Source organism: Rhipicephalus microplus, unplaced genomic scaffold, assembly GCF_043290135.1.
Source record: "Rhipicephalus microplus isolate Deutch F79 unplaced genomic scaffold, USDA_Rmic scaffold_28, whole genome shotgun sequence".
Lineage (NCBI taxonomy): Eukaryota > Metazoa > Arthropoda > Arachnida > Ixodida > Ixodidae > Rhipicephalus > Rhipicephalus microplus.
The window spans coordinates 1,717,154-1,849,228 of record NW_027464601.1 but is presented as its reverse complement, the minus strand read 5'-3'; the positions used below and the strand labels follow the sequence as shown (position 1 = coordinate 1,849,228).

Sequence of the window (132,075 nt, the reverse complement as noted above, 5' to 3'; positions counted from 1 at the left end):
GCGATCAGTTATGACGACAGCTGGAGCACCATGATTGATTGATTTGTTGGGTTTAACGTCCCAAAACCACCATATGATTATGAGAGACGCCGTAGTGGAGGGCTCCGGAAATTTTGACCACCTGGGGTTCTTTAACGTGCACCCAAATCTGACAGCTGGAGCACCATGACGTAAGACGATGCTGTTCACAAAAAATTAGGCGACATCTGCTGCGGTTGCTTGTGGAAACGCCTTGGTTTCACAGTAGCGTGGTAAGTAGTCGGTAGCGACCACAATCCACCGGTTTCCAGACGAAGACGTGGAAAATGACTCCAGCAAGTTCATGCCAATCTGATTAAAGGGCGCCTTTGGTTGGCCTATTGGTTGTAGTAGTCCCGCTGATCGTAAAGGTGGAATCTTATGCCGCTGACAGTCGCGACATGTGCGAACGTAGTGCTTCACAGTTTTTCGAGACGTGGCCAGTAGTAGGAGCGTTGAATCCGTTGCTGCGTGCGCGTATAGCCGAGGTGTCCGGACGATGGCTCATCATGGCACGCACGTAAAATGTCACCACGAAGCGTAGTTGGCGCAACAAGCAGATACATAGCTTGTGTAGGTTGAAAGTTCTTTTTGTAAAGCACTCTACCGCGGAAACAAAAGGAGGATAGCGAGCGTGCAAAGCTTCGAGGAGGGCGGGAATTGCGTCCTTCCAGGTAGTCAATGAGCGGAATGAGCCCCGAGTCGGGACGCTGTTGCTCAGCCAACAGGGTTGCTGATACGGCAGAAAAAAAAAAGTGTCGTCGTCTTCAAGTTTAGTGTTGGCATTTTCGACCGGTCCAATTGAGAGACAGTCGGCGTCGGTGTGTTTCCGCCCAGATTTATGGACGATGGTGACATCGAAATCTTGTAGCCGAAAGCTCCATTGTGCTAGACGACCTGAGGGATCTTTGAGATTTGCGAGCCAACAAAGGGAATGGTGGTCGCTAACTACCCTGAATGGGCGGCCATACAAGTATGGGTAGAACATTGTTATGGCCCAGACAACAGCGAGGCATTCCTTCTCGGTTGCAGAATAGTTTTCCTCCGCTGGGGATAACGTTCTGCTTGCATAAGCGATCACGCGCTTTACGCCATTATGCCACTGAACTAATACCACTCCTAGTCCAACGTTGCTGGCATCAGTGTGTAATTCCGTGTCAGTGCTTTCGTCAAAATGACCCAGAACAGGCGGAGCCTGGAGGAGGTTTCGGAGGGTGTCGAACGCATGGCACTGATCGGGACCCCAAACAAACGACACACCGTCATTTGTAAGCTTGTTGAGGGGTTCAGCAATCTTCGAAAAGTTTTTGACAAAGCGCCTGTGATACGCACAAAGCCCCAGAAATCGACTAGGTCACACTTATTTGTGGGCACGGGAAAGGCGGCAACAGCACGGGTTTTCTCCGAATCTGGGCGGATGCCGGCATGGCTCACAACGTGACCAAGGAACTTCCGTTCTTCATATCCAAAATGAAATTTCTCGGGTTTTAGAGAAAGCCCCGCTGTTCTGATTGCCTGAAGTACTGCATGAAGGCGTTGGACGTGTTGTTCAAACGTGTCTGCCAAGACCACGACGTCATCAAGGTAAACAATACATGATTGCCATTTGAGCCCTTTGAGAACCGTATCCATCATTCTTTGGAAAGTAGCTGGCGCTGAGCATAGACCAAAAGGCAACACTTTAAACTCGTACAGGCCGTCGGAAGTAATAAACGCTGTTTTTTCGCGGTCGCGCTCATCCACTGCGATTTGCCAGTAGCCGCTACGTAAATCCATGGAAGAAAAATATTTAGCGTTTCGTATACGGTCCAACGAGTCATCTATACGGGGTAGAGGATAAACGTTCTTTTTGGTTAGCTTGTTCAGTTACGGTAATCAACGCAAAAACGCAACGTACAGTCCTTCTTCTTCACTAGCACAACTGGCGAAGCCCAGGGACTGGTTGATGGCTGGATGACGTCGTCTTGAAGCATCTGCTGGACTTGGTCACGTGTAGCGTCTGGCTCATTTTGCGACACCCTATATAGGCGTGTTGTCGGATGGGTCTCTCGGTGGGTGCCGTGATGATACGGTGCGGAGCAAATGGTGTCTGTTTAACCTTTGACGTAGTGGCAAAGCAGTCTTGAAATGAGCCGAGTAAACGCAAAAGGTTTTCTCGTTGAGCCGAAGGTAGTCTCTCGTTTACGTCTAGAGTGCTTGCGAAGGCCTCGTCAGGGTAGCCATTCGATGAAAATAAAGCTAACGTGGGCGAACCATCAGCATCGGCAAGTTCTTCACAATATGAAATGGCAGTGTGTCTCGTTAGGTGGCGATATTCGTCGCTGAAGTTCGTGACCAGCAGGTGAATATGCCTATTAATAGGCTGAATGATTCCTCGGGCAACACAGATTTGTCGTGAAATAAGGAGACACAAATTGGCCTCTGCAATTACCGCGTCAGCACGTCCTGTCCCAATTCTACTTCGACAAAGAGGCTGCTTCGAGGTGGTAGAGTCAGAGAATCGTCGGTAACACGGAGCGCTCTTTTCCGTAATTGTGTACTGTCAGTTGCAGCGCAAAAAGTATTCTCGAACGACACAAGTAATTCATGGAGGTCGATGACGGCACCGTATTCACGAAGGAAATTCATTCCTAGAATGACTGGCCGAGAGCACACGCGCAATACGAGGAAAGAGCCCGCAAATATCGACGTACGTATACGAATGCGTGCCGTGCACATACCGGTAGGCGTCACCAGGTGGCCACCTGCCGTGCGCAACTAGGGTCCTTGCCCTGGTGTGGTAACCTTACTCAGTTCAGATGCCAGTGCGGTGCTCATTACGGAATAGTCGGCGCCGGTGTCAACGAGGGCGTTGACAGCATGATTGTCGACGAAGACGGCGATTTCGGCAGAAACGTTCTTTCTGTTGTCAGAGAACACTGCAAAACCGGAATGGTCCTCGTCTAGTCGTTGCGTCGAATGAGGGTCTTTTACAGTTCACCGGACCGCGACTTCACCCCCAGAAGTCGCCGTTCCTTGTTTCCCCTGCGGGGCCTTGGTGACCGGCTCCGGAAAGAAGCGGAAGACGATGAGGGCAAACTGGGTGACGTAGACCGGCGAGGCGACGGTGATCTCGACTGGTGGTGCTGAACAGTCGAAGGTGTTCGCTGGCCCGTGAGATAGGCTTCGATTTCGCGGGGGCGCTCACCATAGCGCGGGCATCGAGCATCAGGATGGAAGCCGCGGAGACCTAGTTGCCGGTATGGACAGTTCCTGTATACTGACCCGCTTCGCCGCTGTGATAGCAGAGTGGACGGTTATCCGAGGTGTGCCACGTTCTTGCCTTGCTACCACTTTGTCTTGAGGCGGACGGCAGATAGGTGGGTGTGCTCAGGAACCTTGAGCCGAGAGGCGGGCTCGAAGCAGTGGCGTGGAATAACTGCATAGCCTGGTACCTGGGCCGCATAGCAGGATCTGTAGCCGGTGGCGCAGGGGATCGCAATGCCGCTGCGTATGTCTGGACTGAGGCCTCGGGAATCGGCGGTGTGATTGGGGTCAGGAGTGTGACGGCCTGCCGGACTTCTTGTCTGATTACATCCGCGAGGGCTGACACAGGTTGATGGAATCCCACTGCCTGAAGCTGTCGCAGTTCGTCCCGAACAATACTTCGAATGAAGTCTGCGAGGGCCTGTCTCTCGCTTTCAGAGCTGATAGAGCATGTGGTGGCCGGGATCTGGCGTTCGTACTGTGACGATCGCTGCTGCAGCGTACGTTCTATAGTGGTCGCCTCACTGATAAACTAGGCAACTGTCGTTGGTGGATTGCGCACGAGCCCAGCGAAAAGCTGTTCTTTTACTCCGCGCATCAAATGCCGCACCTTCTTTTCCTCGGGCATGGCAGGGTCCACGCGCTTGAAGAGCCTAAGATTTCCTCGACAAACATGGATACTCGTTCGTTCGGCCACTGGTTTGGCTTGTTCAGCCCTCTCCTTCCTCTCGGTGTTCCGATAGGCGTCACAGAGCTGACGGCTAAACTCTTGCCAGGTTGCAAATGAGCCCTCGTGGTTCTATTACCACGTCTTCGCAGAATCCTCCAAGAAGGAGTAAACTCGGCGCAGCTTGCGAACATCGTCCCATTCGTTGATACTGGCAACCCGATCAAAGTGGTCGAGCCAGTCATAAACATCCTCGATGATGTCTCCATGGAACGGCTTTGGTGTCTGTGGCGCATGAAAAACATGGGCGAGAAGAGAACCATGGCCATCGCTGGTTTGGACCGCCTTGTTTGTCATCAGAGTTGCCATCTTTCTGGGTGTCGATGTCAAGGAACCAAATTCAGGGGGTAACCCACGCAGGCGGCGGCTGCTTCTTGCTCTGGGAGATGTAGCTGCCTCCCCGACGGCCGACACAGCCGAAGTACACGTGCCCAGCACCTCCACCAGTAATGTCGCGAGCAAAAACAAGACCTGCAGCCAGGAGTTCACCTGAACCTGAGCAACAAAAATGTTCTCTTCATCTTCGTAGCCCAAAACGGGTATGAGCCACAGCGGCTCGTTCATCAATGGTGGCAATAAGAAAGAGGCGAGCAAAGGTCGCGTTCCCCTTGATCTTCAGTACCTGCAGGCACAATTCTTAAAACACGTAATATATACTACAACCCTTTTGTACCGCAATAGTGTGCCTGCAAGCTCGATATGCGAAGCATCTCTCGGCAACAGATTGATCTGAAAGCGTGCAGCTGACAATTGGTGCATTAATAATTTGTTTCAACAGGAAGAGGCATTTATTCGTTGGTGTAAGCTAAAAGCGGTTTCCATGTCAGTTTTTTTTTCATCGTGGAACTGCAAACCGACGCGCGCAACGCACCTATTCCCTTGCGGTGTATGGCGGTTCCGTCCTGTTTTTCCTCTAGCAATATGGCCACCGCCGGCTTCACTTGCTCCTATTGGCGGCGGCCGGCACTGCCACTCCAGAAGTTCTATAGAACCTCCTTGAATGGGCCCTTCATAATGCGCTCGTGTTCATTTTGCTTGCTCCACATGTACCAAATTTGGTGTAACGTGATGTCAATGAATGACGAAGGTAAGCAACACATTCAAACACGATAATCATGACACGTAGGTCATGTACGGCATCACTTACCTAAACCTCGTATTATTGTTCTGACTTTAAAGTGACATATTAACCTTTCTCATTCGTGCTTCGCATATCATCGATTTCCACTGTACGTGGAATCTGCCAATTTTTACCTCTATATTTCACCGAAAGTCACTGTTAGGCTGGTGGCCATGTTATTTTCATGGCTCATTTAAGGAGCAGGAGTGCGTGATTGTAATTGTAAACTTCTCGGAACAAGAGGCACGTGAACTAAGCCATCACTCAAGAGCAGAGAAAGTGAACCAGACATTGTCCACATGAGCTCGGCAGCAGATGGTTTTCTGGTCAGCAGGCGCACTTCTGACAACAGTGACGGGTTTTCGAATGTGCTACCTTTGGCGGCCTCTCCTGAAATTTATCACGGCGTTCGAGCGAATGTGCCTCGGAGGTGCAATGTGGACGTGCAGCAACAATAATAAGTGGATATTAAAAGGGCCATCTACCGCTGGAAAACATCGGTGCCGAGTGCCTACTTTGTAGTGGTCCTCACCAGAACTACTGCGAGCTGAAAGGACGCCGGAAGGTTGCCGTCATATAATTGCATAAATGTAACGTTAAATACGATCGCTGCATTGCGTCAAAATAGAAATTTCTATTACATTTATTATTTCATAAGCATAACTTTTTACTCAAATTGACAGAGAATACAGCTTTCCGATTTTGACAGTTTAAAAACTGGCAAAATCGTCCAAGAAGAAACGCACCGGCGACGCTCCGTGCACCATTCTTTGAAGAAACTAAAAGAAAAGAATTGTAAGAGCGTTCATATATATGTTTCATTGAAAAAAAAAAGATCCGGAAAGATACAAAACATCATAGCAGCGTTCGCCAGCTGACTAGGAGCACAATGTTTGTTACTATTGAAACGGCATCTTTAAAGGCCACCTCCGGCGATATTTCGAGGTCAATAGGTTTCAATAACGTTCACTAGGTACGCTCCCTTGAACATTTCCGTCATTATAGCCAAATTATAGGCTTGAAAGCTGCACTCACTGTTAGAAAATAAATTTTAAGGATGCCTAGAGAAACTCATCTCACTCGCCAGATTTATTGCCAACACTGTGTGTGTGACGTCATGTTTCGCATGTCAACGAAAGATACGCAGCCGATGGCGTCGCTACATTCTTCGCAGCAGCATTCGCTGTGCTAGTCACAAGGTGACGGCGGCTGTGTTTGGCACGGTATGGCACGGGACAGCTTTGACCCTTCTTCTGTGGTGCTTGGACGGCGCTTCGCTGGTCTGGCTTTTACAGTTTTGATACTCCGCGCCAGCGGCACTAGTACACGGTCTCCGCTTTTTCCCAAATAGTACGTCATATGCAGACAGGGCACCAGGCTGAATTTTGGTTTCGATATTACATCTTATTGCGTATTAAAGAATAATTTCAAATTTCCTGAGCATACAAGCTACTGGCCTCGTGACAAGAGTGTCTCAAGAACATAAAAACACGAATAACTTGGTATGGTCGGAAAACCGCCTGAGTTGGCCTTTAATACGCTTGACGTACCAGGCAACATATCATGCGAGCTCCCTGTACAGTAGGGATTTTAGTTCATTTCATTGAACAGCCTTTCGACATCGGAAGGCGAGGAAAATATCGTTGTGTGAGCCCGATAAAATCAAGTTGAGGGAATGCATTCATTTCATTGCATTTTAATATCTCAACACTGAAGAACTTTCCGCTTCGTCAACCTATCGCTGCTGTTCTTTCGGCACTTATCTATTAAGCCATCAGTGTTCGCAACCAGCTAGAAAAAGATGTAAAACTATGAAGTCATAAAAAGTGTTAGAGGGCCCCTCTAACCTACGATATACGGGCAACAAGTATTACGGATATTCTCGGTGGAAAGCCAGTAGATAAGCATGCCACAGAAAGTAGTCGCAATGCCAAGTCAGTGGTCGAATGCTACGAATGGTGAGCGAACGGACATTCACTAAAGGTATATGGGCACTCGAGTCAGTGCTGCGGCGACCTTTGCGTTTTTTTTAACGGCTGACACGAAGATGGTTGAAAGCTTCATAGATAAATGCTCATGCCAGAGGTGATTGACACCGACTGCATTTACCCACCGAGTCGGATAGGAAGCTTGAAGTAACAATGCATCAAGAAACCGCCATGTGGAGGCTAGAAATATGAAGCTATGCTAGGAGAAGAGAGGACTGTTTAGAGTGATTTATTGACTGGACCTAAATGTTTCTGAATATATGAATGCGTTTACTGATCCCTGTCGTTTGTGTATATGGGTTTATTTTACATGCGAATCGTCTTCTGGTGAAATTCAAATCGGTGTGCGGCATGAACATCTTTACGAAGGATGCGTGCCCCTTTCCTCTCTCCGCTACACCCCCCTCAGTCTCCTCTCAACGCCGACGCAAGCAGCGTAGTCTCTTCGTGCTTCTCCCTCTCTCTCCATAGACACCCCTCCCACCTGCGTTTAGACCCCATTCCGCATGTACATCTCCCCCCTCCCCTCAGCCTTCTTACCTATGGTCCTCCTCTCTCACCTCGTAACGATGAGGCAGGCAGCGCCTGCTAGCGAGTTTCTTGCTGGAAACAACTGAGTGCTCGCGCTGCAGGACCGTTCAGTTGCCACCCCATATATATAGGAATTAGATCATGACCTTCAAGGTGCTCCTGGTGGAAGATTTTTCCTGTGAGTTGTTGGACAATAGAACAGATAGCTCTTTATAGTCATCCGACACCACATCTAGAAACTGTAAATAATGTCTCACAGATGTGTAAGTGGCCCGGCCACCGGGACTCAGCGCCCGCGGTGGTGCTTCTCCGGGCGTTTCATTCGGTGCACGCCCTTTTGAAAAAAGGGTAATTCGAGAAGTTTCGCCATGTGGTGCGAAGCGGCGTTCTTCTTCACTCCCCTGCAGACGACGCCAACGACGTCACGCCATAGACATACGTGGAGGAATGTACATTGGACGTTGTTCACGTGGTTACTAGAATCAATGTACGCTAATTTGTATTTTTAATTGGGCTTGACACAGTGTGTGTTGTTCTCTGTAGCGTGCTATGATCGAGACGGAGCCAAGCAGCGTGAGGCAAATTTGTCGGGCATAGCTTGTTCGCAAATTTCGCCTCCATGATACATGTTCTAAGCTCACTACATTATCTGCTGCGCTGTCAATGTTTGTTTTAGCGAAAGCTCTTCCCACTGCCGCCTGGATCTGTGCCCATAATTTAGCTGGCCTTGTTCTTTAAAAATGAATGCATTTGGTCGTTGTCGACCCGGCATTGCTATGTTATGCAGCCCAGCTTTGTCTTCACTGCATCACGTGGATTGCTGGAAAACTAAATCGCAGTACTGGTCATGCTACTCGTTTTCACCTGCACGATTATCGGCAAAATTTTCGTTGTGCGCACGACACTTAGCATTTCTAAGTTCCAGTGATGCAAATGCAACGTTCTCATCTAAGCGCAGGCCGCATGCAGGCGATTATGAATCGGAAAATGATGAATGACGCTCGTCGCCTGCACATTACAAAGCGCCAGGGATAGGTCACCCCATGACCAAAGTACTTTTCTTCGCTTTGGTGAAGCTTGTCGTGCCAAAAAGCGATGTAGTTAAACAGCTTCTTTCGCAGAAGTTATGGCGTTGGCGTCTTTGTGTGAAAGAAAATGCTTCGTTGGCAATGAGAGAAAATTCCAGGTAGATGAAATAAAGATGGCGTTTGCACTTCTGCCTTCTCTACGGTGAAGTGTAGGTCTCCACCGAGAAGTGAGGGTTTCGTACTATAGATTGTGGAGTTGATTGTGTGTGTCTGTTTGTTATTCCATGCCTGAGTGCTTGTGTATGTGTGTGTGCGCGCTTTTCCGTGGGTTCTAGTGTGTGTGCGCCGTGTGTGTTGTGTTCTTCCGTGCGTGAGTATGTGCAAATGTCTGTATGTGCGTGAGTGTACACGTGTGCGTGCATTCTTTTGTACGTGAGTGCGTGCGGGTAGGTGTTTCGGCACGCACGTGCATGTGTGTGTGTGTGTGTGTGCGTGCATGCGAATGTGTGTGTGCGCACGCGCTCTTCAGTCTGTATGCGGGGGCGAGTGGGCGCGCTTGCGCGTGTGTGTTCTTTAGTGCGTACGAATTTTTGTGTGTGTTCTTCCGTGTATGAGTGTGTTCAATGTGTGTGTATGTGAGCGCGCTCGTCTACATGGTGTGCGCGCGTGTGTGTTCGTTTGTGCGTGTTAGTTATGTGTGTTTTGGAGCGTGTTTTGTGCGTGTTTGTGTGTGTTCGTTTGTGTCAATGTGTTTTTCCGCGCCTGAAAAAAAAACCGCCTTCTACGTGTACTTCAAACGCTAAGCGGTGCCCGTGTCTGTATGCAAAATAACACTGGTTACGCTAAGTCATCCCTTTCTACAGAGCTACGTGACGCGCGCCAAACTGGACTACTTCGCGTAGGAGAACATTAGCAGGGAGTTCCGCTCCTTTAGCTTTCCCTTCATTGCCGAAAAGAGGCTTTTGGCGAGTAAAGCAGGTAAACTTGTGCATTGAACGCCTCGGCACCCCAAGGTAGCTCCACCAACCTCCGCGGTGCAGCTAAGCAATCCTTCGGATCGTTTCCGTCTTGTGGAACAGGTCAACAACAAAAAAATTACGATAAATCAATAGGGTGAGTTCCTTATCTCGTGTACTTTCTGCTCGGGTGCTGCACATGAGAGCACCAAACGTTTCTTGAAAACTGGCTCGCGGATGTGTTCACTGTGGTAACTATCATTACGACAGGAGCTGGGGCACGAAAAGAAATATAGCGCCAGCCACAATCTATTCTTCTATCTGTTTTATTTGAGGTGGTTAGGGGGCGAGAAAAGATAAGATGCGCAGCTAACCTGTGGTCTGCGGTTTGTTTAGAGCGACATCTTCAACCTCCGCAAACCATCCTGCATAAACAGCAAAGGAAAGGAGGGGTAGTAGGCGCGCACCGCCATGCGGCGAATGGAGTAGCCACGCCCCCTTTCGCAGTTACGCCTCCTCCGTTAGAATGAGACGGCCGGAGAAACTCATCCGCGCACGCCTGATTCATGTGGCCATGGCTCTCGTTACATTCATTGGCCGCAGAAATAATGACGCTTTGTGTGTTGCCTATTCACAGTTTAGGACCGTGGAGAGGAGAAACCAGGAGAACAGCTCTGACGCCCACTCACAAAAAAAAATATAATAATTTATGAGGTCGTCACTGACAGGCTGCACCATGGTTGGCTTGACTGCCCACCATCGAGCTCGGCTCTGCGGTCCCTAAGTAGGATTTATAGTGTGGTGCAAGATGGACTTCTATGGACTTGAATAAAGTGCCTTAATCAATATCATCGCTACGGCGTAGTGGGTGCCGGTGTAGCGTGTGTCCTAAAAAGTTCGCAGGTATAACGCGGCAACGGAAAGCACAAGACCGGGTTAATTGGCAGATTGTGGTAGAGGTCTTCGACCTGCAGTGGGCGTAGTCAGGCTGATAATGATGATGGATATCTTGCGAGTGTACCTGTAGTTGTTGTCCCGAATAAATCCACAAATGGCTCCAGAATGCCACTTTTCGGGCTTTCGCTGCTACTTTGCTGCGTTGTTCCGCACAGGTCTGGCGCTTTTTATTCCACTTTAATGAGTTAACGAGGATGTAGCTCCAAGGCAAACAATGCATCAATGATCATTCTTTTAAAGTAAGTATACTTGACGTTTTGGCGTGGGTCATTTAATGGCTGAGCACTATGGCGCACAGCTAGTCATGTGGTGGCATCGTAGCTTGGCATAATGCATGCAGGGAAAACCGAACATAGCATTGCCATCTGAACGTGCTCTCGCGCCAGAGCGACATAGTTCTCCTTTTTTTCGAGCGAGTGCCTTGAAAATTATATTAAGGTGTGAAGCACGTTCAATAAAGTCACGTATGCGCACTAAAAAACGAAGCAAGCGGGAAATGGAAAAAGCCAGAAAAGGGAAAAAAAAGAGCTGGAAAAATGAAAATAAATAGAAATAAGGAAACACTGCAATGCACCACAAACTGGACAGTGAATGACAAAAAAAAAACTCGAACAGATACAAAAAAGGCTAATCGGTTACCATTTACGCTCCGCACTTCGCACTTAGGCTTGGTACCACTGGTGTGAAGCTGCTATAAATTCTTTGCTACGGAATTGAAGCTGGCAGGGAAGAGTGCTATAAAAATACAGAATGGAGAGGGCAAAACGAGCATAGGCACTTAAGTATGAACAGCTCACTATTCAGTTCCAAAGCCAGCTGTTCAGTTGTCAACTATGGGAACGAAAAAAATTTCTCGGGTGTGCTGTCTGACCTCTGCCATTAAAAAACGTACACAGCAAACACAAAGCTCTATTTAGCGACAGGTTAATACGAATGTCATCCCGTGCACGCACCTGCACAAAAAACCTGACTTTTTTTTCATTTACGGAGAGTTTTGTCTTTTTAGGGTTAAGAAGTTTACTGCATATTCCAGCGGTGCAACTCCAATTATGTCTTTTGCATGTGTCTGTAAATCAAATATTCCACGTCATGACAATTATCATACATTAGGCACTCAACTACGTTTATGCCCGAAACAAGGGTAAAAAATATTACGTACACTATAAGATCATTCATCTAAACAAGATATTTTTTCGTCGTGCATGAGTGTAACACGACATTGACATTAATTGCTCACAACGTATTGAAAATCATGTGGCTCCTTTGCGCTTCTGTCTTTTTTTAGCTCTTTGCTTATGCTATCGAGTGTGAGCCACCTTCAAGGTGCGTACTTACACCGTTATAACGCTGGCGTTCCTATAATCATGCGCTAAATGCAATATCATGCAACTGCTTATGCCTCCTAAATATTGGAAGATGTTGCCCAAAACTAACTCTGTTTTAGCAGTGACGTTATTTATTCCGGGCAGTGGTCCGTGACGAGTGGAAAGAAAAAAGACCACCATCATGATGACGATGATTTTCAGAAGAATGACGCAACCAACCACGGGTTATCGGCCATCCAAGAGGGGATAGCTTGCTTGCCTGTACCTCTCTGTTCAAGCTGTTACCCACTAAGGGCGTACCTCTAAGTTCAGGATGTTACCCACTAAGGGTGATGTAAGTAAGAAATTAGGGTGTATGCAAGGTAAAATAAAAACTAAAGCCACCAACAGGAAAGGAACGTGCTCTGTTTATCCTATTCTTTCTTTTTCTGCTCAGAGACCAAATGTGCCAATTTGACTGCCGTGGCCTACAATAATGCTGATGAATGATAGAATAAGCACACGGAGAAAGAAACGGAGTGATAGAAACAAGGAGACGAAGAAATTTCTTGCTACTATGTCTTGAAGAGGTTGATTTAGAAATCGCGTACTAATCCTAAGTGAAATCATGATACAGGGGTGTCTGCATGGCGTCTTTGTGATCCATTTGAGTATTTGTATTTCTCTATCAAAACGCATTTGTAAACTACGCTTGTATCTCAGTAGGGAAACACGCATACGGTGCAGCGACTGCGCAAAGATATAACGAAGGCATGGGTATCTCATTACCTCGCTTGTCGAAAATCATCATAGGCGCTTGTAAGCGACAACCGTTCGAGCATAGCCAAGATGCTTCTTTTCACCCCTCAAGACCTGGATGAAAGAAATCAAGTGACACCGCTACTATGGAATTTCTAGCCACAAAAGCGGTATTTATTCCCGATTTATTATTTTTATTTACACTGCCAGGCTGCTTCGCAAGCCATAAGCAGGAGTGGGTTGTACTAAAGATAAAGAAGACAACAGCAACGAACTGTGAATACACCTTGCAGAAAAAGAAAACAACAGTTAAGAGATCTGTCTTGAACAGTATTTACAGCACAGAAAACACCGGAGGAGTTTAATATAAAAAACACAAAGTATTCTAGGTGAAAATGCCGGCAAGCAAATTCCTCAATAAAAAACAGAACAAAACCAAAAATCGTAGTTTAAAAAAAGAAAAAGAAGTAACGACAGAGAAATGGCAGAAATATAAAAAAAAACATGACAAGAACGTACAAAAGAGCAATTGCTTACTGTGCGTTGAGCTCAGTAAGTTCAGCTCGTCTGAAACGGGATTTAAAAGGACTTTTTTGATCGCCCTTTCATTTTGTGGCGGTCAACTCCGAGCTTATTCGGTAGAGCAGGCGTCCATTTCTGGAAATAGGAAGAGCCTCACTTGTGCAGGGGCGTTGCCTGCGACAAGTCTACGTTAGGCATGTTCGAAAAGTTGTTCCCGAGACGTTGAGTAATATTGATTGATTTCAATCAGTAGTTGCCACTCAATGAACTCTTCATATTGACGTATATTTAATGAAAGGAATAAAAAAGCGCCATCGACCTAAATATGAGCTTCCCTTAGTTTATGGTAGCAATTTGAACAAAATTGAGACAGTGACAACTTTTTTTCTTAAAATCACCTGGTCGGTGCGAAGCAGTGTAACGAGCAGTAAAAGGAAAAACAAAAGCATAGGCAGCTAGCGTAATGTTTTCATGTGGCATCCCGTACGTTTATCTGCGGCCTCCCTAAAAACAGAGTTTGATGATTAGGTACCAAGCCAGGCACATTCTTCTTAGCACAATTACTTATTATTTCTCTTCTTCTTTGACCCTGTCAGCGAGACTATCATGCACACGTTTGTAATGAGCCGCTCGAAATCTGAAAAATGCTTCCAGTCAAGTATGCTTAAGCAGCCAGCTCGGTAGTGATGGTATAAAATAGGCTTACACCCACAGTGTACTAGCAGGACAGACGCTTCGTCATTGAGTATTAGAAAAAGTAGAATGAAATAAGAATAATATCTCCTTGTCGTGAATCTGGTTAGTGATCGACATACTGTCTATTAGGAGAATACCCGGAGCACGCTTCCACGACCTTAAACCCCAATGCGGAACGGAACGAGCGTCCAGTAGCTGGAAGCAACACAGGTATTAAAATGTGCATTTTCTATGAAACGTGAGCCAACATCCCTGCACGCGTTTCTTCAGAATGGCTTGATTAGGGAGGTTGCGCGGCCAACCGACCTTGTAGGTCGAGACAAAACCAATCTTTCCTGCCTTTCCTGCCTTCTAGGTATATTAGGTATAGACACTACTCATCCACCAACTTGTTTCATGATGGACCCCACTCCACTTCTTTTGAGTCATTGACCGGAGAAACGCTGAGTAAGCGAGTGCAAGGACTCTTCGTCAACCATGTGCTATATGCTCATGCCTTGGGGGGAGGGGGGGGGTGATGATGGCGCATGTGCGATTGGTTTTTCAGTCACGCAGGTGGTGCCCGACAGGGCTAAGAACGACGCTTCACAGTGCAGGATGTTACTGAATCGTGGTCTTTAAAATGGCATATGGTTCATTGGCAAGAAGCGAGGCCTAAGCATTGCTCATGATTACAAATAAGCAGCGCACGACGTTTTACACAAAGAGAGACGATAGGGACACCGCTGCACTCTCAACTAGTTTATTTCGTAAACGACCTTGGTTATTATACAACAAGACGGTGTACCACGTGCTACAATGACAACGTATTTTCTAAAAAGCCAACTTCGCAATCGCTCAAAGTAATCGATGCTTGGCTTATACAGTAATCTTTTCTTTTTGCGATGTGGAAGGCCTCAATCACTTCCCTTGTCATCTTATCTCTGTGGCTGGAAAGAATTTTAGTCTCAGAGAACAGCGGGGAACAGCCACATTCTAAGCAATGCCTTCTTAAGTGCGAGTAAGCATTATTAGCTAATGCTCTCTTGTGCTCCGTTAACCTTGTATTTATGCACCGGCCTGTTTGACCTATGTACATTTTCCCACATGACATGAGCAAACAGTAAACCACCGCGGTTCTGCACTCAACAAACAAAACACTGTGCTTAACAGAGCACCGACACCTATCCTTTTTTGTCAATCGCTTCCTATCTAGCCTAGCGCATATCTTTCCTAGTTTGTTAGGTGCAGAAAAAACAACTTGTAAGCCATACCGGCTGCCTACATTCTTTAGATTATGTGATATACTGTGCGCATAGGGTATGGAGACACATTTCTTTTTCCTTTCTTCATAATTCCTCTCAATTTGAGGCTGCTCCGAAGATATATTCTTGCGCACACGATGAACCAACTTCTGTGCGGTTCTGCGCAGAACATGCTCTTCGTAACCCGCACTAGCCAATCTATCTACTTGTCTGATGAAGCTATCATTAACTTTGTGGGGACAAGATTTGGCCAAGGCAGCGCGGAGACAAGAGAATGCTATGCCATTCTTAACTGTCTTTGAATGCCCGGAAGAATAGCTAAGCAGGGGCTTCTCAGATCGTGGGCTATATAACCAGCAAACATGGTCTGGCTTACGTGATAACAACAAGTCCAAAAACTGAAGCTGACTTTCCCGTGGCACTTCCCACGTAAACTCGAGGCCCTCGCTGCAGTCCCTGAAAACATTTAAGATATCTACTATAGCCCTGTCAAGTACAGTGTGTTCTACAAAAATTAGGTAATCGTCAACGTATCTAAATATGGTCTTTGCAAGGCCCTTTATGTTGGCTTCAATTTTTTTGTTCACGTAACCCAAGAAAATGTTGCTAAGTATCGGGGCCACCTTCGAACCAATGCATATTCCCGATCTTTGTAGGTACAACTCATCATGCCATTTGATGAAAGTAGACCTTAAGTAAAAAGACAATAATTCGAGGAAAGCTCCAACTGAAATGCCGCATTTGTTAACAAATTCGATTTCATCATTATCATCTGTAATGCACTTTCTAACAACTGTCAATAAAGGACCATGTGGAATGTTGTAGTACAAATCCTGAACATCAACACTAAAAAAATTGCAAGTACCAGGGTTTGAGGTTGTCAAGAAGGCAACCAACGCCTCCGAGTTCGGTACACAGAAGGGATCTGATGATGACACAGAAGGGCATGATGAGTTGTACCTACAAAGATCGGGAATATGCATTGGTTCGAAGGTGGCCCCGATACTTAGCAACATTTTCTTGGGTTACGTGAACAAAAAAATTGAAGCCAACATAAAGGGCCTTGCAAAGACCATATTTAGATACGTTGACGATTACCTAATTTTTGTAGAACACACTGTACTTGACAGGGCTATAGTAGATATCTTAAATGTTTTCAGGGACTGCAGCGAGGGCCTCGAGTTTACGTGGGAAGTGCCACGGGAAAGTCAGCTTCAGTTTTTGGACTTGTTGTTATCACGTAAGCCAGACCATGTTTGCTGGTTATATAGCCCACGATCTGAGAAGCCCCTGCTTAGCTATTCTTCCGGGCATTCAAAGACAGTTAAGAATGGCATAGCATTCTCTTGTCTCCGCGCTGCCTTGGCCAAATCTTGTCCCCACAAAGTTAATGATAGCTTCATCAGACAAGTAGATAGATTGGCTAGTGCGGGTTACGAAGAGCATGTTCTGCGCAGAACCGCACAGAAGTTGGTTCATCGTGTGCGCAAGAATATATCTTCGGAGCAGCCTCAAATTGAGAGGAATTATGAAGAAAGGAAAAAGAAATGTGTCTCCATACCCTATGCGCACAGTATATCACATAATCTAAAGAATGTAGGCAGCCGGTATGGCTTACAAGTTGTTTTTTCTGCACCTAACAAACTAGGAAAGATATGCGCTAGGCTAGATAGGAAGCGATTGACAAAAAAGGATAGGTGTCGGTGCTCTGTTAAGCACAGTGTTTTGTTTGTTGAGTGCAGAACCGCGGTGGTTTACTGTTTGCTCATGTCATGTGGGAAAATGTACATCGGTCAAACAGGCCGGTGCATAAATACAAGGTTAACGGAGCACAAGAGAGCATTAGCTAATAATGCTTACTCGCACTTAAGAAGGCATTGCTTAGAATGTGGCTGTTCCCCGCTGTTCTCTGAGACTAAAATTCTTTCCAGCCACAGAGATAAGATGACAAGGGAAGTGATTGAGGCCTTCCACATCGCAAAAAGAAAAGATTACTGTATAAGCCAAGCATCGATTACTTTGAGCGATTGCGAAGTTGGCTTTTTAGAAAATACGTTGTCATTGTAGCACGTGGTACACCGTCTTGTTGTATAATAACCAAGGTCGTTTACGAAATAAACTAGTTGAGAGTGCAGCGGTGTCCCTATCGTCTCTCTTTGTGTAAAACGTCGTGCGCTGCTTATTTGTAATCATGAACAATCACCAACTCGCCCAACTTTCGGTGTTACTAAGCATTGCGAACGACGTTTATTTTCAGCCATTTTTGCCGATTCTTGGCTGCAAGTGCCCGTCAGTACGGACTTGCTCGTGGAAGGAGGCGCTTCTGCTTCCTCGGTTTGACCTGGCGCTGCGCTTGATTAAACGTACTGCCGGCCGCCAAGTCACTAGTACAGCTCCAGCAAATAAAGCTTTTGTATTGGCCTTGTGGTAACAAACCCTCGCTGTTGTTGGATCTCGCACAAACGAACACGGTCATCAGCTCATCTGTAGACTTCCAGAACCCTTGAAAAATTCCACATTTGTCGGGGTAATTTTTTTTTTCATGAACTATGACGATGTCTCCTGCTTTAACTTCTTTGGTGGGTCTAGAACGCGAAAAGTGCGCAGATCGAAGTTGAAGCAGATATTCTTTTGTCCACCGGTTCCAAAAGTTTTCAATTAGCCATTTTCTGTATGCATGCCGTCGTAAAGCTTCCGTGCGTGCTATGTTCATCGGCGTGTCATTGCTGCCCTGTGTTAGAAGCGTAAGTTTCCTTCCAATATTGGGGTCTGATGCGGTTAACGCACGAGGTTTCCCTCTGTCAGACTCGATGTAGGTGGGAGGCCTCGAGTTTACAACCGCCTCCACTTCCGATAGCACAATAGCTCCTGAAAGTTCAGTCAAGCTTGCCTAGAGCCTTTCTCAGTGAAAGCTTAATAGCCAGGACCAGACGCTCCCACCATCCGCGTCACCATGGAGCGCTGGGAAGAATAAACTACGATGTGATCCACTTGTGACAAAAGTATGCTGATACGTCCTCTTGGGAAACCATCTGACAAAGCTTCTCCCGGTATTTTGACGTCTTCTTGTACGTTCTTGCATTGTCTCAGTAAATTACGTGAGGGAGACCCCTTCGTATCACAAAGCGCCGTAAACACATCAGGAAGGCTTCTGAGGTCACGCTCGAAACCAGTTCCAGGTGGCCTGCTCCGGATATAGCACATACGAAAAGTGCTATGTAGCATTTGCTCTTTGCGGCACCGGCTGTAGTCAAAACAAAGAGCGGTCCTGTAAACTCAACTGCAAAGACTTCGAAAGGGTTCGTTGTTGTCAAACAATGGCGTGCTATAGGAGCTGTCAAAGCGTCACCTGAGCTTAGAGTGAAGCGTCTGCACGTATAGCATCCGTGTATCACTTTCTTCAGCAGTGTTCATGCCTGGCAGATCCAATATTGCTCTCCTAACCTTGACAAGTATCTCTCACGCCTCCATGTAAAGTTTTGCAGTGCGCTCGTACTGTTAATTATTTGCTCAAGCGATCATCGTGCGGGAGGAGTACTGGGTGTTTTACCTTTTAGGATGCTTCAAGGTGTAACAAGCACCCACCGACCCGAAGAATACTGTTGTCATCCAAGAACGGGTTGAGGTTTTTGATTATAGAGTCCTCCTTTACACTTGTGCTTTTCCGAATGGAGCTCATTTCTTCTGTGAAGGATTCTTGCTGCACATGCCTGATCCAATTATTTTCAGCTTCAGTAATCTCTTCGGCTATTATAAATCCAGTGTGCGCTGTGATTTACATTCGGCAGTGTTCAATTAATCCTAATACCCAGGCCGTAACCGTGAGTAGCCTTTCAATTTTGCTGTAACTGTTCATGTCCAAGACTGGTACCGACGTAGTCTTACTGGATATAGCATTGTGCACGGCAATCATTTCAGGAGAACTCCGGTCGTCAGTGCTGATAGCTTCTGTTGGTGGTTGAGGCCATTGGTCTTTTATGTCGCATAGCCAGTCTGGTCCATGTCGCCACATGTTACTGGATAATAATTTCTCTATAAAAACTCCACGTGTGAGCAGGTCGGCTAAATTCACATGACCGGGGATATACCTCCAAATAGAAGGATCTGTTTTCCCCGATCTTTCTCACTCTGTTCAACACAAACTGCCTCCATTTCGTCATGTCGCCTTTTATCCACGAAAGTGTGTTTGTGGAATCCGACCACAACGTACAGTGGATATCGAAGCCCGTGAGTGCACTTGACACATACTAAAGAAGCCTTGCCCCAATCAAGGCCCCTAGAAGCTCTAGTCGCGGTAGTGTCATTGTCTTGATAGGTGCTACGCGGGCTTTTGCGATCAGCAATTCGCGCTTCGATGAACAGCTCGGTACGACGTAAAGCGCTGCACCGTATGCCGAAGGGCTTGCATCGCAAAATACGTGCACCTGTGGCTCCCTGAGTGATGTGGGTAATTTGGCTACGCCACCAGGATAACGCAGCATGGAAACATTCTGCAAAAGCGGTAGTTGATGCACCCATTCGCGCCACTCATCCCGAAGATCCGGAGGTAGCTGGTCATCCCATGCTATTGCACGTGTCCATAACTTCTGGAAGAACATCCTTATAGCAATGATGAATGGCGGAACAAATCCCATGGGGTCATTATTCCGGAAACAGCATGAAGAACTAACCGCTTGGTATCACGTTTTTTTATCATAAACTCGAGAAGGTCCCTTAAATAAAATGTGAAATTATCCATGTGTGGGGTCAATGTAATTCCAAGTACGTTCACACTTGTTTCGTGGAGGATAGCCAGTTTCTTGCCAGCGGTCTGTTTTTCATGCTCTAATGCGATAATCAATCTATCCGAGTTAGTCGTTCATTTCCTCCGTGTCATTCCTGTTTGTTGAAGTGCTTCTTCATCTGACTCTGCTCAAGCCACTAGATCGTCCACGTAGAATGATTCATTGAGAATTCTTGCGGTTCTGGTTTTGCTTGAATGCACGCTCCTCAGATGGCAGAGTATAGTAGCCGTCAGTAGGTAGGGACTGCACGTCACTCCAAACGGCACTTTCGTTATTCTCCACTCTTGAATATCCTCCTCTGAGAAATGCAGTGCTTCCCTCTCTCGAAACCAAAGGAGCCTAAGGGCATCTCTGTCTTTCTCAGCAATTAAAATTTGAAGAAATGTCTTTTCAATGTCGGCAAGAAAAGCTATACGGTGCATTCTGAAACGTAATACTACTTTCACGAGATCCTGGTACAAGTTTTCACACTTTTCCAGCATTCATTGAACGGAAAGCACCCGTTTGCGTGATAGGAAGCGTCGAAAAATATCAAGACCTTTGTGGTGAGTGCGTGCTCTCGGATCACTTCTCTATGCGGCACATAATAAGCTTTTGACGAATCCAGGGGTGGCCCGTCGAGAACTTCTGCATGTCCCGCTCGTAGGTACTCCCGTATGGTTGTGTCATATGTCTCTATGTCTCCAAGAGTCCTTGCTTATTCGACAGTCGGGAGAGAAGCTTTCAAAGTCTTGTCATAGCCACTTGTTTGTTGTCCGAGAGATCCAGGTCTTCCTTCCAGGGCTGTGTCACCTCGTATCTTCCGTTCCTGAGGCAGATGGTCTGTTCAAATTGCTGAAGTGCTGAGCTAAGCTTGCTCTCACTGTCGACGGCATCTGTTTTTCCAGCGCTCCCGAGTTCCCAGAACGAACGAAGGAACTCATCGCCCTCTTGTACACTGCTTTTCAATACGCAGGCCATAATCCGTGAGTGTGTGACGTCCGATGCCATGCTGGTGTTTCGTTGAAACATCCACTCTAGCTTCGAGTTCATAGCAATGAGCGTGCATTGCCTGCGCAACGAGTGACGTCTCCTGTGATCACCGTCCACATTTGGTCGGAACCGATGTGAACACTGATGCCTTCTTCCCCGACAACGGATCCGTATAGTAGCTGATCAGCGATATCTTTTCCAGCTCTCTGCGTTGCCACGACAAATTATGAGCTTGTTTTACTTGCTTCAATACCTTAGCATATGTGCGGAATTTCTATCGCTTTCAAGGTAACTTCAGTGTGTGAAAACTGAATCTTCAATCAAAGGTGCACATGTCGCCATTGCGCTGCTCTACTTGACTTACTTGCGAAAGTGTTGAGCGCAATGATGGTAAATCCCACACAGGGCAACTTCAGCTGCTTTGATAGCCTCTCTTTGACTAATGTGCGCTGACTTCCTCCGTCTATGCCACCCCTGACATACCAACATGTAATATCTGTTACGGCCCAAGCCCGAAAGGTCTGAAGAAGTACGCTCGTCGATAAAATTCCAAGGGAATGTTGATTCTTTCCGAAAGATGCACATTCAGTCGTGTTGGTGCTTTGCTTACTTGCCGGTATTCTATTATTTGTCGTGCCGGTTTCTTGTGTATTCTGGCTTAATTTCTGCGGATCACACATGCTTGTAACATGACACCCTTCACAGGTAGAGCACGTAATCTTGCACCTGCAATCACACACCCAAGAGCTTTTGTCGTGCATCAAAAACACCTTATGCCTCCTGATCGAATGCACTTCTTTTCTGGTGGCGGGAGATCCAATGAGCACTCTTCCGTGGAATGTTGGCTCGATTTGCAAAGTACACAGTTTCAGGTACCTTCTTCGTGTCGTTCTAGAGAAATGAGGACGTGGGTTTTGAGCTACGAGACTGCCGTGATTTGTTCTGCGCATTCTTATTACGACTGTCTTTTCTGAGATGGTTTGCGAACTCACTCTTCTCTAAGCCCTACACTTCGAAAGACAAGAAACTTAATACACGTTCCAGCTCCGTGTTACTAGCTTCATTACTGCTGTAGCTCGCCGCCCGATTGGCGCATGACCGATGGTACTGTACAACGAGATCATGTGGTGAAGACCACAGCAATATGTCGCACATCATTGCCGAAAAAAATTGTCTTGCTCACCCCAAGAGTCTCCAGTGCCCTGATGCTGGCGATGACCTAGTCGTACAGTTTGCGAAGAATCGTCGGGTTACTTGAACGGACTGAAGGCAACGTACGAAGCCTGGAGAAGTACTCCAGCTCGAGTATCGTTCTGTCGCCGAAGCGTTTGTTGAGTATGCCGATGACGTCTTTGTAGCAAGCTTTTGTGGTTGGCAGGCCCACAATAGCTGAAGCTGTTTCGCCCTGTAGGAAGAACCTAAAGTAGTTGAACTTGTCTGTTGCTGCGAAGTTTCTGTTCTGGTGAATCATCTGGTCAAAGAGCTCCCAAAAGTCGTTCCACTGGCGCAAGTCACCAGCATATCGGGCGATGCTAATCTCCGGCAGTACTCGCTACGGATGAAGTCTGAAGCTCTGGTGCTGATGACGTGGCCGCAACAATATGGTCGCGCTTGCTAAGACGCTCCATGATGACGCTGTTAGCGTTGTCTTCGTATTCAAGGATAATGTCGTACTCTTCCTCAAACTCTTCATCTGGTATGTGGCTCTCTAACTCCCTTTTGATTTGGTTTAGCTCATCGTTGTTCTTCTTCAAACTTCCGTACTTGGCGTTAAGCTGATTGGTGGTGGCTGTCGCATCGCCGAGAAGAGCTCTTTTCTCGTTGATAATCTTCGTATTGAGAGATCGTCCCGACGTCTGCTTCGGTTTCAGCCTCTCCATAGCGCTCAGTTCACTCATGACCTTCGGTAGTTTTCCGTGGTCCCTCGTAGCAGTTCCCGGATCTTTGGTGCCAAACTGTTTAAAATGGCGTACGGTCCACTGACAAAAATGAGGCTTGAACATTACGAACGACATTTATTTTCAAGCGTTTTTGTCAATCCCTGGCCGCAAGTGCCCGTGAGCACGGACTAGCTGGTGGAAGGAGGCGCTTTTTCTTCCTCGGTTTGACCTGGTGCTGCGCTTGGTATAACGGTTCATTCACCACGCTCGTTGTTTGCGGAACTCTGAGCTTCTACAAAAAGACGAAGTGCGTCTTTGACAGAACGCCGAGTCTTTCAGTTTTAATAGTCTTTGTGGTAACATTGATGTCGCCAGTCAAGTGCGGGTTACTGCGGGCACGCGATAGACGTGGATTCAAAGACGAGTCCACCAAACCCCACGAAGTTCGCGGCAGCCATCTCTAAGAAGCGTAATGGTACCGAGAGTGCCACTGACAGTGACGATAATATGAACTATTATGTCATAAGTGAAACATCCGATGATGACACTCGACCTGAGCTGGTGAGGAGCCGCATGACTAAGACATGGTTTCTGAGCACACCATTCGATTCAAGTGTGTCCACCATAAGATCTTCACGCAGTACCGAGAGATTGACCATCCTGTTCATGTCAATTCTGGCCACTAACAATATGAGGCGTCTCAACAGGCAAGCCGTGTCTACATTGCTGGAGGCACTGGTGCCAAATGAAATCAAAGACGCCAGAATGAACACGCGCCAAGATGTTTTAGCCAATTACGTTCAGCACGTGGGTGCACTTCATATATTGCGCATGGTCATAGACCTCAATGGCATGGAAGTTAGCTCTCACATTCTGCTGGGCACAGGAGTCAGCACTGGAGTAACTTATGATGTTATTAAGACAATTGTCAGCGCAGACTTGCCAATCTTGATCAAGTCTGCTAAAAAACACCATTACAACAAGTGATTTTTGTGTCGGCACGTCACATTTCGCGAAGATTATATTCAAGAGTGAAACCCTCCCATGACACGTGAAGGTGGGACACTTTCGGGCACACTGCTAATCCCTTCATACCAAGGCCACTTCACTGCTGAAAATGTATTGTTTCGGATACCGTGAGCAGCGTGTGCAAAAACGCCACCGCTCGGACTGATACGTTTGGACCCCCAAGCACGAACACATGTCAGGTCAATATTCCTAAATATTTGAAGTGTGGTGGGCCTCACGACGCATCTGTGAAGGACATTCCGATTATTTGAAGGGAAATGAAACTGCTGAAGAAAATGATTCAAGATCACTCGTCTTACCGGGAAGCGGCTGCATTTATTAGACGACAGTGATACCTTCGCCGACAGTTTATAAGACCTCCAAAACATCGTTGCCTCGTGAACTGCACTCAAATTCTCTTCTGCTTCTGTCTTCCAGAACAAGTGCACTCGGATCGAAGAATAAAGAAGTTTCCAACAGTGACACATGTGACGCCTGTACGGAACTTGCTCGGCTACACGCAATTGGAGAGCACCATAAGACTTCTGCAGTAAAGCACTCCTCGTCAGATACCTCTAAAACAACAGATCAGAATAAACAAGGCGTCACCATGGTCTGCTCCCTTGTTAGTACCATTCGTGTGCTCGTGGAGAGGGTGCGAACACCAATAACACAAAGCGCATAGCAACTGCTGGTTACCATCAGTTTGGTTCTAGCAAGCCTTAAGAACTTCACTGCTTAACAAGATTAACAGGACAACCATGGCTTGTCAACAGCAACAGCAATCGTTTGAAGAGGATATAAGAAACGCCTTCATATTTGAATAGAATGTGAGAGACCCAAGGCCCTGCATATCGAATTTCTGGTAGTTCATGTATAAAACCCGCTTCCCGATAATGGTGGTCTGTCAGCCGAACTTATCGAATATAAGAATATCAAAATACGAGTCTTTCATTGTAACCACGAACAAAAGGAGCAGCAAGTTTACATTCCCAAGGACCTTATTATTTCGCTCATGCCACACCACCAGACGACGAGAATCAGTACATGTACATTACTCTGAAGATAAAGAGGTTCTCTTTTACACTTATTGGCGCGTATATATATATTATATATATATATATATATATATATATATATATATATATATATATATATCCTCTACAAGTCCACTTAATTGTAACAGACTAACAGACACTATGGCAGCTATTCCAGGCCTCTGCAATAGAACAGGTGATTTCAAAGCACGTCATCCGATATGGGGAAGCTGGAGGATAAACTCTTAGCGCCGCTGACTGCTAAAGTTTTTATCAGGTCACAACTTGCGCCTTCTGAGTGATGGTAGCACGACATACCTGCGAAGGACGACGTATAGCAGCTGCCTCAACCTGACAAAGGTGTTGAGTTGCCTAAGCTGAAAAGTGCGTTGATTTACTGATATCAAAACCCATGGTAGCAATCACATTCTGACGTTTGTCAGCATTGATGGCCAGGAGACTTCGTCTTCACTGGTCTCTCCGTATAATGACTGAACACTTTACGAAGAATAAGTGGAGTACACGTGCGGAAATGATTGCTCGTGTAGGTTAGGAGTAATTGCAGATGTGATTTCAAATTGTACGCGCAGCTTACGAAGTGTATAAAGGCTAACAGTGACTTCAAAAGGCTTCGGGCATTACGTAGGCATTTTGAAAGAAGGTGCAAATGTACCAAGTCGATACTTAATCTAAGAGTAGCAAGGCGTATGTAGAAAACAATACAGCACAGAATAGACAAGCTGTAGAATGAAACATGCAAAAGCTTTTGCGAGTCATGAGATTCACGCAAACCACTGCCTCGTGCATAGAGAACTGTACAGTGTTTTCGCTCATGCGCCCTGCAACGTCATCTCTTCAACACTTTTGAATTCAGTAAAAACTGCAATGGAATCGACGTTGCAGAGAATTTTCGTACGAACATCATCGGTGGGACAGTCCTATTCTCTGGTATGGCTTCAAGCAATATCCCCAGTCTATGCGACATAAGTAGAATGCTCCATATTTGCATTCCAGCTTAAAGCTGCGATGAAACTGTGTAGGCCTTCTTCACCAGGGCTAGATGGAATAAGGTACATATATATAAATATATATATATTGTGAAGAAGAAAACGCATCGTTGGCAAGCAACATCGCCACCGCTTGGGTACTGGGTGCTGGGTTTGGCTCGCTCGGTTTCGTGCTGATCATCGCCGGCATCTGCTTGACGATTGCTCTTGTCCGATCGTGTTTCGTCGTAGGACCACCGTCGCAACAGTCGCCAATAAACCCTTTTTGAATTGGTGGAGGGTGCTGACATTCCCCGTCGCCTGAACCTGGGTGCTGCCATTCGCCGTCGCCTAAACCTGGAGCTGTGCAACCGAAATCTACCTCCTATCATGGCTACCAACAACGCGCAACCTGGCTCTTCCACTCCATTCCCCAGCAACCCCGGCGTTCTTCGTTTGCGAGAGCCCAAAGTCTTTAGCGGAGCTGATGAGACCGACGTGGAAGACTCGTTTGCTAACTACGAACTGGTGAGCGCAAACAACAAGTGGGATGACGCGAACAAACTGACTAACGTCATCTTTTATCTCACTGACGTGGCCGAAATGTGGTATAACAACCACAAAAACGACATTACGACGTGGTCCATCTTCAAAACGTCGTTTGCTGACGTTTTCGGCCGACCCGCTGTCCGCAAGTCTAGAGCCGAACAACGCTAGCGGACTCGCGCACAGAAGCCATCTGAATTGTTCACCAGTTACATCGAAGACATTATTGGTCTTTGCAACCGCGTGAACAACGCCATGCCCGAGTCAGAGAAGATTCAACACATGCTCAAGGGAATAAATGATGGCGCATTTCAGATGCTCCTGGCGCGCAATCTTGCCACCTTTGCGGAACTTGTGACGTTATGTCAAAGCTTCGACGAGTTGAGGAAGCAGCGCGCCCTGACTTGACCATTTTCCTCACACGCCGACTCGCTCTCCAGTCTCACGTCCGTTACCGACCACTCACCAACCCTGCAAGAGATTAAAGACTTCGTGCGTGAAGAAGTAGCTCGGCAACTGTCGTTGATTCCCTTCACGCAGCAGCCGCCGTCCTCTCGTCTGCCCTCACCACTCCGCGACGTTATTTCCGAAGAGGTAGCTCAGACTGTTCCCGTCGCTGCCCACCAGCAGCCTGTGGCCATGCCTATTCCCCATGCGCCAGCTATGCAGCCCGTGGCCACGCCTCTTGCTTATGCCCAGGTGGTACGCAGCAGACCCCGCCAGCAGCATTTGCCACCCATGCCTGCAGTTGCTCCCCACTCTACCCCTCTTTCGACACCTTGGGCCGCACCGCGAGCCAGCAGTTCCTGGCGCACTGCTGACAATCGACCGATCTGCTACGCCTGTGGTACTCCAGGACACGTGGCACGATATTGTCGTCGTCACTTCCAATCGCAACACAACACTACTTGGCCGTTACCGTATGACCCGCAGCCCACGCACCTACCTGCTCCCTATCCTTCACCGCAGTATGGCTACACTAATTTTCCCGAGTCTCAGTCACCCCAGCCCCCAGCTCCGACTCACTCTCCCCGCTCGCCGTCTCCTCGCAGGCGATCTCTGTCCCCAATGCGTCCCCGACCCGCTTCCTCCAACCGGGAAAACTGAATGCCGCAGTTCCAGAGGCAAGAACTGCGCCGTCATCGAAATGCCCAAGTCCTCGCACTTCACTTGCTAACGTCATCGCCATATCTGTCGATGGTGTTTCTACCTTTGCCTTCATCGACGCAGGTGCTGCCGTTTCTGTTATAGCCGCCCAGCTCTGCCGCTCCCTACGCAAAGTGACCATGCCCCTCCCTGGACTATCGCTTCGTACGGCTAGCGCACAACCAGTTCGACCTCTCGGCACCTGTACAGCCCGCATTTTCATCCAAGGCTCTATGTACGTTGTCGAGTTCATCGTCGTTTCGGTGTGCTCGCATGATGTTATCCTCGGGTGGGACTTCCTGTCACATCATCATGCCGTCATCGACTGCGCACGCGCTGAAGTTCAATTTTCGCACCTGTCTGACGAATCTTTGCACGAAACTCTTGAGCGGTCCCCAAAACTCGTCGTACGTGAAGACACTGAAATTCCGCCAGCCTCTCTTGCCATTGTCCCTGTTTGCTGCGATGACCATAACGACGCTACAGTAATGTTTACACCTTCCAACATTTTCATGAGCCGCAGAGCCGTTTCCTTGCCTTTCGCTACACTCGACGTCACTGTGGGCCGAGCAATATTTTCTTCCTCAACCCCCTTTCTGCGCCGCTTACGCTACTTGCCGGCGAATGTCTCGGTCGAGTGGAGTACCTCGATTCCTCTTTATTCCTTAACATGCCAGACGAATCGTGCAGTAGCGCCTCGACCGAACTTCATGTCCTTTCCCCACTGGAATGCTCATCGAGTGACACCTTCTCGAGTTCCATGGCCGACACCTTAAGTGCCCATGAACGCGCCGAGCTTCTTAATCTTCTCTAGCACTTCGCGAATTCATTCGACGCTTCTCAGCCGCAATTGGGTCGGACTTCCGCAGTGCACAACTACATTGACACCGGTTCACACCAGCCATTGCGTCAAAGACCGTACCGTGTCTCTGCTGCAGAACATCACGTCATCAATGACCAGGTCAAAGAGATGCTACGCCGTCGCGTTATTCAACCATCGCACAGTCCTTGGGCATCTCCTGTCGTTCTAGTTTGAAAGAAGGATGAATCCATTCGATTTTGCGTCGACTACCGGCGATTAAACAAGGTGACGCGTAAAGACCTCTATCCACTACCGCGCATCGCGGACGCCCTTGACAGCCTCCAAGGAGCCGAATTCTTCTACTCCTTAGACTTACGATCTGGATACTGGCAGGTTCCTATGGCAGAACCTGATCGCCAGAAAACTGCGTTCATTACACCAGATGGCCTGTACGAATTTAACGTAATGCCGTTTGGGCTTTGTAATGCTCCTGTGACGTTTGAACGACTCATGGACAACACACTGCGTGGACTGAAGTGGTCTGTGTGTCTATGCTACCTCGACGACATTGTCGTTTTCTCTCCCGATTTTTCTACACATCTGCTTCGGCTCCAACTGGTTCTGACGTGTTTAACCAACGCTGGGCTCCAGCTGAACCTTCAAAAGTGCCGCTTCGCTGCGCGAGAGCTGTCCATCTTAGGGCACATCGTGTCCAAGTATGGTGTTCGACCCGACCCTGCAAAACTGCGAGCAGTCGCTGAGTTCCCGAAACCTACTACACTGAAAGAATTACGCAGTTTTGTCGGACTATGTTCGTACTCCCGGCGCTTCGTGCAAAATTTTGCGTCGATCATGTCACCACTGACCAACCTCCTACGCGGTGATGCAGACCTTTCATCCTGGTCTTCTGACTGTGACGTCGCGTTTGCCATGCTCCGTAGTCTGCTAACATCTCCTCCAATTTTTCGGCATTTCGACCCAACAGCTGCAAGTGAAGTTCACACAGACGCTAGTGGGGTTGGTCTAGGCGCCGTCCTCGCCCAACGCAAGCCGGGCTACTCCGAATACGTCGTCGCTTATGCGAGTCGCACACTTACTAAAGCTGAGGCCAATTACAGCGTGACTGAAAAAGAGTGCTTGGCGCTAGTGTGGGCGCTTCGCAAGTTCCGCCCTTATTTGTACGGTCGCCCATTTGACCTGGTAACGGACCACCATGCACTTCGTTGGCTCGCCACGTTGAAAGATCCTTCTGGCCGCCTAGCTCGGTGGGCACTGCAAATCCAGGAGTACGACATTAGTGTCGTCTATCGCAACGGACGCAAGCATTCTGACGCCGACGCCCTGTCGCGTTCGCCTTTACCTCCCGACTCGGCCTGCGGAACCACTGGTACCAACTCCGTCGCATCTCTCGACCTCGACTCCTTTACCAGTGAACAACACAAGGACCCGTGGATCGCTTCCCTTTTTAACTGTCTCTCTGGATCGTCAACCACTACGGTACCACGATCTCTCCGACGTCAAGCTGCTCATTTCGCCATTCGTGTTTGGCTGCTACACCGACGCAACTACGCCCCCGAAGGTCGTAAGTGGCTCTTGGTTGTCCCGCGCAGCTTGCGATCACAAATCTGCGCCTCCTTTCATGACGATCCCCAATGTGGTCATCCCAGAGTTTTCAAAACTCACGAACGCATTCGCCATCGCTTCTACTGGCGCGAAATGTATAATTTTGTTCGAAAATTCATTATTGGCAGCCCTGACTGTGAACGCCGCAAATCACCGCCTTTCTACTCGTCCGGTGCGCTTCAACCGCTTCCGTGCCTTGCCAAACCTTTCGATTGGATCGGAATCGATCTCTATGGCCCTCTACCGACAACATCAGATGAAAATCGGTGGATCATAGTCTCTGTGGACCGTTTAACACGCTACACTGAGACCGCCGCCCTTCCAAGTGCCACTGCGCGGGACGTAGCATCCTTCATCCTTCATCGCTTTATACTACGACATGGTGCACCTCGAGAACTACTAAGCGACCGAGGTCGAGCTTTCCTATCAGAAGTCGTCACGTCTCTGCTTTCTGAATGCCATGTTGTTCATCGCAAAACCACGGCATACCACCCGCAGACTAACGGGCTCACGGAAAGATTTAAACGCATCCTTGGCGATATGCTCGCCATGTATGTGACATCCGATCATACTAACTGGGATCGCATTCTTCCATTCATCACGTTCGCATATAACACCGCGACACAGTCTACCACTGGATTTTCACCATTCTTTCTTCTTTATGGACGCGAACCATCTCACACCATCGACACTCTCCTTCCATACCGTACTGACGCATCCGAATGCCCATCTGTGTCCGAAGCTGCCCGAAATGCGGAAGAGTGCCGTGAACTCGCACACACCTTTACGTCACAAGAACAACTGCGCCAGAAACAAAACAACGCCGACTCTTCACAAAATCCCAGCTATTCCCCGCGATCACTTGTATGGCTGGCTGTTGCTTACCGAACCCCCGGCATTTCCTCAAAACTCGTTCCAAAGTACGAGGGCCCATACCGCGTTTTGGAGCAAACCTCGCCGGTGAATTTTCTCATCGAGCCACTTTCCCCATCTGACGACATGCGCCGGGGTGGACGTGACATCGTCCACGTCGTCCGCCTTAAGCCATATCATAGCCCTCTGCCTCCAGACTCTTAGGTCGCCAGGATGGCTCTTTTTTGGCGGGGGCAAATTGTGAAGAAGAAAACGCATCGTTGGCAAGCAACATCGCCACTGCTTGGGTACTGCGTGCTGGGCTTGGCTCGCTCGGCTCGTGCTGATCATCGCCGGCATCTGCTTGACGATTGCTCTTGTCCGATCGTGTTTCGTCGTAGGACCACCGTCGCAACAGTCGCCAATAAACCCTTTTTCAATATATATATATATATATATATATATATATATATATATATATATATATATATATATACATTAGGGAAAGTTTTGACACAATATTAATGAGAATTAACAGACAGTAATGCCGAGGAATGTATAGGAGAAGTTATTAGACCAAATTGAATGTAAATAAGGAGAAAAAAGTGGAGGAAAAAATAACCAGCCATGAGCAGGAATCGAACTTACGACCTACGAATAATGCGTTCGATGCTCTAACCATTGAGCTATCAGAGCGGCCTTCCCGCCATCCACTTTTTTGAGTTTATATGTGAATTTAGAAGTAGAAGTGTCTGTCAGCGCCATCTATAAGCCAAGGGGCGAGTGTGAAACACCTTTTTATGCGCATGTGTGGCTTCACGTAGCACGTGAACTTATTACGAGTGGGCAGCTGGCCAATAGTCAATCATATACAACCTAATGACACCAAGTCTGCCAGTACGAGACTCTCGTCAATGAATAAGGGAAAAAAGTGTATACCTAAGGGCTCGTTTTTCCGTGTTTTGACACAATAATAATGAGATCTAACAGACAATAATGCCAAGGAATGTATAAGGGAAGTTATTAGAACCAATGGAATGTAAATAAAAAGAAAAAAAGTGGGTAAAACAATAACCAGCCGTGAGCAGGAATCGAACCTACGACCTTCAAATAACGTGTTCGATGCTCTAACCACTGATCTATCACAGTGGCCTTCCCTCCATCCACTTTTTGGGGTTTATATGTGAATTTAGAAGTAGGAGTGTCAGTCAGCGCCATATATGAACCAAGTTGAGTTGCGGGCATGGCACGAATACCAGCATGGTGTCCAACGTCTTCGTATTTGCTTGTTTGCAGGTTCCGCTTCTAGTCACGGCTGCAAATTCAAGTGCAACTACCGCATTCACCTAGACAGTGCACGAGCCACCGTTCTCAAGCTATTTGGATCTGTCGCCGCTGCCGCTTCTATCCACGTGCAGCAAAGACGCCTGTATTGGAAGCATCTACCAATCAACGCCACCACGTCATGGATTGCTGCTGACTTCAATAGCCTACCGGACGCCCACCTACTCAGTTGCGGGCACGGCGCGAATACAAGCAAGGTGTCCAACGTGTTTGTATTCGCTTGTTTGCAGGTGAGGCACAATACTTCATCATTTAAAAGCAATGATTTGTCACTAATAGTCGTGCCGTGCCCCTGAAAACTGGCCTTGATAGTGTGCGATTTTCTGTCTATATTTCTTAAGCTTGTCACAAGTGATGACGTCAAGTTGAATCCGGGCCCGAGCTCAAACTCAGATGACAAACTTGAGCAGATTTTGCAAACTTTGAAGGAGCAGTCAAAAACATTAGCCGACATTAAACGTGATCACAGAGCAGTCCAAAACGAAGTAAAAGAAAATGGTACTGTACTGCCATAAAAAATATTGAAGACCGCCTAGCTAAACTTGAGTTCTTTCTGTCTAAACTGGATGACGCACAACAAACAGCAACCCGACTGAACGAAGTAGTCGAAGTGTTATCTTGGAAGGTTGATGACATTGAAATTCACCCGCGCCGCAATAATCTTGTTATTTTTGACCTGCATGAGCAAAACAGGGAAACACGGGAAGTCCTGACGTAAGTGGTACAGAACAAAATTTTTTCTGTTCTCGGTTTATCGCCTAAAATCGTGGAGCGTATGCACCGCATGGGAAAACGACAGTCAAAAGCGCGTCCAGTTCGTCTCCGACTTTACGACTTCAAGGAAAAGCAGGAGAGAGAGAGAGAGATAAAGATGCAAGGAAAGGCAGGGAGGTTAACCAGACGCGTATCCGGTTTGCTACCTTTCACTGGGGAAGGGATAAAGGGGAGAAAAGAGGCTGCAGAGAGATGAGAAGGTACACACAATCACGAGCACGCTCGCGGAGCACACACAGTCTACAGGCGGTCGCTCAGGTTTGTATACTTTAGATAAAGTAGCAGTGCTTTAGTTGCTTTCTGTGCAACTGAGGCAGATGCCCAAGCTCCTAGTATCTTCTGCACACAAAATGATCCGGGGTCAAGTTGATTCAAAACCATCCGGAGCTGGCATCGCTGTGTGTCGTAGCAAGCGCAGCTGCACAGGTCGTGTTCGATGGTCTCTTTATCTCCGCAGAAGTCGCATGTAGAGGTGTCTGCCGTACCAATGCGAAAGGAGTACACCTTTGTAAATGCAACACCCAACCAAAGGCGGCATAACTGTGTCGCATCGGCGGGAAAGTTGTGATGGTAGCTTTAGCTTTAGCGAAGGATCCAGTTCGTAGAATTGACACCTTTGGAAGCTGGTAGACGACCAGAACGTACGTGTGAGATCTCGACCCAGCAGGTAAAGTTGTCTTGCTGCATCATTCCTTGATAGAGGAACCGGGACCACATGGGTTCCTTCATGGGCTGAGCGGGCTGCATCATCGGCTAATTGATTTCCGGTAATACCGATATGTCCAGGCAGCCATTGATATATAATATCATGCCCTCGTTCTAGAGCTTCATGATGGCAATGTCTTATTTTTTGTACCAATTGGTCATGACTCCTCCTACGCATGGCAGACTGCAAACTCTGAAGCGCTGCCTTCGAATCACAGAATATGACACATTTTCCTGGACGTTCTTGAACGAGATATTGTAAAGCAGCCCTTATAGCATAAGCTCTGATGCCGTAGATGTAGTCATATGCGACAACTTAAACTTGATTGTCATTGCTGCAGCCAGAATTACAGCGGCACCTGATGAGCTGCTGGACGAGACGGACCCATCAGTGTATATCTGCGTTCGGTCAAGGTACAACTCATGTAATAATAGCAGTGTTGCTTGCTTCAATGCTACTCTGGAGTGATTGCTTTTCTTTTTGATTCCCGGAATTTCTCGACGTACTTGCGGCTGGTTGAGGCACCACAAAGGACAAGCCATTCTCGCAGCTGGCGTATAACTTGATGGAATGCTGTTTAGATGCTTGGCTATGACGTCTGAAAACGTAGCACGTGGTCTTTCGGAGGGTAGAAGGGCCAAGTGGTGGTCGGGGACACGGCTAACATGTCGAATGTGCGCTCTGAGGCAATCCACAACTTTATATGTCCCGACCGGATGGTCTTTGGCAAGCATGATTGTGGCATAAGTAAAAGTGCATCGGGGCAGTCCTAGGCAGATACGCAGTGCCTGACCCTGCAAACTCTCTAATGAATGAGTATTGGATTTGCAAGTGTTAGTCAGTACCGGCAAGCTGTAGCGCAACAGACTCAGAAATAGGGCCCTGTACAGCTGTAGCATGGAGGCCACAGAGGTTCCCTATGCTTTCCCGCACATGAGTTTCATTATATGCACAATAGATAGCAGTCTCTTCTTTAAGTACGCACAATGTGGGCTCCACGAAAGACTTCTGTCGATTATTATGCCCAGGAAACAATGCGTCCGTGCATATTTGACACTCTGCCCTTTGATGTAAACAGGGTATGGCGTCATTGGTTTGTGTGTAAACGCCATCAACGCGCACTTCACAGTTGATATAGTTAGGCCTTGTTTCTGAAGGTAGGCTGTTGTGAGGGTTGCTGCCCGCTGTATTCGTGCACGCACCTGAGGGCGAGTAACTGCAGCACTCCAGAGGCAAATATCATCGGCGTATATGAATCGGCACACCGACTTTGGCAGAACCTTCACCAGACCAATGAGGGCCACATTGAACAATGTGGGGCTTAAAACACCTCCCTGAGGTACTCCGCAGTAGGTGTAATGTTCAGCAGTTGTACCCTCATATGTTTGCACAAAGAAACCCCTGCCAGTTATATAATCTTTTATCCATTGAAACATTCGTCCACCGATGCCCACTTCTGCGAGGAATGTGAGGATGGCATCGTGAGCTACATTATTATATGCACCCTTCACGTCAAGAAAGAGTGCCACTGATATGCGCTTGCGACTTTTTCTTGTTGCACAAATCTCGATAAGTCAAGGACACAGTCGATGGAGGAGCGGCCCCGACAAAAGCCTGCCATGCAAGAAGGGTATTTGGTGTATCGTTCCAAGTACCACTCGAGACGAAATAGAACCATTCTTTCATCACTTTTCCGAGGCAGCTTGCGAGGGCAATAGGGCGATACGCTTTCAAGTGCAATGGTGATTTTCTCGATTTCAAAAGTGGTATAATCTACTGTTTTTCCATTCTAGGGGAACACTGCCGCTGAGCCAGGAGTTGTAGAAGCATGTTAAAAGTTCTTTTCTGGCTTTTTGTCCAAGGTGTCCCAACGCAATATAAGTAGTACCATCAGAACCTGGCGATGACATGCGCTTAGAAGCGACTAACGCACCTTCCAGTTCTTCCATGGTGAATGGAATGTCCATTTCTGGTAATCGCGTCTCAGGAACGATCACGGCGTCGATGCTCTCGTTCGTAATATTCCCGGCAACTCTCGTGCACAATTCTTCAGCCACCTCGAGCTCTGTTTTTCCATGATGGAGTGCCAAAGCTTTAAAAGGGTGCCGTTGTTGCGGAGAGGAGCGAAGACCACGAACTGTTCTTCAGATATATTACAGCGGTTTATGAGGGTCTAGAGATTCGCAGAATGCTTTCCAGCGTTCGCTCTCCAGCTTGTAAATGCGTCGGTAAATCTTTTTCTGGAGCCGCCTTGCTTCCCTCAGATCGTAAATTGATCTTGTGCGTCTGTATTGTCGTTCAGAACGCCTTCGTATAGCTCGTAATCTTTCCAGTTCGATGTCAAACTGTGTTATTTTTGACGAAAATGGTAATTTACATTTGGACGCTTGCATAGCTTCTGCTATGGTATTTTCCAGGCTGCAGGCGAGGCCTTCTTGGCAAGCGTCCTCAACACGCGATGTAAACATTGACCAGTCAGTGCCAATTGCAACACCGAAAGAGAAATTTTTTATGATACCATCGATCGTCACGTAGGTGGGTATGTGATCACTCCCATGAGTCTCAATATCGCAAAACCATTTAACTTTGTGAGAGAAGCACCGTGACACCAATGTCAGGTCAAGGCAACTGTCATACGTGAGACCCCGCAGATATGTGGGGGTACCATCGTTCATGATAAAAAGGTCGTAATTGGAAGCGAATGTAACAATGCTCCGGCCCCTGGCATTCATCTTAGTGCTCCCCCAAAGCATGTGATGGGTGTTGAAGTCACCGGTAATGATCCAAGGCCCATTGGTGCTTATTAGGATGTCTTTTAATCTGTCACAGTGAAATCGCGATGACGGAGATATATATCCACCAATAAGCGTGAACGAAACTGCATTCTTCTTTACACGAAGACACACGTACTGATTGTCGTCAATTAAACTTATTGGGTGCGAAAGATAAGTCAAGTCTGTGCGAATGTAAACAATTACTTTGCTTGGTTCTTCGCAAGCGGCTGAACAAAAAGCTTCATAACCGGACAATCTATAAGGCGTTGATTCGTTTGGTTCACATATGACAAGTATAGGGAATTGATTGGCCCGAACAAATTGGCGAAAGTCCGAGATACGGGACTTCATGCCTCTGGCGTTCCACTGAAAAATCGACGCACTTTTAACTTCAGTGCGGAAGATGAGATTTTGTTGAGCCATTGTGCTTATACGACGTTAGCAAGAACTAGATTCAGTGCATCTAGTATTTGCAGTGCACTCTTAGCAGACGGAGATTATATGCTGCTCAGTAGCGTGCGAATCGTGGCAAATAATGATTGCACGATTGCAGTCACTTGCCTGTCTTGGCTGGAAAGATCTCGAACCGGGATCGCAGACTGGCCATCATGAAACTCCTTCAGTTCGCTTGATGCTGCTTCCCTTTGAAGTGCAGGCCACTCTGTCACAGTTAGGGTATGCTCACTGCCTTGGTCCTTTACAGCCTTTCCCACAGCATGTGGTCTGGGAGGCAAAGGAGGTGGTACTGATGAGGGATCTGGCAAACGTGTCGAGCAGGTAGCGGGCTTCCTTGAAGACCAACGTCGACGTGAACGACGCCTTCTGACTTTAGCTGTGGCTTCTCGATGTGATGAGTGATCGCGCACCATCTCCTTCAAGATGACAATTTTCTTCTGAATCCGCGGGCAGTCCTTCGATGTGGCTTCATGGGATCCACTGCAATTAGAGCATTTCTTGACAGTTGCGACGCACTTATCCGCTTCATGGGGCTCGGCGCAGTGGTGGCATACCACAAAATTCTCGCAGACGCTGCTCACATGTCCAAGTTTCATGCATTTACGGCACTGGAGAGGCTTTGGAATGAAAGGCCGCACAGCATGTCTGAAGTATCCCACCTTCACTTGAGAGGGGAGTGATGTGCTTTAAACGCAATCTTCACACAACGAGACTTGCCTAGCCGGGTGACATCAACAATTGGAGTATCAGTTGTTGACTTGACAAGAAATTGTAAGTCATTATTCGAAATAGCCACATCTATGTCGTAGATCAAGCCGGTTACTACATCACATCCCAAGGGAACATGAGAGGGCACCTGGTTGCCGTCCAAGTCAGTTACACTACGCAGAACACCTAACGCGCTTGCGTGCAAAACGTCCACAGCCAGCATATTCTTTCTGGCGTTCACTCTTATGTCCGTGATCTCATTTGGCACGAGCGTTTCCAGAGACCTCGACACAGACTGTCTGTTAAGGCGTTTCATGCTGACGGTAGGAAGTGCAGGCAGAAACAGGATGGTATAAGTGTTCGATTTTGGCGCTTCCCTTACAGTTTGAATAGTTGAGGATGAGGATGTCCTCATGTTCCTCCTCTCCGCTTTGCGGCTCAGCGCAGGCTGGAAACCGTCATCTGAAAAGTCCTCCCTGCTGAGATAGTAAGCATGAGTATCTTCACTGTCGCTGTCACTCGCTTGTCCCATCCGCTTTCTGGAGGCGGCCGCCGCTGACGCCGCTGGTGCCGGCAAGCGCCCGGGGTGGTCTACATCCATCCCCTCCAATGGAGCAGCGAAAACTGATCAACAGACTTAAATTACAGCTGAAATACGCCGAAGTTAGCAGAAGTAGCTCCAAGGAAAAGCAGGAAATTATGCGTATCTGTTACGAGCTAAAGGGTTTGCACGTCTCAATCAGTGATTACTTTCCAAAACGCGCGCTACACAGCAGAATGTTCCTTTGGGAAAGCACTAAACACGAGAAGCTGAGTGGAAAGCGGGTGCGCCTAGCTTACGATAAGCTCTACGTAGACGCCAAAATGTATTACTGGGACGATTCCACTGATTCGCGTAAAGAGTGCCGAAACACTCGCCATTAGGAGAAAGACACCAGCTTAGACGGTAGTGGAAATTTTTCCTGACAAGTTAACAGTTATGAATGTTAATGCAGGCAGTATCTGTAACATGTCATCACTCTTTGAGGCTGCGCTCTTTGAACATGAACCGGATGTTGTAATCATGACAGAAACCGGGTTAAGCGAATCAGTTGAAAATACAGAGGTCCTGCCTCCGAATTATACAGCCTGTCACAAAGACCGAGGATGCAGGGGAGGAGGTGTTGCCATTGTTCACAAAACTTCAATTCATTGCACTGAAATTTTCCCCCCACCGGAATTAGAATGCGTTGCGTGCACGGTACAAATGAATGGGCAGAATTTTGTAGTTATCGCAGTGTATTGCCCACCTGGCACCCCTGAAAAATATATGTTACTTCTTGATATTTTCTTAACTAATAAGTTTAGCCATTCTAATCATAAGATCATACTGGCCGGAGACTTCAATTTACCGCATATTCATTGGGTGAATTATCAGAAAGGTCAAAATAAACAAGCTGTGTCTCAAGTTCTTTTAAATCTGGCTTTCCCCCCTGACCTAATACAAATCGTAACTACACCTACGAGAATCCACGAATCAGGAGAATCACTGATCGACTTGGTCGTCTTGAGCAGATCTGCGGCGCAATCCAAATATCATTGTGAAGTATTAGAAAGAATATCTGATCACAAAATGGTGATCACGCATATTGAAAACACGTGCACTCGGGTAAAAAAGAATAAAACTACGATAGTTCTCAATTTTTCCAAAGCACATGATACTGGAGCAATAGATCATTTAGAGCAGGGATATGATGCTTTCACTCAATATATCTCTATGAATACAACATCAGTAAATGATGCATGGAACATGTTTAAATGTATTGTTTTGAAAAGAATAGAACTATTTGTTCCAAAACGCACCAAAAAAATTAACAGAAGAAACCCATGGATTACGGGAAAAATAATTCAGGAAAAACGACTCTTGAAAAAAAAAAAACGAGGGCTAAAAAACCATTGTCAACAAAAACACGTCTTTACGTCAGTTCCTTTTCTCAGCAACTCAAAATGGAAATTATTCAAGCGAAACACAGGTACATGAATGAAATCGTGGTAATAAAGGCTGCAGCGCAAGCACGGAGGTGCTAGAAGAAACAGACGAAAGGCGAGGCACGGAAAGCAAAGAGGACAACACGAGCGCTGACTACCAACTGAATTTTATTATTGGTAGCACACATAATATATACAACAGGCAACCTTTTAACAGCAAACGTGAACAACGTGACACATTCTGTGGAATGGTCTGATAAAAAGAAGGTACAATAATAAAATGGCTAACCTTTATCTAAAAGCGTGAACTCTGTCATGCAATGCCACCGAAGGTTGGCTCACGCATCCATCACCATGTTTTCTAATAAAATACGCTTCAGCTATTTCACGAGTTAACTTGTCCATGTGGCGTGCCAGCACACTCACGCCTGGAAATATAGGCTCGCACCCGCAGCTTTTGCAGTGAAAAACAAGGTTTGAACTAATTCTTTTGCATATATCATTCATATGTTCTCCTAACCTTTCATTAATGCACCGCCCAGTTTGGCCTATATAACAATGACCGCACGTTAAAGGAAGCATGTAAACAACACCAACTGCGCAATCTACAAATTTATTTATGTGTTTTACGGCGCATGTCCAACTTTTTTTGGTGATTCCACTCAGTCACTCATCCGTCATTCTGCAAATCCGACTTACTTTGCACGGGGCTGATAAAACTACATCCACACCATATCTCGAGCCTACGTTCTTCAAACCATGAGATATATTGTAGAAATATGGGATGACTGCAACTCTTTTTCGCTCTTTATTTCCTCCTGCCTTTTCTTGTTTTTGTTTGATTTTTTGCAACAAAGCTTCGCACACTGAAGAAATTACAGAATTTGGAAATCCCGCTGACAGAAGTCTGATAATTTGCATTGTTACACTATCAGTCATCTTGTGTAGGCATGACTTAGATAAGCCAGCACTTACAGCCGACGAAGCAATAGCTCTCTTAACCAGTTTTGTGTGGCAGGAGGCATTGTTTAACAAGGGTTTAACACTTCGCGGTTGGTATTCCCAGCATACGTGATTTGAAAACAATGTAATAATAATATCTAAGTACCTCAGTGATCCCTGTTGGGGAACTTCGCCAGTGAAGTCTAGCCCACCCCCATGTGTCTTAAAAGCACTCAATACAAGTTCAGCCGGGTTTTTCCTGTTAGTTACGAAAGGCAGCAGAAAAATTAAATAGTAGTCCACATATCTGACAGCGGTTTGCACCAAATCCACAAGTTTTTCCCTGAGGGTGGTGTTAATCTTGGCAAGAAAAATGTCACTCAGAACCGGGGCGACCCTTGACCCAATGCAAACTCCCTTACGTTGTCTATAAAGAGACCCTCCCCACGAAACAAAGGTGGTGGTCAAGTAGAAAAGCAAAAGTTCCAAGAAAGAATTAACACTGATGCCCCTATCATTAATGAACAAATCTTCATGATTATCCCTGGTTATACAATCTCTAACATAATTTAACAATGTGCTCTGAGGAATGGAGTAATACAAATCTACAACATCGATACTTAAAACAGGGCATCCAATTAGATTATGATCCTTGAGGTATCTGATTTCTTGCGAACTACGGACGTGGTAAGGGTAATTCAAAACTAAACTAGATAGATGTTTCTGCAAATAACCTCCCAAAAGCTTCTGCCAGGTTCCTCTTTCAGAAATATTTGTACGCAAAGGTTGTTCCGGTTTATGACTCTTAATAGTGAAAAAATAGACAATTCTTTGGAAGAAGCTTTCTTTACGCTACGGGCTAAACCTAGCAAATTCACAGCCTCGAGGCGAGCTATAGCATCTTTCTTAATTTTGGAACTTTTTGCTGTAACTTGTACAAAGTGTTTCACAACAGCCTGTGACGCTTTTTGCAAAAAGACATCATTGTGTAGAATAACGAAAACACCTTCCTTATCCGCTTGAAGAACACGCAAATTATTTGTGGACAAGAAACTAGAAAGTGGTTTTAGACACATGACCGATCTTGATCGACACCCACCTCTCACGAGGACGTCGATGCATTCCGAAGTGCACCGACACCGTTCATCTTAAGGCACACGGGCTGACACATTCCTAGCGAGAGCCACCTTTTCAGCTCCTCGGAGGGAAGCTTCCAGGCTGAACCTCAGTCCCAGACGAAGCGTCTGTTGGAACTTATCAGAGTGGGCTTGGTAGCACCGCAATGGACTGAGCTAAACTTCCTTGCCTCTTCTTGGAGCAGTTTCTTGGATTTTGGTGCCTACAGCTCTCGGAACTTCCCGGAGTGCACCTCGCTTGCCCTGCCGCGGTCGACACCCTGGGTCTGCCGTTCACGAGCCGTCTTTCGATGTGGAAGGCGGACGAAGCGGCCGCTGCTGACGCTGAAAAGCCCCGCGCACCCAGTTCTACGCAGCCACTTCACTCCCACTGGCCATATCTGGTGACATCTTGGCGATACCGCACCTATCTGGAAGCCAGGACATCCAGCACGGCACATGCGTTCAACCTAGACATAAAGCCCGCCCGGATCGTCGCGGCGCTCAGTGGGCTCGGCAGCACCGCAATGGACCGAGCTAAACTTCCTTGCCTCTTCTTGGTGCAGGTAACAAACCACTATAGTCTTTTTACTAAGCGAACTAGTTACCGTGCCCTAGTTGTGCTGCCGAGCCCACACTCGTTTGGTACTTTTGCTTATGACTGTAGAAACGCACTTATGCAGCTTCTCTTGTTAGCTGGCGATGTAGAGACAAACCCTGGACCTGACTCCTCCACTCTTTTGGCTCTGCCGACGTTTCGTCGCAAATGCTCAAGGTACTTAAAGAACTACAAACTGGTCAGGCAGTTATGTTAGAGCAATTAAAAGCGATTCAGACAACACTAGTGGAGCATGAAAGGACCTTCGGAGAGATGAAAGAACGGCTAGATAAGATCGAGTCAGACCATGCTTACCTAGAGACTGCGAGGCCGCTACTGACAGCCTTGCAGTCGGATGCTGATGGCAATGCTCAACATATAAAATTGATAACTGCTCGAATCAATGACGCAGAGAACAGATCAAGGCGCAATAACTTGGTTTTTTTACGGGCATCAGGACGCCCAGAACAAATCATGGGAAGAGTCGGAAAAAATAGTAATTGAGCACTGCAATCGCCTCTATCGTTCAACCCCGTGACATTGAAAGGGCCCATCGCATGGGTATGTTCCGCACCGGAAAGTGCAGACTAATAATAGTGAAATTCGCGCATTTTAAAGATAAGGACCATATACTATCGCTTAACAGTAAGCTCAAAGACACCGTCTTCAGCATTTCTCAGGATATCTCCCCTAGTGCACGCCTTGCCCGTAAGCGCCTAATTGAATTTGGGAAAACTCAAAACTCGAGCTTCAAGCTACGCCATGAAACACTGACCGTAAACAACAAAACCTATGTATTTGATCATGCTTCAAATACGGTTGTAGAAAAGAGCTCATAGCAGCCAAGAAATAAACTACGCGAGTCACGTCCTTTTTATCAGTCTTTATCATTTTTGTTAACCAACATACAGAGTGTCATTCCGAAGCGGGATAAGCTATGCGACCAGATAAATTCTTCATCTTCAAATATTGTGCTACTAACAGAAACGTGGCTCAACTCGTTAGTCGATGATTCGGAAATATTGCCTTGTCTCTCTGACTTTGACATATTTCGCAAGGACAGGGATAACAACTTGCGTGGTGGTGGTGTCCTTGTAGCCACGAAACGGGACCTACGCTGCGTGCGCATCAATATTACATCACCATTAGAAATTGTTTGGCTCTGCTGCCACGCATCCCACCCGCGCATTTTGATCGCAGTTTGTTATCGCGCTCCTAGTACTGACAGTTCTTTTTCACGTCTGCTTCATGAAAATTTGAACCAACTAAGAACGACCCACCCAAATAGTCCTATATTGTTTTTTGGCGACTTTAATTTCCCTAGTATAAATTGGTCTGATACTGCTTCTATGTCATCAAAAAATATTCCCCCCCTGGCGAGTTCATCAACACTTGCCTCACCTTCGCATTGTCCCAACTGGTCTTTCAGTCCATGCGTGTTACCGACCACTCGTCTAACATATTAGATCTTGTTTTAACTTCACACCCCGAGAACGTCTCCCCTATCACCTACCTGCGTGGCCTGAGTGATCATTTGGTTGTGCATGCCTCATTCTCATGCAGTTGACACACAAGTAAAAAAACCAGATAAACACTTACGTTGTACAATAAAGGGGATTACGACAGTATGAACCGGGATTTATCAACGTTCTTTAAAAAGTTTTCAGCCAGCTTTGCGCAGCGTTCACTTGAATCCAACTGGCTTCTTTTTAAATCAGGTGCAACGCATAATACGCCTTTATATTCCTACTAAAACGATATCAGAACGCCCGAGTTCTCCATGGTTTAATACATCCCTTAAACGCTCAAACAATAAAAAAAGCGATTATTCCGGGCAGCTAAAAATTCTAACACGAATCAAGCCTGGCAAAAATATTACACCGCTGAAAACGATTACAAATCCTCAGCCGCCCACGCTAAACAAAGTTTCTTCCCTGTCACATTACCCTCTATGCTACGCACTGATCCAAAGCGCTTCTGGAAAACGATTAATCCCAGTGCATCTAACTCTGTTTCCCTGTGCGATAGCTCTGAACTCCCTATTCCGGACCGTGAAGTACCAGATATATTAAACAGCGCATTTAGCGCTGTTCTTACACGTGAACCCTTGAATGACCATCTTACTGTCCCTTCTTGTGATAACCCCCCATGCCGAGTATTATGTTTGAACCACAAGACATAGTGAAAGTAATTGACTTGCTGAAAAATTCATCATCTGTTGGTATTGATGGTATCAATACTCATGTGCTAAAAAACACCAAACGCATGAGCAGCTTGTTTCTCTCACTCATTTTTCAACAGTCTCTGAACACAGGATCGGTTCCCTATGACTGGCGCATCGGCAAGGTCATACCAGTAATTAAAAAGGGAAATCGTTTGAGCCCCAATAATTAGCGACCGATTTCAATTACCAGTGTCTGCTCTAAAATCATGGAACATGTATTGTATTCGCACATTGCCAAATTCTTGCATTCCATTTATTTCTTCAATCCTAATCAGCATGGTTTCCGTAAAGATCATTCCTGTGACACTCAGCTTTCCATGTTTCTTCATGACGTACATTCATGCCTAAACCGCAACATTCCAACTGACGCAATCTTTATTGATTTTGAAAAAGCATTTGATAAAGTCCCACACAATCGCCTGCTGCTAAAATTGTCTCGCCTTAATCTGGACCCATTTGTGTTGAATTGGCTAAGCGCATTTCTGAATGACCGCCAGCAATTTGTCAACGCCAATTCGCATACATCATCACTCACGCACGTGCTCTCCGGTGTTCCCCAAGGAACCGTTCTGGGGCCACTTCTTTTTCTCATATATATAAATGATCTCCCCGCAAATCTTACATCGAACGTCCGTCTTTTCGCAGACGACTGCGTCATTTATCGCTCTATAAGTAGCACCTGTGACATATCCGCACTACAAGAAGACTAATTTCGCGTACAGGTTTGGTGCAATAACTGGCTGATGTCGGTAAACGTCCAAAAGACTGTGCACGTTTCTTTCCACCGCCGCCACAGTTTTGTGCAGCCAAAGTATACTATTAACAATATTGCTATTGATTCTGCCGACTCGGTTAAATACTTAGGTGTCCATATTTCCCACGACTTAAACTGGTCTAGTCACATTAACCACATAACGAACTCAGCTAACCGTGCTCTTGGCTACCTGCGCCGTAATCTTGGCTTAACCCCTCCCTCAATAAAATTACTTGCATACGAAACTTTCGTGCGGCCCAAATTAGAATATGCAAACGCTATCTTTGATCCTTACCATACTTATTTGATCAACACCCTGGAATCTGTACAAAATCGCGCGGCTCGATTTGTTTTGTCTGATTACTCTCATTATTCAAGTGTTTCAGCGTTAAAAGCAGACCTTAACCTTCCTTCACTTCAATCTCGCCGCAAAATAGCTCGACTGTGTCTTTACCACAAATTCTTTCACTCACAAAAACTCAGAAATCAGTACATCCGACTAGCCCACCGTATTTCCCGTACTAGCCACGCCAACGCAGTCTATCTGGAACGTGCCCATACTAATACATTCCAACAATCATTTTTCATACGCACATTCCGAGACTGGAAGGACCTACCTGCTGAAGTTGCTACCATCATGGACCAATCTCGTTTCAAGCACGCCATTGTAGTGCCCCCATAAATATTGTACCCATTCTGTTGCTGTCGCTACGATATTGTAATCCTCCTTTCGAGTATTGTGCCGCATCCCTTATATAGAAGTGCCGCCATAACTTCTGTACATAGTCTGTTGCCGTTACCACGTTGTTACCCTTCTTTCAAGTGCCGTGTCATGCCCACCGCTTATGTAATGTCCCTATGGGACCTTTGAGGAATAAATATTTAAATAAATGAATGAATGAATAGGCGTGTCACCCAGGTTGATTAACGTCCCCGCTGGTCCGGAACGCCTGCTTCGTCTTGGCAGGAGAGGCCACACACGATTCCACAAAGACTCAGTTGCCAACTCAGACTGGTAGTACCACTGTCGGTACGCTCTCTCCCGGTGACGACCAGTGAGGAACCGGCCGCATGAAACTCGGAGACAATCTCTGTAGAAGCGCACTTGTCTCCAGCACTCTGACCGGATGACATTGCACATCCTTTTTGCGTGTCCTCTGGACGGAGCTAAAATCCCGCACAAATTGCGAACTTCTTCCGGACATGTTCCTTGCCGAATACTCCACGACGCTGCACGTGCTCGACATAAACATACTGCAATCCACGAAACCAAAGTGGCTGGGTCTTGAGAATACGGGTTCAAAAAAGTAGGACTGCCCTGTGTGCTAAAAATGCATTGAAGAGGAATGGCTATTTGGGATAGGTGGTTTGAATTCATGGTAATAAGGGCTGCAGCGCGAGCACGTAGTGCGTATTTTATTAGAAAAAAAATAAGTTATTTACTAAAGTGCGTATTTTATTAGAAAACATGGTGACGTATGCGTGAGCCAACCGTCGGTGGCCTTGCATGACAAAGAGTTCACGCTTTTAGATAAGGGTTAGCCATTTTATCATTGTACCTTCTTTTTATCAGACCATTCCCCAGAATATGTCACGTTACTCACGTTTGCTGTTAAAAGGTTGCCTGTTGTATATATTATCATGTGGGCTGCGAATATTAAAATTCAGTTGGTAGTCAGTGCTCGTGTTGTCCTCTTTGCTTTCCGTGCCTCGCCTTTCGTCTGTTTCTTCTAGCGCCTTCGTGCCCGCGCTGCAGCCCTTATTACCATGAATTCAAACCAACTAGCCCAAATAGCCATTCTTCTTTTACATGAATAAAACTCTTATTATTTCATTAAAACATCAACGGGAAAATTTTGGAGGTATCTTTCAGGACCAAAACTTGGCATCCAATTTTTGAAGAACGATAATATAACCATAACGAATAATTATAGGATGGCTTGCCAATTTAATGAATATTTAGAATCAGTTTTTATTAGGGACGATGGCTCAACTCCTCAAGTGCGAATTTCTAATGAGCAATGTCTACCTGAGCTAACTATAACACAAAAAGGCATTCTGGGTCTCTTACTTAAAGTAGATGTGAAAAAGTGCCCAGGACCTTATGAAATTCGCAACGCCTTCTTAAGGCGTTATGCCGAGTAGTGTTCATTTTTTCTGTTCGACATTTTAACAAAATCACTTCAATCCGGTGACGTTCCGATAGATTCGAGGTGTGCCAAGGTAATACCGATCCATAAACAGGATTCCAAATATGACGTCGCGAATTTTCGATCAATTTCCTTGACAAGTACTTGTTGTAAAATACTAGCACATTTTGACTACTCACCTAATGAAGTTTGTAGAAGAGAATGGTATTTCAGGTAATAATCAGCATGGGTTTCGCAAAGGGTATTCCACAATTTCAATTCTTACTGAGGTTGCTTATGAAATTGGTCAGTGTTTAGATGGAAAAGGTCAAGTAGACATCATAATTATTGATTTTCGAAAAGCATTCGGTAAAATATCTCACAGAGAGTTGCTTAAAAGGTTGTCTTGTTAGACTGGTGACAGTCAGCTATTAAAATGAATAGAAGCATATTTGTCAAATAGACAACAATTTGTTGAAATAGATAATGTCTCCAGCACCAATAAACCAGTCAGATCAGGCGTGCCGCAAGGGTCCGCAATAGGCCCTTTGCTATTCTCTGTCCATATCAGTGACATCGGTGCCGATTTGTCTCCGCAAATAACTAAAAAAACTATATGCAGATGACACCATTGTGTATTCGAAGATAACCTCCACTGACAATCAGCTGGAGCTTGATAACTATTTACAAAAAATTAGTCTTTGGTGCGACGAATGGCAAATGGAACTGAATGCATCAAAAACTCTCTTCACGCTCATGACACGTAAAAAAGACCCGTTATCCTTTTTTTACCGCATTAAAGGCACAGTGCTGACTGAAGCAAAGAATGTTAAGTATCTAGGTGTTCATCTTACACATGACTTGAACTGGTCCATGCATGTTGACAGTGTTTGCAATAAAGCCATGCGTAAACTTTGGTCGTCACGACTAAAACTTCACGATGCCACCCCGGAAGCTAAAACAATGGCGTATAAAATGACTATTCTTCCAGTACTTACCTACGCAAGTCATATATAGGAACCATACACCAAAGCAAATGCATTAAAATGTGAGCGTATACAAAACAAAGCCTTACGGTTCATCTTCAACTCCTATTCTAGAACTCGGTCTATTAGTGAGCTTAGAGACAGAGCCGGTGTAATAAAGGTGAAACGAAAAATGCAACATAATCGACTGATATTCTTTTTTCACAAACTCAATGGAGACTACAAGGTTCACCCAAGGGAACACATCGCACTACAGCCATTTACCACATTTAGAACAAAACACTCGAAACATATCACACCCCTTAGCTACAGAACAGATTTATTCAAGTATTTGTTTTTGGTTTGGAGCATCGATGACTGGATTCATATACCTCAATACATAGTCGAACATTGCGATTTACAAAGGTACGAAAAGGCTTTGTCAGAATATTTATAACCAAATTGCTTGTTCCTTGTTGGTTGAATGTGTTCAATGTACTTTATCAATATGTTCAATATGTACAATATCACTTCAAATCTTATTTCTCTTTTTGGTGACATGTACGAGATGTATTCGAACATGTTTCTTTTATCTGTGACCTATGTGGGACGTATTCTGGGATAATGTTTGCGTTTTTGATTTGTTATTTCCATATAGTGTGCATCTTGAGCGTACAGTGTGAAACTACTTTCCACATATGTTCTTTGTACATGCCAGATATGTAACCCCAACTCCTGTCTTGGCCCTTGTGCTGACAGTAAGAATAAATAAAAATAAATAAGCGGCGAGTGTGAAACACCCTTTTATGCGCATGTCGGGCGTCTTGTAGCACGTGAACTTATTACGAGCGGGCAGCTGACCAATAGTCCGTCGTATACAACCTAATCACACCAATTCTGCCAGTACGAGACCCTCGTTAATGAATAAGGGTGAGAAGTGTATACATAAGGGATCGTTTTCTCGTGTTTTGACACAATAATAATGAAATCTAACAGACTGTAATGCCAAGGAATGTATAGAGGAAGTTATTAGAACCAATGGAACTTATATAAGAAGGAAGAAAAGTGGGTGAAAATATCACAAGCCATGAGCAGGAATCGAACCTACGACCTTCGAATAACGCGAACGTTCGATGCTCTAACGACTGAGCTATCACAGCGGCCTTCCCCCATCCACTTTTTTGGGTTTATATATGAATTTAGAAGTACGAGTGTCGATCAGCGCCATCTATAGGCCAAGCGGCGAGTGTGAAACACCCTTTTATGCGCATGTGTGGCGTCACGTAGCACGTGAACTTATTACGAGCGGGCAGCTGACGGCTGGTTCTTTTTTCCCCCACTTTTTCTTCTTCTTCTTTACACTCCATTGGTTCTAACAACTTCCCCTATACATTCTTTGGCATTACTGTCTGTTAGATCTCATTAAAATTGTGTCAAAACACGGAAAAACGAGCCCATAGCTATACACTTCTTCCCCTTATTCATTAACGAGGGTCTCGTACTGGCAGACTTGGTGTCATTAGGTTGTATACGAGGGACTATTGGTCAGCTGCCTGCTCGTAATAAGTTCACGTTCTACGTGACGCCACACATGCGCATAAAAGGGTGCTTCACACTCGCTGCTTGGCTTATAGATGGCGCTGACTGACACTCCTACTTCTAAAATCACATAAAAACCCAGAAAAGTGGATGGAGAGGAGGATGCTGTGATAGCTCAGTGGTTAGAGCATCGAACGCGTTATTCGAAGGTCGGAGTTTTGATTCTTGCTCACGGGTGGTTATTTTTTCACCCATTTTTCTTTCTTATTTACATTCAATTGGTTCTAATAACTTCCCCTATACATTCCTTGGTATTACTGTGAGATAGATCTCACATATATATATATATATATATATATATATATATATATATATATATATATATATATATATATATATAATGACTATAGATGTGCTTTTACATAACTGTTGCGGATGTTTCGACGGCAGCCCCTTCTTTTTCAAGGCCTAATAGTATATACACATTTGCCGTATCTTCTTAACGCTCGTTGAAACAGGAGGAAAAGATGAACGAAAAATAAATTAGAAAAAAATTAGAAAACGAAAAAAAAAACTAGAGGAAGAAGAAAGAAAAACATGGCTTTGTCAGAGCGCGGCTGGGGAAAGCTATGACGTATACACTCATCGAAGCCGAGCTTTCGTTGATAAATGACGGCACCAAGGCTCACACCACTGGCGTCCGTTTGTATTTCTGTCGGTGCGCTTGGGTCGAAATGCCACAGGATCGGATGAAAGGTGAGAAGACGACGCAGCGTTGGGAGCACTGCCTCGAGATATGATGTTGGCGAAGTTGTGTATGAAGCGTGAAAATATGAGCATAACCCGACAAAGCCACGACGTTCTTTCAGGGTTTTAGGTGTTGGAAAGTCGGTGACAGCTTCTATTTTTCTCGAACAAGGGATAATTACGTTTTCGTCACGACATGATCCAAGATGACCTGCTGCGGAGCAGCAAAGCGACATTTCTTAATGTTGAGCTGGATGCCGGCGTGTGCGATGCACGTCAGGGTGCGTTCGAGTCAAAGTAGGTGAGAATGAAAGTTCGGTAGAAAGATGATATCGTCCAGGTAACCAAGGCAGATTTCCCCGCTTTATGCCCAACAGGATCGCATTCATCATTGTTTCAAATGTGGCACGCGCATTGCATAGGCCTAAGGGCATGACGGTAAACTCATATAGACCATCTGGAAGGACGAAGGCAGTCTAGGAGCGGTCTGCTTCCGCCACAGTGACCTGACTGTAGCCGGATTGTAAAGCGGGGGAGGAGAAAAAATCTGCGCATTGGATGCAGTCTAGCACGTGTTCCATACAAGGAAGCAGGTAAACATCCTCACGGGTTAGGTTGTTCAGTGAAAAAGTAGTCCACACGAAAGCGAACTATGCCATCTTTCCATTTTATCAACACTACGGGAGAGGCCCAGGGACTGTACGAAGGTTGTATAACTTGTCGTTTGACTCCGTGCTCGGTTGCAGACACACGATATGGCCGTTGACGCCATGATGCGTGATCTCCGGTGTCGCTGTGGTGGACAATAGTAGAAGTGCGGCCTAAGCTAGTTTGTGGAAGGTCGAATTACGTACGGAAGTGTTCTACCACTGAGCTACCATGGCGGCTACCACGGCGGCGCTGACTGATAATCCCAGGTTGAAATTCACATACATATCCAATAAAGTGGCTGGGGGGATATACGCCATAGTAGCTGAATGGTAGAGCATCGAGCACATTATTAAAAGGTCGCAGGTTCAGTTCCTGCCCACGGCAAGTTATCTTTTCACTCACTTTTCTTTCTTCGCATTTGCAATACAATTCAGTCTAATAACTTCACTGATATATTCCTCGACATTATTTTCTGTTATATATCATTATTATTGCGTCAAAACACGGCAAGACGAGCCCTCAAGTATACAGTTCTTTCTCTTATTCATTACGAGGGTCTCGTACTGGCAGACTTAGTGTCTTTAGGTTGTATACGAGGAGCTATTGGTCAGCTGCAAGCTCGTAATTATTTCACGTGCAGCCTGATGCCACACAGGCTCATAACGAGTGGGCCACAGTTGCCGCCATTGCTACTGGTGGCGCTGACTGACACTCCCAGGTTTAAATTCACATATATACCCAATAAAATGACTGGCCGTTGTGGCAGCTCAGTGATAGAGTGTCGAACGCGTTATTCGAAAGCCGCAGGTTTGGTTCCTGCCCAGAGCAAGTTATGTTTTCACCCACTTTTCTTTCTTCGCATTCACATTACAATTTTGTGTAATAACATTCCCTATACTTTCCTTGGTTATATTGTCTGTTAGATCTTATTTTTATTGTGTCAAACGTAGTAAAACAACCCCCTAATTGTACACTTATTTCTTTATTCTATTTGTTAGAGTCTTGTACTGGCAGACTTCACGCCTATAGGTAGTATACGAGAGATTCTCGATCAGCTGCCTGTCCGTAATAAGTTGACGTGCTACGTAACGTCAAACAGGTGCATAAAGAGCGCGCCGCACTCGCCGCCATTGCTACTGGTGGCGCTGACTGACACTCCCGTATTTACAAATCACATATACACCCAATAAAGTGGCTGGGGGGATAGCCACCATGGTAGCTCAGTTGGTAAAGCATCGAACCAGTTATTCGAGTGTCGTTATTTTGGTTCCTGCCCACTGCAAGTTATCTTTTCATCCACTACTATTTCTTGACATTTACATTAAAATTAGGTCTTATACCTTCCCCTATACTTTCCTTGTCAATATTGGTTGTTATATTTTATTATATTGTGAAGCACGAGAAAACTGACCCTTGAGTATACAATCCCCCCCTATATATATATATATATATATATATATATATATATATATATATATATATATATATATATATATATATATATATATATATTTCACTTGCATAAGGAATAAAAAACGCTGCTGCTTTTGTCACAAATAAGTGCTCTACAAATCCATCAAGCGACCAATAACATAAAGTCTTGCTTTTTTTAACACATATGCTCAAAGGAACTCGCTGTCTCTGTAAAAGTGACTGATACTAGATCTTCAAAGAGACGACGAAGCAAGAATGTATTTTGTTTCAAGTATATGTAACTATTTCACAGCACAGAAAGCGGCACTGTCCCAGAGAGAAACTGTACGGTAGTTAAGAAATCAGAAAAGAAATTGTTGTATTGTAACCGCGCTCAAATTTGCGCAGCGATTACACCGCCGTGGCGTCATAGATGCCGATGACGTCTGCTAGAGCATGAAAAACCCTTGTTGGTGAGGGCTCATTGTGTTGTGATGTCAGGTAGGGATTGCCGTGACATGGCCGGATAAAGTTCAATGGAATTCATTACAGTTTAACTTGCTGCTGACCCGCACGTCGTGGGTTTGAATCCCGGCTGCGGCGGCTGCATTTCCGATGGAGGCGGAAATGTTGTAGGCCCGTGTGCTTAGATTTGGGTGCACGTTAAAGAACCCCAGGTGGTCAAAATTTCCGGAGCCCTCTACTACGGCGTCTCTAATAATCATATGATGGTTTTGGGACGTTAAACCACACACATCAATCAATCAATTACCGTTTAACTTGCAGCTATTACCTTTGGATGACGGATAACTACTTTGAGTAAACGCTGCTTAAGGTATTGAAAGTACAGACGATATGTCAGACAAATAACTTACACCTGAATCAATTATACCGTAAAGCTAATTTTCATCGGAATCAAAAGTGTTAGCAATATTCATTCAACTGAATCTTCCAGAATACACAGACATTTCAAAACGTAACATTATGGTTCATGTGAGGGAGTCTATCGCAACACTAAAGATTGAAATCTTCAGCAACGGAACTAGTACATCGTAGAATACCTGACCGCGCAAGGGGTGCAAAGGATCAAATACGGAGAGAAAAAAAGCACACAACACTAATGACTGTATCTAACTTGTTGCTCTGTAAATTATCCTACTATGAACATCTACTAAATTGCCGAACTTGCGATTATGCACGAATACTTGTCTTAATGCTGATTGTGGCAACAGTGACAAAAGAGTGTCGATTGAATCATTTATGTGTAGTGACACGGTTCAGCACCTCGTTTTAGAAAACCTTTCAAAAACAACAGATCTTCGGCTATTCGTACTTGTTTGTTATTACTGTGGCTGGTTTTCGTCTATAACCGCGAGGTGGTGATCTTGCTACTATGTCTAGCACAACCTAAATGTTTACATCAGCAAGCGCTGTGATGTCCCGAACACTCCGCACGATATGGTATTGAATTCATACAAAACCCCAGTGCCGCTTCATCAACGGAAGGGGAGTGGAATACCAACCTTGTGGTCTTAGACCTGAAGATGAGTGATGCATGGTTTAAATAATACAAGTGAGGGTGACGGAAAGCGGCTATCTGGAATATGGAGGCCGCTCAACTTGAACCGCATTGCGCTTTCTATGAGTAAATGTGTTTTCTTTCTCTATGGCTAGCAAAGTGCCATAACGTGGGATTGTTTTGATGTATTTCTATGGCCGAGCACGAACAACTGAGTCATGCAATTCAATTTCGACAAAAATTGTATGGTTTCAAAAGACATTTTTGCATAGGAAGTAATACCTCTACGTGAATTCGCTCGTGAACGTATACGTACAGCGTGTTCCCCTTATCAGTCAGGCAAGGCCGCTTTCCTCGCTACCTCTGGTTAGTGTACGCGATCGAAGTAGAGCCATTTTTATTTACTTTACCGTGTCTAGATTTTTCCCAGCAATACCCTTACTGGAGTGAGCAGCACAGCTGCTATGCTTCTCTTTCCCGGCATGTAGAGGCTTTCTGCTTATTAGAGATTGAGGGAAGTTCTGCAGTTCCGGTTGCAAAAAAAAAAAAAGAGAGAGAGATATAGCCCACACCTGCAGTGGGCATGTAGGAAAGGGGAAAATCGGATGAAGAGTGCAATGAACATAGTGTGCGCATGTTGGCTTTTTTCCAGAGAGTGAAAAGGAAGTAAAGTCATGAGGGTTCAGATGCGATGAGTGCATTTTGTGTGAAGCCTCGCCATAGTAACGCTGCGCAGTAGCGAACTGGAAACACCGCGTGCGTGGTACCGGGTCGCGCTTGCCATGGAAGCTGCCTTCGCAACGGTGTACACGCCAAATATGCAACACCGCTGGAGCTGACAAAAGGTAGCCTTCCTTTCTTACATACACTGGCTTAAACGTATAACAGTTAGAGGTAACACAGTGACCCGTGTACCCAAGAGATTATTCCCGCCCATGGTGTTCCGCATATCTGGTTCCGTATTATTCTCCGCAACAGATTTTGATTGCTAAGTGCTAAAGTATCGTCGTTGGTTTTTTTAGGAAACACTGCTCAAGAAACCGACACCGAACGTGTGCATCGGTCCCTTGGAAACCTCTAATGAGTCTTTCGCAGCGATCAACGGGTGACGCCGTTGGTGCAACCAAATCTCATGGTGACTTAGTAAGTGCTTGATGCTGCATGTACTAAAGTCTGCATATACAAAAAAACATTTTATAGTTTGACTGCAGGTAATGCGACATAAATATTTTAATGGATTACCTGTCCAAAATTTATACCTTTCACCAGCTGAAACCATCACAAATTCTATGAAAAGACAACCTTTTGGTTCAACACATTTCAGGCAGTTTGTTGCTCAATTATGCTCTGGTGGTGTTTTGCCAATTCGGTAAATGGAGACCTTTTGTTTCAATTCTTTTATAGATTTTAAAAGCGCTAAAATTTTTTAAGTCGAAATGGTCAAACATGTCATTCGCTGCAAGTTCAAGATAAGACTATATGTATCCAAATCTGGAGAAGTTATCGAAAAAAAACGCTGCTATTTCTATCCTGCATGGAAGAAAAAGATGAGGAAACAACTCAAGCCGAAATAGCCAACTGAGCGTGCGAAATATCTCTTCATGCAATAGGATCAATTTTCATGAGCCCCATCATCTATAAGCTTTTTAGGAAATATAAAAATATTGCCCAATTGTACTAACAAATCTCTCCTATATATCGTACGTTATGATTTTTTTATGAAATTTCCCCTGAGCTCCGCTTTTATAATTGAGCTTTAACATCTCGAAGTGACTCACACTGTGAGAGACGGGATAACTGAGGACCATGGGGAACTTTCGCAACCTCATTTTTATAACCTGCACTGACATCGCACAGTACGTGGGCCTAAGATAATTCCGCTCCGCCAAAATGCGAGTTGGCGCTCGAATCATCTGCTTTGAAAACAGCTGCTTGCTTGCTTGGCCATTCTTATTTGGCACTTACCCGCTCCGGGAGATCGACCATGAAACCTTTTGCTAGTATAGGAATAAAGTTTAGAATTGAGAAGAAGGTGCGCTGCTTGAAAGAAAACTTGTTCAGTTTTCATTTCCCTTTTTAAAAGAGAATATCCCTCAGAACAGCATAAATATTCGGGCTTTTAAAAAAAAAACAGACGCCATCTTGAGAGAGGCGAAGTGAACTCTCATTATTGCTTCTTGTAGGTGTTTTTTTTTTATAGCAGAGCTGTACGTGTTCAGGGGTAAACAGAAATTTGTTCGCCATATAGCCGAGCCTGTACCTACCACTAAAACTGAACAACCACCACTACTCCAAACTGGACCATATCATGCAAAAAGTCGTGGACAAAAAGAAGTGTGTGACACAAAAAAGTCACATCTTTGCCCCAAAAGCGAAGCAATGACTGTAATAGCAACAAATGGGAAGATCGCGCACAGATTGAAACGCATATCAAAACGTGCCCCTCGTTTTTTATGCACAAATGATGCACGTAACGTACTCTCAGGTAAAGGTTCACGCGAATAAGCGTCTGAGTTGTTACTTCGCTGCGTCTGAAAAGCACGCGATCTTCGCAAACTGAGACTACAATGATTGCAGTGGTCTTTGTGCGCCCGCTAACTACAACAGAATTGTTCCAGGTAGAGCCCAAGGCGAGCCAAGAAGTCAATTCTCCCCTCCTCCCCGCCATGTGATAAGGACGCGCGAGGGAGCGTTGCTCCCTTCCTCTACGCGGGGCAGTACGCGCAGGAGATTTGCGCGCTCGCCACTGCGCGATGTGGCGACACGCGCTTATTGTACCATCTTGCTGGTAATTCTAAAAACACAATTCACTCAGAGATACCCGTCAGTAGCGGTCAGTGGTCGATATATATACCTTGCCGTTTGAATGTTGAAGGACGCATTTCTCCGTGGTGCAGTGGTTGACGCCTCGCACTCACAATTCGGAGGACACAAGTTTGATTCCATGCGCCAGAGTCTTTTTCTGTTTTTTTGTATTTTCATATATATATATAGATACGTATACATGCAAGGTGAGTGACGCAGATGCCGGTGGCAAAAGCCAGCCGAGACTGTTCATATCATTGCCATTGCAATGAAATTCCGCAAGTCCCACTGCTTGGCATTAGTCCACAACAAATGATGAATCCTACACACAAGTGGCAAACGCAGAAAAAGAATTATGGTCAAATGTATCCGATACTTGAGAAAGACCTAATTGATGCATCTTGTTTATCCCACTGAAATTAGAGGGACTTACAAGTTTCAGTTTCACTGGTTAACTATCTGTAAGACGCACTTGGACGGGGATATTTTGTTTAAAATATCGCACGAACTCAAACATTCGGATTATTTTTCATAGTACACTTCGCAGAAGGCAGCTCTTGCTGCATGGTTGCATCAAAACGTTTGTGTGTTAATCAAATTGGGAGGACAACTAGCAAGAGGATTTGTCACTTTCAAGTTGGAGAATGCAGGTAGCTATTGAGAAGCACGTAGCCTGTTGTGCTCTATGTCTTTCATTTTCCTATCCCTCTAAGTGGGTTGCGCTAAGCTGTTGAGGAACCAACCAACAAACCTTTTATTATCTGTTCTGTCATCGGTAGCCGGAACAAAACACTTGAAGAATAAGGAACACCTTTTATTTGATCATGTCTTTTTTTTTTTCAGTCCGCCCCGCCACGGTTGGCGAGAAAACGCGTCGCTCGTCTGTGGTTACTGTGTCTGCTTGTGTTGCGGGTGGTACATGGTATTCCAGTGCCGCCAGTTGGCAAGAAAAGGTACTACGGTCCGGCGCTCGGAATTCTCAGTATTTATTTCTGGCTAATGTCGCCTCTCTTCTCAACAGCCAAGCTCTACAAGCTCGGTGTAATGTGTCGTTACCCAAAAGTATCATAATCCTCAACCGGCCCGCATTTTTTTCGTAGTCTCCTGATTTGCTTCCAAAATTCATGCGCCGAGTTTTGCGCCTCATACCAACCGGAGGAGATATTCGTGAGTGAGGAAGAGAGTGAAAAAAATAAAGAAACAAAAAGATACATAGAAATAAATATATCAAGAAGTAGAATATTGTACCGCAACAAACTTTTTCATGAGATGGTGGGATCAGAGACCGTGTAACCATCGTTAGATAGCGAGCGTCTTAACCATTCGGCTACTCAATTTTCCCCTTTTCTTATTGCCGGTCTCAGACAATGTAAACACACATATGTTACAAAATATACAAATATGTTTTTACTTAGACACACACAACAAAAAAATGCCATCAGTACCACCTCGACTAGTGTTGTCTACCTGAAATATCTTCAAGGCTGCCAGAGGTTGCAACCTCGTCAGCCATTCTGGCATGCACTCCTGTACTTTCGCCATCTCAATGAAAGCTGACATGCTTTGCCTGAAATAAATTCTTGCTCGTTTAGCATCCGGGTCATTGTGGTATTCAGCCGTTTTTGCGTGTCATATACAGTGGAGGCCGCTCAACATCCCCAGATCGAATGAGATTCCCTCATCAATCTTCACAGCCAGATACCTGATCCCATGTGCATCAAGTGGGAACTCCTTCTTTCATGTTCTTTGTAAGACATCCCAAAAGTAAATCCCTTCCCAATAGTGTAAACAACATGATCTGTTGTTTTAGGTTTCTCGCATATCAGGCAGTGTGATTCCCATGGTGTGTAGCAGCCCCGTTTCTCTGTGAATGCCTTCACTGATAGTGTTCCCGTGTGTAGCTTAAAAAAAATTTAAAAAATGTTTTCATCCTTGTAGGTACCTGCATGTTTTTTACTTTGTTCAGTACATTTTTTCCTGGTCTCCTACTGTGTATGGCCCTGTACAATGACACTGGACATACACCGTCACATAATTCTCTATGCACTTCTTTTCTTCTAACACTAAACAGATAATCAAAGGAAAAACGAACAAGAAACGTACGCTATCTACTACTTCTTTGAGATAGCTGGAAAATGTCCTCGTCATGCTATTATCAGTGGTGACAACGAGATCTGGTATGGTGTTGCTTAACCTCAGTTGTCATAACGTACACAGAAAATATTCACAGACGTCACGGAAGAACAAGAATCTACTTACCACCTGTCTTACAAACAGGTGTGCTAAACCAAGACCCTCGTCTTTCACGCGCCTGAACAAATGGGTCCGACTGCACCTCTCCCATTCCGATCCCCATGTAAAGACCTCGTACACTCTGTGCAGCCTTTGTGCATTGATCACCAAAGAATGCAGCACCAGCATAACATACCACAACTTCGTGATAAAAAACATGTTGCACACGGTGGATTTAGCAAAAACAGACAGGTTCGTAGCTTTTTACTTTCTGCCCTTTCTTCAATTTCTCGTCTTTGCTGCGACCAATACTCTTCGCTGCCTTTATAACTTTCAAGAGGAACACCAGGATACCTGGTAGGTGTTTCCGTTCAGCACACATTCGCGAAATAGCCGGTTTTGACGGCCATCTTCTACGCCACAACCCGAGGGATATCCTCCAGTTTACTCGGCTCCCTGTGACGTTACAAAAATGCTTGACAACACTTATCGTTTTTGATACACCTTCTTTGATAGTATAAAGCACCGAGATGTCATCCGCATATGCCAGCAGCTGGACTTCTGCTGCCGCCAAGCTGAAACTACGTATTTGATCGTTTTCATTGAGTGCCAGACCATTCGGCTACTGAGACACGCTGACAAAACACAGCATCGCCTTGTACAGTGTCCCACAGCAAAGGTGGTGACAAGCGAACTGAGAGCGAGGTGAAGAGAAATGAGGAGAGCAGCGAGTAAAACACACTTTATAATAACGAAAAAGAGAGAGATAATAATGCCGGAAAAAGAACAAAGTTACAAAGAGAAATACTACTACCAATACTACAATCAACAATAATAATAATAATAATATAACAAGAAGAAGAATAAGAAGAAGACGAAGAAGAAGAAGAGTGATTATAATGATATACCATATTTTTGGGTTTTACTTCCCAGAACCACGATTACGAGAGATGGTGTAGTTGTGGGCTACGGAAATATCGACCATGTGGTGTTTTTTAACATGCGAATATCGCACAGCACATAGGCCGCCACCATTTTAGCCTTCACTGAAATCCGAATGCCGAGGCCGGGATCGAACCCATGACCTTCGCAAAAGAGCAAGGACGAGAACGTGATAGAGAGAGAAACAGGACACAATAGAGATAAGTAGAAAAAAAAGGGGGCACACAAAAGAGAGAAAGAAGAGAAAAAATGGCAGTGGCTCAGCTCAGCTATGTCAGGATATACGTAGCGTTAGCAAAGGTTCAGCTGATTATTCTTAGCTTTCCAGAGTGTCTAGGATTAGCTTGATTATCATACATACTGCTGCTGCAATGACACGCATATATTTATTTTGCCGGGCAACTAATTCGGGATCCCGTGAGTAAAGCTTCTCCGCTCCACTGCACCGTTGAGCAGCATTTGCTTCTCCTTCTCTATAGCTATACCACAGTGGCAAACGCCAGTCAGAGGCGCTTTCAAGCGGCTCCAGCGCAGTGTCAAATGCTGACTGCACAGAGAAGGCGCGCGCGTCGGCGTTCATATGTCTACCAAGGCTATGACGGCACTCCTCTGGTAAGCGCACACCGGCGGCGGCGAGTCGCGGGCGGCCGTGGCCGAGTGCGAGAGAGGTGCCGGCTCCGTTGCGTGACACTACTGATCGTCAGCGCAGCGGATAGAATTGCGCGCACACCGGCGGCGAGCCGCGCGCGGCGGCGGAGGAGTATCATTGCGCATGCGCAGACCAGTGCCACGCTAAATTGGCTCAACGAGGCCATTGTAGCTACCGCTACAAAAAAAGAACATACTGAGAAGACTCAAGTGAACCGAAGGTCACGCATTTATAGAGATGATTACAAAGACAGAGAAGTAGGTTGTTCAGTGCGGGGTGACGAGCCCGCACTCTGTGGTGCCAAGTCTTGGTGACTTGGTGACTGCTATCTTCGCTAACCGTTACCTTTCCCCCAAAGACGCTGAGGCATGCTCCATTATGAGGCGCAGAAGTCTGCGTCCATCTTGCCCTAAATACACTGCACTGTGAAGAGGGAGGACAGCTGGTGACATGCGTCGTCGCTAGAGGCAGCTGAGAGGTGTGAAAAGAAAGAAGAAGAAATGAAAGAAGCAACAACTAAGTTGCATTTTCGCAGTGTCTCGTAAGCATACCAAGTTCGAGAATTATTATGTTTATCGCTAATAATGCCACGGTGTATCATGGCCTCCGATTATATGCGTCATGCCTAACTGACGCACAAGAGAGGAATCGAGAGAGTGAGTCAAGCCTGTCTTTTCCATATAAATTCGTTCAAACGCCAAAACTTTCCACTGTGCGACGATGACATTCCGCTAAATTACTCACTGAAACATGAAAACGGGGTTCCAGCTGTAAATTTCTCAAAAAGCGCTACCAACTTGCATGCCATGAATAAAACATGCCACCGGCGCAGCAGCGTGCACTTCGACGATGGGTTCGTTTGAACGGCTGGGACTTGCGGTGGAGTTCCACACGCTGTAGTGAAGTTACTGTCTTTTATTTTTTTATTTTTCCTTCTCTTTCCTCTTCCTCATTTTTCTTTTCTCCTTTCCTAATCCCCCAGGGTAGAGTAGCCAACTGGATGTCTTTCTAATTACCCTCCCTGCCTTCTCCCTTGCGTTGCCTCCCTCTTCTCTTCAAACGATAAAAAATGAACGTTGCAATATGGGTAACGTGAAATTGACTTAGAATGCATGCTATTGACAAGGCAAAGGTGACACTGTATGAATCATTCATAGTGGTTGATGTGTACTTGGTGAACCGCACGCAGGTTTTATTTTTTAAGGGTTGTGGAATTCCTTAAAAACATCTGATTGATAATTGAGCCAGCAATTGAAACCTATCGAACTTCTTTCGAAGTACATGCCTGACTTGGCACCTAACACTATTATCGAAGTATGCAAACTTTTTCTGCTATATCTGTTCGTTCGCAATAGCTCGCGCTGTATTCTTGATGAGGGTAATACTTTGTACGCGTGGTGCTCTCATCAAGAAGTTCGCGTCGAAGCTATAGAGAGCGCGATTGTTGCTTTACTCATAGCATTGGCTGCCATCGCTAGGTCAGCAATAATGACGTTGGGTGCACCGCATTGGTTCTTCATTACGGCTCTCCGGCGTACTTGCTCAGCGACAACCACGCTCTGTGTAAGTTTGTCACTAAAAAAATTAACGCAGCTACGTTCTGGCGGTGCTAAGTCCTAAAGAAGTGAAAAGCTGGGCAGCCGTTTTTTTTAAGTTTCTCTTCGTTTTTTCTTTCGTTTGTTCTTACTTTTTCGTTTTGTTCTCCTTTTCTTTTTCTTGCCTTTGGCGCACTTCCTTACTCTGTATTCCTTCCTCTCATTTGATCGCTTCTTTATCTCTGCTGCCCTTTGTATTTTCCTCCCCCCCCCCATCTTCATTTCTCGCTTGCTTCCTATTTTTTTCTATAGTCGATGGCAAGCTAAAAATAAAAAATAAAGTGTACCACTGTTAATTTGTTCGTTATGGACATCCAAATGTGGCCGCTCATGAGTCATTACTATGACGTAACAGTCATGATGAAACAATGACAAATTCAGAATGGCGCCGTTCGCGACGAGAGGCGATGTGCCTTAGCACCGAGACCGTCAGGCGTCCATTTGGATTTCTGTGGTTTCTTTGCCAAGAGGAAGCTATTTCATCCGCTCGCCTTGAGCATCACCCTCGTCAGCCGTCATTCGATGCTGGCGTTTATAATTTTGCAACGTTTCGGATTCGCTCGCAGGATTTCAAGCTGGACGGTTGTGCCCTCGCGATCTCCGACTTCAGCGTAGCTCCCGCCGATTGGTTCGCCCTCCGCGGTCTCCTGATGCCGTGTAGCTCTCGCATTGTGGCACCCCGCCCTTGGACTGCTTCGACCGGATCCCCACTTTCCTATCTCCTTCTTTTTCCTCTCGTTGGCTGTCTTCTTCTGCTTCTACTTTCCTTCTATTCTTTTTATCCCTCCTTCCCCCCACCCCTATAAGGCACTGCGCCGTGTCGCCTGAAGGCAGACAGAAATTAGGTGCCTTTTTCCTCTTCATTGTAACCACTACCACCACCACGTTTCAAGTACACCGAAGGGCTAGCACTTCATAGCGTTCCGTTGGTTCGCCAGGGCGAAGCAGAAACATGTCGTCTATTCTCTGCGTCTCTAGGATGCCACTCTGGACGATAGTCGTCGTGGCCATTCTTTCGCAGTAAGGTGGAGGGGAAGTCTGAATGTGCACGCCTGTGTTAAGTGGAATGTGTGCGTCTCTGATTTACCATCCACTAAAGCCATGGCCACATTTGCTTGAGTAAGTGTGTTACTTGGATGTCACAACGTGGGAATCTTGGTGATCTTTCGCGATATGCGCTTTGGTGCGCTCCACAATGGTGATGTATGTGCGGGCTAGGTGTGAGAAAAAAGCAATTGAGAGGACCTCCTAGCCTGGCACAGTACGAGAGGAAACACACATGGAGTGGTGGGGAGATTATGCAATGATGCATGCAGTATAAAGCGAATTGTGGTCATCGTGTGTGTGTGTGTGTGTGTGTGTGTGTGTGTGTGTGTGTGTGTGTGTGTGTGTGTGTGTGTGTGTGTGTGTGTGTGTGTGTGTGTGTGTGTGTGTGTGTGTGTGTGTGTGTGTGTGTGTGTGTGTGTGTGTGTGTGTGTGTGTGTGTGTGTGTGTGTGTGTGTGTGTGTGTGTGTGTGTGTGTGTGTGTGTGTGTGTGTGTGTGTGTGTGTGTGTGTGTGTGTGTGTGTGTGTGTGTGTGTGTGTGTGTGTGTGTGTGTGTGTGTGTGTGTGTGTGTGTGTGTGTGTGTGTGTGTGTGTGTGTGTGTGTGTGTGTGTGTGTGTGTGTGTGTGTGTGTGTGTGTGTGTGTGTGTGTGTGTGTGTGTGTGTGTGTGTGATAGTTTTTGACGTGTGCCGATTGGCACAGTTGTGCTACTTAACCAAAAGCTATTGCCCCCCGCTCCTAATTATGTGCCAGATCCCTTAATATAATTTTGTACCTGGTTTTGCCTGCGTTATGCCAAGCCAACACGCCATGCAATCACAGGGTTCATCAGCGCAGGCCGCTGTTATTCGCCCCATATAAATTATATTAGCGTTGTCTAGCTCACTAGACTTTATCGTTGCAAATTTACATCCAAGTAGTGCACAAGCTCTGGTAAGAGACATGCCGACGGGGACGTCCGATCTCTCTGTCCTTTACCAGAAGACACTGCATCTCTCTCACCACAGTACTGTGCCCTCACAACGCTAACTGTAACTCCGTGGTATCACACCAGTTCTCCTATTCACCTTCGGTCGAAATCCACCACTTATATTCTGCCGTCAACCCTCTCACTTCACCCAGCGGACAACCGGCACTACAACTGTCATTTTACACCTCAAAGCCACAAGTGGCTTTACATAGTTCTTCAGAATACACACTGGAACATTTTCACTGATTTTTATGACGACCCACCAAGCGCTCACGCAGCTTTGGTGAAACGTTTTGCGAGGTTACGACCTTGATTTCTCCTGCTATATATGAATGTCCACAGCCTCTAAGCCTTTTGCAACGCATGCCGGCAATACAGCGACCAAAGCATCGACTGCTTCGTAGTTGTTCTTTTTATTGAACGGATGAAAACCTTCGTGGGCACTCCACAGGGTACTCACGTATCAACTCAGCTACACCGAGTGCTGGAACACATCACAGGAGGCCAAGTATTTGACACAATACCGGCTAGTTTCTTCTAACTTTACGATAAATTAGCTCCCACATCATCGAAGTTCGCAGGACAAGAACTTGCTTATGACATTTTGTACTGGCTTCCTCGCTTAGCTGTGGATTCCAGCCTATGTACCAGCTTCTCAGCTAAAATTTTCTCTTCGTAGCAATCAACCTACGGCATGATTCAACAAACTTCTCCAGTAAATGCTCGGTCGAGCACCTTACACTAGCCAAAATCTACCAAGTTCCGGTAGTGAGACCACTCGCTTAAGCCGCGTAAAGCCATACTACGTCTCATTGTTGAGTTTTCAGAATCAGTCTACAGGGGAGCCGTTCTTGCGATGCCTAATTTGTGCCAATGTCGAATGCGCCAAAGCGCGTTCTGTTACGCAAAAAACAGTGAGTCATGACGTCATGGCGAGCTTCACCCTGTCGGCGAACAAAACCCGTCACCACAATTCCAGCGTAAAAAGAAACTAAGTTGACGAAATGTACAGAAACAGGATTTTTAACCAAACTTAACAAATCTGCAGGTGCGTATGAACGTGTGAAGATGTTTGAAGAGTGATGCAGGGAATGCGTACAGGGCATTCAGGGGCGTCCGGTGGGCGGTCACGTCGAACTTATTTGAAGGGCTAACTTGGTGCAGTGCATGCATGGCTTCAGAGATGTGCGCATAAAGACGGATCTCAGGGGACAGCATTCGTTTTGGTGAAACACATTCCGTCTTCCTCATCTGTGTCGAGAGTTGCGATAGCGGCATGGCGTCAAAATGACGTTGTAGAAGAAACACCGCAAACAGGTGGCATGCTGCTCGCTAGCTCCAGCCATCCTGCAGAGGCCGAATAGGATTTGTCTACGAATTCGATAACGCCACTATAGCTCCTCAGCATAACCACTCCTTGAGATCAAAATTAGAAACTTTATATAGTGGCCAGCGAATTTCAGAATAGGGCCTGGAACCTGCCTACAGATCAGCTAAGAACTATGAACCTTTCCAGTTTCCTGTGCTAGCTGGGCGGCCTACTAGTTGTTGCTTCAGACTCGAGCGGAGCCACGCAGACTCAGAATACGCGCGGCGCCAGAAGCTGCATGAGTGCCGCTGAATCCCTGTTATTACATATAGTGTACAAGTGGACTTTCCTCTCAGGAAGTCATGAGGGTAGCTCAAGAGTCAGAATGTCTCCATCTTTCTGTCGCAAAAATTGTGGGTTTATTTCTCCTGCTTTCTTTATAAAGATTTGTTTCTGACGAAATCTTATTATTTACAGTTCGCTGAAGTGTTCCCAGGGCCACTTTTAGGCTCGTATTTCGAAAGCAATACGGCTCGCAAACCGCTATAGTTTCCACTTTTGGTGTTACGAGATTTTGTCGTGCCACACACTGCTTGGGTTATCCTAAAACCACAAAAATGGTAGACCAACCTTACAAGACCACGCATGACTTAAGCAACTTTTTTTTTCACGAACATCATACTTATGTACCGATCATTATGCAATAAAATTTGCACTGTCGGTTGCTGTCGCAAGCAGCAGAGAACACATTGAAGTAGATTGCCATAACTTTCGTGACATCCGTGATCATGGAGACCGATGAGGGAATTTTGCAGATTGCAAACAAAACTTGTCTAGCAACAATGAAAGACGGACAGGGTCGCAGACACAAGTTCGTAGACACAAGCAATGAAAACAAAACAAGTGTATTTTTTTTCTTGTACAATGTATATCTTATTTCCTCGTCTTGCAGAAAGATGCTATATTGACCAAACAGAGAGGTGTTTACTAATTGTTTACTGCATCAGAGGGCTCCAGTGAAGACTCAGTCTTCGTCGAGTGAATTCTCACACCGCAAATTTCTCAAATGTATTTTGCTGCTGGATCAAAGATGTTGTCCCAGCATAGAGATATGACAGGGCAAGGAATAGTTGAAGCTTGTTTATTTCACAAGTATGGTAATACGTGCGTTACCAGGCTGTCAGTTTAGTTGCACAAATAAGATATAGATAATGTAACTTATAAACTCAAATCTTTCATGTCGTTTTTCTCGCATGTTTTTTAATGTTTTCTTGCATTCGGTAAACTTCCAGTTACTAGTTTGCATTTGACCTAGTCTCACTTGACCTAGTTTACTTCGCAGAGGCCTTCCTAGTTTGCTCAGGCTGTGGTCTTTATGCATCTTGCACTCGCTACAAAAAAGATAAACTTTATGCAGTGATTCATGTAAATTTTGAAAGGGCACGTGGCTTTCCTATCGAAATCAATCTGGACGATCTGTATGCGTTAGCACTTTAGTAATAATTATAATATTTTGAAGTGGCGTTTAACGTCCGAAAACCACCATATGATTAGGAGAGACACTGTAGTGGAGGGCTCCGGAAATTTTGACCACCTAGGTTTCTTTAACGTGCTCCCAAACCTGAGCACACGGGCCTGCATTTTCGCTTCCTTCAAAAATGCAGCCGACGCAGCCGGGATTTCGTTTCCAGACCTTCGGGTTAGCAGTCGGGTGCTTTAGCCACTAGGACACCGTGGCGGGGCATTAGCTATTCACGACATGTTAGATGAAACTATAGATGCTGAATACTCGCTGCAGATCTCTCGCTTCTGGTAACCTGGACGGGATGAAAGATTTTTCCCGTGCCAAATTTTCTGCCATTTGTAGGGAAAAGCGGGTTATCTCTCTTAATTCCTCCGTCAGACAGGCACCCGTGGTTTGTACCACTTTTGGGAATGTGCACCTCTATCACAAGATGAAACAATGGGGTAAAAAAAACTTTGGCGCGTGTGTAATCAAAGCCGCAATCGTCAACCTTCGCGCATGCTACGCGTGCGATTATGAAATATTACGGGGCTTTTGTGTTGTTCGAGCGAGATACTATTGGCCTAAAATGAACCGTGATCATTTGAAAGCATTTATAAGATTTTGTGGAATGCCGTATAGCTATAACCATGGACAGGCTCACATACGCGCAGTGCTGTCAAATAAAGGCTGCAGCTCTCCGTAATGATGAAAAGAGGACGTGCACCGTACCAATGTTAGGGCTTGCCGCTGTTAAGTTTTCATTTGGCAGCGATAGTACAGTAAATGTAGGTATACTCTGTCATTGCAGCCTACCCGCCAACAGGCTTCTACAGGCAGGCATTTACCCTCGCCTAGCTAACCTTCCTCTTTCTCTCAATGGATCTCCTGTCTACCAAGGCTGTAGTTGTGCTGCGTCGAAATTGAGCACATGGTATACGGCTGCGCCAACATATACACAAGTAGCTCAACGAGCAAAACATCCCAAGACAAGGCTCTTCTTCCGTCATAAAAAGTGCAGATTGTCGCAGTCTGTTCGGGGCAATGTAAGCGGCCCGGGTTGCTGCGCGAAAGATCTTCTTGGCTGTTCCAACAGCAAAGCATCCCGCTGCCGAATAGGCATAAAACGTAGCTCTCCTCCACTGATGTCCTGTAAAGTTGTTTTTCTATATGTCCTGAAAAGTTAGGGTTTCGGACTCTCTATGTGATTTGAATTATTAGGAGAACACACATGCCACACCGGCTGCTAAAACACCAAAGTGAGAAAGAGGAAGACATAAAGCATGTTGTTAAGACGCTGGGACAGCTGTATTCGATGCAACTCTAGCTAAAAGTAAGAAACCTTGGAACAGAGTATTGATTTATTAACTTATACCGCATTCTAAAGAGTAATATCAAGCACTGGTTGTATTTGACACCCTAAATTCACGATATGATTAATGATAGCATAGGTCAAGGCTCCCACAATTTCGAACGCATGGACTTCATTAACGTGTGCTTAAATATAAGCACATGAACCTTGAGCGTTTCTGCCTCCACCAAAAAAGCTGCGACCGCAGCCGTGATATAAGCCCGTGACAGTCTAGCACCGTAATCACTAGGGTGTCATGTCATGGCAGAGAGCTGCAGTATTTGCTGTGGGTATCATAATTATAAATTCCAATCAGTTGCAGCCGCATTCAATCATTGATGGTGCAGGCAAAATATTGCTGTTTTTTTGTTTTTATAAGTATTCAGGTGTTTTACCTTACTAGGCTACAATGATCTAAGGCAATCATTTTATGGCCACATATCTTCACAAGTAATGTAGCTTGGGTCACGCACTTTCACACTGCCCCATTATGCTGGCTTTGCGCCCGTGCGCCCTACACCGCACAAACGAGGAGGTTAGTCGTGTCAACAGATAGGAGCCTCTTGCACATACTTTGCTATATTCAAGCCTACTTGAGCAGTGCAATAAGAGAGGTTCTTTATTGAGGATGGCTCGCGCAAATGCCTCTATCTTGCGAAATGTAGAGTAATACATAAGAAGTATGCTTTGCTTCGAAAGTTTGTGGCTTGTTTACACCCCGTAGCCTTAGTAGTGCTGAAGGGTACACGTGAAATAGAGTACGGGCTGACGCGCTATAATCTGCTTATTTATATTAGGAACAGGTAATATTTTACAGGCCGAATACACATATACTTTAATCCTGAAGTTTCGTACTGTGTGTCATCAAATGACTGCTTTGAATAGTGCATTACTGCAAGACACTTCTGCTTGAAATGTTCTGTAAAAAAAGTAAAAGCTCGTTGATTCAAATTTTCTTGGTACCGTAAAACTGTTCGCTTAAAATTGATTCACTTCATTTTTATTGGGCAACCACCAGAATGAAGAGATATCACGCGGCATTGTGCGGAGAGAACCCACAAAAGCCACCTGTGCTCTCGTTCTCGCAAATTAGGTGATACTGCACTCTTGTGGCAAGTGAATTCGTAAAATAATTTGGTGCTCTAACAGAGACACGAATTTATTGACTATTTAGTGATACGCCAAAAACAAGCAGTGAGCTTGCATTTACCTGATGAGGGAGCCTTGATGCCACAACGTACGATTTCATTTGTGATTTAAAACACTTTTTTTTAAATGGCAGAGCTAATGCAACCAAGTTTCAATTATTTCATCTTTTAGTTTATTTTGAGGAACATTAGCCATGTTTTCTTGAAATTTTCTAAGGCGATATGCCTGAAGGCAAGCATTGCTTGACATGGTCGTGTCAAACCTGCAGCGGTAGTAGCATGCAGAGGAGATTTACAACTACGAAAGCAGACACATAAATCAACCACTATGCTTGTTTTACACAGACGAAAGTAATGAGTAATTATCGTGATTTGTCTTGGCGTATTTCTGCTCATTCTGGGCCAATTTCCGCGAGCTGCGATGAAACCCAAGGGGGCTCTTAGCTCGAAATAATCATTGTAGTACCGATGCACTCGAAGTATCGAGAGCTTTTTCTGTAGAATCACACAGGGGTGTGGTAGGATGAGGTAGAGTTAGTCTGAAATAACTGCAAGGTGCAATAAACCAAGTAGATATTAACAAGTTTTTGCTTGAATAACTTTTTCAACTACAAACGCAAGCGAATGTAAATGCGCTGTAGCATGTGCGCACATGCGATAACATGAGAAATATTATGAACTAGAGTAATGCTTTTAAAAAATTACGAAGACGCATTAGAATGTTTGCCTGTACAACTGACAGCCACTATAGATGGGTTCTTCATAAAGCACCAACTAGTTCATACTACAGAACTTTTAAATTGAAATAGATATGCAACTCGGTTTGAAAATTGATTACCACGCTCGTATTATATACCAAATGGGCGTTTTTGTTTCATCAAGAATGCTTTGGCTTGGACCTGCCAATTTTGATATCGAAGTGTCGACACGCAAAAAATTGTTTTTTGTAGGCAACTTATACACCTACTCACATCGAAAATTTACACGTGCAGGCCGAGGGCAGGCCAAAGTGCATGTCCACAGATGACACCGTCCCCGGCAGATGCTGGCTGCGTAAGCTGTCGCGGGAAGATAGGACCACCTAAAATTCCGCTATATTAAGCTACAATAAAAAGGGACAGAAGAACCTTTGCACAATCCAAATGAAAACCGAGTACATACATTGGAATGGTCACAGCTGCCATTTCTGTTTTTTGCTGTTGTTGAAAAAAGTAACGAAATTTGGCAGAGTCCACGTACAGTGGGAATGAATGATATGCGCAGCATGAACGAGGAAGGTTGATATGTCACTTTAAAAATCAGCACAGCGCTACGAGGTGGACGTAAACTGGGCTGTACATCACTTACATGTCATGATTATCACGTTTCAATCTGGCATTTGTGTTTGTCGGCTATTCACGTCACGTATTACAAAATATGGTAAAGTGAAGCTAGCGAACCCACCATGAGCATGCTATGAGCATTTCAGTAGTTATGTTTAACATAACGTACATAACATGATTGTCGTTCTCGGACGTGTCATTTACCTTCATCAATTTACGTCACGTCATACCTACTTTGGTATATGTAGAGCTGGCATCAGGGCCGCGAGCGCACTATGTGAGCAGCATGTAGTCATGTTTTACATGAAGGGCTAGTAACGATTGTCATGTTTGGACGTGTCATTTACTTTTGTCGTCTATTCGCATCCCGTATTACCAAACTTGGTATAAGTGAAGCTAGCGAAATGGCTTCGAGCCCATCATAGGCGTGGCATGTAGTCATGTTCTTACATGACACGCACGTTATGAATATTATGTTTGCACCAGTCATACTTTCGTCATCCATTCACGTCCCATAATTCCAAAATTGACATAAGTGAAGCTCGCGAAACGACCGCGAGCACACCAATAACGTGGCGTGCAGCTTCCACTTACATGACATGCACATCCTATTTTCCACGTTAGGACCTGTTACGTATGTTCGCCACGCAATCTTGTCATGCCATAGCAGTTTTAGAATGCGTCATGTAATTGAAACCACTGCTAGAGCAGCAAGACCAGGAAATGTAAATCATGACATTTATCAAATACATGTGAATATTTTCGTGTTATGACTAGATAGTGATGCTTGTCATACAGGGATGTTATTCCATACCAATTTTCATATAGATACGTTTATCCAAATGGCCAAGAGCGCTGAAGGTCGTAGGTGGCTAAATAGAGAGAGAGAGAGATATTCTTCGCCTTTAGAAACCACAAAACACTCAGTCAGCTTCAAGGATGACGTTGCAAAAAAATCTGTTGATTGTGACGCTCCATCCCCGTGACAGGGCGCATATTTATGAAGAGCGCTTTTAACAGAGTGATGGTGTGCAATGTAAGTAGTCCTTCCCCCCGAAATGTTCGAACCAATGACCCTGGAAATAAATATTTCTGCGTCCGGCAAGTGTTCACATATTCCATGCCACTACACTGTGTTGTCCCCAATCTCCTCCCATTCTTCAATCTAGATGGGTTGATCAATAGATATTTAGATGAAATATCTGTAGATGTTATAATATATTTTACTACGCTTGCAAAAAGTAACAGCTCTGGCGTATAGTGGGACACATATAGTTCGATCCAGGGACACACACTGCCCAATCATTATTAGTCTCTAAATATTTCTTGCTTTGGGCGCTTTAGCGAAACTGGAGCGTTGGTTAGGCCATCGCTCCGTGTAATGTCGTAAAGCTAAGTGTGCAGCTGGAACAAACGCAGGAAAGACAACACGTGCCGATAGTTATCAAAAATAGGTCTGTTCAGAATGGTTGTGCCCTTAGAAAAAAATTTAAAATGTCCTTGTTGCTACGCAAACGCATCTGCTTTTATATAAATAGCAATAAACGCCATGCCGTCGGCATTTTGACGCCTTCGACTCCGTCATAGTTGTTAGAGACTCCGAGACAGCACGAAGTAAGTGGTCGTGCCAAGCACATCATATTATTAGCGGTTCGGATTGATGTTTCATTGAACTTGCGGTCCACACTGATGAACTAATTACTTCCTTGCACCACAACAGTAATAATCTCGTGTATGCTTGAGTTTGTCAAACTAACTCTTGTATATTTATTTTGGTTTCCCCTCAAAACCTGGTGCATTTGCTTTGTGCACGAAAACTAATGCACCTACTCGTCTGGCTAGAGGCACCCTTGTGGAAAAATTGCCGGATGTTTTGGTACTCTATGACGAACAGCACAGAATGTTCAAACCACATATCCCACGTGCGACCCATATAGTTCTACGTTATAAGCAAAATGCATAGAATGCAATGCGTTTACGCCGGAAGAGGTACCATAGGGGGAAGAGAAGAGGTAAGCGCAATGCTCAACCAAATGGGAAAGAGGTGTCTCGATGGCACTTCCTTTCACACTGATCCTGTGAAGCATATAGTCTGTTGATCACACACATGCCCCCTCATGACAGCAATGCAAGCACATACAGGGTGTTTCATAAACAGTGTACAAAAATTTAGAAAATCATAAGAAGTATTTGCTCGCGGTATTCAGGTTTGCTTTCACTAAAGCGGCAAGCATCTTAAAGTGGAGACGAAAATTAAGGTAGTCAGCAAGAAGGCTAAGGAATAGTCGCTGAAATCTGTAAATTGGGATAGGTTTGTGAAATGAGAGGACCGAAGTTGTTCATACAAAAAACCATAGCAGCTTTGAGGTACACAAAAGCGAAATAAGCAGATGACCAATATCGCGCCCCGGTTCATGACGTTTGTGAGCGTTTCTTGGCTCATGCGTAGTTCTTTGTGGGAGAGCCATTAAATTTGACTCAAGTTCGCGGCTCGAACTGTGACATAAGCTCTAGTTGGTGTGTTCTGCATGCGCATCGAGCCCACATACCATTACCTTGAAGCCGGTAGTTCATTGATGTAGCGATGCTGACTCACTCTGAGTGCTTCAGAAGAACATTACAGTTGAGTTCTTCCGCGTATTGGCGTCGGTGTCGCCGTTGAAGTTTGTTGGGCTTCATTTCATCAAAGTTATTTTTAGAAGTATATTAAAAAGGAAGACATGGATATCATGTGCTAAAACATCATCACCACGTGAAAAAGGAGCGATATCGGCCATCGAGCACTATCATCTTGGTCCACCTGCGTTCTTTCCGAGCTACCACTCACTTGTTGCGGGTCAGTGGCGCGGCGCGAAAACCCGCCATATCCTGCAACAGTTTCATTGCAGCCACTTTCATGGTCAAACCGCCCAATTGAATGCGTTGAAAATGACCTCTACAGACTAGTGCCATTGACAAAGGCCGGCAACGGATGGGCTAATATGGCAGAGCAACATCTTACATGGTACGCTTAAACTGCCGACCTTTCTACAACGTCGGCACAACACGTCGCATCTTTTATCTTTAATTGTTTTGGTCCTCCGCGAAAACTCTTGAGTGACCGTGGGCGTGTATGCCTCTCCGATTTATTTCAAGCACTCCTTCAATAGTGTCATATTTTACACTGGAAGAATACAGCTTACCACCCACAGGCGAATGGTTTCACGGCGTGTTTTATTCGTACTCTGGATTACGTGCTCACGACGCATGAAGCTTCTCATCAAACAAACTGAGAACTCGTTCTTCTATTTGTGACTTATGCGTATAACACCGCTGCTAAAGTCACTACCGGGTTTTCTTCATTTTTTTAATTTGTACAATCACCAAATATCACACACTATCGACACTTCGCTGCCAAACGTGCCAGATGCCTCTGAATGCGCGCTTGTCTCGGCAGCCACTAGTTAGGCAGAAGCGTGTCAGAAACTCGCCAAGCGGCTTACTACGGCCGACAAACAGCCCCAGAAGGAGACCCCTGACGACGACCATCGTTCTGCACCAACGTTCGTGCCTGGAGCACTTGTATGGCAGCATGTACCGCCATGCACTCCTGGTTTATCGCCCTATCTACTCTCTAACTATCATGACCTCTACCACGTGGTCGAGCGTACATCACCTTTTAACTACGCCATTGAACCTGTTGCGCCACCGAGCGACCGTCGCCTGCGTGAACGTGATATCGTTCGCGTAGACTTTATCAAGCCCTTCTTCAACCCGCTTGTCCGCACCTGTTAGATTGCCAGGATGGCTTCATCTTTTCACCGGGGGTAATTATAATGAAGAATCAAGATGTGAATATCATTTGCTAAACTATCATCCCAACGAGAAGATGGCAGGAGATCGAGGATCGAGCACAATCATCTTGGCCCGCCCGCTTTTTCGGCTCGTTCATTAAAACCCCTTTACAGAAGTAACTTACAGCAACTCGTCCGGAAAGTTGTCATGCTGTCACCTTGTCCGGTGGCAGTGGCTCTTCACTTCTCCGGTCATTTCAGAAATCCTTACTAGATAGTGGGGCACTGCTAAAGGCGTCGGCTTTGTGGTAACTTCAAGAACGCTCACTAGATGACGTGCCGTTCCTCATGTTGGCCCACACCTCTCTCGGCATGTTCGCTTCCTTTCTCTTCGGCGGGATCTCACGCAGTGAACACTCTTAGTTACCACTCGGCTGCATAAGCACTTCAGAAGCCAAGTCAGCAGCGTGGCTGGCTCGCAGTGCAACAGCAACACGGACTCACAACTGAAACCCTGCGATGACAGCGCCGGAGGCAGAAGCAAGGAGGCCTCACCGTCAAGCATACCCGGAGCATCATAAAACAATCTTCTTTGTAGAGAAATGACTCTCCTAGATCATCGGGGACACCGTCCTTTTACTTTGAAAAAGAACATCTCATATGTATATATAATTTATCTATAACGACGTTGTCACGTGAGTACATTGCTGTGACATCTTGCCCCTATACAAATAACACACATTCACTGGCGTGCACAGGGCACGCATGCGAGCTGTATTGGTGCGCCGCGAATAGAACATCGTTCAGCACGAACACCTGGCCAGTCCCAACTTTTAAGTGTCATGCGTTCGTACTTTCCCTGGAGCACAAGAAGACAGCCGACCATCTTCTTTGGTTTACGACTGTCACAAACGAACACTCCGAAAAAGCGCGCGTCGCCGAATTCTAGCGACAGTAACCTCGTCGCGAGGCAACTTACCCGCCGTGACGCAGCCACCCAGGAAGCAGCCACCACCATGGTTGGGAGGAGCACCAGCCGAGGCAGGGTGGTGGCCACAGGCACTGGCAATGCCGAAATTACCATCCCCACCACGCCCGTTGCTGCGGCAACTGAAGTTGGTGCAGAAGAGGCGAGGCAACAGAGGTGCGCCGACTGCTGTGGAGAAGAATTTCCTGCCACGTACCACGACGTGTTTACACACTACAGGAAAGACCGGTGGAAATTTCCGCAACCCCACGTGCACCTGGATAGGTCGCAGGTGGTGGACCTGAGAAGGCTGCAGACGGGCACGTTCACCAACCCCTACCATCTGCACCACTTATGGCTCACGCTGCACACATCGCATGGCTGCCCGTGGAGCGCGCACGAACAGGCCAATATGGCACATATACTTTGGCAATGTGAAATAGATGAAGATAGGCTACGAGAAAGGATGACGTCCACTGAGGGACCCAACGAAATGGGGTGCCTTGCTGAGGGATGGCAGGCCGCCCTTCTCAGCGAGGCCCTCGAAGACCCAGGTGTGGACCATCCAATGGGCCAGGGCCATCGCCGAGGACCTCAAAAGATGTTCCTCGAACGATGTGTCCCTGGCAGCTTAGCCCCGGGCACAGCAACAACCGTTGCTCAAATAAAGTTTATTCAACTAAGCGAACGATACCAAGTGCTGAGAGACGCCTCAAGGTCAACGATAAAGAAGAAAAGCATCCAAAGACTCTGGGCGCGCCGTCTCTCCTGCCCCCCCTCGGAAACGTAGTCTCGCCGACCAGCCTCCTCACCTCAGCCGCCGAGCAAGCCCTGGAAGGTTCTCGAAGGAAAGGAGCGAGGTGATGCATAGCTGTGTCACATGTCGTGGACGGCCCTCGAAACGTCTCGCTCTTTTGCCAGCCTTGGCTATGCATCGCGCCGGCGAAACGTTGAGAATTTTGTGGAATCTAGCGCGCAAATTATTTAAGAGAGCAGCGGAGAAGGAATATCGGGAGAAGAAAGTTAGCGCCAGTGTGTGTAAGGTCATTCTGTTGGGTCGGCGAAGCCTTTTGTCCTCAGTGACAAAGGAGGAGAAGAGAAGAGTATGCGCCACAGTGCGTAGAGTGTTTCCGCCGTGTCGTTAGCGAAGGCTCTATCGTCAGTGACAGAGCAGGTAATGAAGAGGATTTGCATCTGAGGGTTAAAGACTTGTGCTACAAGCAGAAGAGTGTGTCTACCGCCAGAGAGCGAAGACGCGTTGCAAGAGCTGCGCGTGGGAAACCGACGTGTTACCGGCGAAGAAGTTTGGTGCTTGGAGAGCGGATAATTGAAGACGCGAGCGTTCTTCGAAGAGAAACTTCGGGGGCAGCGAAACGACAACTGCGCTGGATTTTGAGTGAGTGATTCTCGGAAGACTATCATTCAGACTTTTGTTCCAAGGACTTTGGACTGAATAGGTTTTTGAACTCTGTAGTCCTTAAGTGTCTTGGTTGTTCGATGCACGCGATTGCATTTTAGTGCATATTGTTGTTTGTGTTTGTTGTTTTCATTATGGCTGATTTTTACAGTGTATTACGTTGTTTGATTGGTTACATATCGTATTTAACTATTGTCGAGTGTGCATATTTGTTTGTCGTTTTGATCTGTCATATTGAGAATATAATTTTGTTTTGTTTATGAACTCTCGGCTCTGACTTGTTCTTTAGGCCACAGCCGGCGTCCGCTAGCGCGCCAAATAGAACCACTTTTAAATTGTCCACGCTTTCGTGGTGCAGTTCGGGCGCCGACACTTCGGCCCTTGGAATTAGCCCGGCGATCCCCTCCCTAATTAACGAGTCCTGTGACATCGACTGATGCGTAGTTTTCCTACCACAGTAATTTTTTGTTGTGTGCGTAGGCTAGCCATTATTAAAAACATTCGTTTAACTAGTCCATGCAGCATTGCTACAGTATGATGGTAGAAGATGTGCACAAAAAATTGGCGGGTAATCCAGTCATCTCTGAGAAAGCTTCTCTATCATTCCCTATGTGGATATGGCGGTGATTTTTGTCAATTTTCGTACACACTCAAATTAAAAAAACGGCTTCATCAAATTAAGTTCATGCTTAGTATTGCCACCTGATATGCTTGGGTGAGATCCAGGAGTGGAAGAAGACAAAGAAGAAAAGACGATCTGAGCCCGGTTCTTGGCCCATCCCCCTTTGTGGGTAAGCGCCATCCATCACAGGTCATCAGCATCAGCATCAGCTGCTGCTTGGCTAGTCGACTCAACGAACCCAATAAACCAAGTTTGTCTTAAGAAACGTGACAAGACTGGTGGAGTTGCTGGGTACAACGTCTCACGATCCACCCGATCCCCAAGACCCCGTCCAGCAGCCGGAACACAAGCCCTGCACCCGTGGACACTCCTTTTCACAGAGTAAGCCACCGCCAACGAGGCCTACCGCCTGAGACACCAACCACTGACGCAGCGACTATGACTTCGACACAATATCCCGTGCAAGCTGTGACACCTTCCACGCCGATCTACTGCACCGTCCAGAACCCGCTCATGCCTAGCCCCTTTCATGGGGAGCAGCATGAAGATGTTGACGACTGGCTGAGTGAGTTCGAACGCGTCGCAGCGATCAATTACTGGGATGATGCTGCGAAGCTCCGGAACGTGTACACTTGCCTAAAGGACGGTGCCAAGACGTGGTTTTTGAACAGGGATGATGTTCTGACATCTTGGCGCGAGTTCCAGCGTCGCCTTCTGGAGACCAACAGGAGTCCCGACCGCCGCAAACGGGCGGAGCGTGCACTACAGTCACGCATCCAGATGCCAAACGAGACCATCTCGATGTACGTTGCGGACATGACACGGCTTTTCAAGCGAGCGGATCCTGCTATGGCAGAAGAAAAAAAGTTGCGCCACCTCATGCGTGGTGTGAAGGAACAACTTTTTGCTGGTTTGGTGCGTAGTCCCCCTAAGAGTCTTGTTGAGTTCCTTACTGAAGCGGCAACAATGGAACAAGTACTGCACCAATGGTCTGTCCTGTTTGACCGTCAAGTGAATGCTGCCTCAACCCCCGATATTTTCGCCACCCCTGGGAACAAGAGCCCCGAATGGATTCGCTAGATCATCCGATCTGTTGTCCGGGAAGAAATGGAAAAGATGTACGGGACAAGACCAATTGATGTTGCTTCTATCACCAGTGTCATCCGTGACGAGGTACAACAGGTGTTGCACACCCATCGTTTTCCGCTGATGTCGGTTGATCCGGAAACGGCTCCTGTGTCTACTGACAGTCGCCGTCGTACGTACGCGGAAGCCTTGCGATTTGCCACGCCTCGTTCTGGTCAAGGTGTCCCGACCCAGCCAGTGCCACACGTCCCGATCCAGACATTGCCGCACGTCCCGATCCAGACAGTGCCGCACGTTCCGCTTCAGACAGTGCCATACGTCCCGATCCAGACAATGATGCCGTCAGTCGCGATTCAGTCGGCGCACGCTGGTTTGGACATCAATGGTCGCCGTGCACCGACGCGCAAGTCTGATCTCTGGCGTACGCCGGACAGACCACCCCTCTGCTATCATTGCGGTGAGGCTGGTCACATTTACCACGAATGCCCATATCGGCAACCTGGCCTGCGTGGATTTTCTGTCAATTCACCTCGTCCCCAAATGGGTGAAAGGCCGAGGGACATCGAAGAGTATCTCGCGCAACAGCGTGCACCCTTTACACGACGGCAATCACGGTCACCATCTCCGAGGAGACCCACAGCCACTGGGTTACGTTTCGATGTGACGGCACGGGAACGCTCTCCAAGCCCTCGTCGAGAAAACGGAAGGCAGCGGCCTTCGGGGGCAAGGTCGCTGGGACTCAAAGTGCGGAAGACCTCCCATCGACGCTTGCACGCAACACGGAAGACATTCAATCAGAGAGTAATCGCAGTACCGAAGAAACGCCGAAATCCACATCTGAACCCAGTGACCGCGTGTCACTTGACATACCTGTGCTGATTGACGGTTTTCGGGTCAATGCATTGATAGACACTGGTGCAGACTATTCGATTATCAGCGGGAGGCTAGCAAAAGATCTCCGGAAAGTGATTACGCCGTGGAATGAAACGCGAATTGGAACTGCTGGAGGACACGTTGTAACACCACTGGGTCCCTGTACGGCAAGAGTGAAAATTCGTGCGTCAACGTTTGTGCTCAGCTGCCTCGTTCTGCGCGACTGTTCACGTCAGCTGATTATCGGCATGGACTTCCTTCGGGAATACGGTGCCATCATAAATCTCTGTGAACGCATCCTGACCTTCTCGACTCAAGGCGCAACAGATCGAGACGCTGATAACTGCCGTAGACCTGCGTTGCGTGTTGCTGACGACAGTGGGACGCTGCCGCCTCGAGCGACTGTTCCCATCGAAGTCATTTGTGAAGACCTCCGGGACGGTGACGTGGTGGCTGAAAGCAACCTATCACTTCTGTTACTCCAAGGTGTATGTGCCGCCCGAAGTGTTGTGCGTGCCCGTAACGAACAGTCGCAAATACTAGTTACGAACTTCAACTACGAGCACCGGCATCTTTTCCGCGGAACCACCGTAGCCTATGGGAACCTGTTGCCGACGTCACGGAGTGCTTCGCGTCCGAGGAAACGCGTGAGGATTAAGAATTTCTAGACCACATCGACATTAATTTGACGCTGTCAGACAAGAGAAAGGCTGCACTTCGTGACCTTTTAAGGGAGTTTCTGTCTTGCTTCGCCTCTTCTTCCAAAGTCCATCAAACACACCTCGCCGAGCATCGAATTATTACCGATGATGACGTCCGCCCCATCCGGCAGCAGCCTTATCGCGTTTCTTCCAAAGAACGTGCGGCTATTCAGACACAAGTAAAAGATATGCTCGATGACGGGATTATTCAACCATCCAGCAGCCCTTGGTCCTCGCCAGTCGTTCTAGTGAAGAAAAAAGACGGAACGCTGCGATTTTGTATTGACTACAGGAAGCTTAATAGCGTCACGAAAAAAGACGTTTACCCTCTTCCACGGGTCAACGACTCTCTCGACAGATTACGACGCGCGAAGTATTTTTCCTCTATTGATCTAAAGAGTGGCTACTGGCAAATTGAAGTGGATGAACGAGACCGAGAAAAAACTGCATTTGTGACTACAGATGGACTTTACAAATTCCGTGTTCTTCCCTTTGGCCTCTCTTCTGCCCCAGCCACTTTTCAGAGGATGATGGACACAGTTCTCGCTGGCTTGAAGTGGCAAAGCTGCCTTGTCTACCTCGATGATGTGGTCATCTTTTCCGAGAGCTTCGAAGAACACCTGAAGCGTCTGAGAAAGGTTCTGGACGCCATTCGCACAGCTAAACTCACGCTGAAACCCCAAAAATGCCATTTCGGCTACGAAGAGCTGAAATTTCTGGGACATGTCATTAGTGCGGATGGAGTGCGACCTCATCTAGACAAAACTGCTGCTGTCACCGCCTTCCCTGTTCCATCAGATAAAAGAGCAGTATGCCGTTTCCTCGGCTTGTGCGCTTATTATCGCCGATTTATCGCCAACTTCTCGAAGATAGCTGAACCTCTTACGCGACTCACTCGAGATGACGTGCCTTTTACTTGGAGCGCAGAACAAGATGCAGCGTTCACAGAGCTACGGCAGAGAATGCAAACAGCCCCTGTTCTTGCCCATTTTGATGAGGACGCTGCTACAGAAATTCATACAGATGCCAGCAACGTCGGACTTGGCGCTGTCCTTGTACAACGACACGGTGGCGTTGAACATGTAATAGCTTACGCCAGTCGTACTTTTTCTCGAGCCGAGACCAACTATTCTACATCGGAAAAAGAATGCCTCGCAGTCGTGTGGGCGACGACCAAGTTTCGGCCTTACCTCTACGGTCGTCCCTTCAAAGTCGTGACTGACCACCACTCCTTCTGCTGGCTGGCAAATCTCAGAGATCCATCCGGCCGTCTCGCTTGGTGGAGTTTGCGTTTGCAAGAGTTCGATATTACGATTGTGTACAGGTCAGGGCGCAAACATGAAGATGCTGACGCGCTTTCTCGAGCGCCTGTGGGGCACGCTGTCAGGGGCTCCGAGGATGAAGATGCCTTTCTCTGAGCAGTCAGCGATTCCGAATTTATGTCAAAACAGCGGGCAGACAATGAATTACGCCCAGCTATTGATTCCCTGTAAGGCCGGAACTCCCAGGTCCCTCGACACATTGCTCGCGAACTGTCCTCTTTTTGACTAAGAAGAGGCATTCTTTACAAGAAAAACACCCGTGGTAGCGACAAAGCCTTCCTACTCGTTCTTCCTACCGAAATGCGGGACGAGATCCTCCTTGCGTGCCACGACGAGCCCACGTCAGGACATTTGGGCTATTCGCGAACTCTCGCCAGAGTACGCCAACAGTATTACTGGCCACGAATATCAACTACTGTACATCGATACGTGAAAGGCTGCCGTGAGTGCCAGCGTCGCAAGACTCCGCCTGTGAGACTCGCGGGCCTGCTCCAGCCGATCGCACCACCACAGACACCGTTTGACCTCGTGGGACAGGACCTTCTTGGACCCTTCCCTTTGTCGTCCTCTGGGAACAAATGGATTATAGCTGTGACAGATTATCTTACTCGGTATGCTGAAACAAAAGCGTTACCCCGTGGCACATCCTCTGAAGTCGCGCAGTTCTTCGTGCACCAAATCGTCCTACGGCATGGTGCCCCGTCATGCGTGATTACAGACAGAGGGACGTCATTCACATCACGAATGATGGAGGACATTTTTAAATTGAGCTGCACAAGTCATTGAAAAACGGCGGCTTATCACCCGCAATCGAATGGACTGACAGAGAGGCTTAACAAGACCATAGCGGACATGCTGTCGATGTACGTTGACGTACAACACAAAACCTGGGACGAAATTCTTCCATACATAACGTTTGCATACAATACGGCAACGCAAGAAACAACGCGATTTCCGCCTTTCCGACTCGTTTACGAACGCAACGTGCGAACCATGCTCGATGCTATGCTTCCGTGTGACCAAAGCAATGAAATCGCTCCAGACGCTGAGCAATACACTCAGTACGCCGAAGAAGCTCGTCAGCTAGCTCGCATAAACACCAGTCACCAACAAGATGAAGACGCACGACGTTACAACCTCCGCCATCAAAACGTCACCTACCACCCTGGGGACCGAGTGTGGGTGTGGACCCCTGTCCGGCGACCAGGTTTCCCCGAAAAACTCCTAAGCCGTTATTTTGGACCGTACAAGGTTCTTAAACGTGTCACCGATCTTAACCTACGAGGTATTTCCGGACGGCGCAGCGTCTTCTCGTCGACAGCTTCGGCCCGAAACCGTGCATGTCGTTAGGCTGAAGCCCTACTTCACACAGTAGCCCTTGTGGTTCACGTGTTGCGACATGCCGTGACATTGTGCTGCTGCTGCTGCTGTGTGTGTTCTCCTGTGTTTTTATGCCTTTTCTTTTTGCGCTTGGCGCAAGCATTGGCGAAATTTCCTCATTTGCGCAGCGAGTACTGGCATTCTCCCTCTTTTGGTTCTCTGTATCTGCGTGTGTATGCCTTCATTTCTTTTTTCGTTACGAGCATCGAGTCGATGCTTTCAAAGGGGGGACTAATGCCACCTGATATGCTTAGGTGAGATCCAGGAGTGGAAGAAGACAAAGACGATCTGTCTGAGCTGCTGCTTGGCTAGTCGACTCAACGAACCCAATAAACCAAGTTTGTCTTAAGAAACGTGACAATATATCTAAAAGTAAGTACATAGTATTCCAGCCCATTAACAAGCCCTACGAGGACAACATTAACATCTTTTTCAAAAGCAAAGGCTGGAGCAGGTCAAATCGCAAAAATTCCTTGGAGTGTGGTTCCAAGAAAAGTTTTCTTAGAATACTCATGTTGATAGTCTCGAATCTGAACTAAGTAAGACTGTTCGGCGTATATTTAAAATAAATCAACTTATACCAATTTGGCTAAAAAAAGATATACTACGCTCTTTTTCATTCGCGCTTAAAAAATAGTATGCTTGTATGGGGCACTATAAGTGAGAAGAATTTAAATAAACTAGAAATATTACAGAAAAAAGTTCTCCGCCTATTTGATGATTATTATGGCAACCCTTGGGAGATGACTAGCGGTCCATTATTCATAAAACATGGTATACTCAAAGCAAGACAGGTGTATTAAAATAAGCTATCACTTCACATTTATAAAAATAAACTCCCCACTATTACGACACAGGAAGGCGCATTCAAATACTCGCTCCATAGGCAACAAATTCGCGTTCCTGCTACTAGGACTGGATATGGTAGAGCCCTAATTGCCTACCGCGCCACACAGCTTATAAATCATTTAGGTGAACAATTGAATTTTAACCTCTCAATAACGCAATTTAAATATCACGTAAAACATCTCCTCAATAATTCAGTATTGTAAACATCATGTTTCCAATGAACTTCTGGCTAGGTTCCACATATATAGTCTCACCTTTAGGTACAAAACGCGTGTATATTCAGTAGCATGTACGTACATATGGGCAGATGTAGGTATGAAGATATGAGTGTATTATATGAATATATGAATATGTATGTGTGTTCTTTTGGATATGTAATGAAAAGAGCGTCGATGTCTGATTCTGTGTGTCTATGCAGCCTATTTTGTTTTGTACGTATATGTCACCCATTTTTGCGTTTATGCTATTTCTGTGTTCTGTTTTTATGCTGCTCCTTGTATTGTGATAATTGTTATTCAATGTAGCACTGTTTGCTGAATTTCTCTCGCGTAGTGAAGCCACGTCAGGCCGAATGACCTTTAGCTTCGCTTCGTTTTTCTATATCTCTCCAGAAATAAAATCTTTTCATTTCATTTCATATACAAAAGCTGCAATCAGTTTTTCGCATGAAGGGCTACAACGCTACATTTGACCTAGTTTTACTAATTTAAAAAGGTAACTTTCATACTTACCGTACTAAAAGATTTTTTACCCATCTTTAGCTGCATGTGGCTACAGAAATGTAATTGTGAAAGCACTGAACGAATGTCGCATTTTGCTGACGTTTGAGGATATTCAGACACGTTTTTTGAAACACCAGGTATAACGGCTCAACCTTTTTGATAAAACGAAACATCGCCCCTACGTCATCAGCTGCAGCAGCCTGTTTAGCTAACCGCGGATTATTTCCTCATTAGGGATACAAAAAGCCCATTTAAACCACGTGCAGAACGTGAATCGTACAAATAACAAAGGTGAACAGTTCGCAATAATACATACCATAATAAATGCTGCGAAAGTACTTTTCAAATTGCAGCTCTTCCACAACACAGTCAAAACTGCGGAAATGAGGAAATAACTCACCCATTCCCAGCTATCTGCTCTTCCGCAGCTGCTGTGGTTGTACAAACACTGTGGTGCTCGTTTGCTTAGCCGAAGGTCAGACTAGCCTCGTCGGTTGCATTTTTGACGGTGGCGAAAAAGCAAGATTTTTGTGTAACTATACAAGTGCACGTTAAAAAACCTCACGTGCCGTAAAGTTTGAAAAACACCTACTAATTTTTGCCTCATAATGATGACCTCGTTTTGCCTCGTAAAATTATTATATTTAACTACTCTTTCTCTATTTCAAGTGGAATACGAAGACACACATTTGCTAGAAGGTCTGACCAACCATGTTTTCTTCAGGCAAAATGCAGAAGGACCCCCGTCGATGAAGTTAAGTGTATGGTGATGAAAGCCAGATGGTGAGAATGAATACGCACCCCCGACAACACCGTGCGTCCTGAATATATCTTGGTTCCGACATGAAGAACCCGGAGATATTTTTTCTTCATTACTCAGCACGTCATCGCTCTACCTGTCTCTTTTCAAGTGGGAGGATCATTCTGAAGAAGATGTTGCGTTAAATTAGAACACAAAGCAAGGAAAAATTCTGAAACAAAGGAAACTGCAAACTAAAACGAGTTTTTTTTTTCTTTTTAGCTGAAAAATCTTTGCAAATTATCGAGATAAATATCAAGCAAAGGCTGCGAAAAAAGACCACCAAGCATGGGGCACTTGTCGAACCAATAAGAATAGGAGAGACTGAAGCACCATATTGACGCCTCCTTGAGGCGGTAATCACATTCATTCAATGTAGAGCATTGCATAGAATCAGGTCGACCTGGAAACCAGGACTAGGGCAGGTAAACTGGTTGTCACGCTGGGACCACGGCGGCCTTGGTCCTAAAGCTCCAGGCTTAGGGCCGACCCCGGGATAGAGCTGGTGGACTCAAGTCGCACCGGGCTATCCCTTTGCTCAGTTTGTTTGCTCACTTTTCATTTTTTGTTTATGAATACGTTACAGACCCCGAAAGAGGCAAAGGTTGATGAGGCATAGCGCACGACTTGATGGATAATGCGTTGCATGCATGTACAAATTAAATAATTACCTACTTCAAGTAAGTTTCATATTGTGAAAATATACAACAATTAAAAAACCTGAAAGTTATTTAACAGAGAGCTAAACAAAAACGCAAAATGTTCCTTAGCTTGACAATAAGTACTGCGTAGGAAATGTAAGTCATCATTTCTGTACAATCAAGACAAGCATCTCCCACTGCTATAAAAGATAATTAAGACATACTTAAGTAGATTGGAAACCAGCCATGCGCAAGTTTTCGCCAAAAAATGATAAAGAGAATCAATTGATTGATATGTGGGGTTTAACGTCCCTAAACCACCATATGATTATGAGAGACGCCGTAGTGGAGGGCTCCAAAATTTCGACCACCTGGGGTTCTTTAAGATGATAAAGAGAATCAAGCGCAGAGTCAAGCACACTCTTTTATGAACCGAAGACAAAACGAGTCATGGTCTCTAAGCAAAGCAATGTGATCTCGTAGACAGTTTTAAGTACATTTCTCGCGGTAAGGGTGAAAAATATATGATTACGTCAGGCGGGTTCTTGGGATTTTTCACCGACGTTGCGCACACATGTACGTACAATACCTTGTATCTAGAAAAAAATCTTTTTGGAAGTTGGGCAAGCTATCTGAAAACGTTTTATGAGACACAACTGTTTAACTCTGTTCTTTTTACATAAGAGGTTACTTCATAGACGGCGTGCTGATATAGATAAAATATCACGATTACTTCTTGTATATTTGCATTCGCTATTTTTGTTTTTTTTTGCATTCAAAATGTTATTTTCATATCGTGCTTTAAATGTAATAAAAGAAATTTACAACTTATAAACAAAATACAGATAACAGTGACCCAAAGCCAGGCCACGTTCTTGATTGTTGTCCCAGTCAACTGAGAGAAAAGGTCTGTGCTGATTCTTGTTGCAATAACTCACTATAGAGCTACGCCACTGTTAACGTGACGTGACTTGGAAATGCACAGCACTCTCAGCGTGCCCACGTTGATAAAGTCTGAGCTTTATTTTGTCCTGTTCTGCTACATAGTAATAGCTTCATAGTAGTGCCATAAAATGGCTGCAAAGTGCAGGAATTACAGTGGCTCAATAAATAAGATTTGTAAAAAAGCATATTCACTTGCTAACATATTTGACTTGAAAAAATTAATTGTTTGGGGAAATAATTATTTGTTCGGGGGCACTCATTTATATTACAAAGGTTTATTGTGTGACCTTTTTCTTATCTATGTTTTTTTTCACTAGAATAGCAAAGGCTGAACAGACTTCGAAATATGCATATTAGAACTTCATTGATGAAGTGCAAATTGATTGCGGAACTTATATCCTTTGTCCAAGCGCCGCGTTTTTTGGTGGTCATCGTCACTGTATATGAAATGTCCATGTTAGCCTCCAGAGCTAAATTTAGCTTTAGCGTCCGTCCACTGGATAGGTATGTGCTACTAGTCAGAAATAAAATTGACCAATAAAGATTCGCTTTGATTGTGCGTGTCATGTTAGTTTGAATAGATTGAATAATCTTGTTTTCAGAACACCGCGTAAACCCATAACATATTTCGCTAGAAGAATGGAGTCACCAAAGGCCGCTTGCACACCACTTCTGCGGCGCAGATGCAGCACCTTTTTGTTGTCGTCAGCTTTTGAGCTCATTAGGCAGCGGCTGCTTCGCAGTAGCGAAACGCGTTTGTTTGGCGTACGCATGCAGCAGGTGCGTTGCAGCAGCTATGTCATGTGCAGCTTTTTGCTTTTTTTGGCATGCGCTGCAAACAACATACTGCCTAAACACCAAACGCTTATGTCCACGCAACTGCTGTGCTGCAGAGTACCTCCTGTAAGTTTAAGCAGTGCAGGCGACACCAACAGACGCAACTACGCAAAAAGTGTTAATTAAAATACATGCATTGCTTTAGTTAACTCCTCACGTTAGGTATCTTGCTTTATATTGATCATGATTAATATTCACATTCGCTTTTGCGCTGATGACCGTCACTGTTCTTGATTACAATTCGAGTGACTATATGCAAAAAATATACATGAAAGAGATACCTTACAAGCTGCTTATAGCGAAGGCGTTAATGCACCACACTTGCCTGACCTGTAGAACAGAGGTCGTGTCACATGTGAAAGAGTTTTACCGGCAGGATATTTAAGAAGCAGCAATTTTTTGTGGTACCGATTTTCAGTGACACACGTGGGTTCGCAATATTAGTTAGCCAACGCCCCAACTGGTTCGTTAAAGCAACAATTCACATTTGGCGTAATATTCTTGGTGCACGTGCATGCGCATTTGCTTCTACCTGCGCGATATGACGTATAACACGTCTTGGCCAACGCAAGCTCACATAACGGCTAATGTGACATAGTGAGGAGTAGTCAAACCATTAACTCTGGGCAATCCTATATTAGGAGCACGGATGCTAGGGCAAGCTTGCATCAAATCACGAAATAAATCAACAATGCGGAAAACGAGGACAGGCGAAAAAAAAAGAGAGAACAGCACGAGAGCTGACTTGAGATTGTAATTTATCAGAAAAAGAGGCGATAGAAGTAAACCACAACGGGTGGCGCACGTGCACACACACATGTATAGACGGTCACCAAATCCAGCGACTGAACACCAACAAATTCACTGATATATATTATGAGGTTTCTGCAAAAGGTTGAAGTAATTATCCAGCAAAGTGAAAAAATGTTGATGGACACTTGCCTCACCCTATTTTTGAATAGAAAGACTTCGATTATCTCTCGAGTAAGTTTATCGTTGTATGTAAATGCGACACAATTGTCTGATAGCCGTAATTCACACCCACATCAATAGCAATGTAGCGGAAGGTGGCAGTAAGCTGTAACTTTTAGCGAACTGTCGTCCTATCTAGGCCTTTTATACCAGCAGCAGGCCGGTCGTCTTATATAACACTGGCAACACGCGAATTGAATGGTACACAGTCCGCACTATTCAGGGCACAAAGTGCACGCCATGTTTCGATTTACATCGAGTGCTTTTTACACGCTCATCAGTTCCGAAGCGCATCTTCAAAGCAGCAAGCTTATTCCGTGTTGAAAAAAGCACGTCGACGTCGTGTCGGCCCGTCACTTTTTTCAAGTGGTGCGAAAACTGTTCAATGTGTGAAAAGAAGACAGAGGGCCGTTTTTGGATTGACCCGTTTACCTGCTTGCCGTTGCTTTGCATATTGTAGGCGAAATTTACAACGTTTTGAGCAGCGGAAGCACTTCCACAAATTGGATACCTTCCATTTAGCAACTTATCTTCTTATCAACACTAATGCACGAGTTGCTCGCAGGATCTGCTAAAAGTGGAACGAGTACACCACACCACAATGGTATTTCTCACGAGTTTGATAGAGAGAGAAAACATTTATTGAGTTAAGCTTGTGAGTGAAGGTGGGAGGGTTCATATCCACCATTTTGGTGCAATATGGTGCTGGAAATATTAGTGACACGTGGTGTATGGTGGCACATGGTGGATGATGGAGTGCCGGCAATGCTGGAGCGCGAAACGGTGTCAAAACCACCTTGACGAGCTGCCACTAAATAAATGATAAGAATAATTGTACAGAAAACGATTCGCATTACCAACTGAACACACTAACCACTGCGTCAACGCCAACTTTTTTCTTTATTACATGAAAATAACACAATCAAAGGTTATCAGAAATATGTATACAAATAAAGGTTTCGAAATTATGCTCGCACGCGCACATGCGGAAGAGACAATTTCACACAGTACAAAGAACCTCAAAAAGTCCGATAAACAAACAAACAAACACAAATGTCCAGAAGTTGAAGCCAATCTGGAATACGGTTGAATTTCTCTACAACACTACGCACATTGGCTGCTGCTGCTTCTCGAAAAACAGCCTTTGTTAAACGAGGTGGCTCAGCATGTCGGTCAATCATGCGGCTCCTTCATAATGAATAAGGGCCAATAACATAATTAAATCATATGGGGCATTATTGGTAATGGTCTTCTTGACCGGTAGGAACCTGACGCCATAAACTGCAAAATGAAATTCTTTTTTTATGGTTATCTTAAGAATGTCCCAGAATTGACACACATCCCGACAATGAATAAAACAACGCTTGATTGTTTCAGGCTCGTTGCACAGTCTGAAATTTGGAGACAAGGGCACTTATACCCCTTTTTTGTGAAGCCACCTCTTTACTGGTTATGTTGAGGTGTGTAGCTTAAAGAAAAGCACTTTTGCTGCTGGTGGTATACACTTTTTATGCACACAGTATGACACATCATGACCAGATTGAGATACATATTGCTGTCAATAAACAGGTTCAAGGAAAAAGGTGCTGATGAGTGCAGCAGTGAGTGTCGTCCTGTATACACTGTAGAGATATCGTAAAATGAATCTGGCTTTCAAACACTGCGTACTCTCAACAATTCCTTTGAAGAAACGCCACAAGCGCGAGTTTTAAGCAACTCTTGTAGTGACAAAAAAAAAAGGGAGGTGTTAAGCAAGACGGTTCTGGATAACAGCCAGAAGAATCGGATAACACACATCCTGAAGGTCGAAAAATCGCATCACCAGTTGTCGTACAAACATATTCAAAAGACCAAGCCCTTTTTTTCTCAAGCGGAAGAGAAAGGTTGTCTCTTCGTATGACTTCCCATGAAGAATTTCAAATAAAGTAGGCAAACATCTTGTGTAATGCCTCGATGTGTACGCGAGAGCGATGAAATACTTGCAGAGTGTAGACAAGCTTTGATGCAAGAAAGACGTTGCATGCGTTGGCTCTCAAAAAAACGAAAAGATCTCGTACTTGTCAAGTTGACGGACAGTGGTTCTGGCGAACGTCCAATGAGGGCCACTACTACGGTGGTTATTAAGAGTCACACCAAGATAACGTACTGGAGCTCCGTTCCAGTGTATATTTCCGATAACCAAGGGAGTTGGTAGCCACGCGCTCAGCCAGAATACCCTGGTTTTATCAGAATTTATATTAGCTCCGGAAACTTCACCAAACGCATAGTGATGTTAGCTGCTTTCTGAAGACTCGGTTTATCTACATAGAATAAGGTAATGTCATCTGCGTTGGCTAGTGCTTTAATTTCCTCGACTTCATATCTATATCCTCTAATACGAGAATGAAGTAGCACACTTAGACAAAGTTGTTTCAAGTATACTGCAAAATGTAAAAGCAAAAGTAGACAACCTTGACGCACTGATCAATTTACCTCTATTAAACCAGAAAGCGCGTGATTCACAATTATTCTTGTTGTGTACTTTTTATAACACAGTGATATGCCATTGTACAATACATCCCCTAACTGGAGATGTCTGACCAGTCGAAACAAAAAATCATGTCGTACCTTATCAAAAGCCTCAGAAAGGTCAATCTGAAGAAGAGATACCTGATTCATGCTATCGTCAGTGCACTCAAGGACTGATCGCGCTACATGGGTATTCGTCTGTATAGAACAGCCTCTTATTTCACATGTTTGATTGGTGCCTACACAATCAGTAATCACTCTTTGCAACCTGTTCATGAGGATTTTCGCAAATATCTTATAATCAACAATACATCAAATTATAGGCCTATATCCAGTTACTTTTTTTATATCTTCTCTATCGGTGCTTTTCGGTATCGAAGTAGTCTGGGCCTGATAATAGGAAGGAAGAAGTTCCCCAATTCATAGGCTTTTTTTAAAAGTGCCTCGAAGAAAGGAACGAGAAGTTCTTTGAACGTCATGTAAAATTCCACGGTAAGGCCATCTGGTCCTGGAGTTTAGTTTCTCTGCAAAATTCTGATTGCAATCTTAATTTCTTTCTTAGTTATCAGTCCATCAACGGTTAGGCGAATATCTGTCTGTATACATGGCAATAAATCAATGAATCGTACAGCTTTTCCTTCATAGTCTTCCGTGGTTTCAGCCATGGTGAAGAGGCTATTGTAATGACTCTCAAAAGCGGCTGGCTGCTATTTGCTGTGAGTCTGTGTATGTGGAGCCATTTGACTCAACTTGCAGTATCTGCTTGGAGAGTGCATGTCGCTTTCCATCCCCAAGAGCTCTTTTTGTGGGCCCATCTTCAGTGAAACGAAGAACACGAGAACGAATCATGGCTGCTGTGTATGCCTCTGTCCCATATTTCTGTATTTGTGCTCGAACTATACTTCGTCCCCGTACAGCGACGGCTCCTGGCTTTCAAAAGCATGAAGCCTGTTAAGTAAATCGTGAAGACAACATTTTCATCTTTTTTCTTTTGTGCTAGCTCACATGAGACGCTGATCGCTTCATTATTAACTTTTTCTTTGAAGATTTCCCTTTGAGCAGAAATTGGCAGCTGTCAACATAGGGTTACCATATGCAGCAATTCTGTGACTATATTAACAAAAGATTCCTCTGGCAAGCGCTGTACGTTTAGCTTTCATTATTCCCAATTTGGTAAAATTTTGCGAGATTTTCTTGAACCGCATGAAACTGCAACTAAACAATGATCTGTGAAAAATAAATGTTTTACAACATATCTGTGAAAGTGGACCATAGAAATAGAGACATAGATACGAACAAGCCGAGCATGACAAACGCCCTGAAAGCGCGTTAACTTCAATGAGGCATGCGCATGCTCTCCCAATGCTATCAGAATATGGTCATTTATTATTTGTTGCAGCAAAGCGGCACTCGCATCGTAGCGATTTGTTACGTATGAGTGATCACTAGGGTTATAAACGCAAGTGAAATCCCCTAACAAAACCAAATGTCTATCAGTGTTTAGCGAAGCAGCTATGAACAAGAAGAAAGTCTTCCTTTTATTCACTTTTGAGAGATTGATTGATATGTGGGGTTTAACGTCCCAAAACCACCATATGATTATGAGAGACGCCGTAGTGGAGGGCTCCGGAAATTTTGACCACCTGGGGTTCTTTAACGTGCACCCAAATCTGAGTACACGGGCCTACAACATTTCCGCCTCCATCGGAAATGCAGCCGCCGCAGCCGGGATTTGAACCCGCGACCTGCGGGTCAGCAGCCGAGTACCTTAGCCACTAGACCACCGCGGCGGGGCGTCACTTTTGAGAGAGCTTCAACACAAAGAAACCTCCAATTATCTGAATAAAATAGATGTCACAGCAAGCAAGACGGCCTTCCCCATCAATAAGAAGCGACCCGAAACAGTGACCCCGCTGCTTTCTAACTAATAAGAAGCATCCAGTGGAACCACCACGTGCGTGGCTACAGTACAGATCGTAATCTGGAAAAGTTTCCAGTGCAAAGATTACATCTCGAGCTAACGAAGTCTTTGTTTCTTGAACCGCTACAACATCAACGTCTTGTTGTCGAAGCACGTGGTTCAACTGCCGCTGGCGCCCTATATTTCTTAAGCCACATACGTTCAGTGTCGCTACACACAGGGGGAAGGTAAGCGGAGTAGCTATTTTGCTTACTTAAAGTTTTTCTTGATCCCCTTTTGCCACTGGCGAACTTGTAGCTTTTCCTCCCTTGCACGTTTTTGTGGCACTTTCTTAAGTACGCTGGCAGAGGCGGCGCACTCCTCCACCACTTCCAAAGGACGCAACACGCTGTCCACATGAAGACGCATGTTCTGCTACATCCGACGCAGCCACTCTTGCTTCGGCACTCTCCGGCGTAGGGCGTTTTCTTGGCTGGCAGCTGTCTATAGCCTCTTCTACAAGTTCTTCGTCAGGAAGCTTTCCCTGTGTATTTTGTAAGCCGCGTTCACTGACAGCCTTTTCTTCCTGGGTGTCATCACATGCGCTCTTAGCAGCGTCATTGTGACTGTTTGGCATGGGCTCGATGTCCAACTGTTCATTTTATGTGTTTCCATCCAATGCTTCTCCGGACGCATTGGTGACTTCTGTGGCATTCATTAAATGGCCGAGATGAAGCGCCTCTGTGCTAGACTGCCCAGAACGCAGCTTGCTTGCGTAGGTAGACACGCAAGCATCCCAAAGATAACCGAAGCGGTGGCACTGCAAGCACTGTGGTGTTTTGCACTGTCCATAAACGTGCTCCACTCGCTTGTAACGAACACAGAGCGGAGGCTTACCAAAAATGAGCACTTGGCAAGGGCGACCAAAGATGGTCATTATGTATTATATTGAGCTGACAGTGACGCCATCCTTGAGCTGTAAGGCCACATCCCGGTTTGTTGACATCCATCGCTCCAAACAAGCACATCTCTATGTCTCTCTATATATGAACTTCCCGAGCTCATAAGCGTGACACGCCTCTTCCACACCACTAAATTTCCAGTGAGGCGGAAGCCTTAGCAGCTTTAGCTTAATATCCTTGGTCTCCGGATCTATTACCATGCGTTTACACCCTCTCACATGAAGCTCCCCACGGGCAACAACTTTCTGCTTTGCAATTCTACTTGCGCAGGTAACCGTCTATATGTGGCTCATTTGATACTGTCCTACACCTGCAATGTCCACCGTAGTCAGTACTTCAAGTAGAGCGTCACGGAAATTTGGGGCTCGGTATGGTGTACCACCCAAGTGCGCATGGAGAAAAACGGAATTCCAAACGTTATTACCGGTTGGTAGACGTGGTAGGACGACTTTGTAGCTTCCGTCTTCACCAGGAAACGGGGTTGATGATCCTCATCTTGTGGCCGATACGCTGTTCCCAGCAGAGAACATTTTCGAACACAGCTGTTCAGTGCGGCTTCTTCTTCTTCTTCTTCTTCTTCTTCTTCTTCTTCTTCTTCTTCTTATTCTTCTTCTTCTTATTCTTCTTCTTCTTCTTCTTCTTCTTCTTCCTCCAACTTGTAGGAAATGTGCTGTTAAATGACCAGTAAACTTGCGAACTGACCGTTAAATTCCTGTTTTGTTTGTTGCTTACTCCAGATAGACGGGATCTGCACCTGCTACTACAATTGGCACATTTAAATGGAAAAGACCGCTGCCTGTAATTATTGCCACTGTGGTAATGGCAACAACACTATTTGTTGGTTACATTTCAGAACCGCCACAAAGAAAAATGAAGTGGACTGAGTAGCAGGTACAGTTTTATATTGGTTACTGTCAAGTTTATTATATGTTTTTGCTCGTACTAAAGGGCGAGATCTGCTCAGGCCTAATGAAACTTCTAGGCTCATTTGACAGATACGCCCACACAAGTTATTCAGTAATGAGATGTTTCTCGCGCAACGAAGAGCGCAGTCGTCCCAGCGCACTGCTGTAGCTCTATGGTTAGCAACAACTATACAAAACAGCTTGGCCAAAGCGAATACAGTGTGCCGGAAACATTATGCTATCATATTGGTTCAGGAAGCGTACGAATGGACAGGTCTGTGTTCTCGCATAAAAGCCAGAGAAGTGCCGGCGAGTGCGACTGGAGGCTATCGGGTAATGGAGGCGTACCTTTGTGGGAAGTGCTGGCACCGCGTCGCATCAATATTTGTCGTTTCTTGTGCAGACAGTGTACACTATAAAAATTATTCATTTAGGTTGAATGATACCACGGCTGTGCTGTACTGTGATTTTTACTCGTCGAACTTGTCTATTATGAAACCCAGAAACGCCCAAAACACTTGTACGGTTTCGGTCGGTTGGCCTAACCTTTGGTAGAAATCATGGTGGTAGAACAGAAGGATGAAAACCAAACTCAATGGGACTCGGCTCGACGTATGTCGAAGGTAGAAGTATTTGCATTTTAGTGTCACCCGCACTTTGTTAACTTCAAATCACGGCTCAAGTAATTGGTTTTGCAAGAATTGCTAGAGTTGCGTTTCTAGCGTGGCGACATGAAGTCACCGCTGTATTCTGGTCTACCATCGAAAGGGGTAATTGTCAACTGGAGCTCATTTATTTGTTGCAAAATGAGCGGTGAGGTAACACATTTAATGTTGCTGTTCACAGTGACACTTCTAGTCTTCTAAGCATCACAACGAAGCACTACATCGCGGTTATCAAACTGATTACACGGGCACAAAATGAAAACATTCACGGCCACATTCTAAGCTCCACAATACTTGAAGAAACGCGCAAGGAAGGGTCATTAGCGGCGTTGGTTTCTTTTAACTGTAAACATATTTCTCAACGCATTACAGAGTGAAACACTGCGAATAAATGAGTGATTTCACATACTGCCATCTGCTTTTTCATCTTGCCACCATCATTCTCCAAGCTTCCATCACGCCACCGTCATCCAGCTTGTTAACCAAACCATCCACCAGTCACGTTTTCAATCGCCACCTGGCATCAGCCGGCATTTTCCACAGTCGCCACCATTGGCTCACCACTATTACTTTTTCACTCTCGCCGTCATCAGCCCTCATGACCACTACGAGTTCCACTAGGTTAAGTATTATTTTACCATAGCCACCAACGATACCAGCATCCACCAACGCAGAATTTTCAATAGAGCAGCTTGAGACGCCACGGAAATGGGATGATGGTGCTGCATGTGATACAGAGAATGGTACCATTCCACTTTGAATTCCGGACCCTTGTTACGAGTATACGAAAGGCACACCGAACATGTTGAAGCAATACTGCACCGCAGCACCATAAGCTAAAGTAACGGAAGCAATACAACGAAACATTTGAATTTTTTTTACCTCGTTTCCATAAATGGCAGGGTGCTGCGCAGCACACCTGCAGAATTTGCGAAGAGAGCGTTCTACCAGAGTAACCAATTGAAAGTCCCTTAAACTACAGCGGCTTCAAACACGAGAAAGCAGTTTCGTTATCACCTTCATGAATTTCACTACAGGTGCTAGCTTTTTCTCGCCACTTATAAGATCAGAAGCAGCTCTTCGCGAATCACGTGTGTAATGCTACACGTACATGGGTCCATACGAACATGCCGGAAGGCGTTCTTCTCAGCGCAGGCGTTGAAGCGGTGTCAAGTAGGTCATGCCACAGCTGCGCGTTGACATCACGCGCATCTCGCACGCTTCCCTAGCAGGTGCTATCTCCCTCACCCTCAGCACGCTCGCCTCAGCACCCGCAGCAGCCTCTTGGTGCTGCGTGTCTCCAGAAACTTCTGAGCGTGAACTTCACTGATCACAAGGCCATGATAGTCAAGGCGAAACACATGTCTGCTGTGGTCTAGCATCCGCGTCTCGACTCTGAAGAAACAATGACTACAAAGTCTTTCCAAACGCTTTAACGAATCTTACACAAACCAAATCCACCCCCTGTGTCTTTAGGTTGCAACCAAACGTTTACTCGAGTAAACGCTACACTGAGTTTCGCTTCAAACCAGTTCAGCACCTTCGTCCACGCCTGTTTACACCAGGTTAACGCCGTGCGCACCCCTATTGCTTCGCATCCCTACGAGTTTCCTTGGGGAAGATGGTCCACATTTTTTTCTTCAGAACCCACCTGACTGCACCTCCCTGCTAATTTTCTCAAGTAAAATGGGGAGGGAGGAAAGTGCTTCGAGCATTCCTATAGCTTTACTAAGTCGGAGCTGCCACGAAGGTGTTCTTAGTGCACGATTATAGCCCTCCCGGTTTCCGATAAAAAAGATGGCCGTGGATCACTCATGTTTCAATCCAAAAGCGGAGATCAAGGCTTCGATGAACACCTGTCCGATCAGGAAGAATTCCTGAATGAAGAGATGAAGACGCCAACAACGAGAGATTAATAATGAATGACGTTTTGGGATCCAGAACGGGAGCCCCACTCAAGATAAAAGCTAGGGTGCCACCCGCATACGCAAGATGTTTACATCAAGTGCGTAATACAGGTTAAACAATAACTTTCTTTTCTTCTCTTTATTGCGAACAAGGCTGCCGTTCAGGGAGCCCAAACATCACCGCGTTTTTAAGCGGTTGTTGTTGTCGGCGTAATATTTGATAAAAAATTGTGAAACAAAGGCGGGTCATCACATGAAGGGCGTCATCACTCCAATTTCTCGACCTGTACCACCAGGCAGTTGAACAGAATAAAGGCGATGTTGTTTATTTTCACCTAAATGATATTACACTATTAGGTTTTATGGTATTAGCTGAAATGCATTTTTAAATTTTAATTCAAGTTATTACAGAGCAAAATCAGAGGGAGAATGGCTACAATGCCAGTCCAGATCTTGGGGGTATTTCTTTGCGCTGGTACTTCCATTCATAAAATGAAGCAACTTGCCTAAAAAGAAGTATTTGTTAAGAGACATTGTGAATATTCTGTATCTCGAAAGGCTCCCAACGGATCTTCTTGTGGCTCTGAATGGACAACCCAAGTGTTCTTATTTATTTTAACAATAAATCGCTTTACACCGGATTCCACCAAGAATTCAGAGAGACATTTTAGTTAAGGAGAAGACATTTATAAAGTGCACGCCACCACATCAGAAAGAAGCTGTAAGGGAAATTTCCCTGCTCAGGAATGGAATGTCCGAACCATTGGCCGTCGAAGATAAGCGCCCGGTGGGGAACTGTCTGAGCAATCGAAGCTTTTTTTTATTACTGCTGAACTATCGAGACAGATTCAAGGCTCCAGACAAACATCGTTGACTAGCGTTTCCCGTCGACTTGCGTTCTATATCTTATCACCTCCGAGACGGGCAAGCAGGGCGCGCGCGCTTTGTTTTCTAAGATAACTGCAAAATAGCGCTCATGTCTCACGTGTGACGTGACTTGATGCATTCGTTCGCCTCCGCTGCACGCTCGAGGCACTCTTATGCATAGTTCACACTGAAACATCCGCTTTCTACAGCGACCGAAATTCCCCTGCCACCGAAACGCGGCGTCGTTCGCACTGGACGCGCCCCGCGCAGCCGAATATGCCATCTACTCCGGGGCGAACGCGGGATGGATGCGCTGTCACCCGGTTGTCGCGGCTCGCAAACGCTACTACGATATCCGGTGGTGTATACTTCGACGATTCTCGTACGCAAGAAGCAAGAAAAGACAGTACTGCTTACTTTGCTGGCAAGTGGCTGTCTTGTAATGCACGAAGAGCAGAAAAACCAGCGGCGTTGGTGGGTTCGTTTTGCTCTGCAAGACCGCAACAAGCTCGGTCACGCCAACAGCAAGCTCGGTCACCTCTAGCACGAAATACGGACGCGAAGTAGGCACAGAGTAGGTTAAACTCCCATTGGTTTCAACATTCAGTTACGTGCACTGCGGCATAACAAGTGAGTAGGGCTTGGCCACCATTTTTCAAAATTCCTTGACTACCACTCCTATTGGTCCGCGGTGACCGATTCGGCGGCAGACGCCGCAAAAATTGGTCTGAGAGCCATCGTCGCGGAGAGGGCCTTTTCGGCGGATCTCGCCGCCGACGGACCGGATTCGGAGCACTTTCGGCGGCCGGAATGCTCAAAGTGAACGCGGCCTAACGCAGCGCCTCCACAATACCATTCACCGATTTCCTGGGGCAGAACATCAAATAACCGTTTCGTTCACTCTTTCCAGACGCAAGACTATCGTCTTTCGACGACATTCGCAGTGTAACAACCAGATACGGGGCCATTCTTTTCTGCTTTTCCTTCACGCAGTCTTTACACATCTCGATTCTTACAAACAAATTGCTATTTCTCTCTTGAATCGACGAAGCGTTGATGAAGTGCATATCAAGTGCCAAGGTTTATTACAAACTTGGTGATGTCATCTTCTCATGGAATCCACGGTATGCTGGGTCCAAGTAGATCTTAATAATTTCTGCTACTACAGCGCCGCGAAAGGGCCCACTACTTCTACGAAAGAAACAGAGAAGCCTCCTTCTCTGGAGGAATGGCCCACGCTCCCGACGCGCTCTTCTGCCAAGGAACCTCTGCAGGTTGTGGCCACACAAGAGCCGTCTCCAACCATGGAAGATTTGCCTAAAACTGATCGTCAGTGATCTCGGTGCTGCGTTCCCTTATAGAAGCCATCCGAGCGATATTAGTCGACATGAAGACACCATCTGCTCGAAGCGCACTTTGACTATTGGACGCCCTAAGCCCAGTGCTTGAATCTCTCAACTAGGAAGATGGCTACTCACACCTCAACATTTCTTAAAGAAGTCAAGGCTGCATCCGTCATCCAATGGAACGGCAGATGACTAAAATCACGCCTTTCAGATTTTCGTCAGTTTGTGTTTACCAACGTGTTTCCAATTATCGTCATTTGTGAACCCAATTTGTCGAAACCAATAAGACTATCGGGGTACGAAGCTGTCATGTCTTCAACGAACGGTGCGTGCAGCAAAATCATCGTCTTTGTTCGTCGTGAACTGACGTATGTTTTGCAACCAATTGCACCTCACGATGACAATCAGTATGTCTGCATCACTGTGAAAAAGAACCAACTCATGTTTACTCTCATAGGCGTTTATATATCGCCGTCAAGTAATCTCGATTCCAGGAGATTAGCGGATATTTTGAGAGTGTGTCCTGCACCATGGGTCCTCATAGGTGATTTCAATGCGCACAATCACGCATGGGGAAGTACGCGGACAAATGCAAGAGGACGCAGGTTAGCAAACATCGCCTACAACTATGGCCTTACTCTCCTGAACGACGACAGCCCCTCTTTTCTTCGAGGGGTGACATACGGCAGCTGTCTCGACCTTGCTTTTGTCTCCAACTCCCTCGCGAGATACGTCAAGTGGTTTCCAGATGTTGAGACACGAGGAAGTGATCACATTCCAATCTACCTTAACATCAAAGGCTTGTCTAGTTATGGTCCACGGACGACCGACCATTCGAGCAGTCCAATGGACCAACTTCAAATCTGACATGGAAGATGCTTGCAGCGATGGCCTACGATCTGGGTTAGAGGAAACAATTAAGAGCACAATGCAAAACGCCACTCGCACGGCGACGATATCTTCCACACGAAACGACTTTGATATAGAGTTGGAGCGACTCCGAGCACTGCGACGCCGGGCGGAGCGTCGGTATCGGCGTACAAAATCAATTCACGATCTTAGGGCAGCCAGGAGGATGCAAAAGAGGATTCGGCGTCGCATGGATAGATTAGCGTCGGAACGATGAACAACGTTTTGCCAGTCACTAGACCCCCGCAAGCCACTCTCAAACATTTGGAAAACGGTGCAAGGTCTGCGTCCCCCTACGGAACAGCGCTTTCCATTCAAAGCGCTCGCGCTATTTCAAAGGAGGCAAGACATCGATGTCGCAGAAGATTTCTGTGCGCAGATCGCCAACCAAGCCACTCGTCCAGATTCTCCAGTGAGAGGTGACGTCCCCCGTTCCCATGACTACCACATGGACCTCCTTTTTTACAATGGAGGAGCTCGAGGCGGCACTAGCTCTCTGCAGGCGTTCAACTTCTCCGGGCCCAGATGGTATTCCGTACCGAGCCTTGTGCAACCTTGGGGAAGGTGCAAGGAGAGAACTGTTGAGCCTCTACAACATCTCGTGGCAGGATGGCAATGTTCCTGATGACTGGAAAGTAAGCCGCTTGTTACCCATCTTGAATCAGGGCAAATCCCCACTCGTACTAACCTCATACCGCCCAACAGCACTGGCCAGCTGCGTAGGGAAGATAATGGAACGGATGATACTAGGCCGCCTGGAGTGGTATCTTGAATACTACAAGATTTATCCGAATTCAATGGCTGGTTTTCGACGCGACCGCTCTTCTATTGACAATGTCGTTGATCTAGTTTCGTACGTTCAGCACGAAAGATCCCGTAAGCGACTATCTGCAGCTTTGTTTCTAGATGTGAAAGGCGCTTATGATAATGTACTACATGAAGCCATTTTGGGTGCTCTTGCGGTGGTTGGCCTTGGTGGTCGAGTCTTTCGGTGGATTTCGAGTTACCTGGCTGCAAGGTCATTCTTTGTGTTAACAGAATATGGCCCAACTACGCGACGCTATACTTCCAGGGGTGTTCCTCAAGGCGGAGTTCTTAGCCCGACGCTATTCAATCTTGCACTAATTGGCCTTGCTGAATACTTGCCAAGCACCATTAAAATCTCAATATACGCAGACGACATCTGTGTCTGGACATCGGCAGTCACACGTCCTCAGATACGTTCCCGGCTTCAAAAAGCAGCAACTATAATTGCCAACTACTTGTTCAAACAAGGTCTCAGCATATCACCAGAAAAATGCGCGCTGGTGGCTTTCACTCGCAAAGCAATAACCCCTTATGTCATCTCAATCTGCGGGCGACTGATTTCTTACGCCAAAACCCACCGGTTTCACGGGCATCATTATTGATAGGGACCTCTGTTGGAGTCCGCATGTGACCTATATGAAGAAGCGCCTGACGGCTATTTCTCAACTGTTCAGGTTCCTGGCAGGAAAGACGTGGGGGATGTCAGTAGACGCAATGATGGAGCTCTACAGGGCCCTGTTTCTCGGTTTCCTCAGATATAGCTTGCCCGTGCTTAGCAATACCTGCAAGACCAATGTTAGTGTTTTACAGGCAGTACAAGCTCAAGCGCTGAGAGTGTGCCTCGGTCTGCCCAGATGTACGTCAACAGAAGCAACAATTGCAATTGCTGGTGACAACCCGGTACAAACACACATTGTTGTAGAAGTCCTGAGAACGCACATCCGACACTTCGCACGTGCCCCCGGCCATCACCTTGCACTGTTGCCTTCAGAGAGGCGCCAAGCATCGTTCGCCAAAATTATCGTGAAATACAACGATAAACTTCCCTCGGGCTTCACTCATGCATCTAAACCATCCATACCACCTTGGTGTCTCATTCGACCCACAGTGCATCTTAGTGTACCAGGGATCCGGAGGAAATCTAATTTTTTGTCACCCGTGCTGAAACAACTGTCTCTTCTTCTTTTGCACGAGAAATATTCAGACAGCATACATGTATACACCGATGGTTCCACGAACCACCAGTGTTCGTCAGGGGCAGTAGTTATCCCAGCAAGAGGTGTTACCATCAGCTTTAGGACTGACCACTCCACGGCATCTACAGCAGCGGAACTAGCTGCTTTGCGCGCTGCACTTTGTGTGGTCAATCGGGAACCACCGCAACAATGGTCGATTTTCAGCGACTCAAGGGCTGCCCTACAATCTGTGCTCTCAGCACTGCGTCGCGGCCCGTACGAACAGCTTGTTTTTGAAATTCGATGCCTTCTCCACACTTTACTCGAGAAAGGGCATCATGTGACGTTTCAATGGCTGCCAAGTCATTGCGGCATCATAGGGAACGAACATGCCGATACTGCCGCGCGGGCAGCCCTTGAAGGAACACGAGAAGAAGCCATACCACTTTCGAGGACTGATGCTGCCATTAATCTTTGACGACTTGCGCGTGAAATCACGTTTTCACTATGGTGCCCACCAAGCATCGATACGAATTGTCAACACCACCTGTCCTCTTTGATGGCTTTCTGCATGCCCACTGGACTCGACCGAAGAGAAGCCACCCTACTTCATCGCTTATGGCTAGGAGTGGCATTTACAAAATCTTACTCCTTTGTCATAGGAATGGCCGACAACGCTCTCTGCGATGCCTGTCATTGCGAAGAGACGCTACACCACATCCTGTGTGACTGTCCATTGTATGAAATACAGAGCCAGTCACTGGCGTCTGCTTTTGCGCGCATCGACAACAGCCAAGTATCTGTGGACACTATTCTGTCAAGTGCCCGAAAGAAGACACTGCAACAGAAGGCGACGAAAGCTCTGTTGAAATTCCTACGCGACACCGACTTGACAAGACTGTACTATGACTGAGTGTGCGCGCATGTGCTGCCAAATGTGCTGTTTCTATGTTCCCTCTCTGCTCTCTTTCATCTCTCCCATCCCTCTCCCATGCGCAGGGTAGCAAACCGGCTGCCGATAGGCTGGTTAACCTCCTTGCCTTTCTTTTCAATCTATTTTCCTTCCTTTCCTTCTGCTACTACGATTGTTGGCTCTTTCAAGTACAGTACGTTATTTTTTAAGGAAAACAGAGGAGGAGAAGAAATAAACGTTTATTTTTCGAAACGGTGTAGCGGTGTAGGGTCGGCGTCTACCTAAGATGGTAGGTCTCCTCATGCCAGGAACCCGCTGGCCTTCGCTGCCTCCTTTGACCTGGCGACGAGATGTCGTTGTTGGTCCAGTTCGTCAAAGGCGAGCTTCGTTTTTTATTAAACGGTGATATGTTCTGCAGAAAATCAATTTATCGCAAGCAACAAAAAGATTGGCAATTTTAACTCACTAGATAGGAGGCAGTCACCCGAGGTGACCTTCATGCTCAAAGGGTATACAGGCGACTTTCGATGAAAGTAATTGATTGATATGTGGGGTTTAACGTCCCAAAACCACCATATCATTTTGAGAGACGCCGTAGTGGAGGGCTCCGGAAATTTCGACCACCTGGGGTTCTTTAACGTGCACCCGATTTTTCGATGAAAGTACAGCTCATCATTTTCGTAGTTCTTAGCATTACCTACTAATACTACATTCTTTCCGGCCCTGTCAGCACACTAGGAACAGCACATACTTATATATATAAAAATATATTGGATCCACCACCTATCGTGCCCTGAGGACGGTGGCAGCCGGAAGAAAGCAAACGTAACATGTAACAATAAAGCCAAAACGAAGTACCGTCATCTATGGTAGATTGCCAAATGTTTTCTAAATATGAGCCATTTAATATCTGGCACGTCGAGCTCACGTCTTTCAATAGAAAAAATGGTTACCTGGGGTGGTCAACGTGTGGGAAAAAGTTAAATCGTGATCATGAGCGTTAGTCATGGCGACGGAGATGTGCCGCCAGGCACCAACGGGGGTGCATCCGCCTTAAACAATACAATATCTGCCGAAAATCAATTCACGTTGTACAAATTCTCATACCAAAGCACTACTTCTGTGAACACAGTTTTCACTACGGTGTTATACCTAATCATCTGAAAGAAGAAGAAGTCATGTTTTTTTTATTTTATTGTCTATGCTCTCATGGGCCCCAGGTACTATTCCAAACAGTTGTCTAACAATATATTACCGATTGCAACTATGAACACAACAAGATTTTGCATTGCGTTAGGTTAAGGGGCACGGTGGTGGATGTCAATGCTTGTATGGGGCAAAATAACAGTACAGCTAATGTTATTGGGGTCTACAAGCCATTAATAATCTTTATGTTATGATCAATCTGCGAAGAGGTGTAATCTTGTGAAAAGATACTAGAAGGAAAAAGCGATTTGCAAGCGTTAGGTTAACATATATTGTTTGCGAGAAGGATTTGGTCCGGAGTGGCAATGTTGATTGTAAGTTAAGTATTCGCAAACAAAAATAACAAAACATGCACTGGTGTAGTCGCAGTATTAGGGCGATACATGAGAGGTATTATGGATATGAATGAATTCAAAGTTGTGAATGAGGTGGAACTAGACGAAACCTAAATAGTTCATTTATCTCTCAATTTTTCTTACTTAATTTAAGCATAATTTCATTTGTACGTTGCAGAATATTGTTAAAAAGTTAATGATTAGACATCTGAGCATTTTTATGCACAATTAAGTAGACATTTAAATTGCGCATTCTAATGCAGCTTGAGAGCTACATGTAGGCGAAAAAAGCAGCCACTGATAAAATGGTTAAACAAAAGCAATTAAGAGTATATGAAAGCTGTAGTTATTTTTGTTGTGCAGGACTGCATTTTTTACCCTACTAATATAAGCATTTGGTTTCATGCGCCACTGGTCGTGCCCTTAGCTAAAGCTTCAGAACCGGATTGCGAAACTAAAACGCCATGTATTCTAGGAAACCTGGAGTTAATACAAACGGGAACCCATCCCTACAAATATTAACATAGGCCCTAATCCAGCAGACGGCAAACATCAATGGGAATTGTTCATGAAATTGCTATCGCAATGAAATAACATACACGATGGGGGACGCATAGTATTGCATGCCACAACCTGTCTACACGACTGATAGAGACAACAAGACGTGTGACCTGACAACGTTTGCCTAAGTAAATCTTGATCTCATAACAAAATTTCTGTCTTAGGGTACAATGTTGATTGTGTGATTTCGAGAGCTGTGTAAGTTCACAATTATTTTGTGTAATTTGGGAAAAGTACACAGAAACGGTTCGCTCACAATCGGTTCTATCCGCACACTGTGTTATCGATTGTGATTTACTATTGTTCACTTAACCGCAGGCTCCTTCAGGTGATTGCGAGCGACGAGGAGAAACGGCCGATGTGGGCGGTGACTGCGCCGACGACGGTGAGCCGTCGGAACTTCGGTTACACTGGCACGTGATCCTAATAGCCGTTCTCATGGACTTCGGTCAGTCGGCGGCATTTCGATCATCGGGATTCATCTATGTCGCCCTCATGGATCACTTCGAAGTCGACCACGAGGCTGCATCATGGCCCGTCAGCGTTCTAGGCACAGTCGTCGACGCAGGCGGTATGTACTTCAAATTACTACCGCGTATTCAATGCGTTCTAAAAGAACCCATAGCGCTATTGATACATCCTTACTGTGAAGATGCAAATAAGAAATGTTAAGATCGAACAAGGTGGATCACGGAGTAGCCCTAATACATTTCAGGTAAGGTGAGGGGTAAGTTGTGTAAACGCAAGAAACGTAGTTGTAAATTGGAGGAAGCAAGTAAAAGGAAAGATAACAAAGGCAGGAATGTTAATCAGTTTCGCACAACCGGCATTCTACCTTGCGAGTGAGAGTTGGGGGAAATTGAAAAAATAATAAACAGAGAGAGAAAGAAATCACACACGCGCATGCGCACGCGCATTACGTGACAGCGCAGAGCGGCAGCTTTGTGCTGCATAAAGCACCAGTAAGAGTATACAGGCAGTCGTAAATGTCTGTTGTCTTTGTACACAAATAACACACAAACAGAACCGAACTTGCCACCATGCCAAGGCGAACTAATAACAGAGGTTTGCCATTGAACGCCGCTAGAATAGTCGGCCCTCACTGAGTGGCCGCACTTAGGCTAACATCGCGCTCTAGCACTGACTGCACTTGCGCGGCGTGAATGGTGCGGAGTGAGGAAGAGGAGAGGCTCACCCTACGGGAGTGACGTCAGCCCTTTTCTCACTCTTCAGTAAGGTGTACCATATGAGTCAAGCGCGCAAACACCGCCTAACAGCTAGCATCCTCATGAATCAAATAAGAACGCATCTTGGACCTTATGCAGCTTAATTAGCTGGTATATGTGGTTCAAAATTATTAGGTGCCCGTTACGTCACCGAGTGCTCAGGTAATAGCCAACCAGGAAACGTCAATTTTCAATAAGCCAAACAATTTGGTAGTTAATGTGTTGTCATCTGCAGAATTCAGTGCCTAATTGTGTAGTTTGCTGTGGGGTCAGATTGTAGAAAGGGCGGAATATGATGAATATACGGAGGAACTATGGTGGGCCAATACCCTAAGCAGAAATTGTCACAGACTACTGAACTCCAAATTAGGCATATATATAAAAAAATGACATCGAATGAAAGCAAAATATCGCTACGAGAAAAACCTCACGTGTTTTCACTGAGTCAATAATGTTTCATATTTTAATTCAGAAGGCAACACCCACAAAATGGTTAGTGCAGGCGAATGCAATTTGTCAGCAAGGCGTTTTTCTGGGAAGAGACCCAAATCCTGGTGTGATTCTAGAGCGATTGATTGGACTGGCTACCACGTAGCGTTGTAAAACTATCGGTAAATGGACTATCGATAGCATGAATAGACTTTAAAAACTATCGATTGTGTAATAAAACTAGAAATAGTATCGATATCAATAAACTATCAATTTTGTTGCTGATAGTGCAAGTGGCAGCACCATTGCTGGAGGTACTACAAAAAATACCATTTTTAGTGCCGTGAATAACGCTGTTTTTGGCTGGGGATACTGCCCAATCATTTACTGCAGCATTTTATCAGCAATACTCGGCTCGGTTATACGGATCATGATGATTAAGTGTGGGGTTTAATGTCCCAAAACTACCATATGATTATGAGAGACGCCATAGTGAAGGGCTCCGGAAATTTTGACCACCTGGGGTCAGTTATACGGAATCTTTTCGTCAAATAAATGAAAATATTAACAAATAATATTTAGTGAATATAAATTATTGAATTATTAAAATGCCGGATCATTTTTTGTCAAAAGTAATTAGTAACAACTTATAATTACCAACTTAGTTTGTGATATATTTATGTTGTGACGCGATAACACTACAATTACTACTTGATATTAGAATGCGCATTTGCCATTTAAATTTGAAGCCACACAATGCCACCATATGGAACGACCTCCTTTTTACCGAAGATAGAACGCTAAACTTAATTCTGTTGTTCTTTGAAGCAACAGAAGTGAAAGGATAGGGGCATGTCAGTTTTCTTGTCCTTCATCCCACTCTTCCTCCACCACCTTTCACGAGGCACACGCGGAACGATGTTTATGCATTTATCAGTTGCGATGGTTGGTTTTGTATTATCGAGAAGGATATAAATCATCATATTTATAACAATAGCCTTCTTTTACAATCAATATTTCAGTAGTCGCTCAACTATAACTAGCATCGATAGGGCTATTGATAGTTCTGCATGATTACTACGGGAGTGTGACTGGTTTTCATGAAATCATCCCGTGCGATTCCTAACTTTATTGGGAGAACTTTTCACGCTTTTATCTGGTTGCCATTGGCTAGCTAGATTGAGGCTAATAAAGTGGAGTGGTGTCGCGGAGATAAAGGTTGATTACTGAAGAGCAAGTAGGGCTGTCATTACAAATGCAGACCTTCTAAGTGGACCTTTTTCCACATTTTTCTACCATTTTTCTACCATTGGATATCACTTTGTACATTTTCTTATGCATTTGTCTTAAGATATTTTTTAAGAGTGTTAGAAATAGTTCCTTTCAAAGTGTTTATTACAAGGCGTGCTGCCAGTGGCACTTAAAGTTTTTTTTTCTCATGCAGGTATCTTAGCAGGACCACTGTGCCAGTGGTTCGGTGCCGCTGCTACACTGAGAGCTGGAGCCCTGGTGACTGCAGTGGGAGTAATGGCTTCTGCATTTGCGCCAGATATCCCGTGGATGACAGTTACACTGGGCGTCATTCACGGTGAGCATTATTTCAAAATCAATGAAAGGCGCGGTAACAAGTAATGAACAGGAACACCGACAGTCGCATGAACACCCTAAGCCTACATCAGCGAGTGCTCTGAGTACATTTGTCTGACCGCACATTCTCAAGCGAAGTGTACTCGCTAAAGGGTTTCTCGCCAATAAATAGTGCTGCTTAAACTTCATCAGTCATTACATTATTACCCTTACAAGATTATGCTACTTACATCATTACTATCCCTAAATAAAAAGAAATCTAATTACGTCCTCTTTAAGCCCGTTAATAAGCTCTGTGACACAGAGCTTACGCTAACGTATCAGGGCACCGTCTTAGAGCACGTAAAATGTCAGAAATTTATAGGCGTATGATTTGAAGAAAGCATGTCGTGGAATACACACATCAATAATTTCACTTCAGAGCAAAGCAGAGCCGTCGGTGTGATATTTAAACTATACCATTTAATTCCTTTACATCTGAAAAAGGCGATATATTACGAGCATTTCTACTCCCGCTTATCTTATTGCACACTTGTTTGGGGTACCATAACAACCACTAATTACTACAAACTAGAAACAATGCAAAAGAAAGTGCTCAGACTTTTCGAGAACTATTTTGGTGAGCCAAAAGACTTACCCACAAATCCTTTATTTGTTAAGTATAATTTGCCTAAAGCAACCAAATTATACGATTATAAACTCCTCCTGCACGTACAGAAACATGATCTGATAGACATGGCACATGCAACATCAAGACGTTACCCACTACGTAATACACAGACATCAATACCTAGAACACGTACGAACTACGGAAGGTCAGCCCTAACTTATCATATACCTGCACTAATAAATCGTGTATCTTCACAAATAAATTTTGATATACCATTCCATAAATTTAAAAAACAAATAAGACTTTTCCTATTAAATGACTGTGCAGCCGTTACAGCATAACCTCATTAACTGTCACTGCACCACTGTTCTTGCATTGCAATTTTTATACGTTCAAACGTTTGCATTTTCGCTATGTGCAGTTATCCTAGTTATATGGGTGCATTTTAATTTCTGATGCATTTCCCTGTTGCAGTCGTTTCGCTGTATCTGTGCATTTTTGTGGTACCTCCTTATATCTACTTCGCTATGTACCGATGCTAATATATCTTGTCAAGTTGTATAAGTTGTATCATGTCGTGTTAGTTATAGGCCCGTGTGCTCAGATTTGGGTGCACGTTAAAGAACCCCAGGTGGTCAAAATTTCCGGAGCCCTCCACTACGGCGTCTCTCATAATCATATGGTGGTTTTGGGACGTTAAACCCCACATATCAATCATCAATCAATCAATCATGTCGTGTTAGTTATACTTTTTATTCGCTGCTGCCTGTACGGTCCCCCAGGTCTCTTCAAGCTGCTTTTCAACAGCTTTTTTGCCTGGGGAACCCCCAATTTTTTGTGTTGGAAATAAATAAATAAATAAATAAACATATAGAGCATTGCACGTACATTTGATATAGTCGCAAGGCGAGCTTGTTGGTTGCACGCATCATTGCATCTATTGACGTTTCTCCTGAACTGGCTTGACACCTGCGTAAATTCTTTTTCTGAATAATTTTCGAGTGCTGGCGTGGTGCTTTGGTAGAAGGCTTGCCCAACCGACATAATGTATCTGCTTTGTTTCGGCCAGGGCCCTGCTTTTAGTTTTTGATTCTGCATGTGTGCACGTCATATTTCGTACCACATGCACGTTTTGCATGGCCAATGCCTGAGGCCAGGGCATTTACGGTTATCGCCTTGGTTGTTTAACACAAGGCCCTAGCTGGTAGATAGTTCCTCACCAGGACCAATGCTACTTCGTTTTTACGATTATTCAAGCAATCACATTTGCCGCATTATTTGCTTAAAATGTTATGAAGCCCCCTTTTCGCGACTAGTAATCGTCCGTTGGTCAACAATATTAAATATGAAGTGTACTGGCATGGCGAAACTAATTAAATTGCTTCTAAATGCTATGACAAACAGGTTGTAAAACACAGTGTTACTCAATCGCCAAATTATTAACTTTTAAACAGGAACTTGATAAAGCTGCATGTACCCGAAAATTCAATATTTTTACATATAGATTGCAGGGAGATTTTATGCTAGAATCTAATTAGGCAGCCTGAAACAATGTATTCAATATGGTCTTTTTCCTAGAACAGTGATATCTACTTATGCTGTTTTAGGCGCCTTCTGCGGGCATTTCTCGTTAACTTATAGCTCCCACGTAAACACATACTTGTGAACCGCATAAATGAGAGTTGTTCTTGTTCCAAAGGTTCTCAAGCTTTGTTCGCGTTGTTAAACACATATCTCTAAGAAATCTAAGAGAAGAATTTCACAAGACAGTACAACTAGACACCTATGTTTGCTGTTATGTCTTTTTAATGTCATACAAAATTATCTAAGACGATATAGTGCTAGGAAGACGTCAATACTTTGTGCTTTATTTAGGATTTGGTCTTTCACAAGTTTACACACAATATTCTATTCGTCGATAAGGCGCCATTTTAGCAATGACTTGAAGCGTAACCGTCAGAGTAGTGCCATGAAAGAAGAGACGTTCTTTACTTCAAAGTGAGGATTCCTGGATGCGTGCTTACCACAGCTCACATATTCAGGCTATGTATCTAGAGTTAGGTTCAGTGTATAAAGTCACTTGGTAAAAAAATGCAGGTTCTGACGAAGGTGTTTCGCGCTGGTTTCTTTTTTTTTCTCGATCACTCTTCAAATATATTTTTAAGCAAATTGAAGTACTGCCACGTAGGTCTCATATAGAAAAGCACAACGCGTGTATCAGTTACGGTGATGGGCAGAGTAAATGTTGTCCCTATCAAGTTGCTTCTTGGTCTCGCACATTCCTACGCATTTTGTATATACAAGAAACTTTTATACTTTACGCAGGAGCCGGAGCCGGAACGGTGAGCATGATGCTACAAGTGTTCTTGAGCATGAATTTCATCGAGTACCGAGGCACGGCGCATGGAATGATGTTCATGGGATCAATAGTTTCGTCCCTTGTCGTTCCGCAAGCGCTCTTCTTCCTGGAAAACACGTACGGATTCAGTGGCTGCTTGCTGGTATTCAGTGCGCTGCTCTTGCACTTGGTTCCCATCAGCTTCCTTCTTCGGCCTGGCTCGCCAGGAAGCACCTCGTGTCAACTCGACACAGGGCAAAGCACACTTGTGGAGACGCGGGACGTGAACTTGAACATCAAGGATGTTCCAGAATCAGATAACAAGTCCTGCTCAAGTTCGTCAACTTCGTCAAGCACGAATGGAAAGTCAGGAGTTCTCCAGAGTGCTGCCGAAGTTCTTCGTCTCCCAATGTTCTACGTGATCCTCGTGACGTGGACGGTGATGTGCTACAACGAGGACATTTTTTTGACAACAATAGTAGACTTCGCCGTCGACAAAGGCTTCGCAAAGAATATGGCTGTGCCGCTACTCTCTTATCTGTCTTTCACTGATGCAATAGGACGCATTGGGCTTCCGCTACTTGCTGATCGAAAGATCCTTCGGCGAAGCACATTGGTTTGCTGCAACGCCGCACTCACAGCGACATCCGTCGCCATCATACCGGAAGCCAACACGTACGCTTTCCTGGTCTTGGCGACCCTTCTAGCTGCCTGTTTCAACGGGTGCGGCATGACGATGCATGGTGTACTGATGGCTGATTACATCGGGATGGATAACCTTCCCGTTGGATATGGCGTAGCTGGGATTCTCGTCGTACCACTGTTGTTGGTCAAGCCAGTGCTCATAGGTAATAACTTAAGTGTCAACTACGTATCAAAGGGAATCTATATAACAAACTACCGGAAATATATGACTAGCTAGGTACAATAAAAAGACTGATCAATGAGTGATTGTCGAATCGTTGGGGGAGCGTGATGGCCGAAACAAAGCACCAAGAAGGAGGGGTCACACTCGTAAAGCTTTTCTTTCTGTTTGCTGCACGTGAACCGCTTTCGCGAACCGCGTGTTAATTATATCTGCTGTCGGGCATGGTTTTTATGTAAAGTTCAGCGTTAGATCTTCTTTCTTCGTAAATATGGAGCGACAACGTCTCTTGCAGAGAACCTGCAGTATTACAGTTACTCGTGAACGTCGAATTCAAGACAGCTACCTTTGCTCCTTGCATGTGTGGTTCTATGGTGCAAAGATAGAATATATGAACGAGCATTAACGAACACGACGCCAGGTAACACATGTGGGCCCTATTGAACCTTCGCCACTTATTTTGCCCCGCTGCGTTGTCCTTGCGTCGAGGTTAGCCTCACCGTAGATGATGAATCCTAAAGCAATGATGCAAAAGGAAAAAAAATAATTATGGGACCCTTAAGCTTTGCCTTTAAGAGTTGAACACAATATAGTTATTTTGTTCTTAGTGCGTAATTCAAACACTTGGTGTACGAAATCTTTTCGAACTTGCTATGCATCCACTACCTGGTCTTAAGTGTGCAGTAACGTGTGTCTCTTTTGTAGCGGGTGACTGGCTTTCGTAGTGGGTGACTGGAGAGGTCTTCCTAAAAAACGGGTTTTTAGCCTGCTACTTTTCAGGGAGGTAAGGAGAAAAGGGAAAGAAAGAGGAGGGCACGATGATGGGTGGTTCTGATATAGCACAATGACTCACTGCACACAATGTCTCGATCGTTGTAGGACACGCACAAAAGTATCTACGTTAGCAGATGATCTAAAGACGGGAATCTAAACCTGTGTTGCTTAGAAATGCAAGCAGGCCATTTAAGCTGCGTTAGGCGTGATCCACACGTTTCCAAGCACCTAAAGTTTCTCTTCCAAAAAGGGTTCGCAGTCTAGGTCATCCCATTTTCTGACGCCCAGTGGCAATGTACGCATGTACCACGCAATATTACAGCAATATTTCATTTTGTATTGTCAAGCATGTACAGAGGACTAGTGTGATTAGAAAGCATGACAGTTAATTTCGCTGTATTCAGAAGCGAAGGCGTGGCTACAGCATGAGTTATTCCCATCGTGTTATACAAACAAGAAAGGATTGAGACCAAACACCTCACCAAGCTTGAGTACCACTACCGTCTTAAGTATAAGATGTCATAAACGTCCTCGAGGTGAATAGCCATTTCAATGAAGTGTCTGCTTGAAGAGGTGGTGGGTTCTGCATTGTGTTCCAGCGTGCGTGTCTCCCATAAGCTGTACATACGCACAAAAAGGCGTGGCTGGGTGGTAGAACACCCTTTTGCCACGCGAGCTATCTGGGTTTGATCTATTTGAGATTCAGAATTTTTTTATTTTTTATTTGCATTTTTTGGACTTTTCGGACACGCATTGATGCTCATTTTTTGGTCACACAATTATGAAGATTTTAACGCGATATTATTGAAGCGCTTATTTCGTAGAAATTATGGCGTTTGTGGTGGCGTCATTGGTTGTGAGCAAAAATTTATCTTTCCGTGACCGAAAAATTGAGCATCTTTGCTTGACAGAGAAATTGATAAACATGAAATAAAAAAAAAACAGTGTGCCAGTGCGGATAGAGGCAAGCTCATTAGAGTATGAGGGTAAACCGCGTCGTTTGCGTGGAAAGCGGGTCTTCTGCCACACTGCCTTGCCTGCTTGTAAAAACAGTGAAAATAACCACCTCTACTTGCTAATACAATGAAAGTTACTTTAATGCTTAAAAACACGCGTCCTGCATATATGCTTCACAATACAACATTAACTATTGCCGTAATAATGCGTGTTACAAGCGTGCATTGCCATGGGGCGTCAGAACATGGGATTATCTTCAAGACTTCATAGTTCAAAGCTAGTCACCCACTATGTAAGACACAAACGCTACTGCACCATCAAGGCCACGTAGTGGGTGCATACCAAGTTCGAAAAAAATTCGTGCCCTAAGTCTTTGAAATGCGCTCTAGGAACTGAATATCCCTGTAGTGTTCAGCTTTTAAGAGTGAAGCTTAACGGTCATTGAATGTTCTCGCTTCCAAACGACGCCGCCGACGCTAACACCAAGATTTCCGCGAAACGAGCTCTTTAACGCTATCACGTTAAGAAGGTTGCCATTGTCAGCATGTATTTGGCTTAACGGCAGCTTTAATAAGGTCGAATGTCCTGGAAAATAAGTTCATGCTGCAGCAAAAAATGATGAAAAGTAAAAAAATCTTTCGAATAACTGAATAAATGACCTCTATGCACAAGTACCACCTAAGTAGCGCTATATCCTAATATAATAAATTCAGCAGCTATGATTTCGCGCATCAATTACGCGGCAGTAAAAATTTGCTGCTTAATATTGAAAAGTCCACTTTTGGCATATTTGAAGTCTTCAGGTAGTATTCGGCGAACTATCGGCCAGCTTTCAACTTGCAAAAATATCACGTAATACTTGGCCCCAGCTGACAAAAAGTGCTGAACACACGCTGTCATGGCTGCGAGCGGCAGTGGCTAGCGCTCTCATAACCACGGGAACAACGCCCTAAGTGCACCTGAAGACTATTGCGGCTGTACTGAATTGAGGAAATATCGGACGCATTATCTGAAGGCAGCAGGTTCGATCTGTGCCGGTGGCAATTCGTGGTGTCGTCCACTTTATTTCTTCACAACTTCATCATAATTACCACTGTACACTTAAAATACCTCAAAAGCGTGCTCTATATCACTATGGGCTTTTTTTTCTGATAGTTTCAATTAAGGTTGCCTTTAACAAAAAAAAATTGAATAGTTATATGCCACGTCTTCACCCTTTTGTTACCAACGGTTATATATATATATATATATATATATATATATATATATATATATATATATATATATATATATATATATATATATATATATATATATATTTATATATATATATATATATATAATGAGTGCTGACCAACACTCCGAATCGTCTGTTCTACTAAACATACATGCGATGTTTGTGCTTGCTATTTCATCCCATGTGCAGGTTATTTTCGGGACACACTCGGCTCGTACGACGACCTCTACAGAATGCTGGGAGGAATGCAGCTCCTCTTGTTCATTCTGTGGCTATTCATATCGTACCGGGAGCGACGCCGTGGGTCTCCTCCAGGCACTTCACATCAAGAGCAAACTGAATCATCAAAACTCAAAGAAATGCGTGACGTCTCGTATATCAATGATTGTAAACATTCATATATAAATCGATGTTTCTGTACAGGGAAGAAAAATTGCCACTCCTCCGGGGCCTTGCAAGACTGCGTTAATTGTGAAGGACCGTGGATCGTGAATTCATGTAAAAATCGTTCATCGTATCCAGGCGCTACCAAGGGTGCCCGTCAATGGACAGAAGAGAAGTGCTGTAGTCTGAGAAGTGTTAGCTTGGCGCACAAAAAACCGCCTGTGAGTTCTCTGGGCATTTTGAACTATGGCAGTGTAGCCGATAGTACGAGTAAACGAAACAGTTTATCTCCCTAAAATGATGACACATGAAAGATTTGGTTCAGTTGGACAATAAAGTTGTCCTTCTTGGATGCCGTAGGCACTGCATTTTGAGTTTGCCTAGGCTTTTGCAGAAAAGGCAACGAAGCTAGGTGATTGTAACAACTATTCATCACAGGCCATCCTGCGATGTAATCTACCATGCTGTGATGTGATTTTTTTCAAGAACACCTTCACAAATTTATCCATACTAGATACAGGACTTCAAGCCAAAACCTAATTTTTTTCTTTGCGGTCCTAGCTGTACACTTTGATATATAAGCATGACTAACGAGGCAAGTACTGGTACTGACAACGAATTGCTTTATTCTTCTTGGTCCAACGCATATAAACGCTACAACCCCGGAGACTTGTACGCGCAAGCCTGGCATGACGTACTGCAGACGTGAATTTATAGATGTCTAGAGAAGATGAGCACGAATGAATCCATATTCGAACTGGTACAAAGATAGAAACGTATCACTGATATGTTCATCCCTTTCATTCTTCATGCGCAATTCAAACCACTATCAGCGAGTATGGTTACTGTCAGCATAACAGCAGCCACTTCTCGGAAAAGAGGCTAAGGCTACAAGCTCTAAATTTCACATTTCCTACTAAATTTTCAGATGAAATAGCACGCGTGTTGCGTGGCAATCAAAACTAGGGTTATGATTATAGGTGTGATGTATTTCTTAGCGGACTGCAGTGACCTTGACCACATCTATCTATCTATCTATCTATCTATCTATCTATCTATCTATCTATCTATCTATCTATCTATCTATCTATCTATCTATCTATCTATCTATCTATCTATCTATCTATCTATCTATCTATCTATCTATCTATCTATCTATCTATCTATTCACCCACCTCTAGAAGCTCTCGTGATTGCTTTGTTAAGTTGTAGTAGAGAACAATTATTATGGGAGGGTAGCATGGTTTGATGAATATGCATGGCTGGTCATGGCATAGACAACGTGAAAATGCCGTCCTGTACGGCATGAAACGCTCTCCATTAGACACGCGTGGCAAATACCCGGAAACAACGGGTGGTGGTATGTCGGTATGAGTCACAGGTGATAGACCGTTCATATATACTTAGAGATGTGCGAGTAAAGACATCGGTAATGTAAATGCGTGAGCATTAAGAAAACTGGCATCGGCCGTGTTCGCCCGATTAATGCAAAAAATTATACATCAGGCTATCAAGAGAAATCTAATTCAATAATTCCGCATGGCAATAGGGCATTCTACCACAAAATCACACCATTAAAAATATTTTAGAAAATGAATTTATACCGGCGTACTGTTGGTGAAATGTTGCTTTTGGTTGTAGTGCCGGCCATAGAACCTCAAAAACAATCCCCATGTAGACTAATGGTGCAGGCATCACGTCGAGTTAACGTCGAATGTGCACTTAGGCAACATGTACCGACGCCTGCATTGCACAAGCCAGTGCTACCATCCTCGCAAGCGCAGGCGCTACATATCAGCTCACAGCTACTGCTATTGATAGTACCTACTTTGCTGTTGGCATCGTTATGCAACTGTAATGAACTGATTGCATAGAACACATGATACTATTGAATATGTGTCGGTGTATACAACACCTGTACATATCTTTAGCGTAGTTTCATAACGTTTTGTGCGACAAAAAGTACAACATCACATAATATCAATTCCAATAAGTACATGGGTTCTGCCGATTTTATGAGTTTATGTTTAAGAGTGATTCTTTTATGTTCAACAGTGTGAAATATTCTATTTATTGCGTGTATGTATTGAAGAGAGTGGTACGATTCCGAACTAGAGTGAAAACGGGATGTTTGTGACAAGTTTTCTCACTATATTAGAACATTATCTGAAGGGTACTTTTAGTGTTATCAATAGCCTGTCATCTGTACAGCGTGGTTATACTTGCATGGTGTCCTATGTTGCTATGTTGCTCCAGTTGTAGTCGACATTTTTAACTCTTGTGGACAGGTCCTTAGACAGCCTCTTTAATAGCCTAAACATTTGGAGTATTTAGATACCTTGATGATTTATCGCCTTTTTAATGCTTACCACTCATTACCTGAATGGGATGAACAAATTACAAACGATTTAAGGCAACAAAAAAACATTACGCCATATCCCAGTAAAGGGAATCATGTGTAGATGCGAAGCAGCCCGCGCTAACGCTTACACTGGTGACGGCGTTGACGCTGGCACTCATCGTGACGTTGCGCCGGAGAGGCGCAAAACATGCAGTTATGCACCGGTGTTTTCTACTAGGACATGTCAAACACTGGACAATGAGAGACAGAAGACTCCGACTGGACACAGAGACCCGCATCTGCTTTTAGATAACGCAAACGGTGCGAATTATTATTCTTCAACAACGCACAAAAGAAATCTTCCACCTGCACTTCCTTGGAGGTCAAAATCCAACGCCCTTATATACGCGGTGGCCTCTGAATGGTTTTGCAGCTGAAGCAGTCCGTTTTTTTAAATCTAGAAACTCGCTAGCAGATGCCACCTGCGTCCGCGTTGGGAAGCGAGAGAGGGCGAGTGCGCGCACATGCGTAATGGGAATGGAGAGCGAGAGAGAAATAGCTCTATTGTGTTGAAAAAAAAAGAAGGGGTTTAGGAGCTAGGTGGGTGGGGCCCCATGTTCAAGGCTCCACTGGCTTGCGCCGCCTGTCAGACGTGGTCCAGGAGTGCTAGTTGCACCTCCGGGTCCGAGCTAGTGAGGAGTGCCTCCCACTGCTCCAAAGAGTTTTCCATTCTATACATACGCTGTAAGCGATCGAGTTCATTTGGCCGTTTAGCACAACTCCACGAGATATGGTAAAGGGTTGGTGGCGAAACGCGACACCACGGACAATTGCGCCCATACAAAGCTGGATAAATTTCGTGCATTCGTAATGAATTTAGACAAATTCCTGTTTAAACATTACGCAGGTCTATGACATCTTCCCCTTTGAGAGATTTGTGGAAGCGCCTTATTTCCGCCGCCTGCATCGCTGGTGAGCAAGAAACCCTCGCGGAGCCATCCGAGCCGGGTCGCTTTCCTCTTCCTCGTGAAAGCCGTCGTGGGTAGTGCGGGGTAGTGGTAACAGCGAGAAAGGCTGCTGCTCCACTCGGTTCGTTAATGCTCGAGCTAAAGCTTCCACTCTCTCGTTAACCTATAGGCCTGCATGTCCCGGGCACCGGACTAACCTACAAGTGTCGCTCAATTCACTGCCTAAAATTTGCAAATTTTTAAAGGGAGGGGGCCTTTCGTGAATAGCCGGCACGCCTCTTGCGAATATGAGAGTATGGTGATGTACGTCTGGCCATCGTTCAGCTCTCTACGTTTAATCGCCAATGCGATGGCGAAACACTCAGCCTTGGTGATCGATGTAGTGTACAGTGATTCGCTGGATGCCTTGCTTCTCGTGTCGCTTCTTACCACTTTGACGACGCATTGCTTCCAGTTGTACCTGGAAGCGTCAGCGTATAGCACGTTCTCATTGCCTCTGAATAATTTTCTGATCCATTTTAAACGCTCCTCTCGCCTTTCGTGATGCCGCTCCTTGGTCATGTTCCTGGGGATAGGGGTGATCGAAATATGCCGTCAGACTGGGTCTGGTACGTCTACCAGATCCTCGTCCAAGTTTTGGGGTTGCAGTGGTATACCCGCCCTCATCAGTGTCTCTCTTCCCGACTTCGTCTGGCTGAGGCGGTTGCGCGGAGAAATCAATGTTGCTGCTTTCAGTTCAGCGTACGTGTTATGCAGGCCGATCTCGAGACGCCTGTGTGTCGGAGTGCTTATAGGTAAGCCTAATGCTGCCTTGTAAGCCTCTCTGATGATAGAGTCTACTTTGTCTTCCTCGCTCTTGTTCAGCGTGTGGAAAGGCAAGCTATTTGTCAATTCGCTCATTACGAGCGCCTGCACTAAGCGGACAGTATCACTTTCCTTCATGCCATTTTAGTGGAAGGTGATCATCTGAATCATCCAAGCCACTTGTTTGGTTGCTCTTCAAGACGACCGATAGTGTGATTTTGCCTACCATTGCTTTGTACCCAAAAACCCAAGATCCGGGCGACGGTGACTTTTTTAATATTCTGCTTTTCGATTTCGATTTCTATTCTTCCATTACTTTTGTAGCGTTTGCTGTGTATTCTGATCACCTTCAATTTTTCGGGTGCGCTGCTGAGACCACTGGTTCTGGCAAAGTTTTCTACAGCCAGTGCCGACACTTGCAGAGTCTGCTCTTTGCTGGCCAGGGACCCCCGTGTGGCCCACAGAGTAATGTCGTCCGCGTAGAGGGTATAACCTAGCTGTGATACACAGTCCGAAACCCGAGTGAGTCAACGCATAGCGATAATAAACAACAAAGGAGATATTATGGCTCTTTGAGGCGTTCTCTTGTTTGGCATTCGGAATGGCTCAGACCTAACGCCTGAGATACCAATCGTCGCCTCCCGATCGGTGAGAAAATCCATTATATAGTTATATATCTTTTCCCCTCAACCTATCATGTTTAGCTCTGAGAGTATAGCTTCATGAGATACATTGTCAAGAGCTCCCTTTAAGTCAAGAGCAAGCAACAAATGCTCTCCACCTTTGGGAACGCCTTCGAGGACATGTTCTTGTATCAGGTGGAAAGAGTCCTGTGTTGAGAGACCACAGTGGAAGCCCAGCATGGTAGCCGGAAATAGCCCCCTATCCTCTATGAAATTCTCAAGTCTGGTGTGAACGACCCGTTCGAAAAGCTTCCCCGTACATGACGTGTTATAGGTCTTATAGCCTGCAGGGAGAATCGGGGTGTAAACGCCGCGGGAAGAGAATGGGGAGCGAGCGTATGCTAGGAGGTGCTGTCCGCGTCAGGTGTTGCCAGTCATGAGAGGGTGAGAAGACGCGTATGCGCAGTAAGATGGTCGCGCCACAAACCTTATGAACTCCACCATAAGACGCTTCGCATCCAAAAGAGCTTGTTTCTGTTGATGAGGTGTATTTTGTGAATTATAGAACCTAGGCTCTAAGTACGTAATGATAAAGAGTGTCTCCCCCACAGTTCATGCGAACAAAATTAGCTTGAGTAGTTCCATTCAGCCCCTTCAAGGGTTGTTAAAAGAGAGCTTGTGCCGTCATGTATAAAACGGAGAAAGAAGTGAATGGAAAAAGCCCGTAGCTTCATTTCGCTCTCCTGATTCAGTTAATATATTGGGTTCGGGATTTTTTCATGGTCTTTGCGGTGGGTGGACTGTCTCCAGAGTGCCAGCTAAACATCGGTGAGTCGGAGTTTCACTACGCATCATGATCAGAATTGCCTCTTAGCGGGCCCGTGCCACATACCTGGCAAAGCCCGGGTATAGGGGACAACGAGATGCCGCTAGCGCCAAGCGGAGCACCACTTAATCATCCCGCTTGACTTCAAGTTGCTGCAGGCTCGACAACGATATCGACGTCCCTTACAGAGAACAGCGAGGCCTCGCAGTGTAGAAGAGGCGTACAGAGGAGGGAGAAGAGGTTGACAACGATGACGCCACGTCGACATACTCCCTTAATGACATGACACAGATGGATACCGAAGCACCCAAGGAAGACGAGGGAGCTTACATGGTGGTCACCTATCACAAGACCGAGCTACGGGGATACCGGTGGTGTTTAGACCAATCGCTGCCGAGGACTCCTTCTGGAAGGTGAATCCAAAGCGCATGACATCTAAGATAATCTCTGCTATCAATGAGAAAGTGACATCACCAAGAATCAATACAGACTGAAGTTTTTGTGTTGGAGTGCGGTCTTTGTACTCGGCAAACAAGTTGCTGCTGATGCAGAGTCTGACTGGCTTGCCTGTAAATGTGATGATACCTCAGTCCTACATGAAAACCCTAGCAAAGTTAAGAGATGTTCCACTTGAATTCAGTGATTATGACCAACTGGAATATGTTAAAGATGTTGGAGTAATCTCAGTCACACAGCAAAAGAGATGAGCAAGAAATGAAGATGGAAGTGCCACAATGCAGCTCATACGTAATGTGATACTCCAGTTTAGACATGGCTTGCCATTGCCAAAAAGAGTTGCTCTCGGCTTTACCGTTCACACTGTCGAGGAATACATTGAGCCGACTATATGGTGCTACAACGGCCAGAGATATGGGCATAAGGCTAAAATTTTCAGGGGAACCAAGAGATGCAAGGTATGTGCGGGTGCACGTAATTACAAAGATTGCTTCTCGAAGAGTCAGCCTAAGTGTGCCAACTGTGCTGGACTACATCCGGCGTCGTTTTCAGGCTGCTCTCGCAACCATTTGGCATCGGCTGCTCAAAGAGAGAGAATTGTAAAAAGGTACCATAAGATACAATGAGGTCCATCACCCAATGCGGATATAGTAGATGTTCCTGTGGCACAAGAAATGCAAAAAAGTGGCGCCACGACTCTTACTCGGAAGTATTCAAGCTCCAGCACCAAAACATCGCGTTGGCAAAGAAGTCCGGGCCCAAAGACATGCTGAAGTGGAACCTTCTGCTAGGCCAGACACAGCCAAGGAGCCACTGACTGCCAAAGGGAAGGGTCACAGCAGCTTGATGAGGAAAAATTCTTCAAGAAATGCGATCTTGGCGGAGACAGCTGGAAAAGAGCTAGTGATTTTGCCAATAATCTCTGCGGCTCTTCAAGCTAATATACGATTCCTTCCACAAGCAGGCTCTTTACCAGAAGTGAAATTGCTGCTAGTTGTTAAGCATCTTATCTTGTAGTAATCATGGCTACTGGACTATCTAATTGGTGAAAACAAAGTGCAATATTCCAGTGGAACTGCAACGGTTTGCAGAATAAGAGTGGAGATTTTCGGCAATTCATCGCTTAGCACGGGTTTCCCATTTTGTGTATTTCTGAAACAAGAGTATCCACTAACTTTCGCTTGTCCCTTTATGTGGTGTACCAAGCACAACGTCCTGCTGCAAAAAGCAGAGTGATGTTGTGTGTGAGACGCGATATTCCATCGACACTTGTGGCGACATCAAAAACAGGTGCGCCGGAATTTGTTAGATGCGACGGGAAGTTTGGTAACGTTTCTGTAACTGTAGTTATTGTATACGTTCACCCTCAAGCAAACATTTCTTAGCAGAGGTGGCTGCAGTGGGTACATCTGATTTTGATCCCATAATTATATATGGTGATTTCAACGCGCACCATGAATTGTGGGGTAGTGAGCGTTGTAATGTAAGGCGATCTGCTATAGTACAAATATGCGAAGACCATGTTTACGCTATACTAAATGATGGTTCTCCAACGTTTCTACAGGGGCATAACTACTGCAGCGTACTAGACATCACTGTGTGCTCCTCTGAATTGGCGGCTGGAGCAGACTGGACTACAGAGGCTGATACAAGAAGTGACCACTTGCCAGTAATCGTATATCATCCAAAGTTGAAGAAAACGAGAAATAACCGCACAACAAGAATTGCAAATTGGGCAATTTTTCGAGAACTACAGAGACAAAATCTTGAAACTTTTTTTACGCAGAAACCTATGCATCGTAGATAAAACATTTTCTAACAAAAGCAACTCGTGCAGTACCCATTCTAGATGGGTATTCGGTTGTTGACGCTGAGTATGAGGGGCTTCGGGCAATACGACGCCGATCTAAGAGAAGACATTTCAGGTCGGGTAATTTAGAAGACTTCAAGGTTGCACGGAAAGTACAATCTGCAATGCATAACCAACTGCAGAAGCTTTCAATTAAAAGATAGCAAGATTCATTTGCCTCACTTTCTCCATTTACCTCGGCGCCTCAACTGTGAAACAAGGTACACGCCCTCCTACAGCCAGTAGTCCACTCAAGACCTCTGCAGGCTCTAGCGCTGCCTCGAGGAATTTGCGATCGTGTGATTGCCGAAGAATTTCGCAATCTTATACTGACAAATGGAGAGACCGTTCAAACTAGCGAATATAAATCCTCCGCAGAATCAGCTTCGGCAGTTGTAGCACAGTTCTCGGTGGTCAGTTCATCAGATCTGGATGACAGCTTCACACCAGAGGAGCTCCAATATGTGCTGCATTCAGTAAAACGAACAAGTTCACCTGGAACAGATGGAGTTACATATGCTGAACTTGCTAATTTGTGCGAGAAAGGAAAATTATACCTGTTAGACATCTATAATAAACATTGGCAAGAAAAAAAAGTTCCGAAAAGTTGGAAAATATCAGAAGTAGTACCGTTGCTAAAGCCAGGGAAGAGCACTATGCAGTTGGACTCGTTTAGGCCGGTTAGTTTGACGAGTTGTTTTTCAAAAGTGATAGAAAAATGATCAATGAACGATTTTTATGGTGGCAAGACACGACACACTACTACCAGAAAGCATAGCCGGCTTCAGAAGAGGTAGATGCACAATAGACTGCATTCTGAATTTGATCACACATGTGGAAAACCAACGAACGCAAGGAAACATCACTGTCGCTGTATTCCTTGATGTTCATTGAAGATACGACACAGTGAGTCACGTTCACGTTCTGGAATGCCTGGTGTTACAGGGATTCATACTGCGTTAGATCGCTGACTTCCTGAAGCACCGGACTATTTTATGGTTACGCAGGAGGACCCAACGTCAGAACATGTCGTCAACCAAGGAGTGCCACAGGGCAGCGTGCTAAGCCCTACTCTCTTCAATGCAGTCACGGCGCAGCTCCCGTATAATCTTCCACCTAACATCACATGTTCAGTATATGCTGATGATATAAGCATATGGACGTCTGGTTTGTCGTTTTTGGATGTACAACAAATTTTACAAAAAGAATTGTATTATGTAGACCGTTTTCTAAGAAAAAAAGGGTATGGCACTGAGTCTGGCTAAAACAGCCATACTACCATTTACAATGAAAAGACCTGGAGATTTCCAGAGTATTGTGCAAAACCAGCCTATTCAAATGGTTAAAACTCATAAATACTTGGAAGTAATTTTAGACCTTAGGCTAACATGGACGCCTCATGTTCAGTCCCTTGAACAAAAAGTGAATCAGGCCATTCGAATCCTGCGGCATCTCTTCGGGGCCAAATGGGGTGGTACTACAGAGTCATTATTAGCCCTACATGTTGCCTGGATACGCCCCATTGTAAGTTTCTCACTGCCTCTGCTGCACGGACTTCCAGCCTCTACCGAAAGGAGACTTCACCTGTTGTTGGCAAGGAGCTTGAGGGTATGTCTGGGGTCGCCACGGTCAACTTCCAGTGCTTTAGTGTATGCAGAGGCTCTACAGCCACCTTTGGCAGTACTCCGAACTAAAGAAACATCCCGAAATTTATTTAGAGTAATCACGCAACACGAAAGTCATTCTTTATCTGGTGCACTAGCACAGAGGACGGCAACGAAAGTACAGGATAGTGTATCATCATTTCAAACAGTAGTACCAGAATTGAAACGATGGAAACCTTCAAAATCACCTTGGGCGCTGCCACTTCTCAACGTTATTTGTGAAATAGATGGTGTAGAGAAGAAATCAGGCATGGCACCTCTAGTAGCGGCACAGATGGTACCTAATCAGCTTCTTGTAACGCGTAATGAAAAAATGAAGATATAAACGGATTGATCAGCACTAAACAAGCGTCAGCCTGTGCAGTCTTAATACCCGAAATTCAGAAAAACGAAATGTACAAATTATCGCACAAATCTTCAACGACTACAGCAGATTTGGTGGCTATCTTTGAAGCAGTTAAACTTATCTGCGAGAATCGTGAGCCACGAAAGTGGGTGATATGCACGGATAGCAAACCTGCTCTTCAGCTAATAAGAAATGTGAGATCAGTATACAAAAATGGTAAAATAGCACAGTGTATTGAAGATAGATTAGATTTGTGGGGTTTAACGTCCCAAAACCACCATATGATTATGAGAGACGCCGTAGTGGAGGGCTCCGGAAATTTTGACCACCTGGGGACTGTATTGAAGAAACTGTGGAATATGCCTTATCGCAGGGCCACGATATCGTATTCCAATGGTTACCCAGCCACATTGGAATAAAGGGAAATGAAGAAACTGACAGCCTCACGAAGAAAGCATTGGAGGAAGGATGGGTTGCGCAATCCCACGTCTGAGGCGGATATTCGACATTTTTCAACGCAAGCAGCTAACCATTGTTCGATGGAGAAGTGGTTTGAGAGCCCTAAATCAAAGAAAACAGTACTTTATGAGGTTGATCCAAACAGAAAATTTTCCACAGCGGCAGACCTCCCACGACACCTAGAGACATTAGTCCACCGACTTTGACGAAGTAGCACACACAAACAGCTTCCTGCAAAAGATACATCGATCCAACTCATGCAGAAGAAATCATGCAGAAGAAAATGTTCGCCATATTCTTTTGGAGTGCGGTAATTATGCGAATGAAAGAGAAACGTTTAAGAAGAAATTAGCAAGTTTGGAGACACGGCCCCTCACAATAAAGAAAGTACTTGGACCATGGCCTGAGATGCATCTCAAGAAAAAGGCCATAATCTTTTTAGACTTTTTAGTGGAGAACGGACTGGAAAAGCGCCTATGATAGACAGCGAGAGATGAATATATATTAAATGTGTTTATACATATACTCACAGTAGAAAAGGAAGGTGGGCGTGTAAACAGTTTATGACTCTGTGAACTGCTCTAAGAAAACTGTGTATTGGCATGATATTTCAACTGGTTTCGGTGTGCTGTTATGTTTTTTTCTTCTCTGTATTGTTAATTTTTGGGTACCGTTCTGTATTATTTTTTTTCGCTGCAGAACTTTGTGATATGGAGTAGCAGAGGCAATATGCATCTCAACCTCTCCACAGAAAAACACTTAAAACAGAACAGAAAAGGCCCCCAAAAATTGTGCGTAAAGTACAGTCAGACGCGCCGCTCTAGGTTGCTTTATGTCGCTGCTAACAGCTGTTACCAAATCCCTGATAAAAAAGAACTCGCAGCATTACCACGAAGTGTATGATTATGAGTGAGCAAATTAGTAGGTTCGTTCGCTGTTACCGTGCATCATTAGTGACATTGACAAACATTGACCATCATTGACAGGCATTTACCACTCACACATGTATATGAGTGCTAAGGTGTGTACAGTTATTAGACTGCTTGTTGTTAGCGTTATGCCTTAAATATGGGTGCTTTGTGGTATGAGATCTGCCCTGAAGTTGGCAAACATTAGGTCTGGGGCACGTCTCCTCGTGTTTGTTTTTGCATGTATGCGATATGGAACACAGAGCATATTGAGTCATCAACAGCGGCATAAGCCAGTCATTGTCTGCGATCGTCATTGTGATAATCTTCGTCGTCAGCCGCAATATCCTCATTATCGAGTCGTATAGTGGCTACCTTGAATGTGTTGTGTCGTCATGGTAGAAAGAGAATGTGTGGTATGGAACGCGCCCGTTCTTCACCTTTATAAGCATCACCGTCATCGTCAGCGGTGGCTATGGCATACAACAACGCTGACACTAACAGACAAACCTCGACCGTAAAAAGCTTCGCTCCCAAAGCGAAAAAACCACTAAGTTAGTACTGCGTGAACGTGAACACTTCATGCCTCATCGTGCAACTTCACCTTTACAAAGTTGCCCATAAACTCAATAGAGGTGCTAGCAGGCACGATGTCTCCTTTGCGTGTTTGCGCCCAACATTCTAGCTAAGTTGCGCTTCCACATGTGAGCTGTGAAAACTCATGGCTCCTGATGAAGCACGGTGTGAGCTACATTCCTTACAGCACCTGTGAGGTATATGCCACACCTCTGTCTTGTGACGAGAACTACCTAGGACAAAGTGGGTAGTACATAAGCGTAGGGCTTAACGAACATGCTTCAAAATAAAGAAAAGTATTACGAACGAGCACATCTTATTACTTATAGCAAATTCTGCTGCAGCTACGCTCAGCGATTTCATGAGACCTTGGTTCTCGACGAAATATAGAAGAAACGCAGGTGGCTTGCTTCGGAAGCGTATCACATAAATAAAACGGGAGATGGTTGTATCTTTGTGCATCTCTCGACCCTTCTATTCTCGAAATAGAAATGCTTGCCTGTAATAGTTTTGTTACATGTCTCAAATAATGAGAGGATAACGTCCCAAACCTATAATATTACGAGAGACACCGTAGTGGAGAGCACAGGAAAGTTAAACCAGCTGGTATTTTTCAATTTGTGTCAGAGTCTCAGTACAAGAGCCTCAAGAATTTTCCGTTTAGTTGGAAAAGCTCGTTAGATATCTCTGTTCTTAGGTATGCAATACGTACTTTAATGACACTGCACGCATGTTTATGAGATTGATGCACTTATAAGCGTTGGTGCGAGAGACGTTGAGCATTTGGTGGTCAGCGCCAGTGCTTCTTTCTTCTATTTTTTGTGGTCCGTCCTGGTTGGCACTGATGTTTTATTTTTAAAAGCTTCACCCTACAGCAGAAGTTTTATCGTAGTGAATCAGATGTTCGAAGGGCTTTTGAAGTTTTTTATATTGTCTCTAAATCACCAATTTTGCTGCTTGTGTCTGAGTGCCTATGAATGCCTGTAAAGGCCTACTTTTGAAATTGGCACTTATATTAGCTCTTGTTAGCCTCAAGTTTCATTTTCCAGTGAAGTGTGATACCTTTATTTACATTGCCAGGTAACAGTCACTGTTTGGAATTAAACGGGGTTCAAACTAGGCCTCTTACGAAACCAGATTTTCAAAAAACATCCGAGAACAGCAGTGAAAAATTGGACGCGCCAGCATGCGGGTGCCGCCTAGAAGATATTGTCTGAGCTAGTAGGGAATTTGAAACCACAGAGAGCCATCAGGCTAACGAAGAGTGATGAGCAAAATGAGGAAGAATATGGCGTCCATGCGATGTTCACCGACACTGGAGGAATCGGCACTATTCGATTCGACCCGGCTAATCTGAACAACCGTTCTCTTGTACAGTTTTAATGATATGCTATTCTACATTTTTAATGATATGGCTCTCTGCTTCTGCTCTGCTCTTCTCAGTCATGGCCCAAGAAAAAAAACACCCAAGCATGTGCATGAGCCAAGTCTGCCCGTGACTCACCCTGCTACAGAATCGCAGGCATCCACTGCAGCAGGAAAACCAATGTCGCCTCCGTGCTTACAGTAGCTACAAATGCCCCTCACTATTCTGGGAATTATGAACAAGAGTAGTCAATCACCAATGGTCATGCGACAAGTGACATGGTTGCGACTCAACACACAATATGGCCAAAGGACCAACATTTACACCAATAAGCCCATCTCGGCTAACAACTGCACAGGCGCTGTTAATAACCTGGCGTGCCAAGGGACTATAAAGTTCAATGCGTCCCACAGCACAATATGAACGGCAGCGGAGCTTGCCGCCTTACCTGCTGCTATACTCCATATTGCGGAATCCCGCCTCAAAAATGAGCTGTTTTGTGTGACTAACGTATCCTTTTAGAGCTAGCAATCAGCGTTGAAAACAGAGGTGGCATGAACAACTAGTAAATAAAAAACAGCCTAGTCGGAAAAGTTCAAGCGGTCCAATTGAAAAAATATCAACTGACATCAATTGGTTTTCCACCCAATAGAATTTTTCCACCAAATGTAAACATACCACATATATATAATTGGTGAACCAATTCATATGCAATTGGTTATAACCATTCAGGCAGAACTCGTGGCTAGTTGGTCGACCAATTGATGAAGGCGGCGGACCAATTGGTCAGTCAATTGAAGCTAACTGACGCCCAAATGGCTAACCAGTTACAGCGAACTGGTGTACAACTGGTAATACGGTTAATTCTAAATGGTCCCCCAGTTGAAACTATGTAGCGTTCAATTTGTTAACTGATTCAAATAGATGTAGTCATCAAATCGGAGCTAGCTGGCGTTTAAACTGTTTGCCAGATGAAGAGAATTGGGGGTCCAACTAGAAGGCCAGTCGACGGTACGTAGTATTGAATTGGATAAGGAATTGAATAGCTGTGGTCATTCAATTAAAGGTACTTGGTGTTCAACTGGTCAGCCAGTTGAAATTTACTGGTTCCTAACTGGGTAACAGGCTGACTGCAAATGGTCATCTGATTAAAGCAAACTGGTGCTCAACATGAAGAACATTAATTAGACAACAATAGTTTGGCAAAAATGTCTTATACAGAGTGAGTTTCGTAGTACATCTCCCAATTTCTGCTAGTGGGGGTATTTGTAGTCAAACTGCCGCCTGTTCTGCTGCATCTTCTGGAAAGGAGGTCACTGATTTATTCGTGTTGCTCAGAATTTTTATTTGTTCCTCGTTGCATCAGTAATCATACAGGCAGGCTGCATGAAACGAAAGTATCATAACACAGAGAGAAAAATGAGCTACATGGCTGTAGTAAAGAAGTTAACACACATGTCTATTACGCTGTAACTGCACGCTCTGGCACTCTTCAGATCGGGTAGTTCGATAAAGTCCACACGTGAGATTCGTCCTAAGCAGTCATGAATGCCAACGTCGTCAGTGCGATTCGGAGTGCGTCATTCGAGTTTCCTGGAGGAGTGTGGCTACCTCTGCCTGAAGAATTGAAATGTTATCGATGTAACAAGACTTACTATATACAGTAGCTCCCAAACTTCTTGCTGGCTGCGCCAATGCACCATGTTCGCTGCTGTCGCGAGCCAACACTAGTTAGGGCAACGAACAAAATGCGCAAAAGGTGCTAATAATAGAACGGTTAAGGTAGTTTAAAAGCAATATACTTGCCTTGATTGTAAAGAATTAGGGCTGAATTAATGAATTATACCAACATGATTACTGCGAAGACGCCGGATATAAAACACACCGGTGAAGCTTGTGACATGTCCGCTGCGGTGGTGCATGGTTCAATAGTTATGACGGTGCTGATGCCACTTGCCACAGCGCTTCCATTGTGAGTGCATGTACATTTTTGAAAATATAAAGTATATTTTAGTGGGGAATTCGCAAGGCACTGACTAGTGGGACCATCTCTCTCGGAGTGCGAAGCGCGAGTGTGTGCACGAGCTGTAGACGCTGGATGGCTCGAGCATTTCTGTCCGTACCGGCTGCCTGCCTACTACCTGGCGTCGCTATTAAACTCCCTTGAAAAGTGGTGGAGGTGTGCTGGGTACGCAAACCTCGAACTTCGAAGCCGGAAGCTGCCCACTGCATCAGCAATGCCTGATCAGACGACCGAGCAAGGCACCCCCCTGCAGAGCACGGCCCAATCTCAACTGGTCATCGTACCTACCACCCTGCGCCAACGGGATCCCCCCTTCTTCAGCGGCACCGAGGACCAAGATGTGGAAGACTGGTTGCAGCTGTTTGAAAAGGTGAGCGCCGCCAACAAGTGGGACGACCCCTCGAAATTGGAGTACGTCCCATTTTATCTCAAAGACGTCGCCAGCCTGTGGTTCACAAACTACCGTACGGAATTTACCACTTGGGCCGCGTTCAAGACCACCCTTGCAGCTGTGTTCGACCGCCCCGCAGTGCGCAAGCTGCGTGCTGAACAGCGCCTACGCGGACGAGCGCAAAGGCAGGGCGAAAACTTCACTAGCTACATTGAAGATGTTATCAATTTATGCCGGCGCTTTAACCCTGAGATGACCGAGCAAGAAA

At 45.3% G+C, this 132,075-nt stretch overlaps 1 protein-coding gene across 2 annotated transcripts; it reads left to right on the top strand.

Annotated features, from left to right (window-relative positions):
- The first annotated feature begins 54,714 nt into the window (after positions 1–54,714).
- On the top strand, positions 54,715–124,247 carry LOC119169197 (monocarboxylate transporter 12-B). 2 transcript variants are annotated; one of them, XM_075884351.1, is made up of 7 exons: positions 54,715–54,903; positions 55,081–55,201; positions 106,119–106,371; positions 108,900–109,043; positions 111,978–112,838; positions 116,013–116,428; positions 123,790–124,247. In XM_075884351.1, the coding sequence occupies exons 2-7, from the start codon at positions 55,139–55,141 to the stop codon at positions 124,030–124,032; spliced, it is 1,980 nt and encodes a 659-aa protein (XP_075740466.1). In that variant the 5' UTR covers positions 54,715–54,903; positions 55,081–55,138; the 3' UTR covers positions 124,033–124,247. The 2 variants fall into 2 exon arrangements, with proteins under 2 accessions (XP_075740466.1, XP_037276211.2); XM_037420314.2 differs by lacking the exon at positions 123,790–124,247 and having other exon boundaries at positions 54,718–54,903; positions 116,013–116,566.
- The last annotated feature ends 7,828 nt before the right edge of the window (positions 124,248–132,075 follow it).

What these genes read in the sequence shown, in the direction of transcription:
- LOC119169197 (XM_075884351.1), top strand. Translation starts at nt 55,139, where the DNA reads ATGAGTCTTTCGCAGCGATCAACGGGTGACGCCGTTGGTGCAACCAAA. An exon ending in CCAAATCTCATGGTGACTTA is followed by an intron (nt 55,202 to 106,118) that starts GTAAGTGCTTGA and finishes ACTTAACCGCAG; the next exon opens with GCTCCTTCAGGTGATTGCGA. An exon ending in TGGCGCACAAAAAACCGCCT is followed by an intron (nt 116,429 to 123,789) that starts GTGAGTTCTCTG and finishes ACGTTTCTACAG; the next exon opens with GGGCATAACTACTGCAGCGT.